We start from the raw sequence: 144,179 nt of genomic DNA on the forward strand, positions 1-144,179 counted from the left end.
ACTAGATAACACATCTGGTGTCAAAGTCTGTGACACTTATGTAGGTCTGTGAAAATTTCGGAACCTCACTTAAATAACACTTAACAAAAATATACATTGCATACTTGGCGCTGGAGACATGCCACAGTTAGATGACAGAGCCAACTTATGAAAAGGGGCTCATGATGCATTCCCAAAGGACACATCTTGTTAAAATAAAATTCAAGGAAAACAAGAGCATATCAAGAATAGTCTCTGTATTTCAAAGGGAGCAAGGTATGCCAAGAAAAACATTGTAATCTTGCTTCAGGCTTGGAAGAATATTTAGAAGCATTTTAAAAGCTTTCTACTTCAGTTTGGTGCCAGTGTGGGTTTTCAGACTTGCAGGGCCCTTTTAAAAAAATCTAGATGCAATATAGAAAATAGGGAATTAAGAAAAAGCATTCCTAATTGGAACCCATTTATTATCTATCATGAAAAGACATAAAAAAATAGGATGTCTTGGAAGAGAAAGAAAAATGTCCTAAAGAAGAGATTAAAACCATGGAACATCTACATTGGGTGCATTTATATTCAAAACCAGACAATCAAACTGGTATTTGTTGAAAAACTAAAAAGGAAATTAGTCTTCCTTGCAATAATGATGATAAGCTGGTGCTGAAAACTTTTGTTTTAGTTACCTGAGTTCAGGAACAACAGTCTTAGCTGCAGTTCTGTCTTTAGCTGCTCTTCTCTCTGTAACAGAGAACACTACACAGCAGCTTCTGCTGGATACACACTGTATGTTCCTGCTGAATATTTTTCCTTGGAGCAAGTATTAGCAGGATAGGAATGGCACAGAGCTGGAAAAATACCCAATAAAAAGAAATGTTTTTTTCAAGCCACATTTTTATGAATAGTAAGTGAAATGTGTGACTGATACAGGAATGGACACCAAGAGTGAAAGGGACAGGAATGCTATACAGGTTTATGGGACATCTGGCAGGAGGCGACATCCAGAAAATATAGCTGGTTTGGGCAGGATTGAACTACAAGAGGGCCAAACTGAGTAGTGCTCAGAAGGGAGTATAAGGGGTTGTGTTTCTGGTCAGCCCTGTGTTGCCATCTGTCCTTGCATTAAAGAGTATAGAAACTCTTAAAATTCATGTCTACCTGCTTAGGCCATTACCTGAGCATCTGTTTTGTTTTGCTGGATTTTGGTATTCCCACCAATGAGCAGGAGTACAGAACTCTGGAAAGTGAATTTGTATATGTTAAAAGAGTAACCTAACCCAGCTGTAAAGCAGGAGGGGAAGGAGGGACATTGTACTGTTACTGCTTCTGTGCAATGTGCTGTCCACTGGAGAGGTCAAGAGGACCTCTCCAGTTTCTTCTCTTTCCCCTTTGACTGCATTTATTTGGTGGCAGAACATTTTGTTTCTCTAACTGTGTGTATAGTTGAAGCTACGAACCTGAACACTGTTCTATTAATTTGGTTCCATGTATTTCCGAAGATTAGAGGAATGTGCATTTGGGTTTTAGATGGTGGCATTTGTGATGGTCTGGGAGACATGGGTTAGAGCTGCGTGCTCAGCCCCTGTGGAGCAGGCAGCCTAAGGCACTCCAAACCAGCCAGCTTCAACACAATAAGACTACCTTATCCTATCTCCATCAGGATTTTTCAATGTGCCAGGTAAAACAACCAAGCCAAACCTTTGGAGGGAGGCAGACGATGGAATTTCAGTAAGAAGACCAATAACCAAATGAAAAGTTTCTGAAAAATAGTGAGTTAAACACATGTCTGGAAATTATCTAGCTATTAAAAAAATTTAAAAATAGACCTCAGATTTTGTCTTCTTTTCTCTAGAAAGTGTCTGAAGCTTCTTAAGCTGCGTGATGGGAGGCAGTGACAACCTAAGATCCTATAGGCTACTATGTGAGGGGAAAATGTAACTACCTTTTACAGATTTATTTCATTCTGCTTTTCATATTACTAGACTGTTTATTGCACTGGGTGTGTTTAAAGTACATTGATCTTCAGAAAACAAAAAACCCCAAACAAAACCAACTTAATTAATTTCCAAACCTTTTATTTGAGAAATAATGTATGAATAATATCAAGACTTTCAGATTAATGCAGTATCAGATAGGGAAGAAAATACATTTTTGCTAGCATTAGATACTCAGGGCAAATATTCATGGTGTCTGAGCCAGTCCAGCTGTTGAATCCTGTGGCCTCAGTCACCACATCAGCCAACCAGGCTGCCTAAACTTTCTCTGTAGGTAGCAGAGAATGAGACCCTGGACAAGGCAACTGAAAACACCTGAGTTAAGAGAGTCGTGATCAGCCAGTGAAGGAACTTCTCTCTCTCTGCTGAATATGGTGAGAATTGCTTGCTTGTGAACTGCGTAAAATGGGGTGAGGCCAGTTATCATTTCTATATAAATTTTTAAACAGCGAATAGATTACCTTAAGTCTTCTATGAACTGTCATGAAGACACTTACTTTCTGTTGCTTTAATTTCCCAGGAGTACATTTTTATTTCTTTCAGTTTTCTAAACTGTCCTTACCTAGTTTTCATGTCCCATTCCTTGCACCATTATGTTAAGATCATCAGAACAACTCTTCATGATTTGGCCTTATCATAGATGCATCAAAACTGATGTACAGTGGGAAATACTGCTTACTAAATTTAAACATCAAGGTGAATGGTTATTTACATGCAAGACAGCTTTATTGTTATGATCATTTATTTATTGCACTTCTAGTGTACTGGGAGCTTTGCAGCACATACTGTTAGGTGTACTCTCTGCCCTTTGAATTTTGGAATTCACCCAAGAATAAAAGGCTGGTTGATCGACTCTTGAAGCTTGACAGATGATATTCTAATTTACCTTTTGAGAGTGAGAAAACAAAATGTAGTCACCATTCTTTCTCAGCACCTGGAAAAATGTATATAGCAGGTGTAAGCAATTGCAATTTCCTTTCTCTGTTAATCACACCATGTAGAAATAAATAGAAGTTTTATGATCTGATTGCCTTCTTCATGCAGTGTAATTCACCACCACAGAGATAAATACAGTAGGGAAGGTAAAAATATACATTCTTCTTCAAGGTGGTGCATTTATCTGCTTGATAAACCTGGTTCACAATTTCCAACAGCTATAGGCAGGCATTAATAATGTAATTTGTGTCAGTCCATAGGGGTCTGGCAGCAGAGGAATTAGGACACCTGGCCACAGAGCCAGAGTTGTGAGTACGGGCTGTGCTCCAAATGTGTGCTGACAGTGGCTCCCAAGGGATCCTGCTTTAAATGAGGGCTTAGTCATGCAGGCTGGCAAGTGGAAGGTGGGCAGGGGTGGTGCCAACAGCCTCTTGCTGGTCCTTGCTGTTTTCTGCATGTTTCTGGGCATGCTTTTAACTGTATTTACCCAGGTCTCATCCAGGACTCAGGGAAATGATGGATGTGTTGTAGTTATATATCAGTGCCCTCTTATGGATGGACTCAGTGGTAATCAGGAAAATATCCCCGAGTCCCCCAGCAAGGTGCATGGCGTGCTTCAGATTGAGAAAGCCTCCATGCATCAAAGCCTTAGCTTTCCCAGGGGTAAGATGTATGAGCAGTATGTGCTGTTACTCTGCTAACGCAGTTCTTATAATTTGCTGGAACATTATTCTAAAGCTAACAACAATTCTTAGTGTGGCTCTGGACGTTCGGTTGGGCCCCACTGGATGCAAGGGCCTCTAGTCAACCAATAATGTCTTTACTAAGTTGTACTACACAGATCCAATGCACAGGCTGTCCTTGAAGCATGTTATGAAAGCAAAATAGATTAGGAAAATTACATTGTTTGCAAGCAAACTGAATAACTGTATCAAATCTGGTGGGGTAGCACTGTGCAGTCAATTGAAACCAAGACTTAATAACTTCTGTGGTAAGGGAAAGAAGGTATTCTTCTCAGCTGGAAGTGAACTTCCTGCCTGTATTTTTGGTCAGCTACTGTTTCAGTCTTCTTTGAGAAAGAATTATATCAAGTTACAGCTCTATTATATGTTTGTGAGCTCTTTGTCAATCTCTTGGAGCTCTGGTGCCTGTGCTAGATCAGGCTTTGATCACCACTCTCAGCGATGAACAGCTGCTCCTTTTCTCTGTACCTGTGCACCTGAGGCATCCATCAGTCCAGGGCAGTTATGAGCTATAGCTCCCAGTCTAGTGAATTTGTGATGCTAAAGAGGGAGGATCCTGCTCCTCTCCCATGCTCTGTTCTTCCCTCTTCAGACTGCATAGTTTCAGTTGTCCTCTTCACTGTCTCTAGAACTCATCTAACTGTACAGTGACCTGATTCAGCTTGGCAGTTGTAAATAATAAAATAATTCCAGAACAAAAGCAAAGCATAGGTTTTTTGCTGCTTAGTAAGTTGGATTGGCTTTATTGTACAGATAGAGCACCAGAAGTTACACAAGAGAGGTGCTGAGGCTGTGTGTTTGGGGAAGGGGAAACAGACAAAGAAGGGGAAGAAATAAAGTGGTGGAGCAGGACCATTGCGTCTTAAAGCAACCAGCTGTTAAATCCTCTCCATTACACATCTGGCTATACTCAAAGCATCTCAACAGCTCTCTCTCCAGGCTTCCTTCTGCCCTGCCCATGAAGTACTGGTGTTCTGCTATTGCCATTTTACAGGAGAAGGCACAATCAGTGGGTCTCCTGACATGGCAAGAAATTGAAGTCAGGTGACTGAGTAGAGGTGAGTATCAGAATCACTGGCCATTCCTCCTTACCAGAAGGGGCAACTAATCTTTCATCCTCCCTCTTAATTCCTGCTCTTAGATGGTAACTCTAGTTCTGCTTATGAGCACACAGGGGTATTTTAATACTGCACTGCAAAGACAGAGTTTTGGTATCTTTGTCCTGTCCTTTTATCCATGAACTATTACAAATAATCTGCTACCTAGGGGGCAGAATGAAGGTTGCCTTCATTTGTTGCTGCCCTGCTGTAATCTCACTAGTTAGCTGCCAGAATTTTCTAATTTCTAAGATAAATACGATAGCACTTGGATTTCAAATTGCAGAACCCTGTGGAGCATATTCATATCCAGGAGTGCTCCTAATTGGAGTTCTTATTAAATTTTTCTTTGTATTCAGGACTAGTAACATGAAAAGATATTCTGGTGTTTGAAAGCTTCAAGCTAATATGCACCAAAGATTATCTTGCTTCTGCATAATAATCGTGTGGTACTTAAAAGTCACTCTGCAGACTATACATGACACTCAAGGACATGTTTAAAAGCAGTGTAATCAGCTTTCAGTCTGGTCTTTGCCTTTGTGTGCATTTAGAGCAGTTAGACAGAAATATACTACTCACTGGTCTTGCAGAAGAGCTCACTTTAGCTACCCACTTGTAAAATCTTTTAGTAACATGGTACAAAGGCAGAAAACAGTCCATATAACATCTTTAAAATGAAGTAACACATCGGAGTGGAATGCTTCTGAATGATGACATACTAACTGTGTTTTAGATTAGTACCAAATAATTTTTAGTTGTCTACATTTTGATCAGTAACCTCTTCCACTTGTGGAGTTCATGCAGACAGACATCACTTTCCTTGTTCGTATTCTGGGAGTACTTTTGCAGTATGGAATACTTGGTATCCACAATACACGCTGTGCTATTTAGCTGTGATTAGTTACTTAAGTCATTTGTTATTATTTCCATTACCTAATTGGGGGAGAATAATTTATAATTAGCAGGGTAAGTTTGGCTTTCTGCATAAGGCAGTAATTTGTGGGATGGGATTTAGCAGGAAGTGAAGTTAGGACATTTTCCCTTTCCTTAATTATACAGGTCTTGTCCTTAGAATCAATCCTATAAAGTCAAGTTATTCTTAGTCCTTTAGGAAGGGAATATCTTGATTTTAAATACTGTATTCTATTTAAAAAGGAATGCAGCTCTGTGCTTGATACGAATTGTGAGAAGTATTGTCAGTACAGTTTGGTTTATGTCAGGGTGCATACAGCATGTGCATTGTTTCTGTTGTGTACTTGGATATCTTTGATCTTTGGGCTGTGGCTCTTCAAGTCACCCGTCAGTTTGAACCTGTAATCAGTGATAGAGCTGTAGGCAGAGGCTAAAGGTTTGGTACAGGATTCTAGTTAAAGCCTCTCTTTGCTCTTAAGGTGGCTTTTGGGTACTACCTTCTGTTCTGGGGTACTTGTGGGGAAATGAATTAGGATTTTTGACAGTTACAAGCCAGGAGCTTATTGCTACTTCCACTTTTGGCTGGACTGGAAGTCTTTATAAGGATACATTTAATGTTAAAGTCAGGGTAATAATGAGAGTCAGGACTGATTGGAGACTTCAGCTTCTGCTGAATCTATATAGGAATATTATACTCTGGGTAGGAGTATTATCTTTAACTCTGGACAAATCAATGTCATGATGTAGTTTTAAATATTATTTCAAGCTTCAATATTGGATTGATTTTAGTAAGTTATTCTTTGGCATCTGAAGTTTTAGTTCAATCTGTATTTGGCTTTCAAATTGCATTTTGAACTCTGCCCAGCAGAAATGAGAGACTGAGATTTAAATAAAAAGTGACAGGACAGTGCATTGAGCCTCTCACTGGTGGGTGATGAGCAAGAGTGTTTGGGTATTGCTTGGAGGGCAGTTTTGACCTCCAATGAGCTCATACAGAAATGGTAAGTTAGAGGTTGCAGTGAATTATCTTCAGGGAGTGCTTTCTTCTCTTTATGTATTACACAGAGGGACTAGTGCAATCTGGCTTCTGACTCAGATGTCTGCATTAAATACCTACTGCTAGTTGTAATGGATCAGGTCTTTTTATTTTTTTGTATGTTGACAGTAGCACTAATGAGGATCAATTGCCTGAATTTTCAGCAATCTAGTCCTTCTTTGGAATTTCCTCAGATTGTTTTGGTCAGTGATTGCTCTTCTTGTCAGTTATTTTGAATAATGTTTTGAATCCTTTTGGCAAATATGGAAATATGGTGAAGATAAGAAGGCTGGAGTGAAGGTAGGTTAGTTCATTCAGCTTTGCTCAGGCTTGATCTAATTCTGAAGCAAATGTCTTTCCACAAAATGTTGGGTGGAGACATCCCAGATTCTGTAGCTCAGCCAGTCTGGCAATTTCTGTTGGAAAATTTTATTTCTTTTATACTTCTCTTCAGGTCAACTTTCTGCTTGTTTCTTCTTTCTGACATATGTACTGACTTACCTGGTTCCTATACATTGGATAGAGTTTTCCCAACAAGTTCAGTGGGTGTGAAAATATTCAATAAGCAATACTTTATCACCCTGCCCCACCCCCAAAAAGGAAATTGTAGTGGTGAAGGGGCTTGATCAGGAATTGAATCTTGCTTCTCTGAGGGTTGGTATTAACACAGAATTCATTAATCTGCAGCTCTGGCTCAGGCAGGCATTTTCATCGCTCTTGCCTTCCTTTGCCTTCGTCCTCTTGGCTGCTTGTCCTTGTCTGGCTCTTCCTACACCATGGTTGTGAGTAAGACTACAGAATATGTTGGACTGGGGAACTGTTCTGGATATAAAAAGCTATTATGATATTGGCAGTACAGATTATATTTCAGCTGAATCACTTCCTTAGGAGGCTACACAAATGTTTGTGCTGGGAGGACACTGTGAGAACCAGGATCAGAGGTGGAGTAGGAATGGCTTCAGCTGGCAAAAGCATCTTTGCTGCCAAAGCCTCAGTCCCAGGAAAGTGCTGTGAAAGCAAAGGCAAACCTGATCAAGTGACCTGATATGATGTTGGCAGTGGATCTACTTGGAGCAGGGTATTGGACTAGGTGAGCTCCAGAGGTCCTTTCCAACCTCAATTATTTTGTGGTTCTATGATTCAAACTTAAATCCTGTTGCAGGCATTCTTTGACTCTGTCAGGCATTTGAACACACTTCATTCAGCACAAATACAAAGCCAAGATCAAAACTGTTCAAAAGCGATAGAGGCCCTCTGGACATCTGGTATGCCCAGCATAGTAAAAGCCAGATCACATTCACCCAATTTTTATTTATTAAGAAGAACACTATTGGAACTTTTCTTTATTCCTTTCTGCTTTATTGTAAGTAAGAATTGCAAACACAGCACTATTTGGCTGTTGTATTTTGGTTTGTTACAATTTGTTAATTGTAAATGATGTGAAAGCTGAAAGGGTGATGTCTAGGTACAAACAGCAGATAATCCTGTACCTGCACCACTGTCAAACTTCCTGTGATACCTGTGCCTGTTCTTTCATAGCCGATGACAAAGCAGGCAGTGCCTTCTGTGGTACAGGACTATCCTTGAAAGCTCTAGTGCCTTCTCTCAGGATCAGGGCCACAGTGAAGTGGTAGTAGGCTGCACAGTGATGTTGAACATATACCTGTTTCCTTCTTCCTTGCCATGATGTTGTTGCTGAGAGCCCTGCTCCTTTCCAGGTGCCTGGCCTCATGCACAAAATGCAGAGTGAGCGAAAGAGAAGGCAGCCCCACTCTAGCTGCAGTAATGCAGATATCAAAGAAAGTGCTGAAGTCCACAGTTCCCATCCATCTGGTGTGTCCCCCCAGTATTCCACCTCTATCAGCCCCTACTGGTTTCCAGCGAGGTGATATTCAAAAAGACCACAACATACTGCACAAAGAGATCCAAGGCCAAAGAGGAGCACTTTGTCCAGGGCTCAAAGTGATGTACTGTGCTTTTTTAGCAGCCTGCACAGTATCAATTAAAAAAACCCCATAAAATTCTTTTTGGTATGCATGAAAATATAAGCAGAAGACCTAATACTGAAGTGTTTCTAGGTTTGAGAACCAACTTCACCTATGCAAATTAAACTGGAAATCAGTTCCAAGCTGATGTAAATGTGTCCAAGTGGGCATTTGTAAGAAATGGTACAAGCAAATACAGCTCCACTTGTTTGACATCTAGAATGGGATTGATTGACGGATTCAATGCTGAGGAACAAGTACTATGCTACACAGGAGTCGTGCCATTTTAAGGCACATATATACATTAATTCGTGTGAGTTTTGTTTCAAAATTGCTTCTCCACTAATTAAAATGACTTTCTAGATGACTAGCTCAGTTTTTATTAGAGGCACAAAAAGATTTAGTGAGATGAGTCCCATCCCTGGTTTCCTAGAGGTCTCATTGTGCTCAGGTTTAACACGGGGATCTGAGAGCCTCCTGTTATTACTAACATGATCATATTAGCTCTCTCTGGATCTGATCTATACTGAAGAGAGGGACCTGTGGTGAGGTGGGACAGAAGCATACCAACAGGTAGAGCTATGGCAACAGCCAGGCCAAGGGGGACATCAGCCATGCCGGGGCTTCATGAAGGGTGTCACAACCTAGGGAGCATACAGGCAGGGTGACGTGTAAGGGCATGCCAATAGCTGATGTTGCCCAGACACAGGGCCTGCAGGTCCCTCGTGGCAACTAGGAGGCGAGTGAAAGGCAGGATGAAGCACCACAGTAGGATGGTCTAGGAGAGGGAGGCTCCCAAATTTTCTTGTGACAGCTCTACCTGCACTTCTTTAATGCCAGCAAGAATCACATATGGCACAGGGAGAGGCATGTAAGTTGCATTCCTTATGATCTGAGAGCAAATTATTAGCTGCAGCATGTGAGGGATTTTTTCAAAAACTACTTCAGAAAAATTTAGTGGAGGGTCAAGAGCTCAGGGATCTAGTCTCAAGGGGAATTCTCTGGTGGCAAACCTAATCGCAGCTGTGATCTCAAACCAGATGGTCCTTTTCTTCATGCCACCACAGCTGCTCATATCACCATGGGACAGTCTGCACGAGGACACTGATGCCACTGAAATAGAACATGCTCTGTATTATTTTGCTGTGTGATTTGCTGCCTTATGTGGCTCTGCTGCCAGATGTCCATGGTGGGAGAAGACCATATGTACTGACCAGCCCGTCTCCTCTGAATGGGGTGAGCCAGGCTGTAGTCACAGCACCTCCATTTGTCAGTGATGTCACTGCTGAGACAAATCAATCCTGAAGGAGAACTTGCACTTTTAAAGGAAGGTGGGGAGCCATTGCACATTATATGTTGGCATGATATATAGTGGTTATTTGAACTAGAGAGGGCAAAATACCTCAGGCTTGTTGCCCAGGCTTTATCAGTTTATTTGGGTATGGCTAACAGCTTGCTGTCCCCAGGTTTGGGCCTCACCCAGGATGTGCAAAAGGTGCCTCTGAGTCAGCTGCTGCATCACCTCAATTTACATCATGGTTATGGTCTGGGGTATAATAGGGCTGATTCGTGTTGATTCATCGTCAGCTCAGATGTCTATACGGTCTGTGCTAGACAGAAATCTGGGACATTATTTTTCTCCTTTCATCCTATCTGAGGTGTTCCTACTGTTCACCACTTTTTGCCCTTAGCCAAACTTGACTATGGGGAGAGTCACTGTTCTGCAGTGAATTGCTAGAAATTCTTCCTTCTTCCATCCCCCACCATTTCAAGGGACTTTCTTCAGTCTTCAGTTGCAGAAGCACAGTGTCAGATGTCCTCTCTGTGCTGCCAACCTGTGCATATCTGCAGGGGGCTGCCCCTTCAGTTCTTGATGGCCCATTGAGGCAAGTATTTGGCAATTTTCTTTCCTTTGCCTTTCTTTTCCCCTCACTCAGCTGGGTCTTAATCTGTTTTCATCCCTTTTAACCTCATGCAGAACTGAAGAACATTATGACCCAACAACATTAAAAGTATTGCAAAATGTTCTTGTATTTTTTTGCACAGCAGCTGTGGACAAAGCTCACAAAATACTGTGTTTTTATGAACTGCAGAGAAAAATACTGCCTATTGTACACAGGCTGCTCCCTTGCTACTGTGAATGCTCCTTTCTGACCCACTGGTGTTCTCTACAGGGCACAGACACCCTAAGCAGTTCTGCGCCTCACGCCACCACTTTCTTCCTTTACCCTATGCTCAGCCTTTCATTACCATCTGTGCTTCATCCTGCTGGCTTTGTCCCTGGAGCTGTGTGCCAGGAAGTGGATTGAACCCTATCACTGAAATGATCAAAGCTGAAGGGAACTCCATTTCTGAGGGCTATTGATACTCCTGATGGCTGCAGCAGTGTAGCTGGCAGCACAGCCCCATCATCCAGTTATCAGGCAGTGCCTGGCAGAGAAAGTGGCTCTGGCTGGACAGGAATCTCTCTGCTGGCTTTGCCTTGCAGAAGACTAAGTTTTGTGGAACTGCTCCTGCCTGACAGGGGCCTGTCAAAGGGGCTTCAGTGTAATAAGAGTGGGAGATCCAGAGGATGTGCTACGTGAGGCCTTGAAGAGGTGGTGGGACAGGGTGAGAAGAATGGGAAGAAAGGTGGAAAGGAGGGTATGAAAACTCAGTGCATCCAGACAAGACTGGGAATGCTGTCAGAATGGAGACAGAGTTAGAGGAGGCTTTACTGGGGAGGGAGAAAGCTGAGCATCAGATCAAGTAGAGGGGTGTTGAAGGGGAATGTCATCTTTTTCTAGACAGGTAGAGATAGAAAAAGCTCTGACACACTTCCAAGCACACTGACTTTTCAGTGACGTGGAGACAAGTTTATGTGCTTGAAAATCTGTATGGTTTCTGCCCCTTTGATTTCATAAAAAACAAGACCTGTCCTTAAAAATGTTACCCTGATCATGTTCTCAGGCCATCACAGCTCCAAAAGCCACATGAATACAGCCAGAAGTAGAGACAGAATGATGTGTGGGGAACTGGCAGTGGTGGAAAAATTCAAAGGCAATTCTTCTTGCCAGCTTTCCCAAGGATGTGTTAAAAACAGGCCTCTAACTTCCTTAAGCAGTGTCTGCCCAGCAGAGAATTTTACATTCTCTAGGCTCCCTAGAGTTCAAAAACATTTAATGTCTAAAAATGCTCACCTCTCTGTTCTATAGCTGAGTCCCTCTTGGGTTTCATCAAAATTAACAGAGCTACCCAAATAGTAGATATGATGAGGTCAGTCCTTTTCTGTTATCTGCTGGACCTTTTTCCCTGATCTTTACTTCCCCAAGCTAAATACGTCCACCGTATGTGCCAGAGCTCTGGCCTTAGGATTGCCATGTCACAGACAGTGTGGAGGAAGCCCCCTGGCCTATGGTAACATACAGCCTTTGTGTTTCTGGGTCAGCAAAGGGTAAGGAATGGTATACAATTTCAGGGAGGATCACTGGTTTGCAATCTCTCTAGGAAATTGTAATGTTCACTTAGACACTATTCTTAGTCTGAATATGTTAAGCCCACTGGTGAAAAGATAGCCACAATTTAAGTTAATTGTACAGTTACTGGAAACAATAAGAGTTCTCTTTGTAGTCAGTCCTCCCACTCATGGCATCAGCTAATTTTGTATCTCCCCTATCTCCCACCACAAACCAGTGGGGAGAAAACAGTAATTCTTGACTTTTTTTTTAAGTGGAGGAGGCAACTTTTTTGCCTTCTGTGCAGCTTTATTCATCAGCAAGCTTGCATTTAACTGCAATTTTCAAGTGTCTCACAAGATTGTCACATGTATCCTGAGAAATATCAGCAGTGGAACTGTCACTTTATTGTGAAGAAAGAAAACAAGACAAAAAGAAGTGAAATTGAGGGAATTGGTGTCAGGACTTTCTGTCTCTAGTTTTAGGCTTAGTTTGTTAGAAATTGTTAAATGGGGAGGTGAGCTGTTTTCAAAAAGCTTTTTGATAAAATTCAATCCAATGGTAATGGTTCCATAATTTTCTCTCCCATTTACACCACAGGGCTGTGGAATAGGTAACGAGGCAGCATTTGGCCTCAACAGTCCTTAAATCCAGAGAAAGCGAGAGAGAGAGAAATAGGCTGTTTGCCTCTGAAGTGCTAACAGTTGACTCTAAAGGATCCTTGAGCTTGTCATTGATAGGAGAATGCTCTTCTTCAAGTGTAAGAACTTGGTCTCCAATGCTGACAAGAGTTAGATATTGCTATGCAAAGAACCTTTCCCCGGGCATTCAGAAGGAATTTTCAATAGTTCTGCATGTTTAGTCCCCAAAGGAATTTCTATGTCCTTTCTGTGGAAAAATGCTGGTGAAAGCAAATGCCAAACCATGGCACCACATTAAGGCCAGAAAAACTGCTTAAAAAACCAGATTGTTCTCCTTCCCTTTTCTCAGTCAGTCATCCGGATTCTTATGGAAACCTTCTTACAATTGTAGCATAAGCATTTGTATGACTTTGTGGGGAATTATATTGCAAAAATTGCGTATTTTTTTCCCAGGGGCTGTTTTTCATCTGGATCAGTTCCTTGCTCTGGTTAACCATGCAGCCACAAAAATATTTATGATGGCACAGCACAACAGATGATCTGGGAGAAATTGTGGGAGTGGGAGAAAGTGGGGACTGCTGTGTTGGTAATCGTGTTCACTTAAAAGAATACTAAACTGTAGCTTAAAGAAGAAAGGAATAGCAGTGGGATGACACATCTGAGAAGGGAGTTGAGGCATGTGCATTATTCTCTAGAAATGAAAACACAGCTTCAAATATCAAATGGTGCCATTACAGGGGGTGAATATCAGCTGACACAGCCATTTCCAAATGTTGCAGTCTGCAGGCAGGGAGATTTTTCAGTATTTCCGTCTGTCTGTAACTTCACTTTGAGGGAGCTGGGAAGCAAAAGATGCAGATGGTGGATCCGAACAGCTGCCAAAGCAGTGATCTGCATGTGGATGACCCTGTGCCTCCATGTGATCCACAAGATCTGAAGTGAGATGTTATGTGATACTGTTTTGCATAAATATGCTGATGTCTCTGTGTGTTTGTGTGTGTGCATAGATGGGTTCTTGCATGGGTTCTTCTCTTGAAGGTGCTTGTTGTGGGTTTCTTTTGAACTGGTTTGTCACTAGAAGAGCACTGCATACAGATTTGTTTACTGCTATTTTCTTAAGAAGCTGTGCTAGTTGCAGTAGTCTTCTGGGCCCTGCATGCTGAAATGGCACAACAGCCTGTCCAAGTCCTCACAGAATGATGATGTGGCTCCTTGTTCCATGTTGCTGGTGTTAATCCTGACTTCTGTCACTCAGCACTTGGGCTTGTGTGCCCTTGGGAAAGGGCCCTCTCTGTACCTGCCCACACTCACTAAAACTGACTTGGCCGGGCCTTTGCTGGCCTCTGACATTTGCTTAAATATGTCTGAGTTTTATGCCAAAATATCCTAGTTCCAGTGCATTCAGGTTGAGAGGAGAGAAATTGAATAAATAATGTTTCCTGCTTCCTGAGAATCTACTGTATTTTACAAAACCCTTCAGAGACAATTTCCAGTCCAGAAGGGAGCTCACAACATGCTTCACCCTTATTAAGCTAAAGCAGTTGCCAAGTCTATTCAGAGCCTTGCAGCTACATGTGTGCCGAAATGCCTTTCTGGACAGAGGTCCAAAATGCTGGGCTATGTCAATGCTGCAGTTTCAACTCCCAGTTTGTATTTGTTCTTTCTCTACAGGACCCAAGGCATAACTTAAACACATCTAAGCTAATTTTGAACATGTTAACTCAGTTGCCTACAGCAGGCTAGTTAAGGGAGCAAGGAGCTCATAAAAAAAGTCCTGTCAAAAAATCAAGGTAGATTAGGCAACACTGAGCTCCATGATGCTGCAGGCTCATGACTGTCCCTGGTCCAAAAGACAAAAGTTTGGTTCTTTTCAGATGGTACAGTATTTTGGGGGCTGTCATACCTTTACATTGTGATGGAATATGCTTCTTGAATATTACTGAGATAAGTATTGCCTGTTTACACCTGCCTTTTAAGAGATTCTCTAGCCCACTGTTGCATCTAGTCTCATAGCTGTACACAAGGTAAGAGAAGGGGTTTCTGCTCTGTAGTCAGTGTTGTGGGAGGATGGACTATGTTCAAGTACTTTGATTCCAGACTAGATGCCAAGTCTGATTTAGCCTGGCACGTCTTGTGTTAGTGTTTCCAGGGACACATGAGCCAGTTCCTTTCAGAAATGTTTTTTAATGAATGAAGTTCTGAATATCCAAGTGACACTTCATTACTCACTGCTACTTTATTTCAGTAGACGTTGTTTCAGTCAGTATCTCCCCATCTTTTAAGTGAATAATGTCATTATACCTTCGCTTCTTCAGAGGCTCTCAGGATCAAAGATGTCAACTACACTGTGATCTTCATTAAAAGGGAAAGACAACAGGGAGAGGGCTGGCTCACGCAGTGAAAAAATCTTTTAAAAATCTTTGTCTCCTCAGGCCATAATAACAGAACAATGACTCTCACTGGGTAATGGATGTAGGGTAAGAAGCAGAACAGTGCTGAAATCAGACAATTTGGTAGTTTTTGTCTTCTGTGGAAGGGGAAGGTTCTTTCCAGATCATTACGGATGCTTTGTTGCCCCTCCATTTAACTGCATTTTAGGAAACCTGATGGGAAGAATGATCTTGGGAATAGGTTTACAGTTCCAGCTGCTGCAAATTTAAGGGCAGGATTGTTGGCTTATAATGCTATGAGTGAAAAAGAAGCAAAAATGTCTTAATAAATTCCAGGACCAGAAATACGGACAACTTTTTAAGCACTAATTTTGCATGTCTGCATAACTATATCAGGGCCCTGAGGGCACCCCCATTTCTGACTACCCTCACCCAGGCCTCTGGGGCTCCCCCCACCATGCCTACAACCCAGGATCCAATGTCAGCCCCCTGGGGCTGTCAGTCCCTGCCACAGTAATGGTTCAGCAGAGCTACTCTCCTGCTACCCACAGCCCTGCTCAGCTGCGAGTGGCCCAGGCTGGCCCCACCACCGGCCTATGTCTCCATCCCCACAGAGTTACCCAGTGACTGGGGCTGGGACTGTCTTGCGTTCCCCGGTGCCTCCCCAGCAGCTCTGTTTTGCCATCTCTCATGGGAAGACCCCAGCCCTTGCAGGGCCCTGACAGTCAAGTTGCTTTTGCTGGAATTCAGCCAGCACCTTTCTGAGGGCTTTTTTCCTGGTGCTTTCTCAGATACGTGAATACATCTGAGCTGACTAAAAATATTCTTATCTATTATTCAATAATCTCTCCATCTTTCACCTTGCTGCTGGGTTGCTTTGTAAAACTTTAACAATAAGCTCATTTGATTGAAGTGGAGATAAGGAGTCAGCTCATATGTACAGATTTTTGCTGGGGAACGATTTGTGAAACCCATGTGTATTTGGTCTGTCTGCTTGTTTCAAGACCTATAGACACTACCATAGGTAGTGCCCAAGGAAGTGGGTGCTTGTTTGTTTCCACAGACATTTCAAGTAACATAGGACAAACCTGTTCTTTAACCTTTATTTAAAAATATCTATTACAAAAGCACTGAGCTTGACTCTAGTACCCAGGAATAGCAAACGAGCTACTCACCAATATGAAGCAATGCTCTAAACAGAGTATTTTCATCACTGTATTTTTTTATTTGAATGATTCTTTTTCATCAGAATATTTGGCGAATGTATTTGACAATGTTGCCTTAAAGAGTTTATGACAGCCACATGTTTGAGGCTGGAAGAGGGGGAGGAAGGGAGGGTTAGTTAATGTGAGAAGATACTGCAGACCGCAACAACCTCTTATCCTGTGTTGGCTATTATGACACTGTTCTGGTGTTGGAAATACGTGGTTTCTTTTTTTGTTCCTGAAAAAAAAGAAAGGGAATACATTTTCCAACATCATTGTGAGAAGAAAATGTCATTGCCCAGCCTGCAGAATGCGTGCATGCGCTATGCACAGGTGGTGTGAAAAGACCTGTTTCATGAAGACACTTGCTCAGGAGTGATGAGGGAAACCTGTCTCTAACCCAGGCCATGGCAGTATGTGTGCTCAGAAACACTTGTCCTGCCTACCCCAGAAAACTTCACTACAAAGCATCTGAAGGGTTGCCCCAGTACAGACTTGTGGATATCTGTCACCTTCTGCTGCTTTTGCCACCAATGTTATAGGTGTGATAGCAGTGGCTTTTCAATGCTTGCTGAAGAATCTCTTTCACTTGAGATATCCCTCCAGGTTTCCTGTGTAAGAGTACTGAAAAATAAACTATTTTCTCAGGACTTCCTGCAATCACAGTCCCAAAGGAAGGAGAAGTTAAAAGTACTTTTTAAAAAATACTTGTTAATTAAAAATATCTTATTGAACCTCTTTGGCCTAAACTACACTGAGAAAATATACTGATCTAGCACATAACTTGCATAAACTACAGTTGTGCTTAATACTGTTGGAGAATGCCACAAATTTCTGCCCTTGCTCATTCCAAGGACAAAATTATGTTTAACATTGGGAGAGTAAGAAAACATTTTACCTCATACATTTTAACACTGCATTTTCCCTGTATAGTGTTGAGCATAGTTATTCTAATTTTGTCTTCAGTAATATGTTTCTGATTTTGTTGTTGTGGCATTTGTTCCCTCAGGGTATTTAGAAATGAGATTCAGCATTTAAAAAAATGCTTAGATGTAACAGACCTCTAATAATGAAATCAATGAAAAGAGTATTTCTAACTATAAATCCTGAATACTTTATTATTAATGCACGAAAAGTTGCTGCTGTTTGTTGGGTACTGAGTTTTCCATTCCTGGTGCATTTAACCAGTTACTCGTCCTGGGGATATTCTGTGTGCATCTGGCAATCTCCATTCAGAAGGGCCAGCTGACACGTTTTCCACCAAAGTATATGTCAGATGTGGTAGAACCCACAGGAAACCTTTTAAAACAAGAGGGCTATGTGGCCGGTGCAGTGTTATGGCATTGTGATCAAGAGGCTGGTTTTATTGGGAAGCAACAGCAGACATTTCCTCTGAGATAGAAAAAAGTGCTATTTTTCTTTCACTTATCCAGAAAACTTGGCTTACTCCAGATCTGGAAGGAGGCATGTATGGCTAGGCAGGACTCAGGGACTTTCCAACAGTGGCTCTTCTTCACCTGTGAGCAGAGGTGATACATATATGGCTGTATGTGCATTCTCAGAGTTGGGTTTTTCTTCTGTGGAAACCCTTCTCTACGTTTCCTTGTTGACAGCAGCTTGTCTGCTCTACCCTATGTCTCCCCAGCATTTTTATCTGAACCATTGAGGGCATCTGGAGGTAAAAGGAAAGCCCCAGACCAAGAACTCTCGAATGGGCAGTTCTCACTTTCCCTAATGGCTGTAGCATCAGCACAGAAGAATCAGCAAAGGTGTCAGTGGGGCCTACACTTGCAGATGTCTTGATTTACATATCTGTAGATTACTCAAATAGGATAATGTGTTTAATAAAGGATTATCTTGCTGGGTCTTGTTTTCCAAATATCTGCCCAGAGCAAGTTTTTACAGCTGATATACAATGGCCAGATAGAAATATTTACGGTAGAAATTCTGCCAGATCTTTAATGCCAGCAACCTGGTTGGTGGTAAGCCAAGCCCACAAGTCCTGGGTGCCAATATTCCCAGGCAGCTCCACCAGGAAGAATAGGGGTGGGTGCTCATGCAGCACTTTTCACCTTTAGGTGGGTTCGTAGAGGGTGTGAGACCCACTCCTCACCAGCTGCACTCACTGTTGGCTACAGTGCTGCAGTGGCAGCTCTTCTGTGGCTTGAGGCAGGAATGGTTCTGGTGGTACATGGGACACATGCTGCTTGTCACTCTGCATGTTGCTTGGAGAAAAAAGAGCATGTGCCCTAAGCCAGGACATGCAGCACATCCCAGCTCAGGCACTCACTGCTTGCCATGGCTGGCTACTACATCATGCCTGCCTGGAGACAGGACTTCTCTATCAGACTAAATAGACAATGATATCTTTATTAAGATATTTTTGATGGAAACACACTCATGAAGCATAAGGCTTCCTAAACTTGTTTGACTACCCTGTGTGTGACTGTGGGGGATTTTCTTCCTCTTTTTGATCCTGATTTAATTTCCCAGACTTGGAGTGTTCCCGGTAAAGAATACCAAATATGTAAAATTATATCATGTGTCTAGAGGGGTGTTACTGAATACCATTCAGTGTCCTCATGGAAAAAATGTTGACATGGAAAGCTTATGACAGGAGGCTCTGCCTTTGTGGAACTGCTGGGTACTGTTTCTGTGGACATGTCCTTGGGAGATACTCAGAAACAATGGTCTCGCATGTTGGTATGGACAGAAGCTACCTACAATTTGGATTAAAAGACAAATGTATTTGCTGAGCCATTCTTGATAACACAACAGCTTGTAGAATGATCTGTTTGCTATCATTGGCCTGATTTAGCAGCAGGTTATGTTTGGCACATAATGTATAAAAACCTGTGAAAAATAATATTGTGATCTAAGATCACTGAGCTTTAGCTTACATGGTACATTGCCTGCTTTCAGTTAGGCTCAATTCAATGAAAATTAGTGCCAGTTGTGTTTCATTAGTGCACCAAAAAGAGGCCTGTGTTTTCGTTTTCCAGAAAGTTGCTGAATCACATCACTGTACAGAGTATATTCCTCAAATGGTCTTTCTCTAATGGTGGGAAAAAAAAAAAAGCAAAAAAGAAAGCAGCAGCAAACCTGTATTAAAAGTCAAATAATGAACAAAATTATGTAGGTTACATGAGAAAAAGTTTTACTATCCTTTTATTTTATTTTATTAGATTTCTCATGCTACATTGCCTTGGAATTGAAGGGCATAGAGTGCTCCTTTTCTCTTTTACTGCTGCATGGCTTGTGCTTAACTATTTATGTTGCAGTGCTATGACCTGCTCTTCCTCTCCAGGAGACACACACTAAAGTATTATTAGACCTAAGTGCATGGGGGAGGGGGAAGCTCTTAGTATAATTTTTTATGTATAAATATTGCATATTTATACCCATCCTTAGACTTGTACTAAAATGTAAGTTATCTGATGCACACTCTGGTGGCCAGTCTTTCCACAAGAAGAACTCAGAGGTGCAACACTGTAAATAATGTATGTGAATTTGCCATGTATTGTGCACTGGTTTTTATTTCTGATTATTATTTTTAATTTAAGAACACATATACTGCTCAGTCAAGCTCTGAACAGGTGTTTTTTAATTGCTAGTCCTTTGGTCTCTAAGACTGAAACTGGGTTGGTTTAATGACACCCGGTTTCTGTTAAACTTTCTTTTTGGTCACAGCTGCCTATCTGTTTCAAAAAGAAAAAGAATAAGAAAAAGAAAAAAAAGTCTTATCCTTTGTTTTATTGGACTGTAGTAAACACAGTAGGGCAGAGGCTCTTGGTACAGATTTGTGTCATGCTCAGCAAACACAAATCTGTCTAGGACAGGCCTTCTGGGCTTTACAGCCATACAAATAACTGCCAGCTTTCTGGACCTTCAATACAGGTATATGTGGGTTAAAGACTCAGAAATTTTTGTGTATGCACATGTGGATTCAAATACACATAATGTTCAGTTCAGTCACATAGCCTCTTCTGACACTAACTATGACATTTCTGTGTATTCTGTCTTTTGAAACTGCTCTGCTTAATGCTGCTTCTCTTATGTTGTCTGTGACATGGTTAGCCTTTTTTCAGTTATTCTTTTTGTTCAACAGGAAATGCCAGGCTTTTTTGACTGTATCTTTCCTTTTCTTCTACGCAGTACTCCATTGCTTTGACTGTAGGTGTTGGAAGATTAAATCCTGCTCAGCTTCTAGGCAAGCAAATCTCCATCCTGCAATGTGCAGAGGAGCGGCTGAAGTGTTGGGACACCCCAGTGGCTGAGGGAAATACTGAGAAATTCCTGACTCCCTGTAGGACACAAAGTGTGAACACAAGAGGGGAGGAGGAAGACGATAGGTGTGGACCCGCAGCTCTCTTGCCCGTGCCCTGAGAGGCAGGTCTGGTACTGCTCCCCCTGTTTGCAGGGCAACTGCTCTGGCCCTTGCGTAGGGCTCTGCTCCCTAAGACATCTTCCTTCTCTACCCTTCTCTCTCCTTTCTCTCAGGGTCATCACTTAAGGCTGAAAATTCCTCTTGCTTAAGAAAAGAAGGCGGCCTGCTCCCTCTATAGGCTTCCCTGGTTGCTGCTTTCATGAATCAGCCAACCAGGGGATCAGAGCTGCATGCAGGCTTTGAAGACCGCCAAAAACGCTGAAATAGGATGTATTTTGCATTTCTTTTAAATTTAGATATGGTTTTTGTTGTGTACATGTGTGTGAATATGCATCTGTGTGTGTATGCCTGTGCATGTGTGTAGACATATGCCCACACCTGTTCTCTAACACCTATGTATATAGCTACTTTTCTTGCAAAAGTCATGTACGAGTCATGTAGGAGCTGTTTAGTTCTAGTCTTTTTTTAGAACAAGTGCACGATCCTTTTGTGTGAACTTGCTGTTTGTTAATTGTTTCTGACAACAACCTCCTGACCGCATCCTACCCTTGTTGATGGAAGAGACACCATCTGAGCCAGCAGTTCCATGAACTCAGGCACGCTTCATCCCCAGTGCCCTCTATTCCACCTGCTTTTGTCTCCTCTCTGTCCCAGGACCCTGCCTCCTCAGTTGCGCCAGCACTGCGGTTTCTGGCATCGTTCTGGTAGGAAAAGGAACCTGTATTAAGAAAAACTCTGTGAATAAAAAAGCCTATTTGTAATTTGGATCAGCTCAGTGACCTGATTTACAGCAGAAACTCAAAAAACAGTTGCAGAGAAGCATGAGTGTGAAGAAACAGCCAGAGGCAAGGCAGGGATGGGAGACAGACGTTCCCAAGCTGTCCTTGCAGCTGAAGTCCCCCTTTTGTGTAACTGCAGCTGCCAGCTTACCTTTGCTCTGGCACAGATATCAAAGGGAATTCCTCTGCACTGCCTGAAGTAACACTTTAGGGAAAAAATGACACATTGGTGAGTTATATATTAACCATTATAGAGAGTGGCAGAATAACAAGGCAGTGAGTTACTGATAAAAAAAAATAGCAACATTTCCATTATGTAGAGCATGGGTAATAGCTCCTAGGAAAAAACTGCCCAGCTCTTTCCACTAAATTATACTGCTTTCAATTCTTCCATACTTTCTGAAATGTGAATATATTGTTCAGATGCTTTCAATGGTAAATAAATGCCTCTGGCTGTTTCTTGTGGGTAGCTGAGGGGAGAAGGCAGGAAACGTTTTAGCTAAAATGATGCAGTTATTTCCAAGGAAGTGTCAGAAGAGCAGCATTCAAGATTTCAGGAGTTATAGAAAAAAATAATCATAGCAGTCATTCAGCATTGTGCTCAGTTTTCCTTCCCAGGGTCTGACCTTGCTTTGTGTTCAGCATTATCAGAGATCTGCTGCAATGAAGTTTATGTACTTACGTCTCTTAGGACACAAATTAATTGCTTTAGCTTAAGTTTAAAAGCAGAACCTTGCCAGAGATGACAAACACAAGTATTATATATCACTAGTTAAATGACTAATGTTTTATTTGTCTTTGAAGTTTCTGGTGAAAGCTGAAGCATGATGGTGAAAGAAAAAATAATTTAAGTTACATAACACCTCACATATGGAATTGATAATGCTCTGCTTTTTTACTTTGCTCTTCAGTGGTTATATACATACATATATAATGAAGATGATTCCATTTGGTGTCCAATATGTGCTGTGCATTCATTCAGGAGATTCAGGAAATTTAAACTTTTTCACTGAATATGAGATTTTTTAATAGAAGATCCTTCTTTTGTTCAATATATTCCACTACTTAATGAAAAGAACCCTGTCCATGTTTCAAGTAAATAGTTTGGTTTTCAAGAGACATTTTTTGACCTCAAAACCACAAAAATGATCCTTGCTTTAAACCAAAATACCATCTTTTTGAACTGAACCCCCCCCCCAGACTAATCCCTTGCTTTGGTTTACCCGAAGCACTTCTTATTTCAGTAGTGATATATTTCCTTAAAGTTGTATGTTTGGAATTGAATTGCATGGAATTTATGTAGCCAAGGCTTTAAGCATTCTTACATAATGAATAATATAACCAAAATCCCTGAGGTCTTTTTATCAGGAACTCAGCTAGACAGGCACTTGAGGGACCCTTTTTCTACTCCCAGTATTATGGGAAGCATACTCTGCACTTGACAAGGTGAAATAAAAAGGCATTCAGATAACAAAAGGCTGGTAATTAATACTAACGTATACAGGAGAGTTGAGGGTAGGCCATGTTCAGGGCAGGATACTGCTCAAATGTGTTTGGGAAGGGAAGTACTGACAGGGATTTCTTCTCCATCCCTTAGAGCTGCTGACCACTTCATTTGGATCAGGGTTGCTCTGGGATGTGGAGGCTGCATCTCCTTTCATCCCACCCTGACATCTTCAAGAAAACAGAGTAAGGGAGATGAATGATTTTGCTTAAATAGCTGGTGCTGGCTGCCAAGGAGGCAACTTGTGACAGAGGAGAAGAGCGGTGAAAGGCAAAAAGGGGTAGCCAGGATTAGGTCAAAAGAAAGGGTAAGCAAAACCAGAGAGAGAAACATTTAGGCAAAGATTTAGCCCAGGGATGAGTGATGCAGTTTCTATGGGATGGATAAAATCCAGGATAGAAGTGTTCTTAGGAAAAGTGTGATTGTTGGTTGGATGCAAGGGCACTGTATGTATACTAGCATTGCAGATACTGATCATCTTTAAGCTGGTGCCAGAGGTCTGTCACATACACCAATTTGGAATTGCTGCCAGTTTTCTGAGTACAGTGTGTCCAGATGATTATTGCAAGTCTGCAGTAAGAAGCATGAAAGCTATGCTTGTATCTGATATTCAGACTCCAAGAAAACGGGAAAGAAATGTAGGTCTTTTTCGTGACAATTTTGATCAGTCTCATCAGAAAAAAAAGGAAAAAAGCTTTGTACTTGCCCATAAATTAAACACCTGTTGTGATGAAAACATAACATCAGTTTCCACTTGTGGAAATGTTTTGCATACAGGCTTTGGAAACATCATTTCTCCTCACAGGAAGAACACTGTAAGACAACCCAGGGTTACCTTTCAGATGGTTATGCCATCACGCTACTGTATTGCACTACCAGGGTGTTGCAAAGAATGCCTTACAATGTGGAGCTACCCAAACCTGGCAAGGCTTGGGAGTGGCATACTGTATGCATGACCTCATTTTCAAAGGAAGATTAGCATTAGCAAACTTAATATGATGGAAAGTTGGGAGGAGTTGATTTAAATTTCATTTCAGCAACAATAGGGTTCAACTAAAAATTAAAATCCATTATTGTTGTCATCGTCTTTGCCGGTTCTATGTGTAAGTTCAACTAAAACTTAAAATCCATTATTGTTGTCGTCCTCTTTGCCAGTTCTATGTGTAAGTGTTCTTTTTTATTTCAGCAGTGGCAATCGCCATAAAAATCAGAATTAGCAAATGTCTCATGTATGTGCCAAAGGATCATGAGAAAGTGGTGTTCAGGGCTGTTGGTATGTCTATTTGGGCTGCTCAGTAGGGCCATGAAGATCATGCTTTGGGCTGGAGGCAGACACCTGTGTCTGCAGAGCAGGGGAGGGAGCTGCCAGTAGCTGCCAGCAGCCAGCTCTGGTATCAGACTTATGCAAAGCATGCCTAAAACAATGCCACTTCTGAATACAAAATTCCCCTATTTCTTTCTTGCTTTAGAGAGAAGAGCTCTGCAGATGTGGGGACAGGGACAAAAGTAGCCAGTATTTCCTCTCCTTCTACATGCTAGTCAGCCCTGTTCATGAGGCACTGGCTCATCCCTCTGGCTTCTGAACTGAGAAAAGAAGATGCTCCTCTTCCAAGTAACTAATGAATCATCCCTTTTAGTACATAGCATGCATGACTGCATTGTTAAAAGCAGTCTTAATCACTCACTGAGAAAAATGTTATTGATCATTTCTCCCTTTTAGTTGTTAAGTGGAAGCCTTGGGAGTTGTGACTCACAGCCTGTGTGCTGTGGCAAGCCCAGAAAGACTTTAGCAGATTCTTAGCTTATTATAGGAACCCTCTGCATCTTATTCCTCACATTTTCCTAGCATAGCTGTAATTTGGAAAAATTGTAGATTTCTTAGTTTTGTACTATTCTAGAAATCCTTGTTTTGCAGATGGACTTGACCTGAACTTTACACCAAAATTCGAAGAAGGATTTTTGGTAGGCAACTGACTTGCAGCAGGGGATAGGGCAAAACAGCTCCTGAGCTGGAGGAAGCCCACTCCTCATTTTGCCTTTAGCCCTGTAGTGGTGTTGGACATGCCGTGCATATAGCAGTTCACCCTGGTTTATGAGCATAGGACTATGTGTCAACAGAAGAGTGAAATAAGGAAAAAAACAGTAGTAAGAGTAAATTCGAAGGTTCTTGTCAGCTTCCTTGAAAGAGAATGAATGGGTCTGAGGTAAGAAATAAATTCTGTTGTTTACTCGGAATGGCCAAAGGCAGAGAAAAGTGAATAGGTGAAATGTTTTCAATGCGACATGGGAAAAAATGTATCTGTAGTTATTTCAAATGTAGACAGATATACTGATAGATGTACTTGTGTGTTAATTGCATAAAAAATACTAGACTGAAAGATTATTATTAATGCCAAAATGGTCAAGTTTTCAACTGGTGCAGGATACCATAGTTAAGACAGCCTATACCCTCTTAAACCAGTCTTTCTGTTTGTATGTCTACTGTATAACATGGCTGTATTCTATTATTACATCCAACTTATTTAATTGAATCAGTCACTTGTTCATTTCTCCACAAATGCAGAAGAAGCTACAGGGCCTCCATGGAGGAGGAGGAGGAGGAGTAAGACATATAGGGACAGTTCTGGTAGTGAGCATGTTTGTTGTTATCATTTTTTTTCTGTTATTTCCCCTAAATAACCTTTCTCATTCATTCTGAACAGAGAGCTTCCCCACATGCCCCTCCATGACACTACATGACATACTGCTGGTCAGCAGGTCCTCTGCTCTGCCACCACAGCCTTCCTTAGCTCCTGGAAAATGAAACCGACCTCTGCTGTGAGCAGACATTTAGGAGGCAGGAATAAGGGGGTAAGAAGGCACCCAACTAGTGATTCATTGTGTAATGATACTAAAAAAATCATGCATTACAAGACTTCATCATGTTTGACTATAGCTGGGAGCAAAGGTGATGTAAAATAATGTATGGTAATAGTTTTCTTTCAGCATCTTTTCCCAGCACCAGATAAGTAGCTTTTTGTTTCTTGAGCTGTCATTGTTGGGAAAAGTATTGCCATCAGCTGTAGGTCTTAGAAATATCCTTTGATATATGGCAAGGAAGTGAGATTTATTTTGGGACAGAATCTTGCCCCCCTGGTGTGTTTCTTGATGAATGTGGCCACTTGATGGAAGCATGCTGCCATAGGGGAACAGCCCTTGGGATCTGTCCCTCTGTCAGCTCTCAGAGAATGACACAAACCATCGTGGAGGAAGCAGATGTTCCCAGTGGTATCACAGAGAAAGAACTGACAAGAAGACATTTGAGAAGAAGGGCATGGAAGCACATTTGGTGTGTTCAAGGGAGGATTCAGTGAGAGCAGAGATTTAGAGTGAATCTTGCTGGGGGATAGCTCTGGAGAAAAGCCAAGAATATTCAGAGGCCTCCCCAGCCACCACAGGCTATTGGTAGGGGTTCAGGTTTTGTGTGATGACCCTACAAATGCAGAGCAGTGTGACTTGTAGAGCTGAAATCCCAGCCATCCTCTGGATGGGGGCTAAAGGGTCCTAAAAGATCAGTGAGAAGCAAATAGTAACTACAAAATTCTAGCCTTTACATAGTTTTGTCTTGTTAGGAAATAGCCTGGCCCTTGACAGCTGAGAGCGGACAGACCTGCTACAATAATCTGTAACAGTTTTTGCAATGCAGAGATAGTTATAGTAGCCAGCACTTGTTCTTTGTGTGTAGCAGGCACCAGGAAACCAACATCTTTAATAAGAAACAGCAATTTGAACTTCTGACTGAGACTTCAGTTTGAAGTCTCTTTAATACTCTTAAAATATATTTCAGTTTAATAACCTCATTCAGCATCAACTTTTGCTTGGATCTGAGAGCACCTTTTGATATCTGCTGTTTCTTACATTTATAAAAGTAGTACTTAAACATCGAAGGAACCTTTAAAGAAATAAGCTTCTTGGATCAATTCAGTAAATTGCTTATTGCAACTAATTGCTTACCACTTCATAAAACACCATACTCTTTTATGGCTCTTCCTTGCAAAGTCCCGGTGAGACTGAGATAACCCCATATCTAGTGTCCCAATATTTAAAGCATAAGATTGTAAGACTCAATGCATTTTTTTCCCTTCCTTTTCCCATGTATTTCTAAGTCTCAGGCCTCCTTGTGAAATTTCAGAGCCAAGCCATTGCATTGTGCATCTGGAGGATTCCCCCTGGTTCCCACACTCAACCATGTCTATGGTTATGGTCTCATCCACCTCTTGACAGGAACATCCACATGCTATCCACCTTTCCATGTCAACAGAGCCCCAGGCTGTGTTTCTACCTAACAGGAACAGCAGTCCTTAATGGGTATCAAAAGTGAGGATGACCAAAAAAGCCCTGCTCACTCATGAACCATGTGTAGTGGGTTTTCTCTTTCCTTCATGTGGACTGGAATATTGATTTCAAAACCTCACTGAGGTCAGGTCCCACTGCGTGCAAGAGATCCAAGAGTCCAACATTCTGTATTGGGAAATTTCTTTGAATGTTTTGAAATGAAACACTGAATGCCTCCTCATTTATTTTTCTGCCTTGGGCCAGGCAATAAAATGAATGTCCTGTACAAATTACTGTGGACATCATATTGCTGGGCAGATGGGAAATGATGTAGCAGAAGATGATCCTTGCCTCCTTCCTAAAGACAAATGACATTTTTACCCTTATATTTTTGCAACTATACTACCAGAATGTGGGAATACACTCCACAAGCTTAAAAAACTAAGATTTTAATACAAATCAGTATTGTCTGATTGCCTATCAAAAAAAAGGGCTTTATTATTCACTATGAGAAATCTCTATATTTGATCAGAAATGTCTAATATGAATAAAATGCCCTAACTTCAAAGAGTACACTTGATTTTCCATTTCATCATCCAAATCACCTGGCAAACTCATCAAGAGATTTTGGTGCACTGAATGCATATTCTAGACAAGCAGTTAAACCACCGTTAAGACGTTTTTTAGGTTGGATGATTTAATTTGGTTTTTTAATCTTAAATCTTAAAAAAAATATTTATATGATGCTTTTCTTGCTTCTTTGTTTTTAAAATTTTTCGAGGCAGAGATGGCCCGTGCTAAAGCCTTCTAGAATATATAATACCCAGTTTTGGAGGAGCTGTTTCAATGCCAAGCTCGAAGTAAGGAGTGAATATTTATTTTTGGAGCAGATACATCACTGTCATTGCTCTTACCATTACAGCTAACAATCATCTAAGAGAAGAGAGGTACAGAGACCAGGCTGGGATTACATGGCTTGGCAAATCTGGCTTCAGAGTACTTAACCATAGATCAGAAAAGTTACCAGCACAAATAGCAAAATTCCGGGTGTTGTGCAAATTTATTCTACCTAACAAAACATATTAACATTGTTTTAAAGCAGTAACTTTCTTCTGGCCAGCTTGATAATGGATTTGATGTGGGAGATTTTTGCCTGCAATCAACTTACAGTCAACAGAAAATAGAAAACTGCTTTAATACTATAACCCACACTCTTATTAGCTCAGATAAGCTAAGTGGTGCATGTGTATTTGTTCCAGATTAAATTTGTAAACCCAGTAATGCATCTAGCTGGCATTAATGGATAGGAGTCTCAGCTGTTGAAGGGTTGATCCTTGATAACTGTGTAACCATGTGGCATTTCATCACACCACAAGAAATGCATCTGTTACCTTTTCCTTCATTGATACCCAGTGCCTCTATGCCCTAGTCTTTAGTATATACATTTTTATTTTTCATTAATAAATTAGATCATTTCGGGTTTTTTTTGCTTCAGTAGTTTTGCAAATTGTACTTGCTCTATACCAGAAGAAGATGAGTGAAAGGTCTTACTCTATTTTTTTAGTGTGAACATTTTAGCTCAAAAAAAAAAAAAAAAAAAAAAAAAAAAATCTTAACTGAGAAAGATTTTTAATCTTCCTTTGCTTATAACCAAGATTCTTCCTCATGTCTAAATAATTACTACAATTGCTACATAGACAGGTTTGGCTAGTACTGCAAGAAAATCAAGGGCTGGCCAGCCGGCATTTAGCAGTGTGCACTTAGCTGTACACCTTAAAAATAGCATTTTGGTTCATAGATGCAGTAGACTTCTAAGATTAGAATACAAATCTGGAAGACTTTGAGAGGCTATAATAACAGATGCCATTAAGCATTATGTCACTAGTGTAATACTAAGGGTTTATTATTTACTGTTTTAAGAAAACCTGTCAACCTCCTTTTATAGTTAAAATTTGGCCTCTTTATTTAGCAGCCTGTATTCTGACCATTTAAAAATGTTTAACTGAATTGCTGATGCAACACATGTACACAGTGACTCCCAATAAAGCCAACATTTATTGCATCTACTTATATACAAGGCCACGAACAAACAGTGCATTAATGCTCAGAGAGAGAGACCAGTGTTTGAAGCAGTGCTGTATGGACCTTCCTATATTAAAAAAAACTCAAACAAATAAACAAAATAACTCAAGCAAAAGCTTGTTATTGCACTTGGGTAGATTTGTGTTTGAAAAAACCAACCCATGTCAAACCTTCAGCATTTTTTGCAGTTATGCAGAAGAGTGACCAAAATGATGCCCCTAATTATTATCATTAAATCTTCAAACATTAAATCTTCATACACTGAAAATTCATCTAATGTTTGTGCTGTAACTAGGAAAGTCTTACTAAGGTTAATTTTAATTATCAGTAATACTGACATGCAACTGATCACTATTTCCCCTACTTCTTTCATGTGGCATTCAAACCACTTTGCTTAAAAATCTTTGAAATAGTCTCAAACATGCCTAGACTGATGGAGACAAATAAGTTTGCATCTAAAAGGAGGGAAAGAGAAGCTACATATGTATATCAGTACATGCCAAAGTGAACAGATAAGTAACCCCAAAGAATCTGTTATTTAAAGTATTTTAATTTTACTCTGCAGTGGAATTCCACAAAACCTCTTTCTTGTTCCTTTTGACCTATTTTCTGTGCCATTTACTGGAAAGTACCTAGAAGAATTGCCAACAAGTCCTAATGTTTCTGGAGTAGTGGGATCAGAATGGCCATGGTATCACCACAGCTTTTTATGGTGGAATTTGAAAATGTTTCTTTTGTGGCAGGCTTTCAGCTTTATGCAGAATGAGGCATTTTGCAAAGAGTGCTCTGCATGACTCAGCAGCAGATTTTCTCCATCTCAGATTTTGGTTATATTAATATCAGGTTTATTTTTTACATGAACTTATACATATTTATAACTTAAGTTCCCTTGCATGCTGCTGGGCTTTCTCTAGTTCTAGTCTCTCCGGCTATTCCAGCAAAGCTACACGGCATACACTACACAGGGATTCAGTATTGAGGTGGATGGAAAAACAATCCATGACTGGAGCATTTTTTTGTTGATAATAGGGATAATTCTGTTATTCTGTCCTTAACTGGGGTTTCTTAGGGAGAGCTGTGCAAATTTTACAATGTTCAGATTCCGTAATACTAGAATGAAGTCATGACTTCGAGCTCTTGGATTTGGTATTAATGCTAGCCATGCATCCTTTATTAGTACACGCACTCATTACTCATGCAAGTAATTGCACTGACTTGAAAGAGGCTCTCTGTAGCACAGGAACCGGCCTTGAGTCGCCAGCTCTTTGTTAGTGACATCACCACAGAGTCAGCCAGGTTCTAAAGCAGCTGAGCAAATACACTCTCTCTAATATATGCAAGGTGAAGTACTGGTGCTCTGGCCTATGCCTTCAGTACCATGAGTGAAGAATTGAAGAGCTGTTATTTTTCCCTCTAGTGAGAAGGGAATGGGTCAGGAACGATTGGTGATTAGTTCAAGAATAGACTAAAACTACCCTATGGGTTTTGCCTAGGCCCTTAGGGAAGCAGAGGTAGCTTCTTGTGCCTTTCAATGTCCTTTCCCTCTGCTCCCTACTGCACACCTTTTGAACCCATGCAGCAGTATACCTCTAAACTGAAACAGGCATAGCTATCTCAAAGGCAGTTACATTTCTTGGGTTTCTGACAAAATTACTGACTGGGTAGAGGTGAAAGATCCATGTTTGTGCCACTGGAAAGATCAGCAAGTCAAGCTCCTGTGCAGCTCTGAACTGATCACAGCACATCCTGTGTGGTGGGGATCTTGAGTGACCCTTGGAGAGACAGAAGGTGAAGTTTCTGTAAAGGTAAAGCTGTGGGATATATTTTTCATGGAACAATAGATTTCATGTCTTTCACTGCTCATAAATCATTTGGTTATCACCACCTAACTGATTGCAAATAAATTTATTAATTTACTAAATATTAGTAGTAATATTTGACTCTTCTATAATGCTTTTCATCACAAGCATCCAATATCTTTTCACCATAGAGAGATATCAGTATTTATTTTTTTTTATAGCTGGAGAGTGTAACACAGAGGACCATTTTTGGGCTGAGTAGAAAATTATATACAGTTCCCAAGTCTAAGATTAGTGCCCGAGCCACTGATTATTCTGAATCTGCTAACAACAGTTTAAAACCAGCCTAAATATTTTTCCAGGTTAAACACATTTATTTCTGCTACTAAAGCAGAGGGGGAAACAAAAAGTCAGTAACAAAATACTGAGAATTCAGTCTAAACTGTCAAACTCTTCCGAAGGCAAGATACATGCTATAATTTCAATACTTGTCTATTTTCTGTTTTAAAGTATATTCTATGTAAATAGTAAGATCAGTAACACAGATTTTCATAATTTGAGAACTCTGAAAAGCCTTTTAGCTGTTCTTAATATCTTAGTTCTCCTATGGCTGCTGTGGAGTAGATGTACCCTATTTATGCAGGTGGCAGGAAGGGAGGGACTGGCAACTAGTTGCCAGCTTTAGCACTGTATGGCAAGGTCTCCATACCCCCATTATATAGCAGTTGTCCATATGTACTGCTAAATAGCTCTGCCTTCAGCTGAAAATACATTTTTGCCCAAATCTGCACTTCATAAATCTTCCAAATTTTATCGTAGACCTTTCATAGAATCATCAAGGTTTGTAAAGACCTCCAGGATCATTAAGTCCAACCTTTGACCAAGTATCACCATGTAAATGAAGCCATATCCTTTAAACAAACTGTGTTCAACTGATTTTCATAGAGCTCAACTTGAAAGGAGAGAGATTCAGAAAAAGATATGGGTAAATTTGAAAGCTAATTACTGAAAGCATATGAACAGCACACAGTGACAGTCAAAAATGTATAGTTAAAGACCTAGGAAAAAGAAAACTAACCAGAGGCTGATACCTTTTATAAACAGAATACTTAAAAACATCTTGAAAAAATGGGGCACTTTTCCAGTGCAGCATATTGTGGATCAAAGGAGCTTGTGACCAAGAGATTTCGAGGTCAGGAATTTTACATGACTGAAAATAGTCATCTGTATAAACACTGAAAACATGTAGGACAATAAATAGCCCAGAAACTTGTAGGCCAGAAGTGTAAGCAAGCATATGTACTATGCATATACCACATGTGTTCCTTGCCAAGTGACAGTGGTTCCTTGTAACCCTCAGTTGAGGAAGAAGATTGTGTGAACACCAATTCTTGTGAGCCATGGTTCAGACATCATTGCTTTTTATTTGACTATATGTATAGCCATTAAAAACAACGAACAACCCCCCAAAATCCCAACAAACCCTGTAGATATTAATTGGAAAATCTGAGAAGTGCTGGTGCACATCCTGAATACTGCTTGTACAGTCAAAAGAGTGATTTCAGTTCTGTATTGAAATAAAAAAATGCTGGCTTTGACAGATATGCAAGAGGTTGTTGTAGTTAAGACTCTCAGCCTTCAGCTTGTGTTTAAAGGATAAGGTAGGTACCCAGTTCCCAGCTGGTTTTGGAAAAATCTTTGCTGTGATTGTGTTCTGAGACTTTCTACCACCAACTGACTCTTTAGAAAGGCACCTTTTAACCCTCTTGTCACCAAACCCTTAACAGAGTTTATGAGCTTGGACAAAATGAAAGTTTACAGCTCCCATGCCTGAGGACACAGCCTATACACTAACAGCTGAAAATTCTGTTGAATTTTAGGAGAGCACATGATATGAATTCATAGGCATTACCATACACATAATAATTAAAACCAAGGACTTCCACTAGAAATGGCACAGATTTAATTTTTTCCCCCTAGATCTCTGCCCCAAGGGTGAATTTTTATGTGCATTCTCTGGTGCATAGTAAAAGCAGCCACACTGCAGTCTTTCCTTACAGGCAGAATTCCTCTCCCTGGCTACCTATTTAAATGTGTAGGAACTTAGTGTCTTTGAGCCTTATCTGACTGCTGTATTTGATTGAAATTGGCCCATAGATTAACAAGTTACTGAGGGAATGATGGCTGGACAGGGAGACAGATACATGTGTTCAATCAAACATCCGCACAAGGAAGGGATCACGTATTTCCTTTCAAATCTTGCTAAGAAAATCCTCCTCTGATATAAGACTTTTAACTAGTGTCCTCAAATCTCTATCATCTTCCACTGAGCACTCAGGAATTGCTAACCTAGGAGAGTAAAAAGCATTCTACAAAGATGGGTTGGTTAAGTTACTTGGGTCTGGCAAATTAAGCACTCCAGCACTTTGTTGTGTAGGCTGTCACTCTTGTTGAAATACCTAGTAAAGAGAGCGATATACTAAAAGTTGCAGTCATTTCTGTTTAGATTCAGAGTAAGAATCTATGGTCTGCCTAAATATTTAACAATCCGCGCAGCTGTACAAAACCAATCTTATTCCCATTATTAATCCCAAGTACAAAATTCAGAAACAAACCTAACTGCCAAATTTCAAAGCCATTTTGTACTATGGACACATGAAAATGTGTGTGACTAAAGTCACCACTCATCAGCTGAAGCCAAGTGTGTGTGTGCTCTTAACCTGCCTCAGTTGTGGATCCAATGACATTAACATGAAACACACTGGAGCCTGTAGCTGGAGCCAACTGAGTCCAGTCACATAGCGCTGCCATGCTTCAAACCTCCAGCTGCGGCAGCCAAATCCTTCTGGTCATGTGCTCACAAGGCACCCAACGTCTGAGGATTTTAGAGTGCTTAGAAATGTCAGCTTCTGAGTGGAAAAATGTTTTTGATCTTTACAGCACAACTGGTGCTCTGCTATGATATTTGTTCTAGTAGGCACAATTAGTCATTGACCAAGTTTGTTATTTACTCGTGACTCTTTGTCTGGCATCCAACATGTGAAAGTTGCAGGTTTTGGATAGAACGGGGAACTGTAACTTGTTGAATTGTATACTCTAGAGGGTACTGGTATTCCAGTAACTCTCCTGCCACGTCTGATGTGGGGTTTTGCCTCAGCACCTACGGATACCGATTCTTTCTCAGTTAAAGTAGTTAAAGTGATGCTTTTCGGTTGCACCTTTTTTTCTTTCTTTTTTTTTTTTTTTTGAAAGTAGATGTGTGTTTGTGTGATTAAAATGTTATTTTCTGATAGTTAAAAAACACCTAATGGGTCATGCCTCGAGGTCCTCTTTTCAGCTGAGAGCTTGAAGCAAGCAGCTGCTTCATCAGAATTGAATTTCCGGTTAATTATCCAAAGAAGTTTGCTTCAACAGTCCTCACTGAACGCGCATTTCTCAGTACTTTCAATGCCGCACGAGTAACAACACGGCGCTGCACTTGCGCTTCGCCTCCTTCTGTGAGCCCCCGGCTGCAAGCTCAAACTACAGTCCTTTTCCTTCTCTCGGCCGATGCCAGATTGATGCCAGTAGCAAGGGGCCCGCAGCTGTCGGGTGCCTGGGGCACCCCCAGAAGGCAGAACGGCCGAGGGCAGACACACCGCCGCCCTCCGTTCTCCCCCGCCCTCAGCAACCAGGACGCGTCTCGGGCGGCGGAGATCCCGGGCACAGCACAGGGACACACCGAGAGCAGCGGCGCTGGGCCCGGTGCGGCAGGAAGGAGCCCGGCCCGAGCCCCCGCGGAGCGATCGGGGCGCAGAACCCATCCAGTCCCGGGGGCAGCCCCCGCCGGCTCGGCGCGCTCCGCGCCTCTACCCCGTTTTGCTTTCCCCCGCTCCCCGAGGCCGGGAGGTGACCACAGCCCCGTCCCCGCGGGGCCCGCCCCTCCCCGGGCGGAGCGCGGCGGCTGCCCCGCCTCCCCGGCCGCGGCGCTGTCACGGGGCGACCGGGCCGCACCGGGCTCCTGCGGGGCGGGGGCGGCGCTGCGCGGGGCTCCGCGGCTTCCCTTCGGCCTGGCCGCGGCCGCCCGGCGGCATCTGCGCTCTACCACCATGTTCAGGCGGATTCTGCAGCGGGTAAGGCAGCGAGAGCCGCCCCAGCGGCGAGGGCGGCGTGCCATGCCGGTGCCCGTGCCGTGCCGCTTCCTGGTGCCGGCCGTGCTCGGAGCTGCGCTCCGTGCGGCGGAGCCGGAGCCACCGGCCCTGCCCGGCCCGTCCTGCGGCGCAGGATACGTGTTAGGGCTGTCGCGGCCCCGGAGGCCGTGAGTTTGTCCGCCCCCGCCCCCTCGCCGAGGGACGGTCCGAGACCCGACGGGACGGGCCGGGCCCGCCATCCCGGCTGGGGGCGGTGTCGTCCCCCGGGCGGGGCGGAGGTGCTGGCGGCGGGCGGCTCCCCACGGCCGGGCCTGTCGGAGGGGCGAGGGGCGGCCCTGACCAGCGTGGCTCCTTCCCGTAGCGCGGCGGCGTCTCCACCCGCCGCCTGCGCCCGTCGCCGCGGCTCGGCCGCCCGAGCGTAGGGTAGGATCAAGGGAAGCCCGGCCTGGGGAGAGCCGCCGCCGGGTCCCGCGGTGATTTCCTCAGGGGCCGGCAGGCAGCAGCTTCATAACGCCGAGAGCCAGCCCAGCAGCCACCGTCCGGCTGTCTCCTCTGTTTGAGGAGCCGGCTTTTCCGGCAGCTCTGCCTGACTTGGAAAGCCAAGTTGTGACACTCGTTTATGAAACCCTTCTCGCTTGCCCAGATCCCCGCGCCGGTGCTGGTCGCCTTGCTGTTGGCCTGCGGCTCGGGTGGGAGCTGCCAGGAGGCGCTGGCGCAGGGCAGGTGCCCGCGTGGTCCCGCTCCGCGCGGCCGTCACGGCCGGCGCTCGGCGGGGGGATGCACCCAAAAGGGTTGAGTCACGCCGGCGGTGGGCAGGCAGCGCTCCAGATCCCGCACCGCAAGAGAGCGGTTTCGGTGTTACGCAGGAGGCGCTCTCGGATAGAGGGGAAACCAGCTTCTCTCCCCGTATTATCTGCTGTTGCTTCCAAATCGTGCTATGTAACACCTCCGTGAAAGAGTGTTTTATTGGAAACGCTGGCTTGCTTCCCTTATCTGCCATGCAAAGAAGCGTTGCTACAAGAATGAAAGTTAGCACAGGGGAAATAAAGTAAGCATACCACCAACTTTTTCAGTGTAAAGCATACCTCAGATTATTTTTCGGTTATAGACCCTGAGCAGGTGAAGATCTTAGTCTATTTGGAGCTTCGTGTTTACAAGGAAGAACTTCCTTCCTGAAATTTAATGTGAAGCCCGGCTAGCAAGCATGGAAACTTAGTACAGACCTAATTAAATATTGGCAGCAGTTAACTGGGTGTTTATTGGTTCTGAGAAACACCAGGCCACCAAGGAAGGCTTCTATGAGAGAGGAAAAAGCTTCATACAGTGCCAAAGGATATTTGCCCCAAGTATGAATTCAGCTAAACATGTCTTATAAAAAGCTGAAGTCAGTGCAAAAGTTTCTGTGTGAGAAACAGACATCTTTTCCAAAAAGATTGAACAAATAGTTGTTTTCCAGTTGCTCCTGAAAATTATAGGATTACAGGAGAGCTGATTGTCAATAAAGATGAAACAGACTTCTTCCCGCCCAAAAATGGAATAGAGAAATGCCAAGATTTTTGGAGGTGTTAACCTTTTAATTGCAGAAGATAGCCATGCTTTTAAAAATTCACCTCGTACTAAAAGGGGCTTTAGACATTTTGTAAAAATAGCAATTGCGTGCACAACCTCTTACATACATACTATTTTGACTTGCAGTCTGGTTGGCAAACTGAAAAATACTTCTGCTGTACTTTGGTATTAAAGATGAACCTTAGGTTTATGTCATATTTTCATAAAGATCATAGTTATTAATATCTTTCATGTGTCTTGTGCATTAATTTGAAGCATAAGGAACCTCTTGACCCTTTTATTGTCCATCATTTGTATAGCTGACAAAAACCCCCTGCCTTTCTGTCACTGAAACATAGTTTCTTGCATACCTATTTGGTTTGTTATATGATTATATAGGTGATGCCAGCCTTTCTAGACAGAGAGCTGGTCATTAATGGTAGAATAACTTGAGTTATAAAAGTAGGTTTTTTAAAAAAGGAATTCTTTATTACATTCCTTTTGTTGTAACTCAGCTGGCTGACATGCTGCAAAGGAGGAAGACAACAGCTACAAAGATATGGTTTATAGTTTTAGTTATCTATCTGAAATTCTGATGCCTGAAGTTTCAAAACATCAGATGTTTCTTTTTTATACTACTTCTCTACCTTGATCACCTTTTTATTTCTTCCACAATTGTAATTTCTGTTTAAAAGCATCTTCACAGTGACTTTGAATGACATATTTTCAAAGTAGAAAGTATTATATACTAAACATTACTAATTTAGTTTTTGAGGTTAGTAGCTCCTTGTTGTCTTTAACTAGCTCCTTATTTTACATCCTTTCCCTACAAGTTGTTTCTAAATTTTATGTGTGTTTTCAACATGACATGTCAGGGATCCACCTGTTTTGTATGTTTGCACCATAAAACCCCCTTTCGTACATTGTTGCCACTTCCTGGTTTCATGCATTGTTCGTCATGCTGATCTAGAAAACGGTAGGTTTTCCCAAAAGACATCTGTGTGGAATGTCTGCGACACAACTGTCCTGCTCAAGTAGTTTGATTTTTGTCAGCGGATTCCTTGGAGAGCAGTCTTTTCTTTATTGTGCTCAACTCCAAATGCCCTTTGTGGGCATTGTGTCATCTGTCTCTTGTTAACCTACTAGTGAGGCAGTGGCAGTTGCCTCTGGCCTGTTAAAGCAGAGCTCACTTCTTGTATTTGAAGAAGGGGGCATTTATTTTCAGCTGATAGAAAACTGATTACTTTGACCTCCTTCTGAGCCTTCTTCCCATAGCTCATGATTTTTTAGTGAACGACTCATCTGTTGGACCAATGTGACTGCTATTTACATATATACATTTGTTTTTGTCTTCATTATGTGTCTTTAACTGTTGGCAACTGTGCTGTGTTTGGGTGCTCTCTGTTGCTCTCTCTGTTCCTCTATTGCTTTCTGTTTCTTTAAGTTTTTGGTCTTGGCATCTTGGTGTCTGGGGGAGAACAGGGCTTTGCAGACAATTCTGTAGCTCAGGTAGTACAGTCATCTTTTCTCTTACTCCAAGCTCAGGCATTTCAGAGGTATTTACTTGTCTGAAATCATTGCACCTCATGCTCGACTTACAGTTTTCTTTTTATATTTATAATTGCAGGGCTCACTAGATAACATGTTTACTTGGATAGATGCTGAACTGCAGCTCTGCTTCTGCCCTCTCCTCAGGAGTCAAAGGGAGCATGTGTGCCTCTTCCTGGGCACAAAGTCTGCTTGTGTGATGGCATGATGGGAAAGAAAAGTTTTATGCCCTCTGAAGTCAGGAGTCATTTCATTTTACAGAGTCATAAAGTAGCGTCACACCGCTTTAGAAGTAAATGATGTTACTGTTCTGTGTGGCAAAATACCCTGTTCCTAGCACTGAGAGTTCTTTGGTAACAAGGGCTTTGGCCTTCTTACCTTCTCATTTTTGTGTCTTGTTTGTTGCTTCAGGACCTTTCTATGGTTGTAGTAGTACCCTTATGTAGTATTTAAATCTGTGCTGGAAAAACTGTTAAATCTGTATTTGCTCTCATTTTCTCAAGGCTTTATCTATTTTCAAAGGTTTTAATTTATTCTGAATTTAAAACTGCTGAAAAGAGTATTCTAACTGAAAGGGATGTAGCTATAGACAGATAAATGACTATGCAAAAATGACACGGTAGTGGTCCATATTTATACTCCCTCATTTTAAAGCATTAGCTCAACTCATTCATTATATAATTTTCTACTCTTTTTCAGAAAACAAGCTGCAATCATTGTCATCCTTTTTGTTGTTAATGATGTTTCTTTATATTAGCTTGCAGTTTTGAGAAAACACAAGAGAACAGCATTATGAAGTTTAGCATATTACTTCTACAACTCTAGGGCTAGCAGTAGAAACATGCTTCTCTGCAAAGTAAACAAATATAACTGACAACTGGGAGAGAAATATGCTGGATCAAAGACTAACTTTGCATCAGTCTTTCGACTCCAGGCATGCCTTCAAGTGTCAAATGTTAATTTTGTAATTGTGCACACACAATTCCACACAATTGTGCCTGTGTGGAAATTTTCTTTTCCTCTGGGGTTAGTAAGTCATTCATTTGCTCCCCTGTATAGGCCATCTGAAAATAAAGAATGTAATTCTGAGTCTTTTTGTAGATCACAAAGTCCAAATTGTTCAATATGTTGTGATTCTTTTTTTTTAAGGGAATGTGATACCACAGTGGTATATGAGCATAGCTTAACTGTGTGTGTGAACCAATTTGATTGTGCAATGATTGATTAAAAAAAGACATTTCCAATGCCCCATTCTTTATTTGGATGGTGAAGGATGTTTCAATTACATTACAACCTTAAAAGATAAGTTAATTTCATTTTTGATCTTGGCTTCCATAATATTCGTCCAATTTTGTATTTAATTTTTCTTGCTACTCTGTATATTTTGCAAACAAGTACTATGGACTATAACTTGAAAGTTACTTAATGACCTCTTCCCACTCTTCTTTCCCACGTGTGGCACTCACCAGAAAATGTCACCATTTGTACTAAGCTTTCTAAATCCATCTTGGAATTATGCTTTCTCTTTTAAAGAGCACACACTGATTTTTGAAATGTTAAAAGGATTTTACCAGATACTGTGTAATAATTTCTGTCATACAATGCATGCAATGATACATCCCATCCAGTGCTTATTAGTGTGATTATAGCATGTCTGAAGTGTTTCATAAAGCAAGTCCTTTAATCAACCATGGAGTAATAACAGTGTACAGTGGCGTAATAACAGAAGAGCTTGCATCCTGGAGGTTGTAATAATCTCAAATTTGTAGTGCTGGAACTAGCAGAACTTAATATGCAAATCTCATTGTGAAATGGAGTCAACTCTGGGGTGAAATGGGATGGGCAATTAACAGTGTATGGTAGTGTTGTATAAGGAGTTATGAGGTGAAGAAAATATTGCATTAATTGTTGCAGAAGGCTCTTGGGTTTGGGACAAAATGATTCATTAAGTGTGCTGAAAGTGTACATTCAGATATTGCAGAAGTGGAGGTAGATGCTGCCTATCTAAAGAGACAGTTGGACCATCTCTTAGTGCCACTGAAACATTAGATGCAGTATTCTAACTTACCTGTCTTCCTGGGAAACCTGGCTACTACTTACCATTTGTTTTAGATACTATTCTTCTGACTGTCAGTGGAACACAATCCACATGTTCATTAATGGAGTTACTTGCATTTCAAAGCTTTCCTGTGGGATGTGTGTTTCTGTGGGCAGCACTTCTTAGGCTACAGAGCAATTGGGGCAGGCAGGAGCTCAGGGGCTCCCTAGTCTGAACAGTGAACAGGATCAGCTTGGAGGTCAAGAGCAAGTTGCTCAAGCCTGTCTCACAGGAACAGCTGTTCTTTACATCCAGTAGGAATCTCTCATTTCAGTTTTTGTGTCTGGGCCTCCCACTGTGTGCTGCTTAGACCAGCCTGGCTTCCTCTTTTTGATGGTCTCTTCATGGGTGGTGGTGTGGCTGCTGTTTGGCCCTCCCAAAGCTGTCTCTACTTCCACACTGAGCCAGCCCTGTTCCCTAGGCTTCTCCCACAGGTCAGGTGCTTCATCCCCAGATGTGTTGGTGGCCTTTTGCTAAACTCGCACTGGTTTATCAGTGTTCTCCCTGGACTGGGAAAGCAGTATTTCGATGTGGTCCAGTGGGTGCTGGCCAGTGGGGAATAATCACTTCCCTTGATCAGTTGGTTGGGCTCCTTGTTAACAAAATCCAGGCTTCTGGCAGCCCTCTGTGCACACAGGGCATGCTGCGGGCTCCTGTTCAGCTTGCTGGCGTACATGAGGCCTCGGTCCTTTTCAGCAGATAGACCTCTGTTACTGCCAGGAGTTTCCCTTCCCTGGAACAGGAGTCTGCATTTGTCCCTGTTGAATTGCATAGGGTTCCCCTTGGCCTATTGCTCCAGGCATTTCTAGGTCCCTCTGAGTGGCAGCTCTGCCCTTGAGTATATCAGCTGGTCCTCCCGGTTTGATGTCATGTGGAAACTTGAAGAGTGTGCACCTGTGGTCCGTGATGGGATGTACCTTGTTTACTGTCTGTATCAGTGACCCTGGGAAGAAGTACCAGTGCCTTCACTTTGGCATGTTTTGCATGTGTATCGTATCTCCTTTTACCCCCTTTTTTGCCTCTCCTGTTACTAACTTGCAGAGCTTGCATCACCTTTCCTCTTGCTTTTGTATGCTGTATTAGAAGGAAATTGTGTTCATATTTTCTTTAGGAATACAGTACAGCTAACGTGAAAAGACATGGAGTAGGAAAACCAGAGTATGTTGATTACTTAACTGATGACCTCAGGGAAGGCTGGAGTGAGAAGATATGGTTGTCTTCTCTTACTGTCACCAGCCCCCATAGCTTGGTGTTTCACTCCTTCTCATTTCCCTTTGGCCAGTCTTCAGAGCCTTTTCAAAACTGAAATGTATTTCACTGGGAATTAAGTCCTTAATCAGTAAACTTGACCTGTTAATGACATTTTTTTTAGGTTTGATTAATAATAAAAGGCTGTTATCTTGGTTATCTTTGCTGTCTTTGCTATTATCTTTTTATCTATGAAAGTTGACAATAGAACGTTCTTTTTAAAACAAAGCAGGAAAATGTACTTAATTTTCAAAGAATGGGAAATCGTGTGTGCTGCAGATACCTTATAAGAGGTTATATAACTGATTTGTCTTCAAAAAGAGGATATATTTGAGCAAGAAAATTCTTCTCCAAATAAGATTTTGGAGGCACCAAGATCTAGAAACTAAAACTCTTTCCTTCTCTCTGTAGATTTCAATCTATGTATTTAAATTCTTTATCCTCTTATATTAAATTATAAAATCCTTTTTAACATTATAAGTATTTCCAGATATGCTACTGCAGTATTTTAGCCTTACTTTATCCCATTTGAGATTGTCATACTAGAATTATATGGTAACTTTTTGTTCTTTGTTTAAACTAGGATTGCATATACATATTGAGATAATTTTTAAATGATGTTTGCTTTGAGAATGCTTACTTTTCTGCCATCAGTCAAGCAGACATTTTGGAGATGAGTAAGAGAAGTTAAATCAAATTTAAATCAAAGTTACAGTTAAATAAGGATTATAAGATACAATCCATCTACCCAGATTTTGAATCATGTAGTATTTAAAGTTTATTTGCTTATCTGTCTGTAGTTTCAAATCAGTACTGTTGTTTTGATTTTCAGCATATTCATAGGAGTATATCTTTATAGGTTTTCTTACTGATTAGCATGTTTTAACTTTACCACAGGCTTGATTATTATTTTTATTTTTTTCCAAATCAAGGCAGTGTACCTGCTTGTGTGCTAGTTGAATCAGCAGGGTCCTCAGGGTCCTTAAATTTTAGTCTTCTGTCTTTCATATATTTAAAGCTCGTCCAGAATGTAGACAAGTTATCAAGAAAGTATGATGATACTAGTTTACTACTTCTGAAAAGCTTTTTAGACTTTAATTTCTAATGTTTTCCTGTAGGATATAGCAACCTAATTTAACATCACCAAGAGTGATACAAGGGCCAGGAGTTTAGCCAAAGTTTTTGTGTTGTGTTGAGCATTCATGAGAGGAGGTGTTTTAAAATCCTGGCTTTTGCTTCTGGTATCTGCTTGGTTTTTTATGGAGAGTGTTGGATAGAAGCTTTTGTTGAAGTGTTGTGCTGAAAATTACATAATTGCTTGTCAGCTTGTTCACTTCATTACTCTTGTGGAGGGAAAATACCTCTGTATTCCAAGAAGTAGAAGAGAGGCCTTTGCATAGGATATGTACTGTGCTTTATTAAATATTTATTGAATATTAAAATGTAGGCTCTCATTTTTCTCTTCCCCATCTATTTCAGACTCCAGGTAGAGGTGGGTCTCAGAGTTCAGATTCGGATTCATCTGCCACACCTGGAAATGCCGTGGACGTGAACAGTGAAGGCTCCTCAGAGGTACTGTGCACCGTACATGGGACTCGTGTCTTAAACCTTGGGTGCTGTTTCTCTGCTCCATGAAACTGTTGGGAGTAGCTTTTGATGATCTTCCTAAATAAATACTGTACTAAATAAATGCTTGTAATTGTTGTCTTCTAAATGTTGTTTGTTATTTAAATAAAAAAAGAAAGACTAGGCCATGTTTATATGTAACTATTAATTAGGCTTATCTCTCCAAGTGGTCACAAGCAATCCTTCCTGTAGTTCTAGACATGAATTATTAAAATTAAAAGCAATTAGATGTAAGCTTAAGACTCCTTGTTAATAAATCTTTCATGAGAGCTGCAAAAAACAAGTCTTGACATTTTATCATGCTTGTACTCCATTTTAATCTTGCTTCTGCTAAGCTATAATGTATACTGGAAACCTCTTCCTTCTTGTGAAATATCAAACATATTGGGTTTAGCTTGGTGTTGGAGTATAAATCCTCTCAGTTTTTCATGGTCTGTATGCCATACTTTTTCAGCAGAATGAGTTGTTGCTGCAATCCCATATTACAGTGTCTTTGTATTTACAGTGTTGTCAGACATTAACGCTGAAAAATGCAAACTGACTTCACTGGCTGTTGAAGCTTGTTTGTGCTGATGTAGCCTTCTTACCTATCTTGAAAATGTTTTGAGCTTAACATACAAATACAGTGCAAGGTTAATTACCCCTATTACAGCATTAAAGGGAGCAAAGTGCCCTTTCTTACACTGAATAAAGTGTGTGAGGATTCAAATACTCCTGTGCATGATATGATGAAAGATAAGACAAACTTTCACTGTGCTGTTTAAAATCCTGTCTGTGCATCTGCTTGTTTCTTATTTCTTGAATCCTTATTGCAGCCAATGTAATCAGACATTCCTTAATATTTTGCTGCATGTTCTACATGTCATATATTTTTGAGTCCAAATCTGTTTTGCGTGCATATTTAATCGCCCCTGAAGCAAATAAATATTCTTAAATTGCAGACTAAAATCTTACTACTTTTGTAGTTGATTAAGGCATAAAAATGAGCAATGAGACAATTGCTTCTTTCTAAGATTTGGCTAAAATTTACAATTCTGTTAACATGAGTGCAACATCGCACAGCTGGTGGGTGCCATAAGGTACCTCAGTACTAGTGGAGCGGTATTTTCTTGACATGGGATGAGCTTTCGGAGTGGTGGTGTGCCTGTACTATTGCCCTATTAGCTGTTCTTTCTATTGAGTCAAAACTGGGTCAAACCAAAGGCTGCTTTGTCACTCTTGTTTGATATGCATGTGTTACATAAAGAAAGTATCTTTTAGCTGTCCATAACTCCATCATTTCTTGCATTGGGTATTATCCTTAGCGTAGAATTTCAAAGTCTGTTTGAAACTGAGTTCCGAACCTGGTGGTGGGTTTTTAGATTCACATGTAATGCTACTGGAATCTGTTAGCCTTCCTTTTGCCTCACAGCTTGCCTGAGGTCTTGTCTTTCCTGGAGCTTCTCTTCAGGAGCACCATAGTTGGTCTCTGCAGAATTTTTGTTCTTTGTTTTATCATGGTATTCCTACCTGGTTTTCCATTAATATACAGTCAGAAATCCAATAACTTGTTTTCACTCCAGTTTCTTGGCTAGATTTTCTAATTTGTGTTGTTGCAAGAGTCAAATGGATAATAATTATTAAATCTGTGCAGATTTGTACGTTTCCTTTCTCCTCAAACCTGGTTGAAATAAATCCTGATTTTTTAGAGCTGTAGTATGAAACAGAAGGAGTGGGGAAGTCTGAATTCAAACTACTCAAGAAGAGGTAAAAATTTGCTTTAGTCCTGTCTGTGACCATGTTGGCACTTCAGGTCACACATAGACCCATAATGAAGTCTTTTATTCACTGTTCAATCTGCCCAAGGAGGAAACATTTGGGTCTATCTTACCTTTGTAGCTTAGGTCCCAGTGCAACTCTGTCTGTAGTACAGGGTTGCTAAATATTCCATGCTTGCAGTGAGTCTACCAGTGAGATGATGCTTTCCTTAGTGTAATGTAACTGTATTAACTAGACAGGTTTGCCTCAGTCTCTCCTGTTGCTGTTGCAAACTTGCTTATTAATTTATAGAGGCATTTCTGCAATCTCACTGCACCACTCTTCCCTCTTTCTCTGAAACATCTGAACACCCTTGTGGGAAACCTCGCAATGGATGTGACGTGATGCCTTGTGATGCTCCATTCACAATTTGTCATGCAGCTTGTTCCTCTGTCACATGAAGGGGGTACCAAGAGTGTCTGGAAAACACACAGTAGTATGCAGCATGGTCCTAGTTTTTAAGGCATGTTTTAGATTTATTTATTTTCATGTCCTTAGTCACTGTTCCTTCTTGCTTTCTCTATGGTATTGGTATGGTTTGCAAAAGTTCTCTCTCCAAAAGGAAAACGGACTTTGTTTTTGGTGACTGTAGAGAGCTTTCAGCATAAGAATTCAAACTTTTGATTCCAGATCTGCATTTTTTTTGTCTTTATTAGTTTCTTAAAAAAAAATATACATTTCACAGGGCTTCATCTGTCCACTGTGTATGAAAGTGTCTGTAACTCCCACTGATCTGTCTGAACATTACCAGAGTGAGCACACTGGGACAGAAGGAAGACAGGAGCTTCGTGACCTCCCAGCTATTAGTGTGGGTCTTGTTTCTTTTGTTTACATAGTTCTGGTAATGGGCTGCTTTAAATGAACTACGTATTTTCTTGTGGCTTGGGTGTCAACTTTTTAAATTGTTTCTTTTGATTCCTTGCTTAAATGCAATTTGATCTCATATGCATGATTCCAAAGTGTACATTCAGCAGAAGAATTAATTAATATCTAGTTTTCTGGTTTGCAGTTGTCTGCTGCATGAGACATTTGCAGTATTGGAAGACTTGCAGTCACTGATATATACACTTTTTTTTTTTAGCAGCTTTTGCTTGATTTTCTTGTAAATAAGGCTATTTCCTTGTTTGGTTTGCTTCACATCAGACTCAGTATCATGATAAACATGGTGTTGGATCAGGCACATCCGTGTGGAAAGAACTGTTTTGAGCCGTTATTAGCTAGCTGTTTTTTAATGTGTATTTCTAATGCAAGGTAGGTACATCGGGTAAAAGAGAACTGAGGGTGGGAATATAAAAAACTCTGAAGCTTTTCTCTTTGAACATGTTGAAGAGCTTATGTATTGCAGCAACATGATAAAAATAATTAGAAAAACAAATTTTTAATATATAATCTTTCTGGATTTTTTTATGCCCCCAAGAAAATGCAAAGGCTGTTTCAGTTACTAGATGTAAATTGTAGTGAATTTCTAAATTCTTCCAGTTGTGCAGTGTAAAACTGCACAGTTAAAGCAAAATGTGGTTTTTTTATGCTCCAGAACTAGAATTTAGATTCTGTAAGTTAACAGCTTCCAGCTGTACAAGGCTATCTGATTCTTTTTGCTACAAACCTTGAGAGAGTAGATTTGACTTCTGGGGGTAGGCAGCTTGCTGTGGCTAAATGGGTTTTTATAGAGGTGAAGTTTTGCATTGTTTCTGCCAGTGTTACTTTTGTTGAGTTTTGAAATCTAAGTGTTTTTTCTAGGATGTGCGTGTGATATGATTTTATTGTGTTTGTTGTTATATGCATTTGCTAGGTAGTGCTTTTTTCCTTTCTTATACTTGGCGTGTATTTGCACTGTATTTTTGAGGGAAGACTTTAAATTGTTGGATGTTACTCTCAGACAATGGAAGCAATCAATGAATTGATTATTCTAGAGATAATTTGAGATGCCATTTGAAGTGTGACTGTTAAAATAAGGAGGATGTGTGGTAAGACTGACCTGTGCTGCTCTCTTGGAGTGGTGTGGGACCTCCTCAGAGGCAGGACAACTTGAATATGACTTTTGATGGATTCCTCACTGCCTCTTGTTGAAGCAGAGGCTGTCAGTAGTGCTCTGTTGTCATCAAGTCAGCTTTTTATTTTCTTTATTATCTGGTCACAAAGCAAGTGCTGTACTTGAATAAGCTGTGGCATTCCTGATGTGATGGTGTCAGTAGATTTTGGGATGAGAGCAATCAGAGGTGTTTTGATAACCTGAAGAAGTTACTGTTTTATTTAAGTTGGTTGTGCTTAGCATATTTTATGGAGTTGTCTGCAAGGTTCTTGCCCACTTTGAATTTTTGTTTTTCCAGTGTCAGTTCCTTGGTCAGTACTTTTCACTTGTCAAGAGCTGATTACAACTTTTTAACTTGATAAACTGTGTATTGAGTGTAGCACTTGAAATACAAATTCTAGCTGTTGCTGTTTCCTGTTGCTAAAGCTGTATTTCTTTGTACTGTGGTTCAGTAAGTATCTGTAAGAGGTGACAAGCAAAGAAAGCAAATACATGCATGGGTTTTTTTTCAATTTGATCTTTTATTATATCAGAATGCCTAGAAGCATTGAAAAAGTGGGGAATTCTGTTGATAGCTATTGTCAGTTACTAGTATGAAAAGTTTAAAATCCTTGACTACTGAGAAACTGATTGTTTGCTGATGGAAAATAATAGTTTGCATTTGTAGTGAACACTTTGAAACAGCACCACAGCCAGGTTGTCACGCCTCCTTCAATCTTTCTGTTCCTGGGACAACTTTGTAACAATGATACAATGTTGTCAATGTCCTCTTATGTAGCAGACATGGAACATTGCTCAGTTTGGCTTACTTAAACTGGTGTTTAGCGTTACTGCTTGTCCATAGTACTGGGAAAAACCTTTTGTTGGAAACAGTGCTGAAGAAGCTTGTAAATTCAGGTTTTTTGCTAGTGAATTCTCCTTAAACAAGGAGATAGGATGTATTGCAAGGCCGGTGTTTGGTTACACTTTGTGAGACCTGAAAAATTGTTACTTGGTTAACAAAAGCTTTAGTACTTGCCTTAGATTTTACATATTGTTTCTTTGCTAACCCTTCTTCCACTGGTACACCTATCAGCTGATGAAAATTTTAGCAAGTCCGGTCATTTGCCCCTCTGTTCTCCATGCCCTTCATTTTTCTCCGTCCTCCGTGCAGTGAGTGTTGGTCTGGTTTTTCAGTCCCAGGCACTCACACCTGCAGTGTCCTGTTGTGGGAAAGGATTTTTGCCACTTGCCTACAACCTGATTTATGGCCATCTTCTTAAACAGCTCTCTGTGCAGCCCTCTTTTTCAAACTAGGGATTGAAACATATGATGGCTGCTGAAAACATCAGTGTAATACTTTCACCTGCCCCCAAGCTGTGATGAAGCCTTTAAAAAATGTGTTTAAAATACAATGGCTTATTCAGCTGCAGGAATAACCACTAAAATGTTGGCAAATATCTGTCCATGTCCAACTTAACCAAACAAATGCTGTATGAAAGTCGCACGCATCGCCAAGTTCCCAAACATTGTTTCCCAACTTCTTTGTATACAGTGGTGTCACTAACAAAAGCTGTGTGACGACTTCTGTTTTGTTTTCTTTTTTTGAAAGGAACGGTACATTTCTAAACTGTGTCCAGCATTTCCTGACAATCTCTTTTGGACGTTCAGAGCATGTCAACAGTGAGTCAATATAGAGGCATAGTTTGAGACTTCCTGTCCTGTTTTTATCTGAGGCATCCAAAACAACCACTGTATGGTACCCCTGCAGAATTTAGAATACAGTGGCTGTTAATATGTGTTGTCTTATCTACCACTGGGCTAAATCTAAGACAATTTTTAAACAGTTCTTTTGGGTAGTCTTCATAACTTTCCAGATATTTAGTGAGAATGTGTTTCTTGGCTAATACAAGCAAGATATGACCATGATATTTTCTGAATAGGCTTTTCATAGCAGAATCACACAGAGTGTAAATTGGCATAGTAGTTGTGCAAAAACGTGGGGTTTTTATGTCAGTCTTTAAAAAGACCTCATTCTTTATGGTATTTTTTTCCTACTTGTCTCTTATTGCAGATGCAGTTGATTGAATCTTCTGTTTTTATGCATGCCCTTGCAATATTGTAGACTCTTACTGCACAGAACATCAGGTCAATGCTTTAATGCTGATATTTTATTCTCCTTCAGTTGCTTCTCAAATTAGGTTTTCACCTGTTTTCACCTCAACAGTACTTGCCTGCTTTGCACAGGAACAAAAATTATTGATGGAGTTAGATTAGTACATTAACTTCGTGCAACATCTGAACAGTATGAAGAGAATGAAGAATTAGAGATACTGATTTGATTTGACTTGGCCATGGAATATGACTTTTCTTTAAGAAATAGAGATCCCACCAGACTAGAATTTCTAGTTCATGACAAAATTGTAGTCTTGTAGGTTGTGACACAATTGTAGCCTTACTCATCAATAGCAATAAAAACATAAGAGAACCGAATTAGAAATTATGTTGGAAGAATCCAACTTCTTTTCCAGGAAGACATCAGTTCTGCAGTCTGGTAGAAAATACTATATAAATACACCTTTGCTCTCTTTGTCCAGAAATTTAAATACATACTTGTAAAATTGAAATGGGCTGCAGATCTTAATTGTACTCAACATGACCTTTTTACCTACTTTTCTAATGATTAAATAGAGATGTTATCTGAGAAAGCCACTGTCATCTTACTGTGTACATAAACACAGAGGAAAGGGCTTTATCTGGTGAAAGAAATGGAAAATGTCAACTCTATTTTCCTTTTAGCAATATGTAAAAAGAGTGACCTAATTTACTTACCCTTTAACTTAAAATATGTCATGATTTTTTTAAATCAATATGTAAGGCTTCTAAATAAATTATGATGTGTAGTCTTGCCCTTGCTGTCTAGGCAGACCGTTTAATCTGCTTCTGAGAACTTCCTGAGGATTCAGTTAATTGCTTTGATATATATTTGGAAAATACAATCTAGAAGCTACTTGATACATCTTTCAGCTCTGAAATATCACTCATGTTTCTCTCTGCTGGCCCTAAATATATACAGTTTCTGATCTTCAATCATGTAAAATTTTCAAACTTTAAATCACTGTGTAACTGGAGAATATCTGAGTTTTAGCTTGGACTTACTGTTTAAGTGCTGGTGAAGATGTGTATCTTGTATTGAGGAAAATTGTGGAGTTTCACTTGCAGTGGAAGAAACATGAATGGTGAGCTTACTTCCGGTTTTTTAAACATGCTGGACTTCATTCACATCATACAGCTTATTGTACCAATACAATTGTGTGAGAATTGCTAATGTAAGTGTGGATTCTGAGAGAAGGGCAAACATAGGTCATGGCCAGGAAGTGTTACAGCCCTGGGCTTGAATCACTGCAATTGGCTTTTTGTTCATGCAGCTCATTGGAAACAGGCTGTAGCTGGGGGTGCTGACCTGGTATTTCTGGAAGGTCAGTGGTGAAACTTAGATACTCAAATCTATTTAAACTTAAAGCCTAGTCATGTGAATGCCAAGCGTGTTAAAGTGCATCCTGGTTTTTGGTTTGGGCTAAGCTGTCCTATAGCATGTATATGGTAGAATAGTCATGAATATTTTCCGTATGGTAAAAGTGTCAGTTATCCTGAAATGATTCTGTGGGGTTTGTTTTTTGGAGTTGGGATTGGTGGAGGTTTTTTTTTTTTTTTTTTTTTTTTGGTTGGTTGGTTGGTTTTTTTTGTGTTTTAGTTCTTAAATATTTTCCAAGCATGGAAAACAGTAAAGCAGTGAAGTTCCATGGTTCTCTAAGCTTGACTCATGACATAAGTGCTAGAATAAAAATACAAGATGTTGCAGAAGCTTTGTTTGTATTAGTAAATGAAGCTCTGTGCTATTTGAAGCTGTTTGTGCTGTATGGCTCTCTACCACACACAGCTGTAGATCAGCAGCAATCATAGCATCCTGAATAGGACCACTTATTCAATTCTATGCAGTTTTAAAGTGGGATTGACTACACTAACATCAGATATTGCTAGAAGGTGCTAAGGAAGCTGAGTTGCTATGGCTGTGGCTTTAAAACTTAAATAAAGTGCCTTATTTCTTGGATTCTAAGGACCTGAGCACATCTGAATTCCATCCTGTAAAAACTGTTTTGCCCATGGGACTGTCCTTCAAGAGGTGTCATCTTTCTGCCAGATAACTCCAGTTTTAATTTATGAAAAAGGAACTTTGAGTAAAGTAAACTGTGCTCTCACTCATTAACTAATTAAGACGAGATTTCATATTGGCTCTAAAAGACCATTTCATTAAAGCTCAGGGCAAAAGGAGAGCAGTTGGCAGATGAAGAGAGATTGAATGCATCTATATGTAGATGTCTCAGGCTCCAGTTACTGGTGATGGAGTCCTGGGAGCTGTTATGCTGACCTTACCTAAGGTATACACATTTGTTAAGTTGGATGACTAGTTTCTTGCTCCATTAACTGTGTTGAGTAGCTCTGCATTGGTAGTGATTGGGGAATAGACATCTACATGTAAATGTTGGGTTTTTTTTAAACCTCAGTTGGTAGCCTTCAGCTGATGAAAAGAAAAATCATTAAAAGTAAGACAATACTCTGAAAAGGCTGAAATTTTCAAAATACTTCTTTACACAGTCAACTCCATCACCCCTAGTCCTACAGAGTAATATAAGGAGAAGACAGAAACCCAGAAACCATTCATTCCTACACACTCATTTTTCTGTTACATAAACTATTTCTGCATCCACTTTAAAACAGTGTGAGGATTAGGAGGATTCTGTGGTAGCCTGCAGTTGGTCTGGTTGTGCTCTTGTCTGCCTGCGGGTCTGTGCCCTGCTTCTGCTGGGCACTGTGTTTGAATGTTGTAGGCGAAAGTTCTTACAATAGTTAATAGTTCTGTAAATTGTTTTGGTACAAAAAACACTCAAACCCCACGCTAGTTTTTGTAGCAAGAGTTTCCTTCCAGTGTTGCTTTTAGTATCCTGACATACTTCCTAAAGAATGCTGTCTTAATGATTCATACAAATATTAATGTTCCCAGAAAGAAATAATTTACCTTGAATGGCTTTAAGGAGATAGAGCACTGAGAAGCTTAACTTTATCAAGCCTGAAAGTAAATCTCAACTATTAGGGAGAAAAAACTGTTTTTTGTTCTTTGGGCTTATTTGTAAGTCTGTCTTGAGAAAGGCAAGTAAAAAAGCTTCTGGTGCTTTCATCTTTGGTGAAATTTGGCATTACAACTCAAGCTGAGGCAAGATGCTTTCCCACAAAAGTTCTATGTAGCAGTTTCTGTTCTGCTGTGAGTGAAACCCATGTGTTTTGGATTCTTTGCACTGGGGAAGGCCTGTTGCACTGCAAACAGCATGTTGCCCTGGTGGTGCTTGATGCTTCGCATGGCTCCTGGGCATCTACCTCAAAGAGGACCATTTCCCTTGGGAAAAGAAAATTGGGATTTGAAGTTTAGCATCTCACTCATTCTCATTGGAATGCCTGGACCACTGGGCTAGGGGCTATTTTGTGTTTTAAGTTCTGTGCTGTCTCCTAGCTGGTTTTTTGTGCACGTATATTGGGGTTTGGTTTGAATGCCTTTTCTTTTTTTTTAACTGTTCTTTCTGAGTATTGCTTCAGAAATTCTGTGGTGATCTCAAGAACTCTTTCCTGACAAAAACTAGTGCATGTAGTTGTTGTGGTTTTATTTTTGTTTTCTTTGAACTGAGAGGCATCTGCAAAAATCTTTGAATTCAATAAATTGTCATTTCCTGGTGAGAAGATTCTCTCTTTATAAAAACAAAGCCAAGTAATCATCATTTAACTTCTTTTAGGCTCTTTTCTTCCTGTGTAAAGTGAAAGATAAAACCCAACTAGAAATATCAGCTAGGGAATCATGAGTTGTGGTGCAGCACTGAAGGAACTGTAAGTGATGTCTTTGCTTTTATTAAATGAAGAATGTGAGATACCTTTTGCTTTTCTGTGGCTGTGCTTTATGCAGAGTAATCCCTAAGTGCGTGTTTAAAGGAAACTGAGCAAAAGTCAAGGTACTCTCATACTTGCTTCTTCTGTAAAGGCATCTAGTTAGCTTAACGTTAGTTAAGGTACCCAGGTGCAGGCTTACTGGGAAGGATGCCTCAGCTCCTGCCCCAAGCTGTGATGACCAGTATTGCATCTCTTGCATGTAGCTACACAGTCTCCTCTTTACCCAAGACAGGCATGGTCCTGATGTACGAATATGTTGGACCTGATATAAATTCCTTGAAATTGACAAAAATGTTCACTAAATTTAAGCATCTCAGACCATCAGGTTTCTTCCCCTCTTCTTACATGTTTGTCTTTTGAATAGTAAAATACACTTTTGAACATATTTACAAAGTTAATCTCAAGGTGATACTGAGATTTTTTATTTGTCTGTATTTAATTTTAATTTTTTTTAAGAGATAAAATTAGTTTTCCACCAACCCAGTTTTCCAAACAAGATTGCCACTGGGGCTGATAGTTACAGGTCCAGGAAGCCTATATACTTCTGCATTTTACTGCCTGGTACCAGGAAGATCCTGATGATTCTGGTTTTCCTACTCTAAAGAGAACTGAATTAGTGCTGCTAACATCAGAGTCAACATTGGGTATTACCAGCCTGTGAGATGCAGCTGGTGCCTGGGTTCATGCAGTTTAAGGCTCTGATGTATGAGTGGTAGTGCCTGCATCTGTAGGAGCTGGTGCTCCTGCCCACCTCTGTACAGGGAAGATGACATTTCCCATGGCAGGGGCACCTTGTTGCAGAAGGGTGACACCTGTTAGAGCCTGTGTGTCAGACCTCTAGAAAAAGCTGCATTAAATTAAGGGTGCATGTGAGACCTGACTCCAACAGTGCCAGGTCCCCCAAAACTGAGGCCAGCCATGATCATGGCAGTGCTGGTGGAGAGCCTGGGACTGGTGGGTGATGCACTCTGTGACGCTGCCTGTGTGAGAGGAAGGCAGTTTCTAGCAAGAAGAAGAGGAGGTTTTGTCCCCCTCTGCTGATAACAGCATGCCTTCCTCCCAGAGCTCCCATCCACCCTGCAGGCTCACAACTACAGCACGTTCCCTTGGCTCAGCGGCTCTGCTCTGCCTCTGGCCCCTTGTCCTTGTGGACTTCGCCTTCAAATCTGCCTGCCTGGGAAATCTTGGCTGGCTTTGCCCAATAATTGAGATGAATGATTGCTGTCCCCCTGGGCTAACTGCACATGTAAGCTATTCTTTCCTCTTCTCCAGGGCTCCTCTTTCCACAGAATAAACCCCAAGCAAAATAAAACCACAAACAAGCAAAAAACAAACACAAAACCCAAAAAACCCCCAACCAAACAAAAACCCAAACAAAAATAACAACAACAGGAAAAAACCTAGCAAAGAAACAGACTTTGCTGTTTAAATAAAAAGAAGTAAAGGGCCAAAGGAAGGAGAGGCCAGAGCAATTTTCTGCACTCATTCTTTCTATATGCGCTTACTGGAACTATGAGAACCATGTAGTTTTCTCTATGAAACAGCAGACCTTCCCATCACTGAGAAACTAAGCATAACACTGAGAACTGCTTAGTAGAGTTTCATCCCAAAAGGATGCTGTTGCACTCTCATTGTATGAAACTGCTTTCATATTGACCTACTAGGAAAAAAACCCAATCCCATATTATGTGACCCCTATGGTTCATTGCCATTTGCTGTGTGCCAGGAAGCTCCCTCTGGTTCTTGCACTCAGAGTGACTCTCACTGGCATCATATGCTAATTGTATCAGATAAACATTACTGGGAACCTAATAGCTGAACAAATTTTCTGTAGCTGTTTTGGCATGTATACTTACATATGAGTTAACTTGGTTTAATCTGGAGTGAAACTGTGCTGATCAACTCTGCGCATAAATAAATGGTTGTTAAGGTTAAATGCCTGTTTCCTGCTTAGGAAAGAGTATACTGTTTTGTTTGGTCTGGTTGTAACAAAACTAGTTTTCCATATGGTATGTGGTGGACTTGACAAGCAACTGTATTTAGTAATTAATTTCTGAAACACTAAATAAATTATGGAAGTTATGAAGGCTCTGTTCAAAGCTGTGGCTGCATTTGAGTAGTTGGACATGGTAGTTTTCTTGGGTTAAAACCATGTAAATGTTAGGTTGTTGTTAATGAAACAAAATACTATGAATGCCAAGTTAATAAATGAGTGCTGTTGTGGTTATCAACATACACATTCGGTATATTTACTTTGTGCTAATATTTAAAGTGTTGTGGCTTGTCCATTAGCGTCCAAATGCAAAGTGTCAAAATTCTTCATGTGTCGTCATAAATCTTGTGGGAGCCTGTGCTAGGTGAAGTGTGATAATCCCATTTAGAGGAGTAATCTCGTCTTGGATACTGGAGAGCCTTGGTTTAGTGTTGGAGCACACTACAGTTTGTAGTGGCATAAAAAACTTAAGGATAACATCTAAATGTAAAAATGCGTATTTGAAATGAATTAAAGAAACAGAGGGCCTTAAAAAATTTAAAGACAGGCACCCCACTTACACGAGGCCCCTTTTGCACTGCTTGGATTTATAGGGAGCCATTAATGTGAGACGAGGTTTTTAGCTCTTACTCTGAAATGTCTCAGTGTTGCTACTGTGTTACATTATGGGCTTAAATGTACATGGAAATTGGGCTCTGGCTTGGCACGATAACCACATGAGTGAGGAACCAGTATAAAGTCCAGCAGTCAACACCAGATGTAATAAACTGTGAAAAATGAGGTGGATGGTACTTCTGGTAAGTGGCAGCCTGGACACTCCACAAATGTTGAGAGATACATAAAGATGTGCATAACACTTACTGTTTTCATTTGTGGGCTAATGGGTAGAGCGAGGGCATCGATCTGCTCAATTTCCACTCTGGTAAGCCTGTAGTATATATGCTGGAAAGAAAATGGATGATTTATGATTCTTATGGCTGTGGAGATCTGATTTTCTTAATGTGGTATTTATCTGAATGGCATTTATCAATTAATTCTATGAAAGGTAAAAAGTGATTCTTAGTTGTCTGGCCCATATTAAAATCAGTAGTTTCAATATGGAGGTAATTGGTTATGAATAACTGTGCTTTAGAGAGGGTCTTCATAGCCCTTTTAAAGACCAAACTCTAGATACTACCTTCTATTTGGAATAAGAATGTGGTTTTATGAAAAGTTGTATGGAAAATTACTTTGTTGGATGGGGGGCAGGGAAGAAATTGCAGAGCAGTCCTTTTTATTTTGCTAAATAAAATTTTGTTGCTAGTATGTAATGCTGTTGGGGAAAAAAATTCACTGAATGGAATATGACTTTTGTAGGCATTTTCTAACTTTTTAATTGCAAAAACTTATCAGAGCATGCAAGAATTACAATGAATCTTCAAAATTGCATTTACTACTTCTTAAATGTGCAAACAATTTACAGTTATGTATAAAAATAAGGTGGAAAAAAGCCCATCTCTCATATTTTTTTGTTTGTGTGTTTTTCCTTTTTGTTATAGGGTTTTATTTGTCCTCTCTGTATGAAGTCTCATGGATCAGCGGAGGAGCTGTTCAAGCACTATGAAGCAGTTCATAATTCTGGCATTGATTCAACTCATGGAGGGGAAGGTCATCTGTCACCAGAAAGGTGAAACACTACTCATTTGTGCATGTGCTTTTGTGCCAGTGTTGAGCTGCTTCTAGTTACACTGAAGGTGTTATTAATTTGAACTTACGTAGTCAAGTATTTAAATGTTCATGTCCCATTTGCAACTAGAATGAAAAGGCAGCTTGTAACTTACATTGTGTGATACTTATCTGACAGTAAGTGAAAATCAGATACATGTGTTTATGATACTAAGCCACCTGTTTCTGATTCAGCTGACAATGCAATATTACAGACCAGAATGATTTTTACAATTGTGGCAGAAGAAATACAGGTTCCTCCTAATTTCTGACAGAGAGCTGAAATATCATCATTAGAGAGTGAGGAGGACCACCCTAAAGATATAGGAGAAACCCAATATTGTCCCTAGTTAATTAGGGTACTTACTGGGTAATTGCAATATCAGTATTTGCCTAAATAGCTTCCCTTATTACCTAGTTATTTGCAAATCGCAGAAGTTTCTGTCTGTGCCAGTAATTCTCCTGTTTTTCAGAAACTCCATGCTAATCTTCAGAAATCTCAATTAGTTTATTTGATTTTTTTTGTCAAAACTGTATTGTTAACTGCATCCCTAGGAAGCAAATCAGGTTGTTTTATTTTTGAGAGCAGCAGTATGTGGCAGGAGCTGATAACGTGAAACTTCCTCCAGAAGTGTTTAACTGAGTAGTCTGTGTTGCTTTGGGAAGGATTTTCTTGCGGGTAAAATTTACGTAGGCTTCCTTTTGCTTCCTGCTAATTCTTCTTCTGTTCAGTGCTTGTTTTGCACTGTTGTAAATAGCCATCCATGGTGCTGTTTTGTCACACTCCCCTGGACTCCTCCAATTTGTACACAGGAAAGTCAGAGTGAGCAGCACAGAGGTACACAGCACATGACCCTGTGGCTTCTGCTGATCCTGGGAAGTACGCAGTTCAAATGTTTTGTCACAAGCAGAAATGTGACCCAAAATGACAAATAATTACATTGAAAGAAATACATACATTTATGTAACTAACTCAAGAGAGGGTGGCTCTTCAGTGAGAAAAGAGTGTGGAAGAGAACATGTTTCAGTTGTTATGCCAATGCAGATCTGCATCTCCCCAGTACTGAGCAAAGCTGGCAAGCCAGTAGGAGCCAGCATTAGCAGAGGTCTTGGATGACTCCTTCCTTGTGAATAGCTGGCTTCTCTCTCAGCTGCTGCTTCAAAAGAAATCAAAATTGGGCCTTTATAAGAGTGATAGGGTACTAGTGAAGTCATATTGGGCTTCTGATGTGCACATTTATTCAGTAATAAATACTTCTTCTCTTTAGGCCTGATTTAAGTCTTTTTGAAGTAATTCAACTTAGAACTGAAGTGATGCTTTAGTAGGATAATAGCATTCATATGGGGGAATTATTTGTCATAACTATATTGTTTATATAGTTTATAAACTACTTATTTTTATGGCTGCGAGTTTCCAATGTCAACCAGTTGTTGACTGGTGAAATATAGTTATTTTTTTCCCTGGCTCTTGACAGTTTAAGGACAAGTAGTTTTGTTTCCTTTCACATAATTGAAAAAGTGGACAAGGTCAGGGAGTTTTGATGGAATGAAGGGAGTCTGGTGAGAGCCACATTGTAACACATGAGCTATATTTTCCTATTAGTGTGGCATTCTTTAATGCTACTCATTTGCATGTATGCTTGAGAAAACTCTCATTCAACATAAATATGTTTTTCCAAGCCCTGGAATTCTGTATTAAAGAAATATTGCAGCCTGCAGCAGGGAGCCACTTCATTTGCTCTCCATGTGTGAAGCTTATTTGCAGTACTTAGGACCAGGACTGGGAGGTAAAATTCCATATTTAGTTAATAGGAAAAGTTAAGTACTGTGAATTACACAGTTTCCTCTTCCTCCCACTCCCCAGTAAACTATGATGAATAAGTTCCAAGAGTAAATCGTGTAACTCCCCCCAGTGTGATTTAGCAAGGCTGTCAGTACTCAGTACTAGGGTGGAGCCACTGGCATTAGAGGTGGGAAACCGAGTGGAGCATAATGAAAAGGCACTACGGATTTTCCAGATGGTAGGCTCAGATGTACTGGGAGGAGGAAGGGATTGTCAGCCCTAGCAGAAAAGGAGATTTGGTGAGGACTTGGATGACGGGAAGAAAAACTACAAAGTGCCTGTAGTGATCCCTTACACTAATTCCTCCCATTCATTTTCCACTGGTTAAACTGAATTTAGGTTTCATCTTAAAGCTGTCAAGGAAAATTTTCTTGGGGATACAAGGCAACTATTGTAGAAGGCTCCTTACATTACAAACTCTTCCCTTTCTCCTCCCCTCCACCTTCCCCTCTTCTACAAACTAGCTTTATACAACTCAAACCCTTTAATCTGCAGGGAGACCAGAGCATCTTAAATGGTTTGTATTGCAGGTCTGTTGTATGTTCAGCCCAACTGCAATACAGCTGTTTTCACCTGCTTGAGATTTTATTTGTAATCTTAGATCTGAATCTTAGCTCATTTACTTACTCGTACTGGTGAGAAAGCAGCTCCCTCTTCTCCACCCACAACCAATGTACAGGTTTTAGAATACAGCTACACTTGCCTCAGTGAAGTTGTATTTGCAAACCTACAGTGAATGTCTCACACAGGCAGAATGATGTATACATAAAAAATTTTCCTCTGGAAAAAGTAAATCTTCCAATATCCCATGTTTGTTTTGTCATTAAAATTGGTCCATGGAGTTCTTGCTCCACTGGTTCAAATGCATGTTTCACTCGCTACTTGATGACCCTGACCTGCTGTTAATATGCTAATGTAGATTGAATCTATTCGTCACCAGTTTAGCTAAGGAATAACTTGCTTTGGTGATTTCTTTTCTCCTAAGTATGAGATAATTTAAAAGAACATCTGTGGAGGAGGGGATAGTGCACACCAGCAGCAATAAAATTGTATGGTATAAAATGGAGAGAATTTGTTGGCACTGGTACCCCCATGTATATATTCTGTGTACTCCTTAGTGTTGCCACTGTACAAACAATAAGAAAGAGTATTTTTGCATTATTTTAATGACCCTTGTATTCTTGATTTGGAGTGGCTGTATCTCAGTAATGCAACATTATCCTTGTGTGTATAGTTGTGCAACCCTATAAGGAGACCTGTGATTTTGAAGGGTGCTATGTGAATCAATTACTAACAGTTATAGCTTTGGATCTTGTGTTCTTGCGTGGCTGGAGGCTTGAGCATGAAATTTGAGAATTTAAAATTCTAAGGCTTTAAATATTCAGACCATTAAGTGAATGTGTCTGTGGGACATACCAAATTGCTGTGTGGATGGAAAATTATGTAGTGGCATATTTCAGGAGTAAGATAGCATGCTGTCACTTAGCAGTGTTCCTTTACATGATATGGGAAGTGAAGGAGAATAAACCTGTCCATTTTGTACAAAGGCATGCAAAACAGTTAAATGTTCCAATGCATAGCTTTGTCATTCTGAACTCATGTGGTTGAGCTGATGCAGTGATTTCGATTTACATTCTGTTTTCATGAGACTTTTTTCATATCTATTTCTTACTTATCCATGTAATGTTTAGCATTTTTCAAGTGATGTGCAAAATGATATTAATCTGCTTTGTTCCAAGTTTCAAAAAAATCTAAAAATAACTATTTATAATTATGTAAGTTGTATTTATGCAGTACATGGCTATCAGTCCAGTTACTTAACACACATTACAACCTGTATGTAATTGACAAATTATAACCACTGTGTATTCATTTTCTCCACTCTGTGGATATATTTATTCAGAGATGAAGTATCACTGCTCCGACAAGAAGTCCAAGACTTGCAAGCTTCGCTGAAGGTTGGAAATGTATTTTACTTGCACTTGGTTCTTTGTTTCAAATTGAAGTGTTCCACTGTCTTAAGCAACCAAATTTATAGTCTCTCTCCCCATGTCCTTTTTTTTTGTCATTTTCCCCCTCAGGAGGAGAGATGGTATTCAGAAGAGCTGAAGAAAGAACTAGAGAAATTGCAGGGGCAGCGGCAGCAAGTAATTGCTTTAAAATACTTGAAGCAGGTTTATCGTCAGCATTGACATTGAAGATTAAAACCTTTTTTGTAAGGCACGTGGCCTGATTTAGTTAGTTCTGTAATTTAAATATTGACATGTTCTTGAAAACAAAGCTAGTTATCTCTGCACAATATAACTGTATATATAAATGTAAAGAACAAAGTTGGAATAGATAATGATTCTTCCATACTACTCACTACAAGTTCAGTTCAGACTTTTCCTTTTGTTGGGCTTATTCAGAACTCAGTTTATTAAATAAATAAATTGAATGTGGTATTTCACCTTTTATGAGAAAAGGCTATGAAGTCTTTCTTGTAAGAACTCTTGGAAAACAGCAGTGCGATTTCATAGGTATCCAGATGAGCTCAAAAAATAAGTCAAGGCAAATTGTGGTGTGTTGTGCCCTAAAGGAAGCTCTTGCTTTTTTTATTACTATGAGCTACTTAGATGCTGGATAGTTACAAACCTCAGAAATTGGTTTCTGACAAAACACCCTCTCAGGATGTACTTCTTGATGTCTGTAACCTCTGTTTTTAGGACAGATTTCTGTACTGAGGAAGGGAGGTGGAGGGGATTCCTACTGAAGTCTTACAAGTGGAACCTTAATAGTGTATATGAAATGAAAAGTCATCTTGGGCTTTTCCAGTCTTCCAGATATAACTGTTTGAATTCAGTTATTTTTATACTGCTGTGCAGTATTTGAGCACAGAAGTCTGTCAAATTTCCCTGTCTTTTCCAAAAAATGGATGAACTTTGGAAGTAGTAGTTTTTATTCCTACTGTCTAATGGTGCATTTATTCTGTTTTCTTAAGGATTCTAAGTCTGATGGATTGACAACAGCTACGTCTACAGGTGGCTAACATTTTATTATATTAATTTCTGCACTGCTTTGGAATTTATTTTGGTTTAGCTATTAAGTAAATTAGCACTTTTGGTAAATTAAAGAGCTAGAAAGCTGGAATGTTACAATTACTGGCAAAAAATTCCATTGTAAGATCTATGAAGAGCTCTTTGCCATAAGCAATAGTCTGGGGAAATGTTCCAGGGGCTCAGGGTTTCAAATTTTTAGAAGCAAAACAGGAGTTCTCCTGAATCTAAAAGCAGTTCTCATAAGACATTTTGAACACTTTTAAAATAATTTCATATATTCAAGCAGTCATATATATACTGTAGCACTATACTATCTAAACTATAGCATTTTTCAGTGATGGTTTTATCTGGTGTATTTCTGTGCTCATTGCTAGCAAAGAAAACAATGAATTTTTTTTGTTTTGCAGACCCATAATTTTTGCTCTGTGTTTTTCTCCATGAGGCACTCATAGAATAAATTTTTCCCTATTTGTACATCAACTATCTGACTGATATTGATTAAAGCTTTTAATTACAGTTCAGGGCTTGGAATTCAACAGCATGTTGCAGTGATCTGAAGGGCTGTTTGTGACCAATGAAAACCAATATGTTCTTAATCCTGCAGAGTACTCAGCTAGTGACAGTGACATCATGCTTGCAGATAACTTAACTTCAGTACAGTTGTTCACTTTGCTAAGATGGTTGGATGTTAAGGGATTTTGGATTGCATATTCACCTCTCATGGTTAGTTATGGGCATGAAGAACTGTATTGTCCTAGTTCTTCTAGAAAATAATACTGTTCTTTTTATGGAAATAGAATCATTAGAACGGCAACTAGAAGAGATCCAAGTAGAAAATTTTAACATTAAGCAAATGAAAGACTTGTTTGAGCAAAAAGCAGCACAACTGGCCACTGAAATTGTGGGTAAGTGTATTAGCATGAGATCTAATTCTCTTCTTTACTTGTGCAATTTGTGAAAGGGATAATTTATTCAACTTCTTTCTTATTAGATCTTAAATCAAAGTATGATGAAGAAATCAGCCTTCGGGAAGGTGCAGAGCAGAAAGTGACAAACCTGAGACAAGAACTACAGAAAGAGAGAAGTACAGTAGAAGACTTAAAGACAGAGCTGGTATTCACATCACATTAATGTTTTTGTTATTTTCAGGTCAAGAGAGTTTACTTAAATGCTTGCAAACACAGTTTTAAAGCAGTCAAACCTCTGTTGAACGTGAAGATGTCTGCTTGTGGGCTGAAAAAATTCAGAGTACCATTGTTTTTGATCTGCATTTTCAGTGTTTTTACAGTGAGAAACTGTGTGTTGTTTCTGACTTACATACTAAAATTCACCCTACATTATGTTATAATCTTCTTGTTTGATGCTTTACCCTTCAGCATTTCTGCAGTATCTTACACATATAGGTGTAAGACCTGAACTTGGAGCATGCCACTGCTGACTTCCACAGCTATCTTTAGGTCCCTCTTTTTCCATGAGGTGGCATGTGCTGACTGACCTTGGACAGCTGCATTTTTAAGAAGTGCTCAGAGAGGTGTTTTGTGACACGGTGGCTGAAAAACTGGCAGCTGTCATCATCATGCCTATGTTAATCTTGTCCCTCTTGTGCTTGGCTGATAATGCCAATGTGTGTGTATTCCAGGATTTTGGCTCCTGATGACTTTTATATACAGCCATGGCTCCAGGGAGCAATCCCAGCGACTCAGCAAGTTGGGCCCCTTCTAAAGCAGTAGTGCAAGGAACTTCCTAGTTTCTTCCACTCAGCTACTGCTTAGACTCTGGAGGAAAGTAGGACTTGTTTATCCCCCTTCTTCCCTGTAGCTGACTGCCCTCAAGGGCCTATTGGCCTTGCCCAGATACTGGACCTATCCATTCCTCCCTGCTCCATTCTTTCTTGTCTTCCCTTTTCCTTCTTATCTTTTTTCTGTTCCTTTTCCCTTCTAGAGATGCCAACATTCCTCCTCTCTGCTTTCTTTGGTGCCCTAGTTGCTATCCCTCTCCTCTTCCTCCATAGTGTTTCATGTTGAGGGATGTTAATGGTGCTTGAGATGCAATTGCCAACAGATTTTACCTCTGGGTTTGGTGTGAGCCATATCTGATAGTATCTTCAAGATGTTGCCTTCAGCTGCCCTTTTGTTTTGTCTGTGGTGATTCTCTGAAATAATTCTTCAAGACTAATATCTAACCATCTACATACATAAAAATTACAGAAACTTAGTCTTTCAGACAATTTTCCATTTGTCAGATTTGGTTGAAATCAATCAACAAATTCTAAGTTTAGCAGACAAAAACTAAAAGCTAGCCCTTAAGTCCTGTTTTCTTTGGGAATCATAAGCACTTCTCCGTGGTTTTGGGTTTTTTTGGGGGAGTTTTCTTTATCTCTTTTTTTTTTTTTTTTTAAGCCTAGCTGTAATACTGTATATGTCACCTTGTCTATAAATTGATGATTTGGTAGATTTTTAGAAATGACATTGCATGTCTGCCAATGTGATATTGCTCACTGCTCACAACTTTTCAGCTGCAAAGGCCTGGTGTGGAAGATGTGGCTGTCCTGAAAAAGGAGCTGGTCCAAGTTCAAACACTGATGGATAAAATGACTCTGGAACGTGAAAGAGAATCTGAAAAGCTGAAAGATGAGTGCAAGCACTTGCAGGCAGAGCAGGCTAACTCTGAGGTAATAATCGTACCTAAAGAGGTGTGTTCTAGCTTTGCCGTGGTTATCATATGAAAATGGAAAATATTAATCACAATGAAAAAGCATCTTTCTTAATTGAATCTTCTCACTTCTCCAAAGGTTGTGGTTACTCTGCGCTTCTACCAGTTACGACTTCTATACAAAACAGAGAAAAAGGGATGCAGCAGCTCAGATTTGGATCTTTAGAGGAACTTTAGTTCTCAAACTGTCTCAAGCTGCTCCTGGCTAAAGCCTGTTTGATGTTTACCATGATAGTGAGGGAAATCTCTGACAGAGATAATTGCAAGAAATCCTGATAAAAATACAGTAGCACCAAAAAGACTTCTGTCTAACATAGAATTTACTCTGCTGAGGAGTTACTAAATCCATACCTGCAGAAGAACTCTCTTGCTAAGTGTTGCTCTCACTGGTGGGTTGGTTAATAGATTACTAGTAGATTACTTGACAATGTAACAATCTTTACTAAAGATGTCAGGTGTGTTTGAGACCTTTTAATTTTGCCCTCTGCTTCTTCTGTTGTCCTCCACCAATGCAGCAATGGCAGCAAAACTTGTCACTGCAGAGCTGTGGTCTCTCATGAAGTGTGGTCCTTGCAATATTCCCCAGCTTACATGAGGGAATGCCTACAGTTTCTGTAGGACTCCTAGTATACTCTGTCCTGTTGGGATTCATGGATGTGAAGAATTTCTGACATAGTTTATTCTGGGGTTTCATGTGCCCTAGATTTCACGACTGAAGTTTTAACTTTCCATCCCTTCCTTTGCACTGTAAAAATTTAGAGAAATGCTGCCAGGTATTGTTCCAAACTCCTTAGGGTTTTCCTTTCTGTTTTGCCCCCCAACAGATATGTTTATCTCCAGGAACTATACACAGGTACAGTATTGTACTAAATGTGAATCTACCATTGTTTTCAGGCTAGAATTATGTATGGCAAGCTCTATATCAGATGTGAAAAACAAATATCACAGTTGCTGTTACAAATGTTAAGTGGTTATGTGGCCATGTAAAGTTGCTGCACAACTGTAATTTGGTCTTAACTGTGAGGTCCCACAATTGTGCTGCAGAATTTAAATTTCATTTCAAAATACTGTCTCCATATATAGTCTTTTGTGGTTTTGGATATTTAATTCTAATGTGAAGATAAAATGACAATCACATGGGCATAACAAAAACCTTTCATCTTAAAAACGTTCTCACAGAAGCATGAATTGCTCCTGTTCCCCCAAAGTAGGCATGTTTAAGTTTTGACGTAAGTGTTTGGCCATGTTTCATCTCAGCTTTGCTCTTCAAGACCACATTAAGGACTGAAATTTTAAAGCGGTTTTTACACCATCCTTGGCTGTTTTAACAGGCTGGCTGAGGATACATATACTAATATTGGTTTTCAAAGTGAATATCTTTAAAATAAGGTAAAAGCTCAGTATGGGTGAAAATAACAAAAATCATATTAGCCCTATATGAGCATCTTCAAATACTGCAGGAGAGGGATGTGAAGAATAGTATACTCTACAGCTGTCACCTAAATCTATTGGGTGTTTTTACCTCTTTTTCAGAGCTGTACCTGAAACTGGCATCTACGTCTCTCAGATGAATATTCATACTGAGTGGCTCCTTTTGTCTTTAGTTTTTCGCTATAGTGGTGCCTGTATAGTAAACGTGTTATGAAAACAGCTGCACTGCTTTGGAGCTAAGCATTGCTGTGAATCTCTGCTTATTGGGATTTGTTTCAGTATCTGATAAATCTTCATTAAATGCAGCACCTAGGCTTCATTGTTAACTTGAGTGCCCACAGAAATAAACAAGATTAGTAGCCCAAATTGTAGGTAAATTTAATAAAGCTGGGACTAGTGTTTTTTTTGTTTTATTCCCTCCCACTAAGCAAAGGTATTAGAAACACTGGAATACTTATAAAACAAATTTGAGGAAGTGTGCCTACTACAGCTTTTGTGACTGCTTCTTTCCATCTTTCACCCATCAATTTTATTTTTCTGCTCTCTAGTAGATACACCTAAATTTGAGGTAAATTTTTTGGAAAGCATTTTATTCTTATAGAAAATTTCTGCCATATCAAGACAATTTCAAGATGTTATTAAACAGAAGCATTCCTGTTTTTTTAATGGTTCATTATTCATACAGACACATCAGCAAGAAAATGTCAGGACTGAATATTTACCCAGGGTATTTCCCTGTTAAGAAAGAAATGTGGGATGGTCTTACTGAATTGTGCTTCATGCACATAAATTATGATTCTAGTTGGAAAGGCTGCAGTGGTGTCCTTTGCAACCTTCTGCACATTTTCTGCATTGTATTCTCTCAGTATGAAATATTCATACTGTTTTCTGATAACATCCTGGAATGTTGGTCAGAAAAAGACCGATCCTAGGATGTGTTTTAACTAACAACTCTTTTGTGAAACAGCTTTGTAAAGCACAGCATTACAGAAAGTCAGTTAACTATATGCAGTCATATACTGTGTTCTTGTGTTCTCTTTGGTGTTCCTTTTTCTGTAGGAAGGTTGTAAATTGGATGGTTATTGTCTGCTACTTCTGTTCTGATTTAGTTCACTCTTGAATTCAGTATTTATGCATTTGTGCTGAAATCTCTGCAGGAACAATAGGAAAGAAAACTTCTTTATAAAGGTCACTACTATATAGTGTATTTGAAATGAGTGCACGAATACGCAACATGTTTTAGGGCAGCCATGCCCTAAAGTGCTTTTGTTGTTTTCTTCCATTACTGCATTCAAATACGGTGCAGTCATTGATATATTCTGTTCTGTACTCATGCTGTTTAATGGGGTAGTATTGTTCCTCTGATTATGAAGACCTGCAGGGTTGATGTGTCCAGAAGTCAAACACCAAGTTTGCATCATATGCCAGACTTGCTTCTAGAGCCTTTTCCAGTACGTTTCCCTTCCTAGATCGGCCAAGATTTTGGCCATGTAACTGCAATGTTTGGAAGGGTTTCACCTTAGGCTAGAACTGTGATAATTATCAATGCATAATCTGTTACTATTTTCATCAGTTTTGGGCTCAACCTGGCATTTGCTATCGGATTGGGTCAGATTTTCGTCTTCCAAAATAGGGCATAAATGAATCTCAGCTGGGAAATTATGCTCAGTGATACTTCTGATGGTGCTCTGAGCTTAGTTTACAGGTGATTTTTTTTCTTAGGCTTTTTATTTGTATAGAAGATGTATTTTTGTTCTGCTACCAGACATCTGGCTTTTGTTGGATTATGCATGCAAATCTTTGTTTTATATGTGGATTTTTCTGTTTGTCTTTTCAGGCTACCATTAACCAGTTAAGAGCTGAACTTGCCAAAGGACCTCAGGAGGTAGCTGTGTATGTTCAGGAGCTGCAAAAACTTCAGAGTTCAGTCAAAGAGCTAGAACAGAAGAATCAGGTGAGAATGCTGTTATTTCCTATGCTTGTTAGCTCACATTAAAATGGAAACACATCACACATTGCCTTGGGAAGCGCTGAAGCCTAACTTCTTGCAGAAGCTGAGAATTCCTTTCCCATTTTGTTTAACAACTGAACTGTTATAATGCACAAGCAAACACTATATTTTAGTGATCATCATATGCTACAACTGAAATTCTTTGGGTTGTGATGATTGCAAATTTCTAATTGCTGCAGTTTATTCTTAGCTATCATTAAGCAGTATTGCCATCTCACACATTAAAAGTAGTACCCCTGGAAATAATATATTTGCCTAAAAATCATGATTTGAAAGATATTCTGAGCTCTCTTCATTGGTTTTCCAGTTTCTTAGCTTTTAGATTGTACATTTGTCATATTTTTCAGGCCATTTATTGGCATCGTGAATGGTAGAAAATGAAAATTAATTCCAGAAACTTCTCAACTTATTTTCTTTAAGAGCTGTTATCAGAGCTCTTTGAGCTTGCTGTGTTTTGTATTTGTGTTTAGAAATCATGTATTGTGGGGGTAAAAAGGGAGAAAAGGGGTAAAAGAAACAAGGAGAAAGATGTGTACTGCTTTATTTTGCATGTAACACTGTGTATGAACTGGACATTACATACATGTATTTAGCAGGAGCCTTGTCAGCTTTGGAAAACAGGAAAGGACAGGGACCAAACAGAGTGTATTTATTGTAATCTAATATTAAAGTGGCATTTGAAAAAAATATAAGAAGGTGCAATTAAAATTTGGTAAATGAAACTACCTTTAGCAGGATGACTCTGTTTGGCTCACTAAATCAGGTGTGGAACGGAGAAGGTGAGAATTGTGGTCCACAGACCAGCAACAATGAATCAAGCTTTTGGCAGAAATGTTGCTGTACAGTATAGAGCCCTTTCCTGAATATGTTGGTATTTCATTAACAATGTGTAGTGAAACAGGTTGATGCCTAAGATAACCACACATTAAGAGAGAGTCCTCTGCTATGTCAGGTTAATGCCAGACACCACTTGAGGAATAGGAAGAAGAGAAGTGGCAGTGAGCTACTTTTCCTCTTTCAGTTTTAGTGAGTTAAGGCAGTTTACAGCCATCTCTTTATGCAGCTTTTTGAAAGGTGGTATCCATAGGAATGATATGCTAGCTAAGGAATTTTGGCCCTGGAGGAGTTGGACCTAAAATTGGAAAAAGTAAGACTAGCTTCCAATAAGAGAAATTGCTTCCACTTTGAGCAGTTTCCCATCCTTGGAGAATCTGTCAGGGAGGAGCCATTCATGATAGAACACATTATACATAGACTATATAGAATATAATACATTTGATATGAACATTGATTTATAATCCAGTTGCAATGTGGGAAGATACTTCTGTGCATTGATGCGAAGTGTTTCAAGCTCATGTACAACCTCAAGCAAGAAAGCTGTTTCTTATATTTTAGGAGCTATCCTGAGAAGAACAGATGTATATATAAGTGTACATATAAGACCAGTTCTCTGAGACCAGCAGGAACTCTATTTTCTTCATTTTTAAAGCACAGTAATTGTGGGGCTTGGCTTGGCTTGCAGAGGCCAGTGAGGGCCTGTAGCCCAGAAGATAGCTAGCATGGAAAACCTTTCAGCTTTTCCCCAAGGCATTGCAGTTGTAGTAAAGTTAATTTCAACGTTCAGGAAAAACAAATTAGTTTTCAGGATACGGAAATAGAGGTTGTGTGGTCTTCTCATTAAGAGGAAGTGAATTTATGTGAGAATATGAAAAACAGTATTTCCAGTTGAAACTGTGTGCTGTATGGGCTCCAGAATCAACTTGTGTAACACAAGATATAGGTTAATATTTTCTTTAATAATGTTTTTGTACAAGTTCTTCTCTGTTCAGCATCAACACTTAGAAATTTCAATAATGCATTGAACAGCTGCAAGCAGAATTGTACTTAACTTGCTGTGTAACTCTCTTAATAGGGTCTGACTGAGAAGCTTCTGAAGAAAGAACAGGACTACAACCAGCTGGAAGAAAAACACAATGAAGTATCTGTGAGTAAGAAGAATGTGCAGGCAAGTTTTCACCAGAAGGACCTGGACTGCCAACAGCTTCAGGCAAAGCTGTCTGCTTCTGAAGCCTCGATACAGAGATTACAGACAGAGCTAGGTGAGAAGGGAGAAGCAAGCCAGAAACTTAAAGAAGAGTTGTCTGAAGTAGAGACAAAGTACCAGCATCTCAAGGCAGAATGTAAACAGCTCCAGCAGCAGAGGGAGGAGAAAGAGCAGCATGGCCTACAACTCCAAAGCGAGCTCAGTCAGGTAAGTTTTTACACTGCACATGTGTGTTTCTTATGTGCATGCATTTACATTTCCTTATTTGAAGGAGAGTAATTAACCAGCACTTCTATTTTACTACTCTATGGGAAGTTTGAGAAAAGTGAGTCCTGGTTGTACATTAGAACTGAACAGTGCTTGATTTGCTTTAAGACCGAGTAGTTAATATAGTAGGGAATACTTAGTTTTAAAGCAGAGTAATGTGAAGTCTTGATATTGCTCCCTTAGTGTTTCTCCAGAAACAACTTCTCTTTATGTTGCTGATAGCTGTGAGAACATCCAGAGCATCCCTCCCACCAGAAACTATGTTCTGCTGTGTTCAGTAACTTAGAGAAGTAGGACTTTCATATAACATTGAGCATTTTGAAACTTGAGGCTGGTTGAATTCAGTTTCATCTAGTTTATCAGTTTTTGGAGAGCAATGTGTTAGGCTGGAGAAATATTTGTGTATTAGCAATCGTGTCCAGTCCTAAGACGTAAAAAATGATATCTTTATTTGTTAGTATGACATGCTTAATTTTAATCTTGCTAAAGCTTATTTATTTTAAAGTGAGTGTTTCTGACTTTTCAACCCTTTGTAAAGTCTGAAACTGATCGGGTTGCAAGCTCTTTGTGTATAGTTTACCTTGGGAGAACTGTGACCTGGCAAAACCGTGTTTATGTGTGTATTACATCCCCAGAATGTCTTTCCTTCTCCCATCAGTCTTCTGTCAGGGTGAGAGCAGATAATTATATTAGTTATCTGCATAGGAATCTGCATTTGGGGAAAGTGCCTCAGTCTGCCTAGGCAACAGAAGCATAGCCAAGAGGTTGAGCTGAAATCTGTCTTCATCTAGAGGGCATTTTCAGGAAGGATTTTTGGGGTGGGAAAATGAAGGAGGAAGGTGAGTAAAGCCTTGCTGAATTAATTCCTATGAAAGGAAATGGAGGCATGACACATTCTCTGGTGATACCGCTGGGAAGGAAGATAACCTAAGCAAGAAATCTTCAACAAGCCACTGGACTTCAGGATGTGTTTTAGAATTGTATAGTAAAAGAATAGTGGAGGGAAAAAGCCCTTTGTACCTTTTGTATAAAAGAAAAGCTAAACATAAACATTTCTTCCTTTCTCTTCCTGCAAAGAAGATTTCAGTTACTATTGTAATGAAAGGACAGAATTTCTCATATTTACTCACTTGGTAATTCACTGGAATTACCTTTTTATGCATATAGTCCATTAGCTTACATTGAGACAATGAATTCTGTTTGTGGAGGTGTATGTGTAGTTGTTTAGTCAAATCACATTTTCTAAGAATCCTTGTCATCTTCTCAAAATTCATTTGAATGGGTGCATGTCTGGTTAAGTTTGTTTTTTTTAGAATATGGGTGATGTGGAAGAAGTGATCTTAATGGGAGAAACTTGAGTGATAGTGTTGGTTCCAGCGTGACAGTAGGAGGAGGGTATGGACAAAGGAGTATGGACTCCTTCAGTTTTGAAGAAATGTTAACTCCTAATAAATTCTGTTGAGAAAATTTGGATCTACTTGACTGTATCTTTTAAAGTCTACGTATTTTTTTTTATGATTTTTTTGCATTCTGTAGCATAAGTTAATCCTGGATTTTATGGTTCTGTTTACTTAAATGTCATCTTAAAGTTCTTCAGAAATACTTAACCATGCCTGTGATAAAAGTAACTTGTGTAAAATGTGGCTCACTGATTTCCCTCTTTCCAAATATTTTCTCCCAGTATCAACATAGCCATGAATAGTTAATAGTTATCTTGTTGCACCCTTTCTTCAATAGATTTTTTTTCTACAGTTCTTGTTTGTATTTTTAGTGAGGCGCAAATATTTATAATTTGGTGATCCCGCAAGAAAAGACAAATGTTCTTCAATACTGGAGGAGAGATTATGGTCTCTTTCCTCAGCCTGTCCTCCCTCTTCTCCTGTCTCTTTCTTAACTGTACAGTCACTGTTAGCAATCAGCATCTTGGCCACATGCCAAACAGCTTTTCACTCACAGTTTTTGTGATTGTGGACAGATAATTTAGCTTGATTTTCTAAGAAGGTAAGTCATGTATACATTTATTTTGCTGTCTCCAAACCCTTTAAACTTTTGCATTGTCTGATAACTTGAGGTAAATTTTGACAGATGGTTCAAAGGACTTCAGCGTTAAGTTCTTTGGTGTTAAATTCTTTTGGAAACACACAGCAGGAGAAAGGCCTTACCCCCCTTTAATGCCTGGGTGGAAAGTATAATGGTATCACAATCACTGTTCCTTTTTCTGCTCCACTAGACAGCCATCTGGTCAAATAGTGATTGCTTGCAGTGGACAATAAAATTGGGCTGCCTTCTGGTTAGATCTTAGTAGGGATTTAAGGAAAGCATGAGGGAGGTTTTAGGGGTATTGAAGGGAGGACCTAGAATTAAAAGGTGAATGTTTTAAGGGCCTTGGACATTATTGCATAGGGGAGCAAGCTTCATTCATAGCTTCCCACAACCTATGGAAAGTTCTTGCTGTGCTGCAAGGTCTGATCCGTTCTCTGGTTTTGCATTGAGGTAAAAGATCATTGTATCCTTGAATGTGTTTGTGTAGAAGTAGGCAGGAGGCAACCCAGGACCTATAGTGGCAGTTTCACGTAGAATAAGCTGATTTTGTGAAAAGAGCTTTTCAGAACAGTGAATTGTAAAAGGCCATCCATGCACTTTGAAGATGGTGCAGTACTGCTTTTGATGGCTGATAAAATCACGAAGCAGGTTTGTGTCCAGCTGGAGCACATCCATCTACTTACTCTTTGCTGCTGGAAGGTACTGGACTGTAAGCTACCAAAGTTACTGTGTACCCTACACTGACTGTTCACGTATCTCTTCTCTGCAGAGAATGAATGCCATTGATGTAGCCAGCTCAAGCTAAAAATTACACTCTTAATATTCTAGCTGTGCAGAACAGTATATTGTGGGAGGCAGTGGAGCAAGTAAAGGCAGGGTATTTCAGCCACTGGATCTACAGGAGTGAGTGTGTGAGCTGGATAAGCTGAGACGGCTCAAAAGCATCACTGTTTTACATGACAGTCCATATGCCTTTGAAGGATCACCCTCTTTCTGGTTCTGTTAAATCTCTGTAACTTGTTTTGAAGGGATTCTGTAGATAAATGAGGATGTTTCTGAGTCCTTCCAACCCACTTTTTTGAGTATCTCTTCTTGCTTGTGCAGTTGATGCTGTTTTTTAACATGGTTTGTATTTCTGAGGTGTATGAGGTATATACATGACTTCAGGAGGTCCTGGAGTTGTTTTGCTCTGGGTTATGAAAACTTCACATAAACATTGCAGAAAATGAGTCTATATCACTGTTGGCTAAAGAATGACTGAAAAAGGGGATGGCTCTGTTTTTTGCAGTTGCACAGTAAACTCCTAGAAACAGAGCGCCAGTTAGGGGAAGCGCACGGGCGGCTCAAGGAACAGAGGCAGCTGTCCAGTGAGAAACTGATGGACAAAGAGCAGCAGGTGGCTGACCTACAATTAAAACTTTCTCGTGCTGAAGAGCAGGTAGGGGTTTTTATGCAGATTCTATAGTTTGTTCTGGTTCTGGTGATATGTCTGTATGCACACTTGTGGTCATAGTGCAGTTTATAAAGTTTGTTCTCACGGGAATTTCTTTTGACTAATGCTGTCAAGGACTTACACTAAAATTATCAAAATCTGCTTAGATGCTGCTTGTCTTTACAGATGTATGTGTGTTTGTGGTGCTTAACAAATGAACAAAAGTTGTGCATTTTACATGAGCTTTGTCTAAGGGTCTTATGAGAAATTACTTAGGTGCACATAGGCCTGTATGGTAGATATTTTTGTAAGGTAAAGCCCTACATGAAGAAAAAGTGAACATTGTACAGCAGGTCATTGATAGTTAATAATCTGTGTGGGGTGGATGGGCAGAAAACACTTGTTTTATTAATTTTTATTTGTTTTAAAGAGTATCTTGTATATGTTGCTGATTTTCTGCTGGCTGTAGGGGCATTGGCCAAATATCTGAGTGGTATGTTGTCAAAGCTTTAAACTTTTCTGTAGCTAATTTGCAAAGCCTTGACTAGTATAGAAGTGAGAGACTGCTAAACTGAAGTTGCTACTAAAATAATGACTGACAGTTGCTACTGAAATTGCCAAAAATAGTAATAATAATGTTGTTTTACAGATGTACGTATTATCAGTCATGTTACATCTTAACAACTATTGCAAAAAACATACTAAAAATTTCTTATGTTTTAGATTTTTTGGGAGCTAAATTACATGCATCTGATAATTGTTTTATAGTTCTTGCTTGTGATATAGAATCTCACCAATTAATAGTAAAGAATGCTTTGATTAGATTTTGAACATTTAGCTAGCATTACAGATTTTTGTTTTTATACAAGTTTTCAAAAATCCATGTTTACACTAAAATCTTTCAGGGTCAGCATTGAGTACAATTGGCATGCTGAGTGGTGCTTTTTCCACTCATTAGTCTGGTTTGTTTGGTATTTGGTTTTGGTTTTTTTTTCAGCTAAAGGAAAAAGCAGCAAATTCCACAGAATTGCAACATCAATTAGAAAAGGCAAAGCAGCAGCACCAGGAGCAGCAGACGCTTCAGCAAAATACAACCGCGAAGCTGCGAGAAGCCCAGGTAACATAGTTGGGTATCCTCATGTGGAAGTGTGTTTCAGGGTTTCATTCTGCTAGATACTTTTTTTAGGCCCATCTTTTAAGGTCCTTGTAATTAAGGACACTACTATGGTATTTTCTAGAATGATCTGGAGCAAGTACTAAGACAAATTGGAGATAAGGACCAAAAAATTCAAAATCTTGAGGCTTTACTTCAAAAAAGCAAGGACAACATCTCTCTGCTAGAAAAGGAAAGAGAGGACTTATATGCAAAAATTCAGGCTGGTGAAGGAGAAACTGCGGTTCTTAACCAGCTACAAGAGAAAAACCATGCATTACAAATACAGGTAAGAACTTCGAGATCTGTTTATTTTAGTTTGTTCTTGTTATTGAATCTTGTTTCCTTTTTTTTATATCTTGTCAGATATGACACTAATCTTTTCTATACTGTTCTGTTTCTTTAATATTTACTTTAAAGATCTTACTGTAAATTTCACAGGACTTATGTTCTGGTGACTTCCATGCTATCAGCATAGGGAAAGGAATTCCTGGATGTTTCATTTGTACATATGCTAGTAATATATGCTTACAAATAGTTAAATTACATAACTATATAACTATAACTATATATATGTATATGTATATATATATTTGTAAAAAAAAAAAAATTATAATATAACTATATATATTATATATATTTGTCTCACTCATTTTAAAAAGTGGTTTTATTCCTGCTTTCAACACCAAAATTCAGTTTAGCCTGAATCTGTTGTCTCCTTAGTATTTTGTTTCTGTTACATTAAGGCCAAATTGAAAATTCCCTTTTGTTTCTATTTTCAGCTGGTAACCTATTTAAACTCTGGTATTGTGTACAATATAGCTTTACTGTAATAGTTCAGGAAAAGAAATGTGATAGCATTGAGTCTCCAGAGCCATAATAAGACACTAAAATTAAGTTTTATTTCCTTAGACATGCTGTTCTAGCCTTCTCACATTCTTTTTTTTTTTCCACTGCAGGTAACTCAGCTGACAGAGAAGCTGAAGAATCAATCAGAAAGTCATAAACAAGCCCAAGAGAATTTGCATGAACAAGTGCAGGAACAAAAGGCACACCTAAGAGCTGCTCAAGATCGTGTGCTTTCCCTGGAAGCAAACATCACTGAACTAACCAGTCAGTTAAATGAAAGTAAAGAGAAAGTGTCACAACTTGATGTGCAGGTAATGGATCTCTGTATTTTATGGTGATGAAAAATTCTGGTTGTGATTTCCCATTTCCTACACGGAGATACATACACTAACACATGAATACTTCTGATTTTACTATTAAACTTACTGGTGACTATAAAAGAATTAGAATGAGCTACGGTAAAACAGGTGTTTTAGTGAAATACAATTGGTCTTTCAGGTAAAAGCAAAGACTGAATTGCTACTTTCAGCAGAAGCATCAAAAGCTGCTCAGAGAGCGGATCTACAGAACCATCTGGACACTGCCCAGCATGCACTGCAAGATAAACAACAGGTATTAAGCGACATAAAAAGTTTCTGTGTTATCTAGAAACTGCTTAAAAGCCTAAGAACAGTCAGTTTACAAAGTCAGTAAACATGTGAATATGCACTGGGAAATGATCATTTAGGCTATTTTAACTATGTGATATGCATTCATTTCCTTTTACTGTTATCTGGAGCAGATATATTTTGCAGTACAAGGAATTTACTTGGAAGTCCACTCCTTGCTGTAGGGTTATCATTCAGAACCTAAGCTTTCCTTAGGTATTCTGGAGGTATTACTCAATTCCTGTGTGTATGCTATGAAGAAAAGACTGTAGAATACACTCAGTAGAAGCGAAAACTCTTGACTTTTATTGCTGACTCAGATAAATTTCCAATCGGCTGCCACTATTCCGAAGTAATTCTCTGTGTGCCAGCTGACATAAAAATTCAAAAGACTGGTGATAAAATTACATGTTTTTTTAATGGGCTTTAATCCTAGTGAAGCTTTTTACCGTCTGTTGAATCAAACATTTGCATCGTTAAAATCAGTGCTGCTGTGGTCTTCATGGAAACATCCAGCAGATGTTAATGTCGCACCATTTTGTAGTGTGGGAATGTAATTAGTTGCTGTAAAAAGGAGATGACTTTTTGCAGCCATTAAACAATTAATAATTAACTAAATACATCAGCTTGCTTGGAGAGCAGTGAGCTTTGATGTAGCTGTCATCATAGTGGTTACTAGATGAATGTGTTCATCTCTCTTGGAGAATTTATTTGTTTTGTGTTGAACAAAATGCTTCGAAATCGTCTCTGATATGTGGAGAACTGAGCATTTCCATGTTAATGGCTTTCCTCTTTGGTTGTTGATTTCATGGCAAACAAAGACATCAAAAATTTTATCTAGGTTTTGTAACGTTATTTTCTAGTTACTGCTGTGCTAACTTGAGGGACCAGTGCCTTTATTACCTACAGTTCCTCTTCCATTTACGAATTGAAACACCTTTGTTAACATTTAGCCCAGAGCCTGCAAGGTTTGAGAGAATATTGAGGCTTTAAAATTTTTTTTCAGTGAAACAGAGGGAATTTGTGCACCTGTTTGTGTTTCCCCTTTCAATTTCCTGCCCCTCAGAATAAACAACAAACATTATTTTCCTTTTTAATTTGAGCACATTAGATCATTTAAAACATATATGACATTAGTAATTTTTTGAAGTTATTTAAAAAGTAACAATCCTTGTATTTTTGTTTTACCCAGGAGTTAAATAAGGTCAGCGCTCAGTTGGATCAGGTTACAGCTAAGCTGAATGACAAGCAGGAATACTGTACTCAGCTGGAAGCCAATCTTAAAGAGTACAAAGAAAAATGCCTTTCTTTAGAGCAAAAAAATGAAGAACTAGAGGGACAGCTTAAGGTTTGTATTTAACACAGTATCTGAACTTACAGAAACTGATCTCTGCTCTAAGGTAGCATGTGGTAAGAGCTGCACTCAAATTATGAGGGAAGGATTATATCAATATTGCTTTTGTGGGTTTTCTTTCTCACTAATGTTTCCTGATTCACCATTTAATCCTGTTCTCTTCTTCCATGCTAGTATATCACATTAAGAAGACAGGCCTATGACATTGCCCCTATACTGTCATTTTCCTGTATGTGTGCTTCTACCAACCTCTGTGCTACCTGGAAGTTGTTATGTGAGGGAACATGAATATGTCCCAAAACTGGAGTTTTCAAGTTTGAACTTAAACACTTTACAAGTGGTAGCAGAGAATATGTGTTACACTGGTTAGCCCTGTTTAACACTGCCTGTCTGGTTTAATTTATTTCTGAAGCCCTTCAGTAGGCTTTATAGCAATATTTATTTATCACTCTTTCATCTCTTAGCTTGGTCTGGAGTTTTGCATTCCAGTACTGAAATCAGTTTTTATTTTAAAGTGCACATAATGCTGGCAGAGGGTTTGCTGAACTTTTTGGTGTTTTGATACACTAGTATTTTCAGTTAAGGATATGGATTAGTCCTAATGCTTGAGAGCTTTAAAATTTGGGCTTTGACCTTTGTTCAATATTTGTTAAAAATTCTTGGTAGTCAAATTTGTAACAGACAAAAGCATATGGTACAGGGATCATGGGAGCAAAGCAGAACTGATTTTGCGGTGTTGTCTGTGTGTTTTGAGGCAGGTTAGTAGACTTTATGCTTAAGATTGAGTTGGGTGTTTTTCCTAGCTTATGTGCTCTATAGAAGAGAATGAAGATTGTTTTCCCTGTATGAAATTTTAAATCCAATGCTATTAAAAAATAAAGCTGTCGTGCATTTCTTTATCAGCATCATTATTTTTTTCTTCCATCTCTTCTTTTGAACAGTTTTTTTTTTCCTACCTACTTTGATTTGTGTTTTTATTTTTCATTCTTTTGCTGAAGTTTCATAAGTTGCCAGTAGACAAAAATGCTTGGGAGGAATACAGAGCTTGCTTGCGTATGATTTTATGAGTTTTCTGGTAGCTGAAGTGTGAAACTGAGCAGGATTGTTGGTGCTGTCAACAGGAAGGCAATTCTATGTAAAATCTTGGCATCTTCACCATTCTTTGAGATTATTCCAGCTGAATGTGTGGCATTTAAAAAAGTAGAAAAAAATCTAGAAAACAAAAAGACCTCAAGAATTTTTTTTGAGAAACTTGGCCACTTTGTTTTATGGCCACTGTGTGAAAGCAGAAGTGCCTGTAAAACAGCCAGTATGCTGAAGAGTCTAAACAGTGCCCACTTCCTGAAGGCTCCTGTGTTCTTTATAGTCCATATGAGTGAAAAAGTACCTTTGGAAAAAAACAGAAAAAAAACCTTTCCAGGTGAGCATAGAATTTCTTCCCAGCTGTAGTTCATGTCTTTGCTTTTACTGTAAAACTTTTTATCTATTACTTTGCAGTAAAATGCTGGCTTGGCCTTTAATTTAAAGATGGTTTTAAAATGTTTTACCAAAACAGTTCTGGAGGAGCAGGTGATTAGCAGGAACTAAATAATGAAACATAAATAGCAAAGTAATGAAACAGGTAGATGATCTGTGAGAGTTGTGACTGCTTTCTACAGTTATTGCTACTCACAGACTAGATGACTTTGCATTTTATTGCTATTTTTATTTTGTTGGTTGTGTTCTGATGGCTCTATCTTTTTATTTTTCTCTCTCAGAAATTTGAAGGTGACATTCTTGATGCTAAAGCAAGTAAAGACCAAGCTCTTCAGGAGTTACAGCAACAGCGAAATCAGTCTACAGAATTAGACCTCCGAATAGCAGAGCTCAGTAAACAACTTGAAGCAGCAAGAGAAGCGTATGCATTTCCTGTGTTACAGTACTTTTCAAAGTCAGACATAAAACGAGCAGTTTGGAATAGAGTTGAAATTTTCTGCTTCTCTCCTGTGATTTCATGAAGTCATAAACAAGAGCTGTGTCCCCTCTGCTACAAGAACTGTGCTGTATCCTACTTGTTGTCTTTCACTCCATCTGCCACATTGTCTCATGGGAATCACTGACTGCTCTGATTCACTACACTTCTTCAGTTTATTCACTATGCTTGTTGTCAGCTAAATATTGGAGCAGTTTGATATAGTGAGGTCCATCTTTAAATATCCATAGCTCTGTAACCTTTTTCAAATACAAATTTGTTATTTTTGTATAAGCAGCAAAGGGGTAGTTTCTGTTCATTATAGTTGATGAAGAAAGAACCATCTCAAGACTAGTTTCTAGAGTTGCTGTTTTGTCTTAACTAGAGGATTAAGAGGGTAATGCCCATGGATAAAAATAGGGACATTTAAGGACACAAAAGAACCTCTGAAAAATAACTTTTAAAAAGGTACGTTTTATCTTTTTGTATTTGCAGGATGTCTAATGCTCAATTGGATTTGCAGAAGAAATCTGAGGCCCTTGACCAAGCAAACCAACAAATTTCAGAGCAGGAGGCAGAAAAGGCCAGTCTCAAACAAAACCTTGAGAAATCAAATCAAGATACAAGTAAACAGCTTAAGGAACTTGACTGTAAAATGCAAGCAGCCACATCAGAGCTGCAACAAGTGAAATTAGAGAAGGATACTCTGTTAAAGGACCTTACAGATGCCAAAGATAAGCTCTCAAAAAGCTCTGAATCCTTCAAGAAAAGAAAGGAGGAATTAGAAAAAGAAATTAAAAAAGGAAAAGCAGCTATGGCAGAAATGGTTAGTAGATTCTTTAATTAGGCATTAAGTTTGGTGTATTTACAGTCTGATAAAATGACTTTGCTTTCTGTTTGCAAACAGTGTACATACGATGACAATGCATGAAAATTACTTACTATAAGGAAAACCAAATCGTGATTTTTCGCAGGTCATACATGTTTCCCACCTCAAATTTTTGCCAGAATATTTACAGTAGTAAACATCAGTCATATCACATAACAGGATCCTTTCTTCTTGCTGCATGCCTTTAACACAGTGAAGAAACCAAATGGAGACAAGTGGTGAAACAATTTGATGGGAATTGTCCCCCTTTTAAAAAATACATCAGCTGTATTATAACAACACAAAGTTATAGAACCTTTGGTAAAATGCCGTTGTGTTTAGGAAGTTATTTTTCTGAGGCCTTTTAAATTTCTTTTTTGAAGTCTTCGTATATAGAATTTCCTGTGCACTTGTCTGGACATGCTGGAAAGCTGCATACTGCAGGCAGAGAGAGTAACATCATCTGTCATTTGGGGAATGCCTAGCTTAAGGTATTACTGGAGTACTAGAACTATTTGAGTTTCAGAAGGGTCTTGCAAGTGGCAGTATAACAAGTGCTTGACCACCAGAGCAACCTATTATGGTAAAGAAAGTAAACTATTACTGGAGTTAAAATATACCTTTTTCTTACCTCTTCTGCCTTGGTGGTATGAATGGGCACTATATGAATACATATAGCTCAGTTTTATAGATAAAGTTGTTGTGACATCCTTGTCTCAGATGTGGCAAGGGGTGTCTTTCTCATGCCCTTTCATCTTACACATCACCGTTTTCCAGAACCCATTCAGAGCTGCTTTTATTCTGATCTAAAAAAAAATCTGCTCCTAGTTCAAAAGAACATTTTCTTTTACTCATTCCCCTTCTAAAGAAAAACTCTTTCGCTTCCTTTTCTTAGTTACTGCTGTTTAAAGATATGTTTCTCCTAAAAACTTGAAGGATTTTCTCCCCAATTTAGACTTAAAGATAGTAGTCCAGATTCTGCTTCTAGTTCTGTAGTCTTTTGGAGGCTTTCCACTATCTTAAATACATGGTATTTGGGATTAACATACAGTTGCATATGCATGGAGGTCTGCAAATGTACTTGTTTGTAAGTTTTAGAACATGAAGGAATTTTAGATCCTGAGACCAATGAACCTACTACTTCAGCAAGAAGAAGGGCTGCCAACCACAGCTTTAAACAAGGAGACTGTCTGTAATCAGAAAAACTCTGGCACCTGGCTGAGTTTATTAGTACAGGGCATCAGATGTGTTCAGCTTAGATTTGCCACTTTAAGTTTTGACTGGTTTTGAGCTGAAAATGTCTGCAGTTGAGAAGGTAAGATTTTTCATTGAAAATGAAAGCGTTATTTTTTAAGGATTTGTAGATCCTGCAAAAATTCTCAGTACTTGGTCTTAGAAGCTAACAGGAATATTTCTTTGTCTTATGTCTTTTAGGAAAAATCTTGCCAAGAATTAAAACACCAACTTCAGATACAAGCAGAGTCTGTAGCTAAAGAGAGGAATGAATTGAAAAACTCACTGGAAAAAAAGGAGGGAGTAAGTTGTCCACTTAGTTTCAAAAGTCTCAAAACCGGTAATAATAAATGTTTAAAAGATTGATTTTCAGTCTCACCTTCTGGGACTGATGAGAGAGAAAGATGTTTCAGTTCTCAAATTGTAACCTATCTTTGGCACTGAAATAAGGTGATACTAAAATTTTTGCAGAGGGTAATATGAAGCTTTAAAATATAGGTTTTAGTCTTAGTTTTCTGTGTCCCACATACCTTAGCAGGGGATTTTAGCCCTTCGGGTTTTTTCATTAGTGAACCAGTTACTTGATACTACTGTGTCCCCATTTTCTTTTGTACTTCCATGCAATAAAAGTTGTCATTTCATATCCTTAGATCTGTTTTATTCTCAGGATTATTCAGTATGTTCTCAGTGTAGTTGACAGGACATTTTCAGATATCCTTCAAGGACTGAATTGCTTTTTCAAACTTGTGTAAATCACTTGGTTGTGACTACATAAGGACCAAACGTACTTCTTTTTCAAAGATGAGCATTCAGACAGTGCAGTGCAGCTGGCAGCCTGAAGGATGTCTGCTTTCATGGATTTCTTTACCCAAGGCATCTTCTGTTCCCTAAAGGAACCCAAAAAGATTTGATCAGTGGACATAGTTTGATAGACAGTGAGGGACACTTACTGTCTGAAAGACGTTTGGGAGTGTGCAGATGTGATGGCAATTGCTTTGTGACTATTGCTGCTACTTCCCTGGCTCCTCACTCATTCAGCTGAAGTGCTGTGGTGCTCAGTGGAAAGTGCAGAAGGATGAGCTTGGTATATGCTGCAGTTGGCAGCAGGAGAGCCCACACCACTGCTGGTGTAAGCAAAGTTGCCTGATCTTAATTTAGAATGGGTAAAAAAGACTGCTGTAAATTTGGAATAACAGATTATTTTAATGTGTTATGGTAGTTCTTAAAATCTGCTTGCCACTGTTCAGCCATGTAACTCTGAAATAGCAGTGGCACTGTGGGATGGTCTGATTCTGTGAACAGCATGTACGAATGGTGATTTAAATTTAAATTAAATACAGTTATTTAATATTTTTTAATATAGATTTCTAAGCAGTTGTCTATAGACCTTGATTCAGCAAGAGCACAAGTACTGGAAATCCAGGGTCTTCTGAAGGACAAAGAAAAAAGTGAGCAACATCTCCAGGGAAAGCTGAGAGAGTTAAAGGAATCTTTTGAGCAGAAGAAAAAACATAGTGAGACACTGCAAGCTGAATTAAAAACTGCCCTTTTAGAAAAGGTAAGACTGTCCTTTCTTACTCTTATAAGAAGATGAATGTAAATTCCTCTGATAAATACTGAAGCTTTTATGTCAATAACTTTGTGATAAACTCTGTTTGCTGTAGTCTTGTCGGAAATGATAAGGTCAGGATATGGCGGTGAGGTCTTCAGATGCTGTCGGAGATATAAACAACAACATCAACAGCAATAATGAAAAGAACCAGTGCTGAAATATGAATTCCATAGGAATTGAAATTTAATAAAGGGAAAAAATAGGCTAGATTGAATGTGGGTTTTTTGCTTCAGGAGCAAGGCAAGAGCTGCCATTTTCTTGTAAAGCAGTAGAATTTCATGAGAGTATTTTTAGACAAACTCTGCAGTGTTTTAAAATGTCCGTGGCAGTTTTAAACCAAGTCTTCTCATATTATACCAAAAGAATTTATCTGAGTGACAGTATGAAACTCATAAACCATAATGGAAAGAGTTCAAATGTCTTACAACATTAGGGAATGTTGTGCTGTGTGCCATGCACTGTTAAATGTGGCTCCAGCTTTGGCTGCCCAATGCTTCATGGTCATATTTGTGCTTTAGACAGCCTGTGGAAACATTAGATTTTGGTGTCGTGGTTTAACCCAGCCATCAACTCAGCAGCACAGAGCTGCTCGGTGACTGGGGAAGACACCATCACTCCAAACTTCCTCCCCTTCTTCTTCGGCCAGCTTCATATGCTGAGCGTGATGTCATATGGTATGGAATATCCCTTTGGTCAGTGGGATCAGCTGTCCTGGCTGTGCCCTCTCCAGATTCTTGTGCACCTCCAGATTTCTTGTTGATGGGGCAGTGTGAGAAGCAGGAAAGGCCTTGGCTCTGTGTGAGCGCTGCTAAGCAGTAGCTAAAACATCCCTGTGACAACAACACTGTTCCCACCATAAATCCAAAATACAGTCCCCAAACTAACTCCTATGAAGAAAATTCTACCTCAGCCAAAACCAGCACACTTGGAAACATTATTCCAATTTTTAATATTTGGTCTTAATGTGTTTCACTTAGTATTTTGTCATGAATTAAATTTTGTTGTTAAATTAGTTATAAAACCTTACTGTAAAATCACAAATGTCAGGTTACTGAACTGCTATTTCATAAGAGGAACAAAATTCTCTTCTTGCAGTAGAAATGCATTTTATTGAAATGCTTAAGCTAACTTTACTGTGTGCAACTTTAACTAAAATTTTCTATGCTTATGTTTCAGGCAGAGCTGGAGAATAAACTACAACAGCAGTCTATTTTGTCAGCACAGGAACTTAAAGCAGAGAAAGGCAAGCTAGCAGACTTACAGAAGGCCCATGATAAACATAAAGAAAGTATGGAGAAGCTGCAACTGGATCTTTATGGGAAAGAGTCTGAGCTGCTGGCAACCAGGCAAGACCTTAAGGTACTTGCAGTCATTTTAATGTCGTATGTGACTTAGTAGATGTTAATATCCATTTTGAAGACCAAGAAACAATGCAGGAACTGTATAAGTGAAAAAAAAATCTCTTCTTCTATATATAGAATTTAGTGCTGTTAAATCCCTTCCCTTGAGACAAAGGATATTCTGAAACTAATTTAAAGCCAAACATATTTGCCAGTTTACCTGAAATACCCTTGCATTTCTGCAGCAGCAAAGTGAAAGGTGATTTAGTTTTATATTCATTAAAGAGTTATTTTTTTAATGTTGCTTTTTCTTGTTATACTGTAGCTTTCAGCTAATTTTAATAGTGTAGCTAATTAGGGCAAGGTCTGCTAGCATGTGAGTAACTGCTATCTTCTGGATGATTTAACTAAAATATTCCTGGCTGATGGTAGATGTTGAGAGATGTCAAACTTACAGAAACAGTAGGCTTACAGACCTACCTGGAATACAGTTTAGTCCTTGAAGTTTTTGCTATTCCTAAACTGAAGTTACCTGGTTTTGTATTAGTGTGCAGTGCCTTCAGAGAGGTATTGCTGAGAGCTGAGCCAGTCAGCAAAGCTTTTTTTATAACCCTCTGCTTCATGTCGGTACTAAGCCAATGCTTCAGTTAGTCCTGGGACATACTGTGCAGCACAGACCGGCTGTCTGCTGGCAAGATTTGTAGCTTACGCGCTTTTCACTCCAGATAAATCCCACTGCAGGTTTGTCTTGTGCCCAACGCTGTTGCTCTAGGCTCTTCTGAAGTTTATGGAGAGGAATAGGTACTTTGGGGAGACAGATCATCTGATCTGCTTTAGATGTCAGCTTCTGTTTGCTTTGTTATGTATAAAGGGAGCTTGTGGTGACTGCTTAGATTTCATTGTTCCCTGCTTTGATTTCATTGTTCCCTTTCCCCCAAAGGCCTTTCAATCCCACTACTGAAACCCTTAGAGGTCTTGTGGCTGTTTCACACTGACCCATGTGAGCTTTGGAGCCCTAGCCAAACTCCATGCTCAGGTTATTTTAAGAAATAGAGAAATACCTCTTTTACATATAGGCCACTGCAGTTGCAGGAGACTTACTCCTCCTCTGTAGTACTAAATTACCTGCCATATTTCCCTGCAGGTTATTGAAGCTTTACTTTCAGTGCAGCATGGTTGAATCGCTATGTTAAATTGTGGAGAACTTCTGCATGATTAACAAGCAGTGGTGGCTTAAGCATATTCTTTCTTTCAGTCTGTTACTACGGCACATATACATCTGTGAGTTTATTTCCTGCACTGCATTTAAATCACCTTTTGGTAATGCAATGGCCTGTAGGAGCATTGGATATGTTCAGTAACTTGGGGGTTTTTTTGGTATAATTTTCATTAAAGTATCACTTGTTGCAAAATAGCTGTGAATAAGTATTATTATTAGAGCAGTTTGATGACCTCTAGTTCTGGCAAGTATAAAATAGGACAGGAAGCGTCTCACATGTATTTAGACCCAATGGGGATGGTAGCGAGAGAGAGAGAACTCTATGCAAAAAGGTAAAATAAGGTAATGGCAACGGGGAAACAAGATTTTTAAGGTGAGTAGTCAGGTAACTTGATTTATTATGTAAGTTTCTGTGGAGCCTAGAGAGACTGAAGGAGATTGGGGTCCTAAATACTTGTCTTGGTTTTTGAGACAAAACTTCAGGAGGAAACACTCCTGAGTGAGTGTCTCCTCCAAAGGGAAAAGGGCCTCCCCTTTTCCTCCGTCAATGGGACAAATGGGTCACAAGGAGCGAAAGTGGGAAAAAGAAACCAAACTGTTTATTAACACATGAACAAAACAGGGTAGAACAGGATAGAAAAAGCCCCTCAAAATACAACAAATTCCCAGAGAGGGAACAGACATGTGGGCTCGGACCAGCCGGGGCCTCCCCCACAGGCTCCCTGGACCGGCGAGGAGGGAAGGGAGGCAGAGAGGCAAGGGGAAGGAAAGGGAAAAAAGAAGAGAAAAAACCCAACAGAACCTTTTCCCAGCTAGCTGGAACACAAAGGAAACCCAAAAGCAGCACAGCGCTCCCGGCGCACTCCTTCCCGAGCCCCTGAGCCATTGGGCTGAGCTGTTGAACTGCCCCGCACTCGGTCCCGTGGCTCTGGCCCCCGGGTCCATCCCAAAGAAACAGCATCCTTGGGCATTGAGTGGATGGTTAAGGAATAAAGCAGCTTCATTACATCACCCCAGGACAGTACTGAAGTGGTGTACCAATTTGGAGCCCATTTGCTTGATTTAAAAATTTTATAAAAAACATGTATTAATTAGGGTTAGTGAGGTCCGATTGACACCAATTTTTTTTTTTTCCCCGGAAGATGTAGAGGAGGGAAAAAGTGGGGAGCTGATCCTTAATCATGGCTGTGCTACCTCAGTGCAACATTAAACTAAAGAAGCAGTGGTAGCTTGTCTTAGAAGACCACAAAAGAAAAGCACGTTCAGACACTCTCTGAGTGACAATGTTAGTCTTGAGAGCTGAATATCAAAATGCCACTCAAGTCAGAAGAACTTTATAGTAGCCTTTCACAGCCTTATTCAAAATGAGTTGTCTGCATGATGTTTTGCCTTGGGCAAGTTACTTTTTAAAAGTAGCTCATTTGAGCCAGAGCTGTGTGTTTTGCTTAAAGTTTGGAACCAAAGCCGATGGTTAGGCTGAGCTTTAGATTGGCCTTAATCTTCTCAGTAGGCAGTGGTAGAAGTTTTTAAAACTGGTCTGTATGTAGAGTCAGCTTGGGTGTCATTCAGTGCAGGATTTTCAGCAGAGATATGAACTCCCTGCACAGCTGTGTTGAGTCAGCAGTGTCAGAAGCCCAGCATTGTCCAGAACAGGCATGGCCAGGCCATATCGTGACATCCAAGCAATGCTGGAGTTAAAAGGGAAAACTTAAACATCCTCGCGTGCTGTGGCACCGTGCTGTTGGCGGGGCCAAGGTTCCAGGCGTGAGGATGGATCACGAGAGGCTGTGTGGGTGACGTGTAAGGTAGTTCCTGGGAGGGCACGGCGGGAGTTGGGCTGTACACAGAGCACCATCTGCTGGCGTCTGTCGGGAATATCACTGCTGGGATCGATGGCTCCTCTCTGGCTGGGAGGCGGAGGTGGCATTGAGAAGGGAGCGAACGCTTCGGGGCGGTTTGCAGTTGGACATCCAGCGCTGCCTGAGCCAGAGCTGCAGAGCGGGGCGCTGCTCTCCGCAGGGCCATCGGCACCGCGGAGCCCGAGCTTCTGGGTCCACAGCAGGGCACCCGAGCCATGGTGCTGTGGCCAGGTGCAAACTGTGAAGCTCTGAGTCCTGCAAACTAAAGAAGTGTTGTAATTAAATAAAAAAATAATACGATAAATAATAAAATTGGAACTGGGAATGTAGTTATAATTTTATGGATACTATTTGCTGCAAATTTACTTTGGTTTAAAAATGTCTCTAACAGTAACTTCACACACATTTTCGTCTTTGTGACTGGAAAAAGAGATAGGGTAGGATTTGAGTGCTTGTTAAAGCTGTATTTTTTGATAACAAAGGATATATATAATTAAAAAAGAATACCACCAAATAATTTTTGTATATACACGCACCTATTTATACAAATATCTGTTTGTGTATATATATATTCATACCCTTTTTTTTGTGAAAAAGGCATTTTTTTATATAGAAGAGTTAATAAAAATGTTCAAACTGTTATTTTTTCCTTGATTTTGACTTAGTGTGAGGACACTTTCTGTGAATCTGATCTCCTGAGCTCTGCCAAGTGTTCTTGAGTTTTGGCATTCGTGCTTTTTGTAGTCAGTCCTGGTTTCTTCTGTTTTTTCAAAAGAATGTTTCTTTGTCTCCAATGTTGGCATTGCTGCCAGCATATATTCAGTGAATGTTCTGGAACAAAATTCATGCTTGCCAGACCTCAGTTCTGTAAGTCAGGAGCCTAAGTTGCATACAGTCAGTCTAACTCTTTTTCTTAGGGAGTGAAGAGAGATCAGGTTAGCATCTGTGAGTAATTTAATGTTGGTCCTTGTGGACTGGGATCAGGGAGCACACAGACTCACATGCTTGTTCGTGCACTTCATGTAGGTGGAATGAATCTGGGTCCCACCACCCTGCTAGGACCAGTTGTGATGTTGGCACAACGATTTGCACTGGCACAGGCCAGGCTGTAGTGAATCAAACTGTAATTTTCAAATATCTGTATTTATTTAAACTCTGTACCAGTCAACCTAGCATTCTTCTTTATTTACAAAAATGAGTACTGATTGACCTCTTCTGTTCGGTGCCTGTTCCTTGTCTCAGTCTCGGTATAGACACAGTGAGATAACCTGTACAGTGCAGAGACTTTGTGGGGTGGATTGAGAGAGAAGTACCCGACTAGTGTATGGGTGTCACTATCTACTTCATCAAATTTCATTATCTGATGCTAGAAAATTTGATGTAACCACATTTCTTCTATTGGAAACAAATGTGAATAAAAGCTGTGGCTTTATTATGCTTCGTTCTAAAACTACAGAGGCTGTTGGGTTTTCCTGTGAAGATCTTACATGATGATGCTAGACTTCCTGTCCTTCCTCAGTGTTAGGAAAATATGGTATTCCACTGAACACAATGGAGCAGAGTGGGATAATTTTAGTTTCTGAAATGCCCACCCTGCTGAAACCTTGAAAACTGCTAAAGCACCTCCTATTTTGCTTACAAAAAATTCTGAGTCAACACCTTTCAAAATGCTAAGTAGTAAACTCTAATACCTCAGAAAGCAAATAAAGTGATTTATTTGAAAATTAATTTTAAAAGCCATTGTGAGCTTTTTAAGAGTCATGGGGATTGTTGAAAATGCTGTTGAATCAGCAGTGTTCCATCACTGCTGTTTCAAATTAAGTCTGTCTCTACAAGCAAAATACTTCAGATATTACAAAGGAGGATCATGAGGCATCAGAAATGAATTAGCTTTTAAATCAACATGGGAGTGACTAAAGCATCTGCATAATTGAATGAAGGGAAAATTCTGCTTATAGTTCCTTTTAAAACCACTAACCTTCAACAAGAGGTTTGATTAATATTTAAGCAAGAGCTTCAAAAATAATTGAGTTTTTCTTGAAAAAAATTGAAATCCTTACTGCTGCACTGAAGGCAATAAACTTATTACTAATAATAAATCTCAGCTCATCTTCTGTATCATAGCATCAAAAATTTCCATAAAATTCCAATATTTTGAAGAAGTGGATGAGTTTGTTTGGTTTTTTTCTTGTGGGTTCCAAGTGGAACTGGTCTTTACCTAAGGTAGCAGGTTTAAAAAAGTAACCTCCAGAACATTAACTCAGAAAGACCCCTGAAGTTTGATTTTGCTGTGAGCAAACAGACTGAGCTTTGGCTTTGGGTGCAAGTTTTGGATTGTTTCTTGGGATTTTGTGAGATAAATCAAAGTTTTTTTCTAGCTAATGGTGAGAGTTAGAGGCAAATGAACTATCATCTGTAGCTTTTGAATGAAAGTTTAAACTTAATGTTTAAAATGCTTGTGCAGCAGAAACTGTGAAACATTTTCTCCTGATATTAGCATTTTTATCTTGTACATTTCACTTCAGAATTTTAAGAAATTTTACAGTTGTTCTAGCACTAACTTTATTAAGTCATTGGTAAAAAATAACACTGAATTATTTTTGAAATCTTCAAAGTATAGCTTCACTGGTTCTTAAGTAACAGCAGTCTAGAGTTATAGAACTGTTGATTTGCCTAGATAAAATAAATTTGTGTGAGCAAATTCAAGTTCATTCTCTTTTTGTCAGTTTTTATTCTCTGCCCTTCTGCATGTTTTCACCTTTTGTCTGTGTAAGGATGCAAGCTGGAATATGTACAGTAAGGTTTGTTCCTGGAAATTACTTTGTAAACTAGAAGTTTCTGTAGTTATGCTCTGTCAACATTTGAAGCTAAATGTTACCCTCTAGGTAGAAATTTTTCTACTTGGAAAATGTTTAACTGGCTGTTTAGTATTTGAAGCTTTTATACTGGCAGATAACTTGCAGAACTCTCTTTTTAATTAGTCCACAGAAGAAAAACTTGCTCTAGCTCAAGAAGAATTAGTTTCCAGCAGGAATCGAATTGCTAGCAATAATCAACAGATTCAGGAACTGAAGAAAGCTAAGTCTACACTGGAGCAGGATGCATCAAGGAAAGAACAGCAGCTGGGTGAGAAGACCAAAATGCTACAAGATCTTCAGAATGACAGGGTAAATGCCTCTGCCTTTTGAAATCTCCACACAGTCACATCCACCCCATGCAGGCACCTTTTATTATTTTCTATTACATCTCCAATTTGAGAGCATAACAATGACTGTTTTACTGAACCTCTGGTAAAAAGACTTAAAAAAGAGACAGTTGTAGTGAATTTGGTTCAAAATATGCTGCTAATTTGTTCTAGACAGGTTTGTGGCTAGACAGGCGGGAAAACATTAGTTTTAAATCTAAAACTGCAATCATGCTGCTAATTGCATTACAAACTGTGGATAGGTATATGGCAGTTGTTTCCCCATAATTACAAAGCCACCAGGTAGTTTTTGGACCCTGGATGTTTTTTGATTGGTTGGGTTTTTTATTTTGTGAACTTGGAAGAAGTAACTTTTCTAGCACTTTTATTTCTCTTCAAGATTTTGAAAGAAAAAGATTTGGCTAATGAAAAATGTAAAACTGCAGAGCTCCAGGAAATAAGGACTAGACTTGAAAAAGAAAGTGCCAAGCTGGGTGAAGAGCTTAGAGCCTGCAAGCAAGAATTTGAGAAGGTATTGAGACAAGCTGAGTCTTCTTCATGTGTTTGGTTATCTGATGAGAAATATGTGCCTACTCAGTAGATGTTATCTGGAATGGCTTTGCAAAGATGGTTACTGTAAATATTGGTATTACAGGTAAGGGAACTAAAGCCCAGATTTTGTTGAGCTTCCTCAGCAATGATGTCTTGATTGGTGATGATCCTTGAGTACCAGGGCCTAGTGAGCCAGGTGGGCTGCATAACTTGTCTTGGCTTCAGGATGGGTTGTATGTCCCGGCTTTTCTTTAGTTCCACTGTAAATTCACTCTGCATACCCCTGCTTGACTCTTCTGCAATGAAGGGCTGTCCAAAAGAGTCACGATGGTGAACTTTTCCAGATATTCTAGGCACATCTGGGGCATCTCAGGCATGCATGGTAGAGTTGAAACTCCCTTAGTGTTCTTTAATAAAATGTCTTAAAAAGTCACAGTTGGGGAAGAAACAATGTCAGGCACCTCATAAAAGACAAACTCTTTTCCAAAATCTTAACAATCAGTTGAGCTCCCTAAAGGGTAAAAGTTGGGAGGCTTTAATGAAATAATTTTTAGTCTTCAATAAAACTAACTGTTTCTTGTCAAACTCTATATATTCTGTTTTTTAGTCTCTATAAAAACAAACATTCCTAAAAGGCTGTAGTTTGTGTTTTCCATAATGAACTACTAGCCGTTATATTTGCATCTGTTAAGCACACTTAGTTTAAATTGTTGTGCAAGTATAAATACAGGTACAATTCCTTATACACTAATAAGAAAATAACATGAGAACTTACGACCTTCAGATGTTGTTTTGTTCTCCATTGCTTAGGAAAAGGTCTGTAATTTTTAGTTATAAGTCTGTACTTTGTTTCTCTTAGGCAATCTGTGCGTGGGGAAAGGTATTCTAATTCTTGTTCCTAAAATCTCTATTCTAAAGAATAAAATTTAAAAAGATGTAAAACGTATGCACACCAGTGTCAGGTTAATAGTCATTTCTTGATCTCCTTACAAGCAATCAGGCTGAGAGTCTCCAAAGACTTAAATTCTGTTTCCCATCTCCTAGCAAGGAATGGATGTATACCTATCTGTAGGGCATCCTCGTGTTCTGAGGATATGTTCTCTTCACTGTCCTCGGTTTGGTTTTAACTTGTATTCTGAATTTTTGTTTATGCAAAAATGGTTCACCCCTATTAGTCTGTTAGTACCTACATGCTTGGCTGTGTAATTTTAAGGAAAGTGATTTCTATAAATTATACTAACTATTCTACTTGAGTTCAGTTACAGAAGAACAAGTAAAGCCATTAATTATGTCATCCCACTTGCTTAAAACAGAGAGTAATTTTTTATACATTTAAGACTAATAGAAACTAACTTTCATCCATAAGCATTCAGTTTTACATTGTCATTACAAAGTTTTTGACCTCATTATTGCAACCAGAGAACAATGTGAAGTAAATTTTAGAATTAGTATTTAGAATAAAAAAAATAAAATTTAGAATTTAGTACCTAGAAAATGACAATGGATGCATCTTTTCAAGGAATAGAAAACAATTCAACAGATCTTCCTCTCTACTTAGCAGAAACATGCATTAAAATATTTTTAAAATTAAATGTTGATCATAGTATAAGTTTAAAATCTTTGATCATGAAAATCACTGATGTTTTGTGCTATAAAATCATCCTTTCTTCCAGTGATAAAACTAAAAATTATTGCTGTCCTCTCCTAGGAAAGGATTACAGTCTTTTTGAATTTAAATCCATTTACATTTTCAGTGTTGCTACTTTAACTTTGAACTCTGTATCCTAACAGGAGGTGGCAAATCTCAAGGATGCAAACCAGCTATTGATTCAACAGAAATTAGAACTGCAGGGCAAAATAGATAATACAAATTCAACTCTGGAACAGGAGAAACAAAAACATCAAGCTGTCAAAGATCAGCTGGAAAAGAGAGAAGAGGAGCTGAAGAAAGAATGTGCTGAAATTGAAGCCAAACTGGTTAGTATGTTAGAGAGTATGAGACTGCTGTTTTGTGAACATGCCTTTGGATTCTTCTCTTTGGGACAGAAAAGAAGCAATGGGTTGACTTTAGTTTCACTTTACATGAGTTTCTGAATGACAAGATCAAAAATCTTTGAGGCATTTAATGGTATAGGAAAATTCAGTGAGGTGACAGCCTTGTCTAGTAGAGTTTGTTGATTAAAAGTCGTGATTCTGTTACGGTAAGATTGTTTGCCTCAATTAAATATAAGGAATAGACAGAGAATGCTTGGAGGCTTGTTTTTCATTTTTCCATTGTTTTCATAGCACACAGAGAAAAAAGACAAAGAAGAAGAAAAACGGAAACATGAGGAAGAGGAGACCAAGCTCACCATGCAGGTCACAGCCCTGAATGAAAATCTGGCTACCATGAAGAAAGAGTGGCAAAGCAGTCAAAGACGAGTGAGTGAGCTGGAGAAACAGACAGATGATTTACGTGGGGACAATGCTGTCTTGGAAGCAACAGTCCAGAATAATCAGGATGAGAGGAGAGCGTTGCTGGAGAGGTAAGCTGTGGCCATGATGATACGGAAGTGTAGTTTGAGAAATGAAATGAAATGAGAATGAAAACTTGTTTGAGTTGATTCAGGATTCTCTATTCGTGCTTTGTTTAAATCTGTATTTGTTCTTAGTGCCTGGGCTGTGGGTACAGTTTCCAGAGTGCAACATTCTGTCATCCCTGCCAAAGCACAGCAAGGGGTTTTGGGAACCAGCTGTGCTCTTTGTGATCATTCTGTAGAAAACGAGGCAGGCTTGTCAGGATCTTTACTTATCACCCAAGCCACAGCTCTGTGCTTGCTGTCAAAGATTTATGTCCATCTGTAAGAGCCTTTTTACTGGGCTTACTTGCTTCCACTGGGCTCTTCTGAGATTTCAGGTATATAGGCTGTGGCTTCTCATCTGTTTTGTGAACCTTGTGAGGCCTGGCAGAGAGAACTTCTTTTACCTGAGCTAACTGTCCTTCTCCATTACTCTGAGGCTCCCATGCCTTGATTCAGTTGGAATAGTTGCAATAGTCATCCAGAAGCCTGGAAAAGACCCCTTAAGTAACACAGAATTTGCATAGGAACTCCCAGGTGTGCCCACTACTCCGTGTTAGGAGACTGAATATGTAATTGGATTATATAGACTAATTTTCACAAAGGAGGCATTTTCTTCCTCCTGAAAACCTGCAGTCTTATTTTCTCCAGTCCTGCTGTTGTCTCTACAATATATTTAAGTCTTTGGTAAGCAGAGTGCTTTTCCTTCAGGCAGCAGGAGGCCTTGCAAGGCAGCAGAAGCTACCTGAATGCAGTGATTTCCAGGGTAAAAGAAACAGCTGTGAAACTGGAAGCTTTCTTTGTCCTTATTTCCTGACACGTTTGGTGAAGGCAGAGGGGAAACCTTTTGTTGGTACTGTCAAGCTTGGTGATTTGACTTTTGAGCAGTAGACCTTGGGAAAGGATGGGATCAGTTCAAGTGAGATTCTCTTTCTTTGGCAATCCCTTGCTGTACTGTGTTGAACTCATCTAGTAGCTGTTTACATCTTGGCAGAAAAATACCCTTTGAAATTTGGCTTTCAGCAGTTAACTGAGTTTCAGCTGATGGGAGGTGGCCTTGCTAGAAGAAGAAGGTTCCTTTTCTGTTCTGTTGTCTGACCTCATCTGCAGCAGCTCGTTTGTGAGAGCGTCCTGTTGCACAGGGGTATTTATCAGGGCTTGATGTTGAGGGGGACTGCATTCAGCATTGTCCCTGGTTTGGGGAGTAACTCCAGGTATTGATAAGCTGCAGATACTTAGGAGCAATGCCAGTATAATCTTTAACTGATTGTTACAACAGAATGTTTTCCTGGTCAAGGCATCCAAGAACTTTTCAGAGCAAGGATTTTTTGGGCTGTGTTTTATGCAGGTAGCTTCTCAGACTGACAATTGGCCCAAAGGACACACAGTGTACATTGTCTTAAATGCTTTGAGCTGACTATTTATTATTTTACCAGGTGTATAAAAAGTGAGGGAGAAATTGAAAAGCTTCAAGCCAAACTTGTAGAAATGAAGAAAAAGCTGGACAATACAACTGCTGCAATGCAGGAACTTGGCCGAGAAAACCAGTCATTACAGGTATAATTTGATTTGAAGCTATGAAACCTGTTGATTCTCTGGAACCTTAGGAGAATTTAAAATTTGTGTCAGATTGGTGGTGGGTTGCCTTTTAGGGTCAATTAAGGTGTTATGTTTGTGGTGTGTGAGGGTCGTACTTCTGTCTGTGTGTCATTAAATCTGCTTATAGTTTTGAAGCTTGGAAGGTTTCCTCTCTTAACAAACATAAGCCCTGAGTATCATTACAGAATTGGTGCTTTTATTCTGCAATGGGTAGTGTGTGCTGTGGAAATAGAGGATATTAGGGGGAATTAGACATGCATTTTTTTAAAAAGCCTGATGCTTTTTTTTACATCTTCTGTATAGATCAAACACACCCAAGCTCTCAACAGGAAGTGGGCAGAAGACAATGAGGTACAGAATTGTATGGCTTGTGGAAAAGGCTTTTCAGTGACAGTAAGAAGGGTAGGTGTGTTCTACTCTGTGTCTGTGGCGATTTTCTATTTTTATTGTTTTCAAACTCTTAGATGGGATACAGACTTCAGAAAATAGTGCTGTGATTCTCAAGACATCTCAGAATATGCAGTTATGGTTTGCAGTGCCTTAACACATTAAAAATAAGGGCTGTGGAGCTTACTTTATTCATGGTTCTTTTTCCATTTTCACAGCATCAGCTTATAAACAGTGTTAAAATGCTTCATTTAAACAGTGTTTAAATGCTTTCAATTTTGCAAGCAGGCAAAATCACAGTTGTAAGCATATTGACAGAAAATATATTTATAACCAGTCCAAACTAGATTTATGGGTATAAAAGGAATGTAAATTGGTTGAAATTAGGTATGTGTGAAAATATGAAGCATCACCATGATCTGGTGCTTTGTGACTCTACATTTCTAAACACCAGCTAGACATGGAACAGAAAAAACAACTGGATGTGTTTTAGGTCTGTAGTCAGACCTTGGTTGTAAAAGCAGCTGTGGTCAGCTAAGATGTTAGCATCAATTGGCAGGGTCTGCCCTTCATCCAGAGATGAGCACCCGTCCAACAAATGACTTGGCAATGAAGTAGATGAGGGATATTTGTGAGGTTCGTTTTTGCAGAGCTTCCTGACTTGGTCTTAGGTGACTCCCCCCGGCCTGCACTATTTCAGTGATGTTCTTTGGGTAGCCTTTGAGCAAAGGCTCCTGGATCCTTTGATTCAAGGATACTTCTCAATGTGAAAGAGGTAGTTACATATAAGAAGAATGTATTTCATGTGATCAGAACAAGTTCAAGAGAGCAAATTTAAGAGGAGGATGAACTTAAGCATCTCATTTCTGAAACTGGTATATTCTCTTGACTCAGTGAAGCACTTCTGAATGTTTTACTCATTTATCCTTTAGAAACTATTTACTCATATGACCTTCTCTGTGCTAGGTAGCTGCTACTTAAAAACTAAAATTAACTTTTGGAACATGACAGCTGATTTGGCTGAGAGTTGACTTAACATGATAGTGATCTCTATTACTCATCACTGCTCTGCCACCAATGTTCAGCATGTATGTTTCTTCTCTTCTGCAGCATCACTGTAGACAGTGTGGGAATATCTTTTGTGCCGAGTGCTCAGCAAAGAATGCCTTAACTCCTTCTTCCAAGAAGCCTGTCCGAGTCTGTGATACTTGCTTTAATGACTTGCAAGGATAACTGGCTATCGTGAGTGACAAAGAAATGTTACACTAAAATTTACTATTTCTGTTGATGCACTTCATTCAGCACTCAGACTACTATTCAGTTTGGACAATGATTGTAACACTTGGCAAAATCTAGTATATTTTAAAATGTTTATTGATACCAAGCAAAACTATTGTATTTTTTTGTGAGACATGGGCTCAGATCATCCATAGCTTACTGACATTAATCATGGAAAGAGCTTTTATGTCTAGATTAGAAATACCCAGTTATTTGTAAATAAAGTTTAAACAGAGGAGTAACAATGTATTTTTTTATCTTTTATTTTTTTGTTCAAGAGAAACAGCATTTATGTGATATTGAAGTTTATTCTTGTTTCCTTCAAAGAAAAAGGAAGATGCAAAAAATTGTGAGGATTTTATGTATCAAATGTTGCTGTAAAAACATAACTAATTGTCGCATTTGATTGCATATCTGATGTTCTTTATAACCCCCTGTGATTTTGTTTTTTCTCTGTCTCTCTGGTTCCTGCATTTTCTCTGTAAAGTTTGAACTCTACAGTGAGGGTAATGGCTGGACTCAAGTTCAGCTCAGTTTTATTTGCCCACTTGTAGTATCAGCGCCCAAGTCTTTATCCAAATACAGCGCTTGAGTGCTGGAACATCTTTACACATACTGCGTTGCACAGTTGGTGTGTGAGTGTGTCTGTCTCTCTGAGAGAGTATGTGTGAACAAATGGTGAGACAAAGTTTATCTGGCATTGTAGCAATATTATATGATACATTACAATATTTCATCCCATAGTGATTGATTTCACTTTTACGAATTTGGCTGATGGATTTTAATATTCAAGAAACCCTTACATGTGGCTTTTAAAAAGCGAACAAATAATAAAAGCCTGTAGGACATCTCTGCCCCTGCCCATACCCTGGAAGCACTGAGAGATCACTGCTGTTCTAAGGGACATCCAGACCTTCCAAGCCCGGTATCCAACTAAGAAAAAGTATTTTTTGAGACAACTGTAGTTTATCTGACCTTTTCTTCTGTCCCTTCCCTCAGCTTTTGGTGGAAGAAGCTGAACTCCTGCTACACCTAACAGACCTCACTTTTCCATTACTCCATCTGACCCCCATTACCAGGGGCTCTGAAGTGTTGTGTCAGCTATGTGATTTAGTCTGCTCAGAATGGTGGTGTGAATCTCCTGCTGCTGGCTTAGTTATAAGCCAAACAGCTCTAACTAAGAGGCCACTGTATATGATTTTAAATATTTATTCATATTTTCTGTACTGGGAACAGAAGTTTCTTGTACAGTTCATGTAGGGTCCAAACTTCTTTTTTGTTGTGATTTTGTTTGCACCTCTGTTTTTGCCTGCCTGTCTCTAACTTTTCTTCCCTGTATATCTGGTATTTCAAAACCCTTAAGATTATTTCTTCCAAGCAGGGGTTATGTCTTCCAATATTTAGGAATTTTTTGTCTTAAATACCCTAATAAATTCTCTACCCTGCAAATGCTTCAGTATCTTACCAAATTTTGCCAGCCGTTCAGAAAAAAGGGTTGTGTCCTGAATTCCTCTACTTCTTTCCTCAGGCAAGGAATCAAATTCTGTCACAATGATGGAAGCTTAGTCATCATTAGGAAGATTTGTTTGCTTTTATCTAGTTACAGCTCTAGATGTGAATGAAGAAGTGTCTCTTTTATGAAAAATGTCTTGTCTTGATTAACTGTCAAGTGAAGAAATTTTATCCCTCTACTCCAGAAGTAGTGATCGATATGTTTCATATCCCCTTTCAACTTACCCAGCTAGTTCTACATTTGCAGTGTCAAGGAGCTTTCTTAAAATTCAGTTCTTATTTCCCAAAAGCCAGCTGAATTATGTAACTTGTTCTTGTCACTGTAAAAGGGTTTGGGTTACCCCTGTGGTTTATACAAAACACTGACCTGCTTTTCTGGTTTGAACTTGAGAGTTGCTTGCTCAAAAAAAACCAATTGCTGCAACAATTCCATACGAACAGAGCCTCTGGACTCCCTGTTTCTCTTCATCAATGTAACTGTTTGGCATAAGAATCTTTTGAATAGAAAATATGAACAGAATCTCTGCCTCTGGGAATTTTTTTTTCTATTTATTTGTTTACTGAGAGAAACCGAAAAATTTGCTTTAGAGTCTTTCTTTGTCTGACTTTAGAAATGTGGGAAAAGTAGAGATGTGACAGTCATGCTCCAGCCTAGATGCATTCTGCTCTTTCGTGTAACACACAGAGCCTTGTGCTGTTCTCAGGGTGAAGGACAACCACATAGAGCAGGAAGGATTTTTAGAGGGAAGGGAGAAACTTCCCACAGCTGCATAAGATCAAAGCACATGAAGCAGAGGAAGATGGAGATCTTTTAGGGGAGCTAGGAAAGTGGTTAGAAGATTCAGTTGTGTTTAGGCGTTTTGCTTTTCACTGGGAAAGTGTGAGAGCTCAGGAGAGACTTCTGCAGTGGTAGAAGCTCTGAGGTTGTTCTTAGTTCAGCCTTTTGGGATGCCATTGTGTAAAGACAAGCAGAGTCACCTTTCGCAGCAGGTTGCTGAAGCAGTGCGGTTGGTTGACTGCAGATCACACCTCGGTGTGGAGCTCTTCAGCTTCAGGGCAAAACCAGTTTGATTTTTGAAAGTTGCTTTTTGCTGGCCAGTTTATATAACCAGCTTTTTGAGGGGATGGAAATACTTTTTGAACACACATTTGTAGAAAGAAGGATTGTTAAAATCTGGAGGAACAATGGGGTAGAAACTTTCATGCTTGAGTTTTGATTCTGCAGCAGTAGGTCCCAACTTCTACATCTTTTCACTGGAGTAGATTTATGACTCCATTGCTGAGTCTTATGCTCCTTCTTTTGTACTTAAATTTCTTAGTGCTGGTCTGTATTTGTTGACAGGATGATGGTATACTTCACTGCTTCACTGCCAGGTTGAAAGCTGTGTTCACGCTCAATAAAATGTCCCATAATAAGGAAAACTGGAAGGTGAAAAGCTGTGTATTTACAAATATGCTTGCAGAGTCTGAGTGTTTTGATGGGCATGTTTCAATAGGAATGTGGGCTTTTTGTTCCACTGCTTTAAAACCAAGTAAAAAGCCTGGTGACTTTTACCACAGTAAATTAAATTATTCCAGACAAAACAGTTTAATGTACTGACTTTTCAGACTGCAGACACAGAAACAGAGGGAAAAAATAATAAAATGGCAGAAGAGACTGAGTCTTGGAACTGGAGATGCAGAGTGATGTGTTTTTACAGCCTCTAGCAAGAGGCAGATTGCTCTGGTTCAGTGAGGAGTGGCTATTATAGAGGAAGAGGTGAAAATAATGTCAAAACCAGCACTCAAACTGGAAGGTTTGTGGGATGCTGAAGCAGCCTTAGTCATTACTGTGGGATCAGGAATGGGATAGTGAAGTGTGGGCTTTGCTCTTGAAACTGTGCCAACTGTCCCATCTGTCCATCCACATTCAGAATTGCTGCGAGAGCAGAATGTGAGAGACCAGCTGCTTTGTGGGCAGAGACAGGCTAAGGAAGCTTTCGTAAGTGTGTAAAGGATGGTCTTACTAAGGTTTGGGAAAGGTTCTTTTAACTTCCTGGAGACAACACCTCTTTTTCCAGTCAAAGACGTGCAGTCCCTTGCATTTTTGCCTCACAAATGCCAAATCCTACTGTTCTGCTCTGGCCTCATGTCAGTGATGCCTTTTCCTGCTCTTAAAATCAAGAATCAAACATGGTTAGAAGGGAAAAAGGGATTTTACCTTGGTATTTATTTTAAGGATCTTTAGGTGCACTATGTCCAGATTGAATGCACCCAAATGCACACTGCACTGCACACCCCCAAAAGGTCTGGTATATCGTTATAGGTCTTACTAATTAGCATATCTATCAAAGATTCCCCAATGAGAGGCTCGAGTGAGCCCCCCCCTCCAAGGAACCTTCCGTGGATGGTTCTATCTTAGTTTACAGAATGTGTTCTGGAGAGGACCTTGGGGTCTGGGGCACACTGATCCCTAGCTACGAAGCTTCTAAAATGTTTAGTCTCCTAGCTTGACAAATAAGTCTAAGAATGTAGGCTAAAAACCACTAAGAGTACAGAAGTTATAAGGTATACAAGGGGTATAAAAAGAGGCAAAAAATCATCATGGCATCATTAGCAGTACATCATACTGGAGACACATTGCAGAGGTCAGTGGCAGGCTTTTGATCTTAGCTGGCTGTGGTTCACTGTTACTTATTTCTTCTCGCCATGTACTCCCTACAGTAATCTTCCCTCTTCTACAGAGGTTGAATGAAGAAGATAAAAGTAACGAGTCACAGCAGGAAAAGTTGCTGTCTGGAGATGAAGAGACAAAAGGAATTTTCTGCTGCAGCTTCCAACAGAGGCAAGAGGTGTAGAGGAATCCTATTTTTTAGCTGGCTTCACTCTCTGGCACAAGAGTTTAAGCTGTAGGGTGCAATGTGGGGTTTGCCTCTGTTTTTGAAAGGTGTCAAGTAACCAAGTTGCCATTTAATGTGGAGCACTAGGTACACAAGAACAGAGTAACTACGTTTGTTGGCTTTGGGACTATTAGGATTATTTGTGAATCCTCGCTGCAAAAGCTTCTTTATTAGTGAAGCAAGGAGGGATTTGGGAGCAGAAGCATGAAGTAACCTCTCTGTGTTTGCATTACATGAGCCAGAACAATTGAGCTTCTCATGCTAGATGTAAGACAAGTGACATTTATAAAGGGACCTGGAAAACTCAACTGCTCTTCTGGATTGTAAAGTGTCAGTTAACCATGCAGTGGGAATAAATGCTTGTTGCAAAACTTAAAAAAATACATGGCCAGTACTCAGTGATGGATGGAACAGTGCTGGAATTGAAGTTCAAACAGAATATAAACTGTGCCAGGAAGAATGATATCGTGATTGGAGCATGTTGAAAGTGATAAATTGCTCTTTCAGGTACCACCGCTCCTGCTCTCATATCCTCAGAGAACTAGGAAACAACACTGTCATTTGCACTGTGCACTTTTTGCTGTCTAACTAAGAGAATCTACAGTAAGTGGAATGGCATCGTGTGCAATGCATGTGTATTAGCTGTAGTCATTGGACAGCAGGTCTATTGTCAGCTGGATTTTTCACTGTATGCATTTGGCCCTAAGGAGAATTGCACTCACAGTTCCTTTTACCAAAAACACAATCATCATCTGAGAGCACGTGTAACAACAAAAACCATGTTAGTCACACACGTCTTTGTAGAACTTCATTTTAAGATTATAAAATGAGAAAAAAAGAGAATTTTATGTATTTGCAAGGATCTTGCCAGTTGTCCATTTCTTTGGTTTTGAAGTCTTCACCTCAGCATCCCTTCTAGAATAAGTTTAAAATTATTGTCCAAACACAGTCTCTCCAAAAGCACTAATGGATGTACTTTTCAAAACTAGCTATAATAGCATATCAGTCCTGCCATGGAAACGTGGTTTTTGAGGTATATTTTCTGTTTCTTTTTAAAGGGACACTGAATAAAAAGGTTTGCATATTTAGAGAGATCATTAGATACCCCTTAAGTTCACAATAACGAAGAGTGTAGGTACTAGGTAATGTAATAAACTCTGCCTATTGTCTGTAGCTCTCCACATACTACGCACTCACTATGCAGCAGATAGAGAAGTGTCTGTGCATTTGAAGATTGCTGAAGCCCTGCTACCCCTTTAGATCAATGTTGTATGAAGGCAGGAGCCTGGTAGGCATGTTTTACAATTTTCCCTCCCTCTGTGACTGAAACATAACACTATAACCAAATTCATCTGTGTTTTCTGCTTTTTTTTTTTGGGAAAAGAGGGCTGGGAAAGGATATTCATTGTTTTATGTCAACAGGTCAGTGCTGGCAGGTCCAGGCTACTACTGTTGGCTTTATGGCAAAGTCCTCCATTGTTTCATGCTGGAGCTTGATTCCTGGCACAAAAGGGATGTTTGAAAGAACGTCTCACTGGGTTAGCAAATACCAGAACTTTTTATAGTAATATGTCTAAAATGCTGCTTGTATAGAAATAATCACTTTTGTAAGAAAAGAAAAAAGTCACCAAAAAATAGTCACACCCCCAACCCCCCCCATTTGATGCCATTACATAAGATTTAATTTAAGCTACCTCTCAGTGTGAAATTCAAATATTAGGTAAGTTTAATAAGGTTTTCTCACTGTCATGTTGTGTAAAAGTTATAGTGAATGCCAAAATTGCAAAAGTTTATCACCAAAAAGGAAAAGAGTTGTCTTTTTTTTTTTTTAATGTGTATTTGAAAGTATCCAACAGTTTCAAGTTATTGTAAATTCTTTTAAATTCTTTTAACTTCTGTAGTTTCAACCTTGCAAACTCTAGCTGTTGGACAGGAAATAAATCGTAACCATAGGCTTTCATAATTATAGTCTGCTGGGTAAAACCAATTTTGTATGGAGCTTTGTCATTTGGATACAGATAGCCTCAGTCACCAAACGTATCATTCATTTGGTCGTGGTTTTTTTCTTCAGTACTCGAGATGTGAACTTGATGAATGGTGTTCTGTAATGGATGCGTGCCACAAATTAGATGGTCTCATTTGCCTCTTTTCTGACTTTTAATGACCAGTTTATTATTGCAGATGTGAATATTGTTCATACAGCTTAATTTCTGTATAATTGTATAAAATATAAATGGAAAAAATATAAGTTTTTACTCGGTATTTAGAAGTAATGTATTATAAAAGACTTACGTTGCAGTTTTACTTACAGAGTACTGTACTTCTAAACTGGATCATACCATCTTGGTAGGTGTAGATAGATTTTTTGCATGAGTCTGTTTTGGTTTTATTTCTTTATAATTGAAGTTTTATTCTCTTAAGTTCTGCTTTCAGTGTTTGTGTTTACTAGTTGTGATCATGTAGTTGTGCCTTACATTGTGGAAGAATTTAATCCAATGTGCACTGTAATTCTTAAACTTTGTGATCTGGAAGGTGGCTGTGGATTTGAATGAGAAGGTGACACCATGCATCAACGTGTTCTGTGTAAACTATGATGAATTGTTGCTGAAATGTCATTTTTGTTTTCTAATCTGTTAAAGGAATGATTAATAATAATAATAAAAAAATTAGACCTTTCTAATAGACCAGGTTATATCATTCAAAACTACCTTGCCCTGTTTCAGACAGCAAAACTATTTTGAAATGGTGGATATGTAGTTTTACAAATGAACTGTAGGGAAGCCTGTTCTTACACATGTAAGAACAAGCTAAATGTTCCAGTTTCTTAGAGTTGTGGGGTGTTGCAACAAAGGCTTTCACATTCCTGAGGACACATTAATAATGACTGTTTTTCAAATCTGTTTTTTTCACAGGTTAAATTCAGAGTAGTCTTTCAATTCCCAATAGCTGTGTGAGGCTGCTGAGTATCCCACATTTGATGAAAGTCCTTCTGTCACTGGCTGTGTTCAGACATCACATTCGATGCAGTTGGACAATTGGCATAAATGGAAGACTCAAAACTAGCACTTGTTTTAGTTTTTAGACCAATGAAGGTCTCACTTGTGAAATGGAAAGCTCTTTCAGGGTGGAACTGTGTTGCAGAGAGAAGCCAGATGATTAATGTGGGAGATCAGTTGTGTGACAAAGCCACTATTGAATTGTGGGGGCGTGAACAAAAACCCATGTTTGACTATTGAGGCAGGGCCTCTGTGTGGATATGGAGAAACATGGAGAGGTGTCCTCTGAAAGGCAGTTTGAATTGGAAAGTCAGTTTCTGCCTTGACTGCTTACTGAGGTGTCTTTCTCTTGACGCCGCAGAAAAGCCTATTGAGCTTGTGTCTCCATGAAGACAAGCCTGTGTGTAAATACTTTCTTCCTCTGGGCTGTTCTGCTTGGAGACATGCTGCTCTCCAGGAATGACTACTTGTCTGGTAAAGTGCGTAGACCTGGCTTAAGGTTGTTTTGGTAAAAAATATACAAAGTGAAATACCTTCTCCCTTCTGCCAGCACACAAAGCACAGACCTTAGTCTGTCAGGTGTGACTCCTCTGGGCTTGAAATACCTTTCTGTCATGTCAGCACTGGTTTCAAGATGCTTTGAGGTTCTGGTGAGCCCTCGGTGTGACGCAGTGTGCAGCTGAGCACGGGATTGGGGAGATGGAGCAAAGCTGTGTCAGCCAAGTTGTGGCAAGGTGTTGGCAGCTTGTGCAGTGTCCTGGTGCAGGTCTGCTGCCTGCCCTGTTCTGCCCTCCTGCTTCATGCATTCACCACTTGGCACAGAGCCTGATGGCTGTGCCTTTCCCAGGAAGTTGTGACAAAAACTTGCCCATAACAGGCACAGGGGAAGAGCAGGAATTTGTGTATCACAGTGGCCTAGACTGTATCTGGAGAGCACTGGACCAGGTAAGTGCATACATATATACACATATGTACACACTCTCAGTATTACTGCAAAAAACACCTTGTGGTATTATAGGTTAGTAGGTAGAGACACATAATTATCAGGAGCTATGGCTACATAATTTAATGAAATTTATTAATACAGTTTGAATGATGGAGCAACCCTTCTGAACGTCTCCGGTGAATGAGTTGTCCTTAACAACATAGGGGTTTTTCCCCTGTCATGCTTTCTAGGAAATGGCAAACTCTAGTAAAGCTTCCCTGAGTGGCAAGAGCCTTCCCTAGGTGAAGCAAAGGAGCATCTAGGAGCAATATGTTTGTTGCATGGCTCATTCCCCTCCTCCAATTTTTTCCTACTTGCTGAGGTCCAAGCTCTTTACTTTTGTCTAGTCAAGTCAGAGATCTGTTAGCTTCAGAGATCTAAGGCGTTCTGAAAGACATAACTATCTTATCACCACTGTAGTCTTCCACTGGCTCTGTCAGTGCTGTGCTGACATTGTTAAATTTCAGAGGATTTAACAGGGAAGCAGAAAGCAGTGCTTTTCTTGGTTTCATGTTGGGTGGTGTAATTGGAGATTGCTGTTTCTATCTGTGACATCCATGCTTTCTGTAACAAGAAAAAATTATTTGTAAGCCAAGACAACCTTAAAAAGTTCCATTAAGTTAGATGCATAAACACCCATAGCCTTTAGTTTTATTTAGTGTCTCTTCAGGCTCGTGCTCATAATTGCTGAAGGAAACGTGAATTATCCCACAAGTGAGACTCTCCCAGTTGTTCAGGCCATTACATGCTGTGGGAATCTGTGTCTGGGGCCAGGGATTTCCAGTGAATATTTCCCTTTTTGGTTGGAAGGTAGGATTATAATGCTCTGCTTGTAATGGTGAAGCTTTTTGCAGGCTATTTCACCCCTTTCTGTGTAATGGTTTTTAATTAGCTCAGTGCTGTCCCTGCAGTTTGGGTTCCTCATTTCTCTGGTTAAGACAGCTCCATTCTTATCAGCATCAGAAGTTCTGTCCCACTCCAGGATCTGCCACATGCTGCCATCGGAATTTCATTTTTTATTATCATGCTGACAGCATTCAGCTCTGTATTTGCTGTCACCCAGGTATGAGGCCAGGGAGTGACAGATAATTTCAAATATGTAATTTCCTTTTCTCTGCTAGTCACAGAAGTTGTCTCTGAACTGCTATGATTAGACATTGGACTAACCCTAGAAGGATTAATCCTTTGGACTAAAACCTTTAAAGGTCCCTTCCAACCCAAACTATTCTATGGTGCTATGATACTGAGAAGATGGTAGCCCTGGAAGGCAGGTTTGGAAAGAGAAGGTCATATTTCAGTAACAGGAGAAAGTAATGACTTCTTGAGTAGACAGCTATTCCAGGTACCAGACAGTGACTTGAAAATTGAAAGAATTCACTCAGTGCTTCTCTTGGAAAAAGCCTACCACCATTTTAAGAATAAATATTAATGGTGGTGAAATTTCTGTGCATTAGGTAATAGAGAAGGAATTTCAACTTACATGAGAAAGCAAAATACTGTGAAGTGTCTGCCACACTTTCAGATGTTATATACAGTGCTGTTACTAGAAATGTGATATGGTGTGAAAATGAGGGGTAGATTTATATAACAGTGGAATTAATCATACCATCTGTTCAGTCTGAAATTGCAAGATGCATGTTGTGAATAGATGAGCATGAGACAGTTTTCTGATCTGAGTACTACTGCATGTGAGCTGGGTGTAGGGGGCTTGTTTTCGTGTCGACTTCTCTGGAGGGGCTGACTGTCTTCTGGGACACAAGAAATGGATCTTTTTTTGTTAGCAATCAGAACTGATACTGTTTTTCAACAAGAATATGACCTGCTGTCAACCGTGATCGAAAACTGGAGCATGTTCAGCAGCAAAAATTCTGTAACAAATACGTGAGCCAGAGCACTGGGGTGTTATTTTGTTTTCTTTTAGTTTTGGTCAAATGTCACAACTGTAAGAGATTCTTGTCACAGCATGACCACTTTTAGGCTGCCATCCTCCTTTAGGGAAAGCATAGCTGTGTAATTAGAGAAGAAAAAAGAGGTGTGCTACCTACCTTGGCAGTTTCTGTCTGAGCTTGTAGCAAGAAGACTGCTATGCACTGCCGATACCTGTTCTCATGCTGTATTAGAAAAGCATTTCGCCGGCTGAAAACTGTGAAAAAAATGCAAAGAAGTAATATAAATGCACCTCATACAACTGTTAGTCCAATTTTATATCACATTGATTATGATTGAAGAAATTAAATATGTAAGCATCTTTTCTGATTTCTAAAAGGGCAATTGTACCCTGATAGGGTGAGTTATTTTTGTTGTGTACAGAGCTTTCCTGTTTCAAAACATTAATTCTGCTTGCATTTGTTTTATTTTTTACTGCTTCATCATTGTGCAGCTAAGGTGCTTTTGAGTCTACCTGAGGATCATTAAGAAATATTTCCCTTCAAAGTGGACTAAATCATAACTGAAATTAGAGAAAAACAAATTTCAAAAATTAAAAAGAAAGGTCCCATTTTTATTTTATTTAAATAAGTCCATATGATGGCTGGCATATGGGGCAGTGGCTGCACTCAGGCTAGTGCTGGCTTCAGGTTCTCCCTGGGCATGTGTCTGAGCTGGTGGTCCTGGGGATGCCCCTGGTTGGCTGCTGGCAGCCAGACACGTTGCTTCTGTTTCTGCCAAACTTTTGTTCCTGAAGATGACTCTGAGCATCACGTAGTGCATTTTTCTGCAAGGGGACGAAGCGACACCAATCTCACATGTCTGGAATAAAGGGGAGGCTTAAGTCTGCTATGGAGCAAGCCTGGGGGAAGAGGAGGGAAAAGCATCTTCAGGCAGCCAAAACCCTGTGGCAGACAGCAGACATACTTGGGTGGGCTGGTAGTAGCAGGTAGGGAGGCACAGCAACCTGTTCCAGTGCTCTGGATTCACAGGGCACTGCTTTTTTTTAGCTGGAGTTGACATTGCTCTAAGCAAAGAGATGGTGAACAAGGTGTGGGATTGCCTGCCTGTGAATGCTGTCCCTAAGCAGAGCCCTGTTTCTGAACCCCCACAGCCTGAGGAGAGCCCAGATCTTGAGCTGCCAGGGCAAGGCAGCATTTTTCTAAGCCTATTGCAGTTGACATATCTTTTTCATAAATTTATCTAGTCCGTATAGTTTGCTCAAAAGCCTTGTACTATGTACAGTATCTTGCTGCTGTGTAATGCTTCTTGTCCAAGTACTTCCAAGTGTTCAAAATGTTTCTGCAAAGTGAAGAGCCCTGTCATCCTAGTTTTACAGAAGAGGAAAGTGGAGCACAGACTGGCTACATTACTGCAGCAAAAATATATAGCAACAGAGAGGATATGTTTCTGAACTCATGCCTTCTGTCTGTGGTCAATAGGAAAAGGAACTTTATAGTTCTAAAAATGAATTTTCTGGGCAATGCTTGGCATTAGTCAATAATATTTTCTAAAAGAAATTCTGTGGCAGGAAAGATTAGCAGTCTTTGATATAGTGACATACTAGTGAGTCTTGCCCCTTCAAATGTAGTGTAAAGCGTTATTAGTGGAGCAATAATAAATAGTTGCAAAGATTAAATCCAAAGCAGAATAATAAAAGGAAAGCGATTTTCTAATCGGAAAGTATGTTGCTGCTTAAAACCTTCAGAGCTGGTTTCCTACTGTTACTTTTGCATGTAAAGTTACATCTCTTGTACAAGGGTGGTGTTTGCAGATAGTTCTGCTTTTAGGGTACCTTCCCGGTGTTGTGAATGTGCCATTTTATCTTTTATCCCTTCACTAATGCCTAGGTGGCTTTGGATAAGAGCTATCCTACATAATTATCAGCCTCCTGCCTGCTGCCAAAAGGCAAATATGTATTGCCACATACGTATTTTTTTGTAGTACTTGTATTGAGATTTGTTTATTTTCAGTGTGATGTCAGCCCTTTGCAAACTAATGGATACAGAAGTACTTGCTAGATCAAAAGTCAGGATTTCATTTTTGATTAATGTGATGGATCACATGCCCTTTCTGAGAACATGCTAACTAATCTTTTAGTGCCACCAGTAATAAAAGTCGCTTTGAGACTGCAGATATATTGGCAACATTCCCCAAGGTCACACATTCCAGACAGTATTAATTTTTTTTTTCTCCTGCAAAGGGACATTTTCTGTTGACACTGGAATATTTGCTTGTTGCTTTACACAGAATGGTGGGAATCTGAACTGCAATCTCCCTACAGTAATTTTTCTCACTGTTTTTACTGTATCTCACCCCAAGGGGTCCTGTATTAGGATGAGGCTTCTGAGGTGGTGTAAGACTACAAGTAAGTAACAGAGACTGCTGTGGCTACAACTGTAATAAAGCTGGTAAGAATATATGGGGGAGAGGTCAGGCAGCAGGGCCCAGGGTGCAGGGAAGGATTGTAGAGTGTACAGAGCCTGGGCTGGAATGCAGACAACAACTTCGTCTATTCTCATGATTGCAGCTGGATCACAGAGATAGAAAGACCCTGGTTAGAAATCTCTATGGGAAATGCTGGCTTGGGAAAAAAAAAATCCAAAAATCTTATTTCCATCTCCATTATGGTTTTTATGGTCAGTCTTTTAGGTCCAAACTGGTGAGTGGCTGCACTGCCCTCTCCAGCACCCAGGAGCTGTTGACCATGCATTCAGCCGGCAGAATGTGGGGCTGCCCTCCTCTCCACCCTGCAGGCAAATGGTGGCTGATGCATTTGCTCCATTTCTGCTGGTTTGGCACAGGGACTTATTAGGCAGACAGACAGTGCCTGGTGCATGTTTAAAAAAAGGTCATTATTCTGTGTGTTCATCCCCTTATCTCATCTTTAGTCATTTTCCTTTTATTGCCTACCTTTATATCCTCTCAGCATTGATGCTGAATGCTAAATAGTCTGGGTGAAGGTATTTCAACATTCTCATAAATTTTACAGGCTCTAGGTTTATTTTCCATATCTGTTGCTTTCACACAGACCACTGTAGCTCTCTAAGCTTTTCCTCTCAGTCTTTAGGATTAGGATGACCCTGGAGCTTGTATTTCTTGTCATTCTCTTTGATATAGGAGGCTCCTGTGATCTTGGCAGTGTTAGACTGAGTCATTAAGGCTGGAAAAGACCTCCAGAATCATTGAGTCCAACCTTAGTGCTGTGGTCTAGCTGACATGGTGGTGTTCAGTCAAAGTGCCACCTCCTATCGTTTCTTGAACACTTCCAGGGGTGCTGACTCCGCCACCTCCCTGGGCAGCCTGTTCCAATCCTTAACCAGCCTTTCTGTGAAAAAATTCTGATGCCCAACCTGTACCTCCCCTGGTGCAGCTTGAGGCCATTTCTTCCTGTCCTGTTGCTGGTTGCCTGGGAGAAGAAATAAACCCCCATAAGGCTACAGCCTCTTTTCAGGTAGTTGTAGAGAGTGATGAGGTCACCTCCGAGCCTCCTTTTCTGCAAGCTAAACACCCCGAGCTCCCTCAGCTGGTCCTCTTAGGACTTACTCTTTAGACCCTGCCCTGGCTTCACTGCTCTTCTCTAGACACACTCCAGATTCTCAATGTGCTTTTTGTAGTGAGGGGCCCAGAGCTGGACACACAATTTGAGGTATGGCCTCACCACTGCCAAGTACAGGGGATCGGTTTCTTCCCTGGTCCTGCTGGCCACACTTTTGCTGACACAGGCCAGGATGTCATTGCCTTTTTAGCCACCTGGGCACACGCTGGCTCATGTTCAGCTGGCTGTCAACCAGCACCTCCAGGTCCTTTTCTTTTGGGCTGCTTTTCAGCCACTCTTCCCCAAACCCATAGTGCTGCATGGGGTTGTTGTGACTGAAGTGCAGGACCCGGAACTTCACCTTACTGAATCTCATGCAGTTGGCCTCAGCCTGTTGATGCAGCCTGCCTAGATCCCTCTGCAGAGCCTTCCTGCCTCCCAGTGGATCAACACTCCTACCCAAATTATTGTCATCTATGAACTGAGTTCCCTCACTCCTGTCATCCATGTCTTTTATAAAGGTGTTAAACAGGACCATCCCCAGTACAGAGCTCTGGGGAGCATCGCTAAGGACTGGCCGTCAACTGGATGTGGCCTGCTGCGTCAGTGGCTCAGACCAAGGGGAGGCCTGATGTTCATGCCTGCTCCCTGACCCCTTGGTGACTTCAGGAAGGTTGTTTTGGCAGGGTAAGGGTGGTCATTCTGTGGCAGTCAGCCCTCCTCCACTCCTCACCCAACTGCACAGCAGCAGTAATAGGAGGCATATTCCCCAGTGATGTGTTTGGATATCTGAGAGCAAGGAAGCATTGATGTATGGTGGGTGATTTCCATCCTCTCAAGAGCTGGTGGAGATGTAAGTAGGAGCAGTAGCAGGAGGTAAATCTCCTCTCCAGCCTCTTTGAGAATGGCTGCTGTGTATGTGGGAGGACACCCAGGAGAACAATCTAGTGGTACAGCTGAAAAAATGCTGCATAACTAGTATGGAATTGAAAATGTTCTTGGGAAGGATGCCTGGGGGTCTGATAGAGAGTATTAGGACAGTTAGGACAAGTCCTGGCTTGTGAGAAAGAAGTCATTGGAGTCTTGATACCTCCTTTGGGGTGAATGGATAATATGTGACAGTCACTGGTGTGTGTGTGAGTCACTGCTGGCAGCAGGGGGTGCGGGCTGTGAAGTCTGAGGCAGTAGCTCATGCCTCACAGCAGGAGCAGAGCTGTGAAGCCAGGCAGTGCTGAGGCACCAGTGTTTGCACTCCAGGCATCTGGGGGTGGTTTGTGGGCAAACAGCAGCTTGTCCTTACGCTACCACACACAGTGCATTGACATGGTGTTTATGCAGGCATTCAAGTGTATGCAGGCACATACCTGTAATGTGAACGGGTTCAACGTTTTTCAGTATGAGTCTGTCTAGTGGGATGGGCTGGTCTAGGACTGTGCAAAGTCCCCCCTCTCTTATGAAGGACTGCAGCTCAGGAGTGAGGGAAGGACAGACAGGGATTAAGCTGGTGTCTGAGCCTCCATATTTCTGGGAATAGAAAATTAAGTTGGTTAGCAGGTTGTCTGCCATCTGCTCATGAAGTATAGGGACTAAACAACTCTAAATTATGTGCTTTCCCTTATCAAAGATACACAGACATCTTATTTGCCTGAGGAATCTTAGAAAAACTGGCTGGTACCTGGAGCTCTCCTGCAAGGTCACACCTTGCATTAAAAAGCTACAATAGAAACACAAGTCCATAAGCTGAAAACAGTCAAAGGCATTCCAAAAGTATTTTTCCCCTTCCCCTCATTATTTTAATAGCAGGTTTTTTTCTCCATTCCTTGGAATTATGTTTCCCCATCTCCCCTCTTGTATATGCACAAGACAGAATTCCCAGAGCTCCAGCTCAGTTGCAGCCCTTCACAGAAGGTTCACCGACACATGTACGTGGGACAACCCTCAAAGAGATTTGCCTAAGGGTACCAGGTCCCTTGAATTTCTGCTTCCTTCACCACCCCTGTTGCTAAGGGATGGTGCTGCTAGTCTAAAACATCTCACTGCACGCTTTCTCTATTGCCTTTCTAAAGCAGAACACCTGCTTCTTTAAAAAAAAAAACCCAGGAAATTTATCACAGGTCCATTTAGACTCAGTTTACATCTGTTTCATAAATGTAATAAGCTAGATGCACTCATACATGGAAGTTTTAGAAATTTCAGGTCATCCGGTGTCTTCTGTTGGTGTCTAAATACAGATATTTGTCATCTATAGAACTCTATAGAATCATTCATCAAGAAACATTTTCTTAAGAGGAATCATTATATCTCAGTTTTAAACTTGGGGAAATCAAGGCAAAGAGAGGACAACTAGAAGTGTAGCCAATCTTCCATCAGTTTTAGCCTTTCCCTGTTTTTTTTCCTTTTAATTTTTTTTCTTCTTTCCAAAAGTTCTGATATCTCTGGAATAAAAATCTCAGGTTGCAGGGACCATTAGAAAAAATCTTACATTCCTGAAACTTTTCTGAGATTTGGGAATCCAGCACATCAGAACAACATCAGGAAGATAGTAAGGTCTTGTAATATAAATTCTGCCTGTAATAGTGTTCCTGTACCATACTGAGCCTAGGAGTAGGCTATTGAATCAGTGTTATGGTTTGCTGTTTGCATAAGGAAGTATCAGCTGTTCTTCATGCTGATTAGTCATCTTGTATTTTTATCATTAGATCAATCTTCCAAAGTACATTCAGAATCCATCCAAAAGCTAAAAAACGTAACAACTGCAACCATGTGTATCTTTAGACATCATTACCTTTTTGTTACGTTTAATTTTGGTAATTAGTAGGAAATCATCGAATAAGAAGAGGTAGACATCAAGGAGTCTTGTGCTTTCTGAGAAGGAAAACAAAAAAATCACTTTTATGGTGTGATTATTTAAGGAATTGCTACTTCTAAGATGAGTCACATCTATGAATCGCTGCACCTTACAGAATGCTTTTAACAAAGAAGCCTCATTTCCAATATAGTTCACAACTTGTCCTCCAGTCTTCATTCTCAAATGCACTAAATCATATGTCTCAGTCATTTTGGCTACTACACTTGTACCTTGTAGCAGCTATCTCATTGCTTGCCTGCCAGGAAAACTGACCTTAAACAATCATACTACTCATCCTATTGGCAATTTGGCTGTATCTCAGTCTCTCTCTGAAAAGCTGTACAGTTGCTTTTTCTTTCCTGCACTTGCCCAAATGCTGTTGCAAAGGTTCATTCTGGACCTGCCATAACAATGTATAATTTTATATTAAGCTATCTCTGGACACCAGGACATTCAGGGACATTACCTGCTAGCATCAGCCGCCCTTCATGAAGGAGAAGTCTGTTCACTGAAGACAAAATGTTTTCACTGCTGTTTTCTCTTAAGTTTTGCTTCAAACACTTGACCCCAAAAAAATGAGAAAGAGAGAGAAAATGGGGACTCATGCATAATGGATGATGAACTGGGAGGCAACCAGCAGGTAAACAAGATGAGCATATGTGTGTTCTTACCTCAGGCTGAATACATCACACAGCTGATAACTGATAACATGGCTGTATTTCTTCAGCAGTGCTGTTGCTTAGATGTGTTTTTTGCTTTTGAAATGTTAAGCTGGGTTTTACTTTTCCCAAGTGAGTTTAATAGTTTTTGCAGCCATGTATGTGAACAGACACAATCCTTGAGAGGAGACCCACTTGATGCTTGACCCACATAGTGCTGCTTAAAATCTGTCTGTTTGGGTAAAGGGGTAACTACAGCAGAAATGTGCACACCCAGGTATGCTGTGTAATTTTTTGTAATGCAATTAAAGTGTAAATGGAAAGTTCTTTGGCTCAGCTTGAGAAGTGAAAGAGGCAAATAATTTCTACTTTATTAAATGCTGGTAGTACTTACATCTATCCCATTTCATTCTGTCCCCTAAAAGCAAATATGGTTGAGTCCTCCTGGATTGTACCATTATCCTCTCTTGGATGCTAACTGAGAGCAACCCATGCTGTCATCCAAGGCACTGTGTGTATTCAGCTACAGTGCTTGCAGTGCCCAGGCTGCAGCTGCTCCTGTTAGAGCAGAGCCATCCCCACTAACTAGAATCCAGACAACCATCCAACTTTAGACCACACTATGAAGATAGATAGGAAATGAAACCCTCTTTTAGAAAAAAATGCCCTTTAAAATCTGCTTACCTCTGGGATAAAGAACCTTTTGTCACGATCCCAGACCTGAGGCCAAATTATGACCTCTTGCAGCTGCCTGAACTTCTGAAAGTTGTCCAACCATTTCACTTTACCTTCCAGATCCCCTGAAATGTGTGAAACACCAGTTACTGCCAGGGCTGGCAAAAGCAGTCCTGTTTCTAGAAGATGCTGAATACTGATTTTCTCCAGTGAAAGCCGAAGTGCCTCACGTGTAAGGTCCCAGATGAAATCTTGATCTCATTGTAAAAAATGCCTAAACTCTACTTAGATCAGCAGGGGCAGAATTTCAATTCATGCATTCAAAGATGCTTAAATTCATTGCTAAATGAAAAGGTTGTGTTTACTAATCTGTCTGGGGAACAGAGGAAATCATATAAAACTCAAACTGTAATCTTAAAAATGTCTTTAAAAAAAGTCCTGTCATTCTAAACTCTCTGGTATAGCGAGAGAAAAATAATTTTCATTTCATATATACAGCTTATAAAAAGACTGTTGAAATTAATGAGAATTAATTTCAGAGGAATTGTTGCCAGGAGTGACTGAAGTATTTAACTGAGGTGGGCTTCCCTCAAAATCTGAAAAATGGGGACTGTGTCTTTGCTGATTCAGGGCCATTATGGGGAAAGTTTTAATGGACCTGCAACTTAAATTTCAAGTTTTTGAGTGGAGTGGTATTGCAGATAATGGTTTCAGATACACACCTCCCCACCAGAAGGGGAGTGCTTGGACTACAACTGTTCTTTATGTTACTGATTTACTGATCAAAAAATGAGGGCAGATCTTTGTCAGGTGTACGTGAATAAAGAGGCGTCACCCTTCTATCTTCAGTTTCCGTGATCCAGAGATGTCTAATTTCTGGAAGGACCTATTTATTCTGCCAGTAATACTCTCCAGATATCCCATGGTCTTTTGTGGCCATACCTAAAACTGCTGTCCTTCCAGCAGGCATACCCAGGCTAGCAACAAACCCATCTTACTTTCCTATGGGACACGTTCTGCTCAGAGAGGTGTGCTCCTTGTGTGGGCATTAGGTTAGACTCCTCGTAAGACTTGGCAAGAGGAGAAAGAACCCCAGTCTCTCTTTTAGGTGGTCATTCTGTAATTGGAGTATTTATTTAAGAAGAAGGAGCCCCAGATTTATGTATCTCTAGAATGCATTAACACTCTCTCTGCCACATCTCCTGAGGAGATGTTCAAGCCTTCAGCCTCCAGCATGGGGAGAAGCATGGCAGCAGGGATTAGGGTTACTCTCTGAGTGAGCCACCATGCTGGGTTGCTCAAGGCCCTGGTGTGCTGCTCATGAGAATGAAGCACTATCTGGTACTTATCCCTGTCAAGACTGCTGTGATAAGTGATTTGCTGATGTATTGTCTTGTCTTGGATTTCAGTGGGGGCTGCAGGAAGCCGTTGGGGGATAAACCTATCTGCTGATGAACTATATGGTCATAAGGCTCTAAAAGATGCACTTGAATCTCCCTGAACAAGACTGAATTAATAAATTATTTACTTAAAACAAAATGCAGGGAAAAAGTTAATATATGGACCAACCCCTTGTTTTCCACAATAGCTGGAGAAAGTCTGTAGCTGAGACAACTTTACATGGTAGGACCCTGTCATTAGTGAAAGGTCACAGGCATAATATTCCCCTTGTGAGCGCAAATTTATCCTCTTAAGGATCAGCCCTAAAAAAAAAATCCTCCTTAGACATGTATCCAACTGAAAGACTTCTTTGTTTGAGGTTTCTTGATATGTTCCAATTTGAGATCTGCTCTTAATTGTTTGCCTGTCACTGCAGATGATTCTGAGAAAATACGAGTGACTCACTGATTTGGGAGTCCTGTGACATTGCTCAGAGAGGCTTTGACAGCACAAGGTTGCCCAAATAATTCCCAACAGAATGAGGCTCAGGACTGTGGAAAGGCACATACATCCTTGTTGCATTTCTGCGGAGACACTTGACCAATTCACACTTCAAAGGACCTGCTCAGGAAAGCCACATAACTTTCTAATTTGTACCTGCATACTTGACTTTCAATCTTTGTTACTTACTTATGGACTTTTCCACCTTCTCTTTAAGTGACTGGATAAAACTTTTCTCTGTTTCATCAGTGCTCCTCTTCCAGATGTTGTTGAGGAGGAGGGGATACCGCGTCAATCGATGCAGAGGAGCAACTAGCAGCTCTGGCAGATGCAACCTCTTGCACTGTTCATTTTGTTCACACCACTGCTGAAGACAAAGAAAATCTGCCTTAGGCATCAGCTTGCTTCTGGCTGGGAGGTAGCAAACAGTTTTCTGCATCATTAGCTGGCTATAATGAGACAGGGACTAATGAAAGATGAGTTTCTCACACAGGGAGAGCAAGGGCAGTGTAAAGGCTCTTGTCACAGTTTAATCCAGCAAGTATCTAAACCACACAGCCACTCATTCACTCTTCACTTCCTCCTGTGGGATGGGGAAGAGAAGTGGGAAATAAAAAAGAAAGTTTGTAGTTTGAGATAAAGGCAGTTTAATAGAACAGAAACAGAAGGGAAAAAAAAATAACAGAATATACAAAACAAGTGGTGCACAATGCTCACCATCCACTGATCAATGCCCAGCCAATCCCAGAGCAGAGGCCCCCCCCAGCCAGCTTTCCCTCTGGTTCATATACTGAGGATGACACCATATGGTATGGAATACCCCTTGGGTCACTTGGGGTCACCTGTTCTGGCTGTGCCCCCTCCCATCTTCTTGTGCGCACCAGACTCCTTGCTGGTGGTGGTGAGAGACAGAAAAGTCCTTGACTTAGTGCAAACTGCTTAGCAACAAGTAAACATCAGTGTGTTATCAAGATTACTCTCATCTTAAATCCAAACTACAACACTATGCCAGCTACCAAGAGCAAACCAAGGACAGCTCTCTACAGGGGGAATTGCATTGCCCCTCCAGATTCACTTTCTGCATTGCTTCTTACCATTCCAGATGCTGTGGCCATGTTATCATATCAAGTAGGGCTCTTACTTATCTGCTGTTCTAATTTACTCAGGAAAAACTTTAAAAATTAACCTGAGTTAGGTTTGAAAGCCACCTTATATTTTAGGGTCACTGCTCCTTGCCACAGGGGAACATTTTCCCTAGGTATGAATGTATGAAATCCTCATCAGGGAGCAAGCAGTGTGAAACTCCAAGGCCCAAGCTGCAGTTTGCCTGCCATAAAGAGGTGCCCTTCCAGTTTTGGGCTGCCTGTGAGAAAAGCCCACTACTTCAGTTTCTCTTTCTAAGCCTGTAATTTTGAGGATCATTCTTAAGTATTTACAGGACACACTGGTCTGCTAATGATGTCAGAAAGAGCAGAGCCTGAGATCCCCACCACTGTACTGTCTAGAGCTGTTGCTTAATGCAGTGTCAGCAAAGACAGAACCTGCTGTAGTGCTGCAACTTGATAAAGACACCACTGATAGCTCTTTCCAGCCTTAGAGGGAGGTAAATGCTCCCTTACTGGTATTTTTTTGATGCCAAAGTAAAACATTTGAGAGAATTTACAATATGGATTGATTTTTATGTCTTTTTTTTCCTGTAACCATTTCACTTTGTTAAGGTGGAGGTCACTGAGTCAAGGGATTATGTGCAAAACATCTGAATGGAAGAGGCTAGTAGTTTCTGCCCGCAAAAATGCAGTCCAGCTCTTCCCCTCTTATCTGTTCTACATTACAAGTAGGGACTTTCACACATGCAGGTGAACATACACTCAGAAGGGTGACTTATTGGTGATAGGCTCTGCAGTTCAAAAAATCCATGTGGAATGCTATCTACACAGTTTTGCTGCTAATGAATATTCCTAATTTCCTGTTAAAATGCTGTCATAAGGTAGGAAGGCTGAAGACGACAACAACAACAACAACAACAGCAATGCCAACAACAAAACCATCACTTTACTTTCAGGTAGATGCTAAAATCTTCTCTCTGTCTCAGTTTTTCCAAGTAGAAGACAGCAGAGGTATAATTAAGGCAATAAATCTGGTGTGTCTGGCAGAGGTCACCCTGAAAAAACTGCAGAAAAGGTTTGGAAATTTATCAAAAAAGAAAAATACCATGACAAAGGGAGAAACAACAGTTCTGAGTTTGTAATGTGCATTTTATCTGATATTTCCTTGTCCCTAGGAAAATGAAAGAAGAGAGAAAGGGGGAATTAAAAAAGTAAAGGGCAGTTAAAACAGCAAGAAACTGTAAAGTAGTAAAAATACCACAACAATGCTCAAATGATGTATGGGAGTACTGTTCTAACAGCTCTGCAGAGGTGTGGCACATTCTTAGACTTTGTTTCACTAGAAATAAATGATGTGAAATTCATGTGGAAGTTGAAGATGAAACCCACTGTTTCTGAAACAGCTTTGATGATTTCATGTAGCATGGTATTTTATATTTGAGTATGCTCTTAGAAATAACAGGATAGTCTTATTTAGGTTGGAGATGTTGAATGTCATGCATGATAAAATGCAGCTTTGTCTGGGATTTTGTTTGTCTACACAAAAAATTATCAATAAATGCCTGAAGTCAGAGGTCACAGGGGCAAGAACCCAAGCTCTAGCCTTAATTCCTCTTTTAAAAATCTTAGCACTGAGGTAGGGTCTTTTATTATGTCCCAGAAGTTTTCTAATGGCCTCTACTGCTAGGGAAGGTTCCGGTCAATCATTTGAGTTTCAGTCTTCATTAATATTTCCAACTTTACAAGCATTGGGAAGTTGTGCAGGAATTAGAGCTCCTGTAGACTACTGTTCAGGCAACTGCCTCATTCACCACACAGACTGGCCAAAAAGGTTGCAGGGCAGGCAGGGCTTCACAGTGGCAGGACAGCTGAGGCTGTGCCTCTCTTGCTTAACTGACCCCAGCCGAAGTGTAATTTCAGTCCCACCCAACTCTTAATAAGCACTTATAAACACTTGTGGGTCTGGTCCATGGGGTGAAGGAGGATCTGTGTGAAGGAGTGCAAGGAGGCAGTGATGGGGATGGGGTCTGGTCTCAGGGAAGCATCTTCCATAGAGTGGGAAGCTTGCTTCTGCCAGTGGAATAGTCTCCTCAGAGTCTGGGCTGCTGTTCCCCAGGAAGGGAAAATCTTTCCACACTTTATTTCACATACAGAGCACCTTTCCATGACTGCTTCAAACATTAGAGTGAATAAAAATCAAAACATCCTTGTGATAGGAACTACCAGAGGCTGAGACCAAATTGCTTGTGGCAGATGGCATGGACTTGACTGACCTGATTGCTCTGAAGCACCTGTATGCCATGATAAATGGTCTGCTGCTTGTATTACAAGCAAGAATACTTCTAATTATGTTACCGTTCTGAGTATGGAGCTGAAATCCATAGGAGAGTCTGACTTGCTGACATGCTTCTTCGCAGCTTCAAAAAAAGTTTTCAGTAAACTGAGACTTATCTAAGGGAAAAAAAGAGAGAAATTTGGATCAGTGATTGGAAGTTAAGATTAAAGGAACTTTATTTCCCATCCCTGGCCTCTCCAAAGGCTCCAAGTGTAATGTGTGCCTATACTTATCTCTAACATTGCCAGAATTGTCTTCAGAATTATGCCCAGAATGCTTTAATTAGTTGGAAGCTAAACCAAATCTATACAAATACACACTTACGTTGTGATAATGCCTTACAACAAAAGCTTTGAAACGAGATTAGCTAGTCCATTTAAACTTGTCTTAGGGTAGCAGCTGTATTTGACATGGGTTGACATTAAAAATGACAATGGTTGAGTAGTATCTTGTGGGAAACTCTCTGTATGACAGAGCTGTGACAATTAAGAAAGCCTTCATGGTCATTTGAGGAAGACACTATCTTTCATAGTTTGAGTTTCATACAACTGAAGGTGAAGGAAGTATCTATAAAATACTACAGAAAGTCACATATTCCCCATAAGTTAACTTTACATGTTTATATTGGATTCAAAAGTGCCTACCTTATCAGTCAGATGGGGCTGCAAGCCTGCTCCTAAGCTCACACTTTTGTCCCGAACACACTGTTTTCACAGAAATTCGTGACTGGACTAAGTTGTTGGCCAAATTTTAGGCCAGAAGGGCACATCAGTCCTCTGTGATACTGCTACAAACTGTAATAGCTGCAGACTGCTTTGTTTGGTGTATTTATGGGGGCAAGGATACTTATAGGATGATGCTCATTCTTTAATTTTGACCTTTACAACTTTTCCAGCATGTATTTTTTCATGGATTTGGCCTGCTGTCAAGAAGATATGCGTGCTGTAAAATGCATGAAAAAAGGCACAAAAGGCATTGAGAGCAGTTTCTTTCTCCTACATTTATTCACTACTTTAAGTATGTATAACAGATGATCATTTATCATCCTCATTAATAAGGACAAAAAATTAGAAAGTAAGCCCAGAAATTTTTTCAGATAATTCTCTCAAGACATGACCAAGCTCCAGCCAAGCTCAAAGCTAAGTGGAACACAGCAATATACCCCACTCTCTTCTTTGAACAAGAACAAAGGAATCAACAGCCACACATCTGCTGAACTCTAGTAGTTGCCTGCATGTACAGTCTCAGTCCACAACAAGCCAAAGATGAAACCTGTCAGCTAAAAACCTGCTGGTTGGTCATTCAGCAGTTCACCAGGTGTCAGGTCTGTGTCTGAGCAGCTGTGCCTTGCTCATGTGTTTGAGTTCTGGCTTATTGTCCCTACTTTGAAGACCTTTCTCAATTTTCTTGTTTTGGCTAAAAAGGGAGATACTCACTATTAAGAGAATTACAATAAGGGAAAGAAATTGAACTCAGCAGCTGATTCAGGGCACGTGATGTGATTGTGGGTAGTCATTCAGTTAAGGCAGCTGCAGAATTCTTTCCAAAATTCACTTTACAATGAAGGGTGAGGTGTCCTGTAAAAGGGCCCTCAAGCTAAGAAAAATAGTTTTGTTTCTAAAGTAATGTGAAAGCTATTTTTGACTTAGGGGTTTTTAACTTTCAGGAGCTGAAAATGGTCTCCCAGCAACTGGTCAAAAGCAGCAAGGATCTGGAGTACATCACAGCCAAGCCTTGTGGCCTCTCTCCTCCTGGACAGTGCAGGGTAAGTAGCACATGAGCACAGAGCATCCAGTCTGTGTGGGAGAGATCCTTACACATATGCCAAGGGACACCTCAGCAGGAGAAAGGGGGTCACCATTTTGTTTTAACTTGCTCTATTGGAATGGCATAGTAGACAGCACAGTCTTTGTGCCCATCTGTTTGCAAAAGGGGACTTGTTATGTAGTTATTTTGCCATGGTTCCTGTTTTGCTGTAAAGATTGTGTTGTAGTTTATCTTCACAAACCCTTTACAGGTTTGCTGCTTATGAGAATTAGTCTCAAACTTGTTTTTCCTTCAGAAACAACTACCAAACGAGCTCTCTCATGGCATGTTTAAAATACCATGTATCTTTGGTTGATGATACAAGAGAATGATTTGCACTCTCTGCAATGATATTCGACCCTCACTGATATACCACATAGAGAGGAAGAAAAGATGGATTATTTGAACAAAGTTCCAAATATGAGCATTGAAACAGAATAAAAGCTTTTGGTTTGTTGTCTTCTTTTATTGGGCTGATTGATTCCTGATCTGATAACACTTCTCTTTTTCTACTCACCTTGTTTAACTCCTCTAAGTTCGCGAAAAGTCTCCACAAATCCACATCCAAGAGAAATTCATTACTCTGGAGGTATTTTAGAGTGTTCATAAATATCTTTAAAACCAAAACAAATCCATGTTAATTACTCTTTGTACCAATTCAATATATATTTTATTTTTCCCCTTGAAAACAACATTTGTACTGTAATTCATATGAAAGGATCATTTGATTTAGGGAGGGTAGAAGATGGCATTGTGAGAAAAGTTTCCTGATATGCCTGAAGGATAAATATTGGGTTTTGTGTGCAGAAGAGGGTATGAGTGATGTCTCTGGGGTTTCTCTGTGGTTACCATGGAGGCAGCTGTGTCCCTGCTGTGCCCTTGGGCAGAACAGGGGCAAATGAGCCCCCTGCAGATCTCTGTGTGAAGGACTCAGCAACATCAGAGTCACAGTTACAGATTTCCATGACCTTTCTAAATGCTTTCCTTCCTACCCCATGCATCTGCTGCTATCTAAATTGTTTAGAGTTACTATGAGAAAAAAAGATATTCCTGGATTAAGGTAAGTAGAGGTCCTGTGGAGGTTTTTAATCTCTTTGGGTTATTTTATTAACCTGTATTGAGTGAAAACTGCATGTTTATTTATTGGCTGTTTCAGATTTTATATTTTGTAAGCTGATTGAGCTGTACTGAATCTGACCTAAATCTAAAAAAGGCTTAAAATTTATAGGTTACTGAGTAGATTTTTTTTTTTGTTCATGCATATAAAGCATTAATGAAAAAACTTGTCATCCTGGTGCCAGGACTAAATAGGTAGTGAGAGTGTTTGCTTAGCCTTGTATAATTCTTTAGTTGCCATGACCAGGTTGACCTGAGAGCTTAAAGGGGATTTATGGTGGTCTTAAAGGTCCCTGTGGCAATTAATTAAAATCAGTGAAATATTTCTGTATTTGGAAGTAAGGAGGTATCTTTAAAACTGGTTACCCAAATGCAGTGGGTTCTTTCTTTAGCAGCAGAGGTTGGGAAGCTGTCATGGACTGAAGAGCTCATCATTCATAGGTCACACAGGCTGGCTAAGGCTTGTCTGTGGGTTCCTACATCAGACTCATAAGGAGCTTGCATGACTGATGTTATCGTCATCCTTCCCAGTATTCACCACTTTCTAATCTTTTCAGATTTGTAAACTAAGTATATAGAAGGAAAGGTGCTCTTCTTCTGCCTTGGATCAATAGCTGGTCCTGTCATCCTGTTTTCTGTCCCTTCCTGTTCTGTCCCACCAAGGAGGAATTCAGCCCACTCCTCTATTTTTTTCCTCTACTTTGCAGAAGTTCTTGTATTGTCCAGGCTAAGTTTTCAGCAACATGGAATATTTTTCACAAATCTCTTTTCTTTGACTTAATAAAAAATCAGAAATTGTCTGTGCCAAGTAAGAGAAAAATGATAAGAAAATGTTTATGGAACCTTCCATCCTTTTAAATGGATATATTAACATTTGATGTGTGGTGAATATAAATACCACAGCTATTCTTGTAACACTGTGTAATATTCCTGTCCATATTTCAAGCTCTTAAAATTCACTCTATTGGAGGTAATATAGTTTTTGGGAGAGGAGTTGTTTTTAGTATGCTTGTTTTCATGTAACATTAAACTACAGGTCTGCTGAATTCTGAGGTTTTCATGCTCCAGTCAGGATAATCTAACCACAGCTCTATAAGAAGTTAAATGATGAATATAATGTTGCACAATTGCAGTACAGAAATATTCAATTGGAATAGTCCAGTACAGAAATCATCAGGTGGAGCATGGCTTTGGTACAGTGTTTGTGAGAGGACTAGTGGAATATCAGTTGAATATCCTGGAAGGCTCTGCAGTCAGATGGTAATTGCAAAGCACTAGATTGCATCACTGGAAAGTGATGTTTGGAAGAATCATAAAGACAGAAAAGGGAACTATGGAAACGGGATGAACAGGCAAGATGGGAGGAACAACCAGGTGCTTATGTCATTCCCCCAAAGACCTCTAATGAGAGGTTTCAGGTGGCTTTGTGTCCATCACAGGAGAACAAATAATGCTTCATTATTTTTGTGAAGTGAAATCTGACGTTACCATCTTGAGAACCAACAAATGATCCAGAAAGTAAGTGCATTCACTTGTGAAAAGTTCCCACACTGCTGCTTCTTTTTTCGCTTCTAGCCGGCTGTTGACATCTTTCTGCTCAGTCTGTTGCTCATTTATAAATTCGTGCCAAGATTTACTCTATTGATTGAAGAAGAAAGAAAACCACCAATTGTTTCATCAGTTGCTTCAGACCTTATGAAAAGAATCGATGTCCCATTTCCTGGGTAAAATCTCACCTGCCAGTATTAGTGATTTGTCTTCTGAAAGCTTAAAAATTCCTTTAAAATATTTTAAAACCTGACATTTTCCTCTAATATGCTAATAATATGAACACACTGAATTTGAAAGCAACAAAATATGATAGTCTCTGTTTAGGTATGTTGCATCAAAAATTAGTGGGCAGCTTGGAAATGCTAAGGAATTTCATCTGTTGTGCTGCTATTGGCTGGATGATAGCTTCTTATTTTCTGGATGATAAAATCAAGGTACCAAAGGACTAGGTCTTTATAGTTACTTGTAAATTGTTTTGTTTAGTCCTCAGGTGGCCACTGTCACATTATGGACCTGCTCCAAAGTCAGATGTTCATACATAAGTTAGGCACTGACAGGAGCCCTCAGCATCTGTCTGTGGGGAGCTGCAGATAACAGCCTGCTGTGAGAAGCAGAAGGTTTTCTTCAGAGAGGGGGTGGTGTTAGGTGGCTAGGGGCCAGAAGCCTAGTTTGTCTGGCAGACAGGCTTTGGTGGCTCTTTTACAGCCAAACCTTGGTGTTGGCACTGACCTCTGTGTGGCTGCCTCTGAACGCGGCCCTAAGGAAGCAATGGGGTTGCTGTGTTCCATTTGACATCTTTCTGATGCTGTAGTTTCTTTCCCCAGACCTGTAGGTGCTGCTGAGAGGGTTGCCTTGAGACCTTTTTCTGAAGGTGGTACTTCCCTGATCTAGGGCAGTCTGGAACCCTGGCAAAATCCCAATGTTTTTAAGGGCCTTTGCTAACTTACTCTGACCGTCAGTTTCCTCCTTGCCCCTCCATTTCAAATGACAAAAATATACCATATATTATGCATTAATTGAACAGAAAGGTCTCATACCCAGATTAATGAACTGAAAAATGTTAGCTTATAAAAACACAAAACTCCTCCTCCCATCTTTAAGTATCCTTGATACGGTATACTGAGTATTTTGTTACCTTAAAGCAGAAAAATTCATATGTGCAGCAGTCTATGATCTTAACAGTTGAAAGACAATTTTCCAGATCAGATGCTTGCTTCTGTTTGTCTTTACCCTGCTGAATGAAAAAAACCACCCCTGATTCGTACAGTGTTTTAAAGACTGTTAAGAAGTTTACCGAGCTGTGTAGCCTTGCCCAAATCTGTAAGGAGTTTGCCCTTAAACGAATGATTTCTTTATATTTCCAGGCTCTTCTGCACAGAGACAAGGCAGTGATGGCAGTTTCTTTGTAGCTGTGGGTGGGGTGTGTAGATGCCTTAGACTTGGATGTGTAAGATCATATTTATGTAATACACTAGTCTTTGACAGGGCAAATCATTGGTATGGCAACAGGCTACCCTTAGAAGACAGAACAAATGAAATGTTTTGCTTCCTTTAGCATCATCCTCTCAGAGGTATACAAATGTATGTGTTTATTTATTTATTTTTAAGTTTTTGAGCTAGGTATTCAAAAAGCTCCTTTGGTCAACTGCGGAGTAGTGTCTGTAAAATGAGCTTTCAGAAAGCTAAAAGAGCAGCAGGAGTTTGTGTGAGTGACCATGAAATAAAAACAAATGCTTTTGTTTTGGCTTTGTTTTTGCAGGCCATGTAAAAAAATTTAAACATTATTTATGAACTCTAATTTAGTGCTGTGGGCACAGACTTATAAGGTGTTTGCCTAAGTTTTATCTGTTCTCTGGAACAGTATATTCCTGCTTCATGGATTTCTATTGTTTGAACTTTAGGCAATGAATTCAAGCCAATTTTGAAATATGTGTTTGATTATAATATTTGAAACTTAGAGTTTAAGTTCAGCTCTTGATTTTGAAACATAGATTGAAGTGGAGCAGAAAAAATAATGCAGTTATAAATGGGCACACTGAACCAGTGTACCAGCAAATGAATCTTCATGATTTAAATTTTATGGCATTTAATAGTCTCAGAAATCACTTTTGTCTAATATCAAATGCTTTTTGTTGCAGATTTCAAGTATTTTGATTAATTTAAAAGTCCTCAGCTTTAGGTCATGCTCCTTCAAATGCTGTAGGAAGAGGGAACTCTTGTACATAAGAGTCTGAGTACTTGCATTTGTTTCGTATGCACAAACTATTCTTTGATAAAATGCAAAAAATACTGGGAAGGGACTGTTCTTAATTACATGTTTAGGGAGGAAAAGTTATCAAGACACTTGTAAATAATTTTTTGTATGCTGAACAGTACACAGAAAGGAAATTCAGATACCTTATTAAGTGAAAGTTTTCATAAATGGAAAAGACAAGGAAATTCACTGAGCTGCTCTAGTGTGTGTGCTTTCACTGGTGAGTGTGAGGGCACCCACGAGGACAGGAAAGGCCTAAGAAAGTGTCCTGGAAAGCTACTTTTATAGGTAAAGCTTAGATCCCTTCCGTGTGAGTGGGAGTTTGTCACATTCTCCAAAGCTCTACGGCATGCAGAAAATAGAGGATACAGGATGGTCAGAGCAACAATGCAACTGACTTGTCCACCTTGTGCTTCCTTATCCTGGGGAGCTGAGCTGGGCCTGCTGCCGCCCCTGAACACCCTGTAAGAGAGCCCCTGCCCTCATTGCCCTTCCCACTCTTCCCTCCTGGTGCCAAGGACACCTCTTCTGCTGCCACCCACAGGGATGGGGAGCAGTGGCACTGTGTTTTCATGTTCATCACATGCAATGGCTGCACTGGAGCCACCCAACCTTCATTGCAGATTAATGGCCAAGCAGCCATAGGGAGGCCTGAGACCTCTGAGTTCAGCTCACCTGCTGGCTGCCTTTCTCCAAGGGCAAGAAAGTAAAGAAGCTATTTTTACCCAGGTTAGTTGTGGGAAAAGGCAAAATCAGTGCAAGGAAAAACAAAATGGTAAAAATACTCACAGCTCCTCTTTTGGCAAATGGCCACCTTGACTTTTTGGACTCTAATGGGTAAAACAAATGTTATCAGTAAGGAAACAGATAAAAAGAAAAATGTTATTTATATTATTGATACATTCATTTTTATATGAAGCTTGATAGACTATACTCTACTTGGCTCATATTTAATACTTGAGTTTAGGCAGTTTGTGCACCAGACTTAAAACCCATGAAGCTTGTTGCGTTCCTCCCATCAAGAATGATGACTGTTTCTGATGAGACCTTGGATGAAGCTAAACGCTCCTACTTGTTGCAGGTGATTAGTATGTGATTGCCAATTCTTTACATGGGAAAATCATCATACCTCAAGCCAATTCTTGAAGATGTTTTAAAGGAAGAATTAGTCTATGCCTTCTCATTAGGACAACTTGGAGTTATGCAGATGTTTAAATCTGCAGTTAATAAACAATCCTACAGGCCCTACGCTTTGGATCTGTCATGGGGCTGACTGTAATTTGTGGTCCTTGGTGAGGCACAGGGAGAGCTGGGGATCTAGGTTTAGGAATGCACTGATGAGTTGTGAGGAATGATTGTGTTCAGCAAGAAATCTGAAAAGGTTTTCATGTGGTACCTATCTTCAGGTGTGTGACTGGGAATCACAGTCAGAACTTTGTGTTTCTGGATTTTGAAGGTCTTGGCCATTCTGGGAATGGCTGGCTTATTTGCTGTCATGGAAATGCTGGCTGTGACCTTGGCTTTTAGAGAAACTTTTGATCTCTGGCCACCAGGATCTTTGGTCTCTGTCAATCACACCACACACTATACTTTATTTTACAATAGCAATTTGTGGAAATTGCTTGCAGGTCTGCATTTCAGTTTTGGAAGGTCTTGTGAGCAACCTCTAGCCATGAGTTGGGTCTCCTACCCTTGTGATGAGAACACTACTGCAAAGGGCAGCATGGGCCACTTTTCTCTCTGCTTGAAGCTGTGGAGGTAGGAAGTTGTAACTCAGCTGTTTGCAGATGGAGATCCTGGCCAGGGCACTGGTTGCTTCTAGCCTGTGGAGGAGCAATGTGATCTGTGTCCTACCCTGTCATCTACTTGGATTTTGCATTCAACAGTAAAATGGAGGGGGATAAAACAGGAAAAATAAAAGGAGGAGTTTAAAAATTTGCAATGCAATCACTTTAGTGTGGGGTGACAGGATGCCCCACAGAATCTGCACCACCTCATGTCCTCATTGTATACATCCTCCCTCCCATCCCACACACACGCATGTTCCAGTCCCGGCTTCTGCTGGGCTCAGAGGAGCAAACCCCACTCCGTGTCTGACCTGCACTGAGCAGGAAGGATGAGTAGGGCAGGTAGTCCATGGCACTGTCTGACACCAGGAGGTCTCCAGGGAACACCTCGAATCCCGGCAGACTCACTACCAGGGAGCTACGCCTGCGCTCGGCTGATCTGTGAGACGCAACAACAACACACGTCATCTCTGTCTGCTTGCAGCTGCAGAGGAAACTTCTGAAGGGATCCATGCTGATACGGGAGGGAATCAGCTAAAAAACCAAATCACAATAACTATGACATAAGTGTTAAAAGAACAACAAGTAGAGAATTTCAGTGACTGACAGCAAATATCTAATTATCTTTCCAACTCCACATTGTTGCTGAGATAAAGGTTCTTATGGTCATGTCTTGCCTCATGATAATAAGTAATTAGAGCATTTAAATATGGAAAATTCCTCGTCTCTTCTGAGGTTAGACAAAAACTGAGTGGGGATTTCAGAATCTACCTTTTGGCAGTGGAGTCCAAAGTAGCAGTTAAATCCTGTTTTTAGCTGATATGTGACTTGTCGTTACTTTTAACCTTCCTATAACTCAGGTGATTTCAAGAAAAGACAGCACGCTAGTGAAACAGTCAAAATGTTGGGTTTTTAAAAAAGTATTTAACCTTTTGGCTAGTTTGTGCTATTTTCTTTCTAAATATTTTTGGCATTTTTTTCTGCTGTTTCAAATATTTCGAATGTAATATGACTCAGTGGCCCTACTGATCGAAAACAAATGTCTCTTTCCAACTATTGTTGTTCCTAACGGAGAGCATTGTCCAGGATCTCGATTCATCAAGAAAAATGACACAGGCATTTTGTATCCAACAGCGTGTTTGTGCTAGAGGCTGCTTGCTTTCACATACAGAAACTGTTGGTGCATATTAAAAACCTTTTTGGATTTTGCTGATAACTCACACTGATACCTCATGAATTGTGTTAGCATATGCTGCAAAGGGACCGGTGTCTGCAGCTATTGTTGTGCTGCCTTCACTTGACTGGTACATGAAGACTGCATTAGGACTCAAAGGGTCAGTAATTCAGTAGGGAGGAGGCACAAAATGCATGTACATATATAAAAATTCTATTTTTCAGGCACCAGTTATTGTGCATGATATTTTTTGGTCAGCTAAGCATGATTCTTAATGAGATCTTTTTTTTGTCTAGGCAGTTACCTTACTCTGAATATCCAGCCATTTGCCACACTTGATGTGAAACCTGGCTGGTATATTTTTTCCCTTAAGTGCATGAATAGTTACTTGACAACTTATCAACTGACAGATGAGCTCTGAGGTAGACAACTAGGATTTGATATGTATAGTAAGACATGGAGATTGTACCTTTTTTATGGCCTGACAGTGACACTGCTTGCAATTGCCTTAGCTAAACAATTGAATGGTATAGATGAAAACTGCAGCTAACAATGGAGAGGCTATCAGGAGGGCCAGGCCTGGGACTTTAACACCTGAACCATGGACTTATCGGAGCTTAAAAACTATGTGTTGAAGAGGTTACAATGTGCAATTCAGGAGTTCTTTGAAACTTTTTCTGCTAGTCCTACTGAATGGGGAACATAGGATCTATTTATTTGGCTTTAGGATCTACAATGAAACTCGGTGGTTTCTCATTAAATTGAGCCCTCAGCATGTGCTTTGAGAGCTTTAATGGGTCGGGGGTCTGTTTCTTGGCTGTCTGCAAGCCCATACCAGTGCAAGGGAGAGGAGTGCTCCTTGCAAGAGTACCTTCCTGAGACGTGCACTAGTGCTACCCAGTGCAAATTTTCAGTGTTTGTAATGATTATGTTAAGATGCTACTGAAACCTCTACTGATTCCATGATGCAATCTCTTGGGCAGCTGGGCTATTGTACTAGTCAGATGCTGCAATATAGTACAAGAAAAATCCTCAAATGTTATTACTGTACTAGGAAATTCAGGCGATTTATTTCAGCTTGGCTTCACAGTAAAATTTTGCCAGTGTATTTTTGATTTTTAAAGCATCTAGCCTACTACTATTTTCACAATATATTTGAAGCTGCAGGCTAGTGGCTTATGAAGGCTAATAATGGAAACACAGTTTCGCTGTAACTGAGTTAAATGACATTATTTACTCAGATCAAAAAGGCCTTGAACTTCAGGCACACATATGGCTAAACAAGCTCTTCACATGGGTGCGCAAGCCTGTGAAATGTGGGGGCATGGCAAGATCACTTGGGTGTCTGTCCACAGTATACCTTTGCAATCTGACAAGCCTGGGCTGATTCATGGCTTGCACACCTAAATTACACACTCGTGCTTCAGAGATGAAAGTACAGGTATCTGTGGTTTCCTGGCCTCATGCCTGTAGATGTATTAGATACATCAGATGCTTCTGTTGTTTTTTTCTGGAGAAATTAAATTACTGAAGTGCTGTGTAATAAAATTTACTAAGCTTTAAGTCTGCAATATTTTAGCATCTTCTCATGCCTTCAGACTCGGTAGCTTTGCCTTTTCCTTTAGTTTTTGTTTCTTTTACTTACTGGGAGCAGAGGAATCCAGTGATGGAGTGAAAGAAATGCTTGTACTTTAGGGACAAACTCAGGCATCTGAAGAGATATCATCTGCAATAATTCCTCCTTATAATCCACGTGTTTTATGAAACATGATAATGTCATAGATTTGTGTGGCAAAGTTATGGAAAATTACTAGAGACATTGAAGCGTGTCATGGTCTGGCAAAATAAATATCCTGTATATATAGTTACTTCTAAGGCATGGAAAGTATCTTCATATGTCCATAACCTTAGCCTAACTAGCTATCCTAGGGAACAGACATCTATATAGATCACCTTACTTAAATAGCAGATATATTACTTAAAGGAATATCCACTAGATGTGAATAAAAAGCAACAGAAGAGGTTACTAAGGTAAATATGATAGGATGGTCACGGTACTGAAATAGCTGCCAGGTGGTCACACTGTTACCCAACCCACTCAGGGAGGGTATTTGGACTCCCTGATTCAAAAAGTTAGCATGGAAAATGACCTATTGTCAAGAGTAAAATATTTATAGGATTGCATAAGGAATTAGGTTTAGTATAATGGACGCAATCCTGGGCAATGTGCTCTAGGATGACCCTGCTTGAGCAGGGAGGTTGTACCAGACAACTCACCGTGGTTCTTTCCAACCTTACCTACTCTGTGATTCTGTGGTGTCGTGACACTTTACAGCTCTGTGAAACATTAAAAGAGGAGTAGGATTACTTCAAGATAGATGAGCCCAGCTCCTTCAAGGCATTGAATATGAGCTGTCTTGGCAGTTACTGCAAAGACTCTTCGTTAGCTGATTTGCTGTAGGAAATAGTGCAATGCAGTTTTCCACCCAGTCTCTGATAATGCTGAATGGTGCAAGCAGAAAATGAGCTCAGAGTAAACTCGAGGTTTTGTTTTAATAATTTTTTCTTCCATGGCAGTGTTGGTTTAGCACCTTCTCTCCACCACATACACCTCTCTCTGTGCTGGCCCTCTTGCCCTTTATTAATTTTGGATGGTTCTCTTTAATCAGCATCAGCTCAGCAAGTTGCCATGCTGACAGAGATGTGCTGGCATTCTTGACTGAAGACTGTGTGTGGGAAGGCTGTTTAAAATGAGCATGGGAGCATTAATGAAGTTTATTTGAAAGTACAGCCTGGGAGCAGGGAGAAGAGTTGTTCATTAAAACTGAAGGACAGAGGTATGATTTTACCCAGGACAATATGTAAGTCAGTCTTGGAGAAGGGTTGCCAACTGTCCTAATGTGCTTCTAGATGGAGAGAATAATCTGACATTTCAACAGTTTTTCTGGCTGTGAGAAGAAGGGATTAGCTGTTAAGGAGTTAGAGTAATGATCTTAGTAAAGGAGGAGCTGAATACAGGCTTAACCCAGACCTTGGACCAAATTAAACTTGACAAGAAACAATTAAAGCAGAAACTGGTGCTTTTAAACTATATTTTTGCACATTATAATAGTGATCTAGATAGAATTCATAATACATCATCTGAACCACCTTTTGACAACCTTCCTGCTGGTGCCTATGGAAAAATTCTTGGACTGTGCTTTCTTGATTTTTAAAAGATGTCTGGATAGAAATCCAAAGCCAGTATTCTAGCTGGCATGTAATGACTTCCCTCTGAAGCCACTATAGGTGAGCAGCACCAAGAGGTGTGTACACTAAACATTCAGTGTTCTCCTGTTTAACCATCTGCGTTCAATATCTTAAATTTCTCCTCTGAAGTTTGTTACACATCATGCAAATCTTCACACTGACAGTGAGATATGTTTATGTATTCCTGTTTTGAGTTGGATCAGAGCAGACTCTTCCCACAAAAGGTACAGATCACTTGTTGTCACACCCAGATGAAAAGATCTTTCCCTCCCCTTCTCTCTCCATCTCCTTTGTTAATTCAAAATGCTAAAGAGTGGGTTGGAAACAGCGGCAATTCAGAACATCTAGGAGGCCTCTTCTACAGTGAACATGTAATTTCAGATGCATGCATGCATCTCTTGAATATCATCTAGGGAACTGCATTGTGTAGAGGCTCCTAGACTATATCAGTCTGCTCCAAACCACCCAGTCCCAAACATCCTTGAGGGGATCATGCAGTAAAGTGAGTGCTACTCCATCAATTAGAGAGGAGTGGTTATTAAGGGAGGTACTATCTCCTGCTTCCTGGTTGTGTGAAGAGAAAATAAAACTTTCTTTCCCTTTTGTAAACATTTGAACATCTTAAAGAAACATATCATAATCAAAATAATTTCTAATAGAGCTTTTACTTTCTGATAATTGTTTGTAAGACCTTGATCCAGTTCATTGCACAGGTCTATTGCAACGCTCTGTCTTGTTGGCATTAACTTATAAAATCCATGTCTTCTATATACTCTTCTTAGTTTGTGGGTATAACAATCCCCCTGTCCAGTAGCAGTCCTAGATCTGCTTCGCTCATGTATGAGAACAATATTGAGCTGTTCTGCTAGCTCCTTTACTTCCTTCTCCCTTCCACAAACTTTTGAAGAATGTCACTCAAGATTGAGATATTTCACATTCTTCAAGCTGAAATTTGATGCTGCTAAGCCAAACAACCAGACCTTTTGGCAGTTAGTTCCTAGTGCAAAGCTCCCTGATGATCCGGATGAAATATTTGCATGAAATGTAGCTATACGTGCTAGGGAGAAAGAAAATCTCATTAAAAAATTTAGGGAGCTGGTGACAGGCATTTCACATAGCAAATCTACAAATTAAGGTTGAGTTATGTATACAGGACTCAATGTTCAGTTTCGCCTTAGAGTGAAGTAAATTCATTAAAAATGTAGGAGTGTCAAGCTTAGAATCAGATAAAACAAATATGTGCATACCTTTGCATGGGCAGTCCGCTCTCCTAAAAGAAAAGTGAGATATTCTTAGTTACTTGGTCAGAAAGCAAGCAAGCAATTCTGATTTTTTGTGAAAAAAGAACTCATTTGTAAAGGGAAATGTACTAATGATAGTGGAATAGGCTTGGGCATAGGCTGACTAATTCACTGTTGTGGAGCAAGGAGAACTCATTTGATATCCAGAATGTTTCCTATATTTGAAGGGGGTTGGGGGGGAGGGGGGAGGAAAATAGCTTTTGATTTGTAGTGCAAAACTAACCAGTTAGTGAAGAACTCTACATCTCTTTGACACCATCCACCCTTGGTAAAATGTGTGTGTAGCCAGTTTGCATAGGGACAGAGTCAAGCATGTGTGTGAATTTAACTGCCTCTGCACATAATGGAAGGTCTTTGAGATCAGATGTAGTAGCAAACCTGGCTTGTACAAAAGCCTCTCCTTTTGTCCCTCTGTAGAGCTGAATGGTAGTTTCCTGTCCTTGAAAGACACAGGGTTTGCTCCTCCCTTGTTTATTTCTCTTTACTGATGCTTATGCTCTCTGGACCAGGGTTTCTTTTTTTCAGAAGAGATTGCACAAATGTTTCTTTGTTTATGGAGCTGGACATAGGAAGGGAGGGGTGCCTGTGAGTGGCAGAGCTAGGTAAGTGGAAATAAATTAAGGGGATGATACCTCTTTCTTTGGTAGTAGCAGACGTTAATTTTGACTCAACCAACTTAATTCTTGGTTTTATTAGGGTTACTAATCCCATTCATTAAAACAGAATAGAGAACTTCCCTGTCTTAGGAGTAATCCTGCTGAAGGGTTAAAGAATGGGTTGATAGAAAATAGTCCTCTAAACCCCAATCCTAAACAGGATAAATCACTTAGTCTTGTTCTTCCATATCCCCACCAACAGTTGTACTGGCCTACCAGGGTCAGTAGACAGAGGTGGGAAGGAGTGGCCATGTACAGGAGTGGACTAGGGTAACCTGGTCACCAAGGGACAAGGCTGGAGCTGCTGTCTCTTGCTGACTTGGAAAGAAAAATCTCCCTTCCTGTTAAGTGTAGAAGTTGGCCTGCTGTTTTAAAGGATCATGGCCCAAGCTGCAGTTCAGGTTAAGAACTGAGGTTTTATTTGTGCACTGGGCCATGATGAACCAACACTGAATATGGAAGACTGAAATAGAGGTTGCATCCCCCTATTCCTCTTACCTGGACACCCACCCAAAATGTAGGGCTTGGGCAGGGGAGCCTCTTAGGAAGCGTAGCGGAGTTGGCTCTCCAAGAGTTTCTGGGTGGCTCCTTGGAACTGCCACTGCTGAAAGGATCCTCTTGGCTTGGAAGATTTGGTCTGGGTACATCAGACTCTGGAGCTGCTGTAGTTGTCTCAGACTTGGCTTTGGATGACAACAATTTTGCATGGACACAAGAGGGCAGCGACAAGGAGGAAATTGTAATGCACCGAGGTGGGCTCTTACAAATGTGGTGGAGAGAGCCAGTGTATTCTTTTTGATGCCCCAGCTGAGCTGTGTCAGAACAGTCCTGAAGTGTCAGTGCTTGTGAGGCAGAGGCCATCCTTAGACGCCTTAAAGTAGGAGAAGTGGAAATTCTGGCCCGAGCATGGCGGTTGAACTGGAAAGGCGCATGGTGGATCCCAATGCACTCCTCTGTAGGAAGCCTCAGAAGTGAAGACCCTGTGTAACCTCGTCTGAGAATGTAGTCGCCTGGAGGCAAGGTGGTGGCCATACAAACTGGTACTGTCTGCATTTCACAGGAACTGAAGACAACTTCTGGGCTGCTGCTTCCAGACAAAGCAGCATTTTCCGTACGGAGATCATCTTCCCTATCTCGAAGTTCCACTCTGGCGCAGGTTTCTTTGACCAGGTCTGGAGAATAATCAGAGCTTGGTTGCTGCATTCTTAATTTGCAGCACGAAGATTTATATCTATGCGTACCTAGGAAACATGATCACAAACAGTTCTTACAAACTTGCCATGTACATTTTTAAATGGGAAAATATGCAAATGGAAAAAATATCCAAACAAAGCAATGTAGATATATGCACAAGTACAGAAACCATTACCTTCGCATTGAATCCTGCTTAAATACAGGTTTCAACAGGTTCAAGACCCAATTTTGGCAAGCTGTTTGAACAGCTGCTAACTTTGAGTGTGCAAGCAGTGTCAGCATCAGTCAGTAGAACTAATTAGATGGTAAAGAGTAACTGTGTTTAGAAACTCTGCTCATCTGGTACTGCAGCCGCCTGATTTCTAGTTGCCACTCCCCCATCGATAAATGAGATTGTAGCACTGCTGTATGTGGGATAAAAATAAAGTCTCTTGCTCTCAGGACTTGTTGCAAAATTCTTTATGTACAAATACTAATTTCTTGCTGAATTCTTAAGCAAATACAAATTGAACACTCAGGTAAGGTATGTCTCATCGCTCTTGCTTTCTTTTCAGCCTGAAAAGTACTTTGTAGTAAACTTTTTGTATATGTTGTAATCAAATAATGAAGAAAATTATTTATATTAGAAACTTATCTGTTGATTAATCCATAAATAATCTTAGTTCTTTGATTCATGAAGCTTTGTTTTAACATATTTTGATGTTTAGTCTTTCTAAAACTGAACTGACATTTCAAGTAACAATGAAGATTATGAATTCAATCTCTTTAATTTAGCTTCTTTGCTAAGAGGAATCTTAAATCTGTTCATGATTGCTACCTTATTTGCAGAAATTTCGTTTATTAGAATTAGTTTATTCAAACTATATTGACTTCTGTCTTGAATTATTGAATATAATGCATTTAATATGGTTTTTAAAATCTAATTATATAGCTTCATCAGATTGATTTACAAAGTGGGTAGAAAGAAATTATTTTATCAAGTTTGCTGGTTCAAAGTATTGCTTTTTACAAAATCTTCAGCCATTAGAAGATGATCATTCAGATTCTTACAGAGAGAAAAAGCGTATCTTTATGACAGAAATGGCTTCTTTCACAACTATAGAGAATAGCCACGAATATATTAGCATCTATTAATTTCTCTTTAATGGATAAGAGCTAATTAACACATGCTTATTAAAAATCCCATTTAATATATAGCAGAATGATAATAATGAGAAATTACTAATATTTTCCCCTTTTGAATGAAAAGATTGCATACCATTGCTCTGAGATTTGCTATTCTTGATTTTTAATATTTCAAACTTTTATTTTATGAAGTGTAATCATGTCTCACTGATTGTTGTTTGGCCAGGGATTATCATTGCCTTTTTATTTTTTAATAATTTTTAAAAAATTATTTTTGGTAATCCTCTCTTCTCCAGGCAGAATTTTGCAACTTGGCATAAAGTTTCCAGATATTCATGTGAATAGCGATCTGTTCCAGAAGTATAAAAGTTTAAAGACATCTTTTCATGCAAATCTTATATTAAAAATATGACCATTTTTTGCTTTTCAGTTTAGCAAGCTTTGTTTTAAATAAGGCAAGACTTACAAATTTCTTTATGGGTATTTATGTGTTACTTTCATGAGTAGAATCTCTCAGCAGCAAAATATTTTTAAAGAAAATACACCATTAAAAAGTGCAGAAATATGCCACACACACGCAGAAAAATTATATGATTAAACTTACCAAGATAGCCAAGTAAATATGTCACATCCTTTTAAATCAATTTTTCAACAAGTCCTTGGTTAACTGATGCTAGTCTTAACAGTAGCATTTTCTCTCTTAAAGCCTCCTTACTGAATGCTGGGATAGGGAACAAGCTTTTTCTAGTAGGATTGTTTCTAGGGGATTTGTTTCTCAGGTCAGATGGAAGTGGCTTCAGGATGAATGGCCCTAAACAAAAGGTAACATGATCCATACATTGGATTAAATTTCATGCCTTTTATATATCTGGACTTTTCACATTGAGAACATTTGGGAACACAGATCTCTTGCAAGTATATAGTAAGTTGCAAGAGCAGATTAAATGCTTCCTCCCCTCTAACAATCTTTTTTTTTTTCTCCTCTTGTGTTGATTCATTCAGCTGGATCTAACTATGCATTGTTCATCTTTCATGGAAATATAATAGCGGTATATCCCTTGTTTATATTATTTACGATTAGTTTTTAATTTTAACAAGTGTGCTAACTAGCTAAGTAATTTTTGAACACAGATTTTAGTACCAGAGTATTTGAGAATTCATTCAAACATTGATAATTCACTGTTTTTTTGTGTTGCAGAACTGTTTGGAAAATACCAGAATTGATTAAGGCATTCTTTGGTTAGATGAATTGAAAGTGAAGCTTGGGAAAAGACAGCTTATTTGAGGATAACTTGTGTGGAAGCACTAACCTCTACAAATGTTCAGCTCTGTTGTATAATTAAGAGATATTTTCAGAGGGCTGAGTGAACAAATGCAGACAACCTTTGCAGTACAATGCTTTCATTTCCTGTAAAGGTTTATTTTTTTCAAAACTCATCCACAAACCAAATCAAGATACCCCAAAAGTGGCATAAGTGCCCTTGATTTTGCATAGCATTGGATGTGACTGGGGATTGAGGGAGGATTATTCTGAGAGAAAGAAGTGAGAAAACAAACTCAAAGACTATTCACAAAACCATGACAGTGTTACATAATTTTTATTAGTATTTTTCCAGTTTGATTTCTAGGAAAAATAGATGTGCTCACCCTGTCTGATAGTTGATAGTACAAATGTATTTGCTTTAAGAAGCACTTTTAGGAATATAAGAATTTTTTCTATCCCTTTTTTCTTTTCTTTTTTTTTTTTTTTTTTTGTGTGCATGTGTATCTTCTGTTTTTATTGTTTGGTTTTTGTTCTGACTCCTTATGGTGCTCTTAAGGTGATATTAGTTTCAGGACCAGATGAAATGGAACAGATCTTGTTGCCCGATGAAATATGCAAATGTCTGGAAATTTTACAGTGTTCAAAGCTGTCCTTTCCTACCCCTCAGGATAGACCTGGGCACACCACCTGAGGTGGTGAGGATCTCCAAGAAGTACACCATCAGGGAAAAGGGGGCAGACAGTCAGCAAGCGAAGCCATACCCTTGCGGGGGGAAAAAACTACCTCTCTGCTGGGGTGAGTGAGCCCTCTGCTTCTGACACTCTTTACATTTTCGTGTCATACATAAACAGGCTCTTCTGCTGCCAAATCAATATCTTACCTGTGCTTTAAAGCTGCTATTATGATTCTACCTCCACAAATTCTTATATGAGTGTATCTAGGTGGCTCTTTGCAAGCAGCAGTCCCCGGATTAGTACAGGATCTACCAGACCAGACCTTACTGCTGCTCCTCAGCTCAGAGAAGCCTAATGTAAATCTAACCCAAACTTCTGAATGTCTAAGTGTTCAAATAGTGCTATTCTGTTTGCTTTTGTGCGATTCAGATGATGACAGAGATGGCTGGGCTAGTGTCTTGGGGCAACTTGATGTTGTACTCCCTATCGCTGCTCTATGCCCAGAAATTAGTTTTATTCCTTTTTATGCTTTTAAACAGAGCCTGAGCAGAGAGAGAAAACTGAGCAAACTTCTCAAAGCAGTGCTTTTCAAGGACAGACAGAGATAACACACTCTGTCTCTCTGCATTTTTATTCCTGCTGCTGCTGGGCTGTGGGGAGAGGAGCAGAGAAGCACCCTGCTTGCTTATTCAGCCAGTTTTTTGATTTTTTTTCCTCCAGAGAGTTGAACTTTGTTTTTCCTGGAATTTCGGATTTTTTCCCTTTTTCTGCTGGACTGCTTCAATATCAGAACACATTGGGAGGACTTTCCACCGAGCACAGAGGGCCTGGCCCTGGGCCAAGCCCCAGCTCCAAGGAGGAGGGAGACCAAAGGGAGAACTCTAACACTTTCCCAGGTTTTTCTCCACAGAGAGAGATTGTATTATTTAGCATTATTATCTTTTTCCTGTGTGTTTGTTAAATAAATAGTTTTTATCTCTTTCACTTTCCTTCGAGGAAAAAGTTTTTTTCCCGGACCTGGTGGGAAAGGCGTGGTTTGTAATCTGCCTTCTCTCAGAGTCTATATTTCTAAATTGGGCCAAACTGGCACAGCTAGGAAGAAGGCTGTTGGATGTTTCTCAGGTATCAATACCTGTCTTTGGGTCTTGATAGCTGCTGAAATTCTTTTTGAATGAGACAGTTGGGTAGATAGTAGTAAAAGTGAGAGTGCTAGCTGGAGATAAGGGCTGATTAAAATATTCTCTGACACATAGTGCTGGGACTGGTTTAGGTGGCTTTGGGTGTAGCTAGGCAGAAACTTGGTTTTGACGTAATTTTTGATCAATTAGTTCTCACTAAGACCTTGGAGTTTTTTTGCTTTGGGTGCTTTTTACTTGAATTAACCTACTAGTTTTTATAAAGAAGAGGTTACTCTATTTCCTTCCCATTAGCTGGAGTTATAAATTGAAGACTATGTAGTGTGGTCCAGGATTATGTACCTTCAGCAATGTCCCTGCAGGTCCTTTAGAGATACAGAAGTTAGCAGAGCTGCCTGGAAAAGTCCTCAGCTTTCTTCCTGGGTTTTCAAGCATCACTTGTTGTGTTTGCTCTTTCTTGTGTTTCCCTGAGGTGTCTCTCTTATTCTGTATGAGATTGTGTGTCAGATGCAAACTGTCTCGGGCTGCTGGCAAGTCTAGAATGTCTCACACATTGGCAAGGACAAAGACCATTAAGCAATGCCTGGCTGGCTAGGATCCTGGATTGTATCTAGGTTATAGGACAGGCTCATAGAGGGACCTGTGCTGTATTTTCCACATACCAGAAAATGTCATGTTGCTGATTATCAGTTACCTCTTGAAAGGTCTCTGTGCATCAGCCAAAGGGGCCTTCTATTACAATGCCCTAAACCACAGCTGTTTACCCTCAAAAGCTTGCACATTCTCTATGCTGAGGTAAAAAGCTTTCTCTGCTCCTCTTCTTCCTTTGATCCTCTCTTTGGAAATGGGCTTTATTTACTGTGTTGGATAACCTCCAGAATTTGGTGTGTTCTGAACATAGCTATCTAACTATTACATTCTCTGAGCACTACTAATGGGTTAGTCCTTCGAATGAATGTTTGCTTCTGCATCCACAGGACATGTTTATGGCTGCTTGACAGCCCTTCCAAAACAAGAAAAGAAAATGGCATGTCTTTGCAATCCTCCTTTCCATATCCTTTGCTCTGTGTAACCCTTAACAGCCCCAGAGCACAGACATGATTGACATCAGCTGCAGCTCTACTTGTTCGGCTCCCTTGGTAACCAAAGCTCTGGTCTCCAGTGGAGCACCAGGGAATAAAGAGCATGCACGTAGTGACCCCTGCCAAAAGTTCAGTTTAAATGGCTTGGGCTGTGCCACAAAAAAACTGTGTAGTAGATTAAGAGAGAAAATATGTTCTTCTGGGGAAGCACCCACGTATGTGGACAGGAACCTTTTGAAATTTAGAGAGACACTGAGTTTTCTTCAGGGCCTTACCTTTGACAAATTTTGGCTGATTTCATAGGACCAACATAAATTGCACAAAAAGCATTTTTCTTATAAAAGAAAAAATTCCCATTTTGTTAGTATGACACAGAGAGACATTATTGTGACACAAAGAGGCACATTTTTATCCTGCAGATCTGCTCTCAATAATATGGAAAATTTTACCTGAGAAGTTTCAAAAGCATCATTAATGACAGACAGCCATTGTAGGAAATCTCTGCCAAAGGGTTAAAATCTAGCAAAGCAAATGGGAATTTAATTATAATAAGCATGTATTGGATGATGTTTACATGCACCTTCAATTCTGCCTTAATAAGAGAGTTCTTTTATTTAAATCAGTAGACAGTAGTACTTTTACAGGAGTTAGCAAGTGATGTAGCCTGAATTCCCACTTTTACACAATTATTTCTGTATAAAGCATTTAGTTTTGAATTTCCATTGGAGTAATTGAAAATATGATCTATTGAAGAAAAACAAAATGGAGCCAAAAATAATCCCTATTAATTGCTATTAATAGAAAAACTTTCTAAAATGCTATGAAGTTTTCCATGAAAAGACAATTGCCTTTGAAAGGATTTAGGAACATTTGCTCAGCTAAGGATACTGGATGGAGTAGACCCCACAAATATACAGTGGAAAAGGTAACTCATTTTCAAGTAAAAGAAAAGGTAAAAATTAATGATTGGAACTGATATGGAAATAGCCCTTCCTGGAGTGCAGGGCACCATATTTTTGCAAATTGATTTTAATTGGTTAAACTATGAACATTTGGAAAGCATGTAATTAAGAAAAATAAAAGCTTCTATTTTGAAATAGTCTATTCTTGCATAGTATAAACCAAGCTCCCTGAACTCGAAAACAATTATGAACTAGATAGGATATAATTAAAAATAAATATGCCAGTCCGGGGAGTAATGAAAGATGCTATTCACAATTCACTTACATATTACTTTAAAGGCAGCTTGGTTACAGGAAAGTAGAATAAAATGATAGATTTGGACTAATGTAGAGTCAAACACCAGCAACATTTCATGGCAGCTGTGTAATTATTGTCTAAGCAGCATAGCTTCAAAGCAAAAGGGATTAGGCTTTTGAAAGGTTATCCTCAACAGAAAATCACAAACAAACAACAAATCCAAGGGAAATCAAACACAAAAGGTTGACATTAACCACTAAACACCAGGAAATGCCACAGTTCAGTATGGCTGTGTAATTGTGCTCCTGCTTTTTCCTGTGCATTATCTCACAGGCTGATTACACGGATGCCTGAAGTCCCTCAAACAGAATCTATCAGATATAATGACCTCACACAGATACAAACCTTTGTATGAGTTCAGTATTTCTCACCAATATGTCTGTAAGCCAGTGACAAATTTGGGGTTATCAGGTGGATAAAAGAATGTGTTCAAATGATGACTAAGAGGACTCAGACTCTGTAAAATAAAAGTCATATCTCCATCATCTCAAGAGCCACAAAGAATTCTGTAAGGGGATCTCAAAATAAGTCTGGAATATAGACTGAATGCTCATGGGGAGGAGTATAAAAAAATATTAACACTGCAAGTTAATGCATTGCTTTTCCTAGAAAAATGAAATCCAAGATGAATGTGATACAGAATCATGAAGTCCTGCCTCAAACAAAGACCACTGAGATTTCAGAGCTGGTCTCCAGCTGGGACCACTTGTGATATTTACAGGTAATGCTCACCTGTGACACAGTTCTGTGTCTCATTATCAACACCTCCTGCTATGCTGGTCTGTGGCTGTTACATTGAATTTTGGCAGGCTGCCCAAGGTCCCCTAAGCTGAATCTC

At 39.9% G+C, this 144,179-nt stretch overlaps 2 protein-coding genes across 5 annotated transcripts; one reads left to right on the top strand and one right to left on the bottom strand.

Annotated features, from left to right (window-relative positions):
* Nucleotides 1–35,181: 35,181 nt before the first annotated feature.
* On the top strand, nt 35,182–104,294 carry EEA1 (early endosome antigen 1). Of its 4 annotated transcripts, XM_082280318.1 has the most exons (31): nt 35,182–35,323; nt 43,263–43,355; nt 45,892–46,014; nt 56,743–56,870; nt 60,655–60,709; nt 60,833–60,898; nt 61,732–61,771; nt 62,587–62,694; nt 62,781–62,902; nt 64,305–64,460; nt 67,770–67,886; nt 69,856–70,194; nt 73,586–73,735; nt 74,727–74,846; nt 74,968–75,171; nt 75,842–76,042; nt 76,230–76,343; nt 77,571–77,726; nt 79,490–79,629; nt 80,179–80,509; nt 81,986–82,087; nt 83,148–83,342; nt 84,573–84,755; nt 90,796–90,981; nt 91,399–91,530; nt 93,342–93,527; nt 93,837–94,075; nt 95,545–95,665; nt 96,011–96,109; nt 97,205–97,336; nt 102,271–104,294. In XM_082280318.1, the coding sequence occupies exons 1-30, from the start codon at nt 35,300–35,302 to the stop codon at nt 97,325–97,327; spliced, it is 4,353 nt and encodes a 1,450-aa protein (XP_082136444.1). In that variant the 5' UTR covers nt 35,182–35,299; the 3' UTR covers nt 97,328–97,336; nt 102,271–104,294. The 4 variants fall into 4 exon arrangements, with proteins under 4 accessions (XP_082136444.1, XP_082136443.1, XP_082136445.1 ...); XM_082280317.1 differs by having other exon boundaries at nt 97,205–104,294; XM_082280319.1 differs by lacking the exon at nt 45,892–46,014 and having other exon boundaries at nt 97,205–104,294.
* A 1,906-nt stretch (nt 104,295–106,200) lies between these two features.
* PLEKHG7 (pleckstrin homology and RhoGEF domain containing G7) lies at nt 106,201–136,809 on the bottom strand (the record flags this gene model as incomplete). Its single annotated transcript, XM_082281201.1, has 16 exons — nt 106,201–106,308; nt 107,790–107,887; nt 112,573–112,732; nt 113,994–114,073; nt 114,523–114,616; nt 115,400–115,515; nt 117,461–117,635; nt 119,328–119,441; nt 120,733–120,828; nt 123,036–123,131; nt 125,123–125,272; nt 126,321–126,416; nt 128,229–128,269; nt 129,538–129,665; nt 134,897–134,919; nt 136,105–136,809. 16 exons carry the CDS (start codon nt 136,807–136,809, stop codon nt 106,201–106,203), a joined length of 2,280 nt encoding a protein of 759 aa, XP_082137327.1.
* Between the last annotated feature and the right edge of the window lie 7,370 nt (nt 136,810–144,179).

The sequence above is a fragment of the Coloeus monedula genome (genome assembly GCF_965178545.1).
Source record: "Coloeus monedula genome assembly, chromosome: 4".
NCBI lineage: Eukaryota > Metazoa > Chordata > Aves > Passeriformes > Corvidae > Coloeus > Coloeus monedula.

Bases quoted from the DNA above. Each gene is read 5' to 3' on its own strand.
- EEA1 (XM_082280317.1), top strand. From the start codon at position 35,300: ATGTTCAGGCGGATTCTGCAGCGG. The intron at 60,899-61,731 runs GTAATTGCTTTA...TGTTTTCTTAAG, and splicing joins TGCAGGGGCAGCGGCAGCAA to GATTCTAAGTCTGATGGATT. The intron at 94,076-95,544 runs GTAAGCTGTGGC...TTATTTTACCAG, and splicing joins AGGAGAGCGTTGCTGGAGAG to GTGTATAAAAAGTGAGGGAG.